Raw genomic sequence first — 144,179 nt, 5'->3', positions numbered from 1 at the left:
GGGGTGTCCGTGTTGACATCTTCAGTGGGAGAGCCTCCCTCTCCACTCCCTGAGGGGCCTGGTTTGGAGGTCTTTAGAGCTTCAGACTGGTCTAAAAGCTCTCTGAGGTGACCTGCTGTAGGGGTAGGACCTGTTTTGATTCCTCTTTTAAGGAACACAGCTGCCTCAGTTCTTTAAAAGTAAAGATAGCAAATTTGAATGGTGCCCTTGGAGGGTCACTCTCACTAGAGATAGGTCCAGTGGATCCCTCTGATCCAGACATTGCTCTAGTGTGGGTGGATATTTTGCAATCTACCTACACTGGTGTTTACCTACCAAACCTTTCTAGTAGTTGTAGTCAGGGAGTGCTACTCCCTATCCTCTACAACAACTAAGTTCAGTAGAACTTAAGTATACTAGTCTTGTTTTAGTGTACCTATCAGGTACCTGTATGATCTTTCAAATGATACTCTCAAAGATTATAATGGTAAAACAACAGCAAGCTCAAATCCCAATCCGCTGCTCACCAATGTGAGAAGTTGTCCTGATATATGATGCTAACTAGTTCTAGTGATCACCTTGTATCATGCCAAGCAACCCTTATGATGATGGTTGTAAGTCAACCTTATAGACAAGCTATCCTAGGGGTAGCATGGACTAAGCAGTCTTAGGCTAAACTCTGTAAAGGCATGTGAAGCAAGCTGTTTTACCATACACAATCCCCTTGAATACCAAATGAAAGGACACCACACAGATATATATTGAAAATATATATAGATTTATTTTTACAAATATCCCTTATACTCTTTATGAGCACAGAAGCAAATGCGTTAAAACAAAACACAGTTTAAATATACAAAAGTTGCACAATATGGATGAGCCCTAGGGGCCACCTAAACCATATACTAAAATAGTGGTATAAGAACCACTATGGGGAAAGGAAAGAGGCCTAGGGCCTGGGGAATCGCTGGAGCTGTTCGGGACTAGCAGTGATGAAGTCGGGAAAGGCCCGCGGGACTCGGGTGCAGTGCTTAAAGTGCACGCATGCACCAATGTTAAGTCAATGGTGCATAAAAGTTACAAAGTTAGTGTTTAAGGAACCTTCCGATGGACCTACAAGGATAAAACTTTAGACACAGGCACTAGAGGTGTATACCAGTGTGGGAACACTGGCGTTGCTGAGTTACCTCACCCACAGGAAGCGGGTGCACAGGTGTGAAGTAGTGTTGGGTTTCGTCACGCAGGTCGATGGTGCTTGGAGCTGAAGATGCTGCAGGCGGGTCGTCGAGGAGAGTTCCGGTGGATCCAAGGGTGGATCTGAAGAGGTGAAGACCAGAAAGCAGAGGGGACAATGTTCAGAGTCACTAGCCAGTGACTACCGTGGAACCAGGATGGAACCAGGCAATGTCGGGTGCAAACAGGTGAAGAGGTGCAGCTTGTCTCCGCAGCCACGTGGACACGAAGAGGTCAAGGACGTCCAGGAGTTGATCACGAGCTGTCCTACAAAGGTTCTAGCTGATGGCCATGTCGGCAACTTGATTGGCGCAAACAGGCCTTGGCTAATGCAAGCCACGCAAGAAATGGAAAAAGCTTAACACTCGGACCAGCAAGGTCAGAGCGGGTGCTCCTTTTCAGGAGAGCAAGAGCCAGTCTGGAGCAACCAGACCAACGGTGCAAGTCGTAGTTTTCGTTGCCAAGATGGCCACTAGCCGTGTGGCAAGTGACCGGGATGGCGCATCGAGTGGCAAAGTGCAAAAGGGCCCCACGCAGATCGTGGAGATGCTGGGGGGCTGATCTTCGGTGCAAATGCTGCTTCGTGTCAGAGCTTCTCAAACCCCAAAGCACAGCATCAAGGGGGCCTCAGGTGCTGCGTAGTCCGCTTTTCGAGGGTCTTCCGAGATATCCGGTCCCATGTCTCTCGGTGCCTCCACGGGTCCCTTCTTTGCAGGGACTGTGGATCGGGCTCTGAGATGTCTGGGAGTCTGGGTCTCATCGGGTTCTGGGCTTGGGCTCCGGCAGGAGGCGGCGGCAAAGCAGACGTTGAGTTGCTGGTTGGTGCCTGTTTTCACAGGGTGGTCACTCCTGGGCCACAAGGGAGATTCTCTTCAGTCTTCTGTGCAGCAGAATATCGAAGTCCAGTCTTCTTCTTAGTTCCAAGTCGAGTTCAGGATGATCTGAAGTCTTGGGACACTGCTCCTACTCTTATTCGAATTCTAGAGGCCGGATTACCTGCTAGGTCCCTCCTCTGGGTGGGACCAGGAAGGGGGTTGCTTACACCCCCTTTCCTTTGTCCAGTTTCGCGCCAGGACTGGGGCTGGAGAGCCCCAGGACCGGTTTGAACTGGCCTATGCACAGGGACACCTTGTGTGCCCCAGGCATGTCTGATTCTATTCAGCCCTGTCCTATCCAATACACAAAACCCTGTCTGGGGTGGTGCTAGCACCTCCCAAGGCAGGAAACGCTTTGTCCAAGCCTCCCTCGCTGGAAGGACTCCCAGCAGCAGGAGGGCAGGCTTGTGTCTGTTGTGGCAGCATCCATTTTGTATTGCTGAGGCTCTGTTTAACTTTAACCAGGGTTCAGGTTAGGTACATGTTGTATCCCTCTAGAAGGGTGGAATGCTACCCCCATCGCCAGAACTGGCGAAGGGGTAGTATTCCAATTCGTATGACACCTTACTCGGCATGTTTTGATAAAGCCAAACCAAAGATAGCATTTAACCGCGAGGTTCATAATGCACTTAAGAGTATATGGTATGGCAGTATCATGAAAGAGCTAAAGGACATGCAACCTGATTAATCAATCTCCCATTTTGCGAGCCCCTAATAGCGATTCATAAGGAATCGCTATTAAGGACTTGCAAAACGGGATTCATGTAGGAATTGCAAAAAATATTGCGATTCCTACATGTTCCTTATTTGCGAGTAGCAAATTGCTAATCGCAAATAAGGAATAACTCCCCATGCATTCCTATGGGCCTACAGGCCCATAGGAATGAATGGGGAGTTATTCCTTATTTGCGATTAGCAATTAGCTAATCGCAAATAAGGATGCGATTTCAAGGGTGCAGGGGTGTCCAATGGACACCCTGTAGCACCCCTGAAATGTAATCTACATTGGTGCTGCGCACACACATGTCCAAAGGACATGTGTGTGTGTAACATGCAACTTAGAAAAATGCATTTAAATGCATTTTTCTAAGTTTTTGCTATTTACCACGAGGTCTGACCTCTCGGTAAATAGCGGCACAAAATTGTGATTTCGCAATTTTAAAATGATACATGAATTGCATTTAAGGAATCTCAAATAGAGATTCCTTAAATGCAATTCTTTGCAAATGTGCGAATTCTTTAATAGCGAATTTTGCATTTGGGATGATGAATCCCAAATGCTAAAATTGCACTCGCAAAAGGCAAGATTCTGAGAATCTTGCCCTTTGCGAGTGCAATTTAGCTTGATGAATCAGGCTGATGGTTCCGAAAGCTGCAGACAGGCTCAGCTCATGCCAGAGCACCATCTCACATATTTCCAAGCACTCTGCCTCCAGGATTGAAGAGGCCTTTCATAGGAGTGGCTGATAGGAACATGTATGTCCATTTTAAGTTAGATATAGGCATACTATACCTAAGTAAGGGGTGGTTACACCGACTTACCCCAGCTGAGTGATCAGCCAGTTGTGTCAAATATGGAGGCCAGGCCAGGGGTGGCACAATACGTGCTGCGGCCCCTGGTAGGCCTTGGAAGCACCTATGCCCTGGGTACCTGGGGTACACTGTTACAGGGGCCTATAAGGTGAACCAATTCCAATTGTGTATGTACCTAAGGTACATGGAGTCCATTTTAAGGAGAGAGCAATTAGCCTGGGGCCCTGAATAGCAGGATCCCAGGCCAACTAAAGTCAAAAACCAGCTAAACACCAGGCAAAAAGTTTGGGGGTAACCATAGTCAGATATCCACCTTCCTACACAACCCCCCACCCCCCCAACGAAAGGAGATAAGGCTATCCTTGACCAGGTAAGCCTATATTGCCTAAGTGGCCATATAAGGAAGTACCAGCTCTGGCTTGGTTACCCCCTGTCTCATGGTCCACTAAGCAATCCCTCACCCTAAGGGTATCTGAGGGTCTCCACCATAGGGAATCTCTACCTGTGGTGTGTCTTGGCAAAGTTAAAGACTGATGTTGAGATGGAGTACTGAAGTGAGATTCCTCTGTAGGACTCCGCTTCCTCCACTCACTTTCCACCATGTAGGCCTTTCTTTCTTTGACTGAGTTGCACTGTGCTCTCAGGGTTAACCTCTGGCTACCTAAAGCTGGAGGCTGGGTCCCCTTGGTTGGCTTACTGGAGGGACAGTTCAGGTTTGGGCCCTTTGGGTCCCAGGTTTGGCTGTGCCCAACAGAATCCATCTGTTGGAGGTCCCTAACTAATTTTAAGGGGGATCCCTCAGGAGTTTTTAAAGTTTTCACCTGGCTAGGGCTGCTAGCTTCGGTGCCCCTAATCTGTTGATGTGGGTGTTTTATTTGACACGGGGCCCTTTGGGGCTCACTGTCCTTCTTGTCCTCTGCAGCCCTGGGCTGACTAAGGCAAGGTAGAGAGGGGCAGGATACCTGCTCCAGACTGGGTCCCACCTTGGAAGGGTCCACTGACATCAGGGGCTCTGCCAGGCTAGGCCTGACTACCTCTGGGGCAGTTTCTTCACAAGGGGTAAGATCAGTTCCCTGAGGAGGCTGATCCTTTCCTAATGTCTGGTGGGAGGGAGATTTCTCTTCCTCCTCAATGCTCTCTGTTTGTGTGGAGTGATCCATAGTTTCAGGCTTCACAACACAGGAATCAGTTTGAGTTTGGGCTGTGGCCATCACAGCCCCACCAACCTTTTCAGGAAGGGACTCAGTTTGGGTATGGGCTGTTACCATAACAGCTCTGCTAATTTTCTCAGGAAGAATTTCTACTGAAGATGGGGATGAGGTTTGCTCAGCCCTACCAACCTTTTCAGGAAGGACATCTTGTATTGGGGCTGTGGCCAGCACAGCCCCACTAACCTTTCCATGGAGATTTACCATTCTAGAATGGGTTTCTTGTTCAACCTCAGCCCAGGCTGAGATTTCCAAATCATTCCCCAGTAGACAATCTACAGGCAAGTTTGAGGACACTGCCACTCTCTTTGGGCCAGTGACTCCTCCCCCGCTGAGATTTACCACTGCTATGGGATGATTTTTCTGAACTCCATCAATGTTTGTCACCTGGTATGTGGCACCAGGTAAAAGTTGCCTAGAGGTGACTAGATTCTCAGTCACCATGGTGATACTAGCCCCTGTGTCTCTGTAGGCCTCAACTTTCAAACCATTGATGAGGGGTTCTTGTCTATACTTGCTCAAAGTATTTGGGCAATCAGTGAAATTGGCAAACCCCATGCCAGTTTCATAGACAAGAGTATCTGAGGTAGGGGACCTGGTTAGGTCAGAATCCACCTGTGCTCCAAAAGTAAATCCACCCAAATTCTCGGGGGTGCTCCCACCACCTGGGGGACCACTGCTAACAGTGACAGGAGGTGTTGGAGCTTTACCTGGAGGTATATTTTCCTTATTGCAGGCCCTAGGGCAACTGGGGTCAGTTTTCCAATGGCCAGGCTTTTTACAGTTATGGCAATAAGGCTTTTTCTCTGTAGAGGAAATGTCTTGGGACCCACCCCCATCCTTGGAGTTTGGGGCCCTGGGGAAGTCTTCTCTTTTGATTTATCCCCACCCTTCTCTTGAGGCTTGGTAGTCTCTTTCTTTTGGTCACCACCCTGGTTCTTAGGCCTGATCCTGGTTCTGACCCATTTGTCTGCCCTCTTACCCAATTCTTGTGGAGAGGTCAGATCAGAGTCCACCAGGTGCTGATGTAGAAGCTGATTTTGACAAGTACTTAAGATTTGCTCTCTCATAATTAAATTATACCATCCTGTATAGTCTGTAACCTTACTTCCCAGCAACCAGCCCTCCAGAGCCTTAGTGGCACATTCAACAAATTCAGACCAGTCCTGAGTCTGTGTCTTCTGGGTGTCTCTGAACATTAACCTGTACTGTTCAGTGGTTAAGCCTAACCATCAATCAGAGCACTCTTCAGGACCAGGTAGTTTCTAGAATCCCCATCACTAACTGTGAGGAGTCTGTCTCGGCCTCTACCTTCAAAGGAGAGCCACAAGATTGCTGCCCACTGCTCCTGAGGGATCTGCTGTACTCTGCAGGCTCTTTCAAGTGCAGCCATCCATTTGTGGATGTCATCCCCAGTCTTGTAGGGGTGCACAATCTTACTCAGGTTTCTATTGTCATAGGACCTGTTTTTATCCTTTTGGATATTGCTGCCACCAGTGGATCCTAATCCACTCTCTCTAGGCTGCCTTGCTCTAGCAAGTTTCTCTTTGGCCAGGGCAACTTCTAATTCTTGCTTCTGGATCCTAAGTTCAGCCTCTCTCATTTTGGCCTCATGTTCCCTTCTTTGAGGGCTAGTCAACTCCCTTCTGGAGTGACCATGAGAGCCTCTAGAAGCATGGGAGGTATTGGATTCACCTGAGTGATTCCTCCTCCTCCTGGGCTCCTGGATAAGTCTATTTGGGGGTCTGAATGGGTTGGACCCACCTTCAGTCCCAAATAAGCTTAAGTTAGCCTGGTTAAGCCTGCTGACTAACACCTGGCTATTTCTACCATCATCAGAATCACTTTCCTCCTCCTCCTCCTCCTCTTCTTCCTCATCCTCTGGCTGAGTATCTCCAGTGGCTTGGTCTTCCTCATCTATCTGGATGACAGGGACAGGGGTGTCAGTGTTGTCATCTTCAGTGGGAGAACCTCCATCTCCAGTCCCTGAGGGGCCTGGTGTGGAGGTCTTTAGAGCTTCAGACTGGTCTAAAAGCTCTCTGAGGTGACCTGCTGTAGGGGTAGGACCCGTTTTGATTCCTCTTAAGGAACACAGCTGCCTCAGTTCTTTAAAAGTAAAGATAGCAAATTTGGATGGTGCCCTTGGAGGGTCACTCTCAACAGAGATAGGTCCAGTGGATCCCTCTGATCCAGACATTGCTCTAGTGTGGGTTGATATGTTGCAATCTACCTACACTGGTGTTTACCTACCAAACCTATCTAGTAGTTGTAGTCAGGGAGTGCTACTCCCTATCCTCTACAACAACTAAGTTCAGTAGAACTTAAGTATACCAGTCTTGTTTTAGTGTACCTATCAGGTACCTGTATGATCTTTCAAATGATACTCTCAAAGATTGTAATGGTAAAACAACAGCAAGCTCAAATCCCAATCCGCTGCTCACCAATGTGAGAAGTTGGCCTGATATATGATGCTCACTAGTTCTAGTGATCACCTTGTATCATGCCAAGCAACCCTTATGATGATGGTTGTAATTCAACCTTATAGACAAGCTATCCTAGGGGTAGCATGGACTAAGCAGTCTTAGGCTAAACTCTGTAAAGGCATGTGAAGCAAGCTGTTGTACCATACACAATCCCCTTGAATACCAAATGAAAGGACACCACACAGATATATATTGAAAATATATATAGATTTATTTCTACAAATATCCCCTATACTCTTTATGAGCACAGAAGCAAATGCGTTAAAACAAAACACAGTTTAAATATACAAAAGTTGCACAATATGGATGAGCCCTAGGGGCCACCTAAACCATATACTAAAATAGTGGTATAAGAACCACTATGGGGAAAGGAAAGAGGCCTAGGGCCTGGGGAATCGCTGGAGCTGTTCGGGACTAGCAGTGATGAAGTCGGGAAAGGCCCGCGGGACTCGGGTGCAGTGCTTAAAGTGCACGCATGCATCAATGTTAAGTCAATGGTGCGTAAAAGTTACAAAGTTAGTGTTTAAGGAACCTTCCGATGGACCTACAAGGATAAAACTTTAGACACAGGCCCTAGAGGTGTATACCAGTGTGGGAACACTGGCGTTGCTGAGTTACCTCACCCACAGGAAGCGGGTGCACAGGTGCGAAGTAGTGTCGGGTTTCGTCACGCAGGTCGATGGTGCTTGGAGCTGAAGATGCTGCAGGCGGGTCGTCGAGGAGAGTTACGGTGGATCCAAGGGTGGATCTGAAGAGGTGAAGACCTGAAAGCAGAGGGGACAATGTTCAAAGTCACTAGCCAGTGACTACCGTGGAACCAGGATGGAACCAGGCAATGTCGGGTGCAAACAGGTGAAGAGGTGCAGCTTGTCTCCGCAGCCACGTGGACACGAAGAGGTCAAGGACTTCCAGGAGTCGATTACAAGCTGTCGCGACATAGGCTCTAGCTGATGGCGGTGTCTGCAACTTGATTGGAGCAAACAGGCCTTGGCTAATGCAAGCCACGCAGGAAGTGGAAAAAGCTTAACACTCGGACCAGCAAGGTCAGAGCGGGTGCTCCTTTTCAGGGGAGCAAGGGCCAGTCTGGAGCAACCAGACCAGTGGTGCAAGTCGTAGTTTTCGTTGCCAAGATGGCCACTAGCCGTGTGGCAAGTAACCGGGATGGCGCATCAAGTGGCAAAATGCAAAAGGGCCCCACGCAGTTCGTGGAGATGCTGGGGGGCTGATCTTCGGTGCAAATGCTGCTCGGTGTCGGGGCTTATCAAACCCTAAAGCACAGCATCGAGGGTGCCTCGGGTGCTGCGCAGTCAGCTTTTCAAGGGTATTCCGAGATGTCTGGTCCCACGTCTCTTGGTGCCTCCATGGGTCCCTTCTTTGCAGGGACTGTGGATCGGGCTCTGAGATGTCTGGAAGTCTGTGTCTTGTCAGGCTCTGGGCTCGGGCTCTGGCAGGAGGCAGCGGCAACGCAGACGTCAAGTTGCTGGTTGGTGCCTGTTTTCACAGGGTGGTCACTCCTTGGCCACAAGGGAGATTCTCTTCAGTCTTCTGTGCAGCAGAATGTCGAAGTCCAGTCTTCTTCTTAGTTTCAAGTCGAGTTCAGGATGATCTGAAGTCTTGGGACACAACTCCTACTCTTATTTGAATTCTAGGGGCCGGATTACCTGCTAGGTGCTCCTCTGGGTGGGACCAGGAAGGGGGGTGGTTACACCCCCTTTCCTTTGTCCAGTTTCACGCCTGGACTGGGGCTGGAAAGCCCCAGCACCGGTTTGAACTGGCCTATGCACAGGGACACCTTGTGTGCCCCAGGCATGTCTGATTCTATTCAGCCCTGTCCTACCCAATACACAAAACCCTGTCTGGGGTGGTGCTAGCACCTCCCAAGGCAGGAAACCCTTTGTCCAAGCTGCCCTCGCTGGAAGGACTCCCAGCAGCAGGAGGTCAGACTTGTGTCTGTGGTGGTAGCATCCATTTTGTGATGCTGAGGCTCTGTTTAACTTTAACCGGGGTTCAGGCTAGGTACATGTCGTGCCCCTCTAGAAGGGTGGAATGCTACCCCCGTCACCAGAACTGGCGAGGGGGTAGTATTCCAATTCGTATGACACCTTACTCGACATGTTTTGATAAAGCCAAACCAAAGATAGCATTTAACCGCGAGGTTCATAATGCACTTAAGAGTATATGGTATGGCAGTATCATGGAACAGCTAAAGGACGTGGTTCCGAAAGCTGCAGACAGGCTCAGCTCAGGCTAGAGCACCATCTCACATATTTCCAAGCACTCTGCCTCCAGGATTGATGAGGCCTTCCATAGGAGTGGCTGATAGGAACATATGTGTCCATTTTAAGTTAGATATAGGCATACTATACCTAAGTAAGGAGTGGTTACACCGACTTACCCCAGCTGAATGATCAGCCAGTTGTGTCAAATATGGAGGCCAGGCCTGGGGTGGCAAAATACGTGCTGCAGCCCCTGGTAGGCCTTGGAAGCACCTATGCCCTGGGTACCTGGGGTACACTGTTACAGGGGCCTATAAGGTGAACCAATTCCAATTGTGTATGTACCTAAGGTACATGGAGTCCATTTTAAGGAGAGAGCAATTAGCCTGGGGCCCTGAATAGCAGGATCCCAGGCCAACTAAAGTAAAAAACCAGCTAAACACCAGGCAAAAAGTTTGGGGGTAACCATAGTCAGATATCCACCTTCCTACAACAATTAATGACACTGTTGATTTATTATTTGCAGAGTACAATACTTAACTAAGTATAACATTTATCAAACCCTATACAATATCCCTTTATTATGCTTACTATAACAACTTTTTTTATATCACTTATAGATTTTCTTGAATAATAAATTTCATGCTACAAGTGTAAAGTTACACGTAATGATAGTCTACACTGTGGTTAGCATAGGTCACAATTTGAACCTCACTTTTTCTTCATTGGAAACCTGAATTTCTTTTTTGGAGACAAAAATGGCTACACCACTGGAAGACTCATCTGATTCTGATAATTTTGTTGCTGAAGAATTCATAACCATCGATGGTACTTTTTTTCCCCTCAAAGTACAAGCAGTCCAGTATGCAACAGTCAATGCTTTGAGTGCAGCCCGTTTAGACCATGCATCATCGCAGGGTGAACACACGCTAAACACCAGACGTACCACTAACTCAGTACACCATAAATAATCACCACAAGGCTTTATTAAGACAACATTCTGTAGTCAAAAAACATTATCCCAAGTGCGGCCTATCTGGACCACGCATCATAGCAGGTTACGTGCACACTCAGTCCCAAAGGTACTACTAACTCAGTGCACCATAATTCATCGCCATATAGCCGTATTCAGGCAGAATTTACCTGATTCTTCATTCATTATTTATAAAGTGCAGTAGCAAACAAAGTAACGTCCCCCAAACCTACACAAAATCACCACATGGCCTTACTAAGACAGAATTCACAAAACAAAAAACATTACTATCAGTACGGCCTGCTTAAACTACACATCATTGCAAAGTCCACAGAAACGTGTTGTTTCAGGTACCACTAACTCAGTGGAAACCAAACTAAGTATGACACCTATCAAAACTGAAACAATATCCCATTAGTATGCTTCCTTCATAAAATGTTTTATATCACTTATAGATTTTGTTGAATAATACAATGCACGCTGCATACATGTTCTATCTTCCACTTCAATCATAATTGCAGATGATGCACATCTACACTGGACAGCAGGGTTTACAACTTGAATTCGCCTTTGCATCTACACTATATACAGTAGGAAATTCAACCTTGATTTATTTAATGCAGAGACAAATATACTGTACCTATTGAGATTTTGTTTAAAAAAAGTGAAAAAAAGCATTGTTCTATAACTGTTCTGACTACTACCTTCCAGCGGCTCTTCTCAACATTGGACATCTACTCAAGAGAATGAAGCACGAAAAATTGACGAGAACATCACGCCGGGGCACAGTCAGGTGCAAACTACCAGCAGCTCTCCTCATCACCGGCCAACCACTCAAGAGAATGAAGTACGAATAATTGATGAAAACATCTCGCTGGTGTACAGTCAGGTGACCCACCATAATTTCAACGGCGACATGTCCTTTCTAGCTTCCCAAGAATGGGAGGAGCTAGTGGCTTCATATAGCAATGATGTTCAAAACAAAACAAATAGTGCAAAGACAGAAGTTAGCGATAAAAGTAAACTGACCAAAGACTTTTTTTGGAAACAGTACTTAGCACAATGCAATACTCAACAGCAGCACTACAATATCAATCCCGTAAAATGGATTTACCACTGACAGTGCTTCAAACCTTGGCAGATTTCACCTCTGCAATTGATAGGAAGCTGTCCGATCTGATTAAAAGAGGACAGGAAGCAGCCCTTAATGACAAATTACTTCAGCAAGATTGTACCTGTGCCCCAATTATAAACAAACTATCCATGCTACCATCACTACTGGGCGACTTACTATCTATTGCAGCAACAACTGTAACCCAAACAGCAGGAAGCCCGGACTTACCAGCAATGGGGGGAACAAATCCAGAACTCCAACACACCGTGAAGTTATCTCCAATTGGGACTGAAGAAACAGGAGAGAGTAGGGTCCTGCACTATGGTGAGGCTGCCACCCCAGAAAAAGTGGTAACAGAACCAACTGAATCAAGCAAAAAAATGACACCAACTAATATTGGTCGAAGGAACAAAAGGAAGGGGAGGAAAAAGAAAAATACTGCTCAGGCCCAACACCTGATTAATTGGTTACCACAGCAACCAGCGGATATAAATTCCCAAGCTACAAATAACCAAGGTTCCCCAGCTTCACTATCGGAAGAAGGCACCACAGGCCACTCTAAACAATTGCAAAAATCACCGCAAGGCAATTCGCACTCTTTACCTAGGCTAGCTCGCACGTAACTGAAAAAAATAATCCCTGCAGCCTACTAGAAATACCCCTAAAATTCAAAGCCCAGGAGTCCTCACATATGATAGGAGCGGCATTCAATCTATCACAGGTAAACAACCCTGAAACGGAAAATGAGAGACTAATAACACCAGAGCACCCGACCAGAGAATCACGTCATATTTTACTGAAAAACTCACCGCTAATTAGAGAACTGGAAGAAAAAGCTTGGGATCGCCAAAGCCAAGTACCAACTACTAATGATAGCATGAGTAGTAATACCTACGTCTGTGAAACCATTAGTCTACATCAGCTTGGAAGCATTACTTGTCACTACTCTGTGCATCTGATCCAGGAACTTGCCCAAGAGGAGGAGTCTGACACGATCATCTTTGCCCCCCTTTACAAGTCGCGAGGCCGTACAGACATCTTAAACAGAGGGAACATACTACGACTCCTGCAAGCCATCCCAAAGTTAGCTAATATTCGCAATCCCGACCTATTGTATGTTGAGTTTTTACCAAATAATGGTCTGCCAAACCCTGAAGCCTCCAAAATCAGATGGAAAACACCAGAGATAGCTAGTAGAATTACTCAAGAAAGTAAAAGATTCCAAAGTTGGGGATCACTCTAAAATCAGTGCTTAAACCACAATACCCAGCTCCATTTCTAACCATAGACAGTCTACCTAGATCAGTGACTTCAGTCCTAAGGGGAGCAAGGGGCCGAATTCCAACAGCCGGTCAATCCCCCCCAAAGGAATCTTTGTCTATGAATGGAAGGCAAGGGCTACAACGCACTATTTTCTTAACGCACCCAAATTGACACAGGACACCGTTTCCATCATCCCTTCGATTGGGCTCCAACGAAGTTAAAATCTGCACCTGGAACATTAACGGCTTAAACTCCAAGCTAAGCGACCACGATTTCCTGAACTAGCCTAAAACTTTCAACAACATTTTACTCCAGGAGACCTGGGAAGATAAACCCTTTGACCTACAGGGCTATTCCTCCAGCTTAATCCCAGCTACTAAGGGATCCATATTTGGACGCCGATCGGGGGGTTTACTCCTCCTCTCTTGTATAATAAAAATTGGTGAAATGTACCCTATAAAAACACACATCACCTCTCCAAGCTGTATTTAGGCTTCAACCATTAAGTTGTTTCTTAAACAGACAGCACAGAAGGTAATACTGATAAACATCTACCTACACCCTAAACACAAACTACAAACATCCAAGGAAATGATTAAAGAAGTAACACGAATAATAGAAGAGGAGGATACAGACAAAATCATCATCGCAGGAGACTTCAACATGCACCTTTTAGGGAATTGCCAAGAAGAGGACCTTACACAGGATCTGACTGGTATATGGGGAATAGGAAAACACAAATGGCCCAGGTAGCGACCTGAGGAGGGAACAAGAGGCAGTAGGGCTCTAGAAGGTGGTCAGCCTCCAGTCAAATCATATATCACAAATAAAGACCACTTCTAGACAGTAACCAAGTTAATGTGGATTACCTAGCAGTACTAGGGGCATCTCACAAAAAGTGAAGGACTGGCATCACACACCACCAGGTGTCATGCTTCATCATCTGCCAGTCCTCGCCCTCCAAAAACCCCGTTTGGTGGAGGACGGGCATACACCTGATGACAGGGATGCACTTTCTAAAGTGAGTGGGGGCCCTAAGGGAATAGTGAGTTAAAAAGCCATCAAGAGTTCCCCAATTTGACTTTATTCAGTGTGGGAACCATGTGGGATTTAAAAACAGTGGTGCGGTGAATAAGAAAGCAATTTCTGCTGCCTTGGGAAAGAAAGGGAAGAGTGCAGCTCTGTTGTTTAATGCGGCAGGGGCGTTGTAGACGTGATTCGTGTTATATGCATCTGTAAGATGTTAATAGACATAAGGATCACTCTGCTAAAGCCAGCGTTCAAACAGTACGGCGCCAGATCATGCAGACAATCGTTAATGCTGTGCTTTAACCATGAGCTGGTCCAGTTAAATTGCTGGCTAATTAAATTCCACGACATAATTGCAAAAAGAACGTGGCACCGGACCGAGCGGCAAAAAGACTATTCATTACAAGAACCAATTTGAACTTTACAAGAATAGCCACTGTCGAAATATTATTAACAGTCAACACAGCTAGCGTGTGAATTGTTTTAATGATTTGAGCACTATTTTAAAGTGATGTAAAACCTTACAAGATATTCTAATTATCGTTTCACACAAAAAGAAGGGAATTTGTTTGGTTTTTTTGTTCTTTTTTTAACCATGATTTTATCGAACATGGTAAGATATTTTACCTTCTGTATGCAATGGTTTTAATTAATCAAGCATAATAAAAATAAACTTCAAACTTCAACTACTAAATTGCAGACATGCCCTAACACAGATGTTAATACAACAAAGGCCCCCACTTACTGAGGGGGAAATTACATTTGTGTTAGAGGCCCACAAAGTGTATAGATCAGAGGTAGTCTACTCTTAAACATAAACGGACTAATGTTAGTCAAAGTTTCTGTAATACTTTAGCTAAAACTTTCCAATCAAAGGTACTGAATGTATATGCACATTTTTCCTCAAAATCACCTGAATTGACATATTATTACACCCCCAAATCAGAAATCGATACTCACGGTTGCTGTTCTAAGTTTACAGCGCTATCTCCAGAGCAAGTCTGAAAACCTATTGGCTAGCATTAAATCAGGCTTCCCAGATGTCCCATGACCCCTAAAGTACTGCAGTTTGCAAATGAGACCATTGCTGCACAACTCACATTTATTATTAATGAAATTATCAGCTTGGGTATCTTTCCCAAATCATGGGGGAAAACAGCTATTCTCTCTCTTATAAAAGAGGATGATCTTTCAACAATGGATCCAAAAACTATCTTCCTATATATTGTTTGCCTCTGCCAGCTAACATATTAGATAAAGCACTCAATATTCTATGTTCTGCTTTTATAAATGGAAACAGTTTGCTAGACCACTCATGGTTTGGTTTTCAGAGCCAGCACAGCACACAATCCATTGGCAAATCATGAACACATGAACTGGTTCCAAGGCAGTCTACAGAAAAAGGTGAACCCCCTGCTATCATTATGAGTTCCTGAGGCAGGGACAATAACATGAATGTGAAGGAACCAAAGTCAACTCAACATGTTTTTAATCTATTCATTCTTATGACAAAAAGCACTGTCAAGTTACCTGCAATCATTATCAAAACCTAATATAAGCCTACATTACACAGATTCTATGTTTTGTTCCTTTAGTGTCAGGTGAGGTGAATGCATGAGGTCATGAATGATGGGATGTTTGAGTAGTTAGATTGCTAATATTTATATGTGCACCTAGGTATTTATACAACAATTATAAGGAATAATATGTGTTTTTAAAACCTTGTTAAGAATAATTGAAATATTTGTATGATATTCACCCTGCACTCGTGTTATTGTGAGCCCTTGATATTATACAAAATATAGTGGAAGTATGTCTTTTTAAAAACTATTTTGAGTTGCCTTTGATTCCTTCACATTCATCCAAGGCACCCTACCACATACAATAGAAAATGTCAGACTGGGTCACCTCAGTAATGAGGAGGTAACATGGCTAGTCCTAGCCAGCTATAGACCATATCCGCAAAGAGGAGTTCTCACAGCAGCAGAAATGTGTAGAATTTATAAAGCTACAATAACACTATACAGACATCTAATACAATCTGCTATGCAAGCCATAACATCAACCCCAGCAAGGGCTGCTCAATCTGCACAACCACAATTGGAGATGCCCACAATTAGTCCAGTGACTGTTAATGCAGTTATAGGTAAGGTTCCCCTTAGACCAGAGCAGATTCCATTCTGGATTGCACACAATAAATCAGCTTGAAGCAGCATTTCCCCATACAGGACCCCAAGATAAACATACACTGTCACTGTCAAATTTGCTTTATTCGAGGTAAAACTCATAAAAGCACAATAAAGCCTTTTAAAACATTTTAAAACATTTTGGTTTCGTACTAAAACAGGTTTACAAACTCCAGTAAAATTCCGTATTCAAAGCATTTTGACAAGCAAATTAAAAACATCAAAAGAATCTATCAAATCACATATCATTAAAATCACAATTCATAGTAAAAATGTCCTTCTAATCGCCCAAGCCCACCCAAGAAATTTTGCAGCCGCAACTGAGATGACCGGCAAGGTGCTAGTACAAATTAATCTTAGTACAACCTTGTTATCCCTTGTGCCTAGCCTTTTGCACATTGCTTTTAGCCAAACACGACGGGGGGTTGAATAAGCCCTACAGACAAAGAGAAGGTGAGCAATGGTTTCTACACCATTTTTACAGGCCGTGCAAACACAGGAATTAGCTTCAGCCCATCTGCCCGATAATGATCTTACTGGGAGTGACCCTACTCTAAGCTGTAAATAGAGTTTCCGGTCCCCAGGCTTTGTGATCTCGTCCCAATAGGGCTCCAACCTGGGAAGGACTTTCACTTCCAGATATCTACCCTCCATAAATGAAGGGGCGGCGTCGTTCCATTTCTGGTAAGCAACCATTTCCCAGTACCTAGCTTTTAGATCTTCTTTAGAGGGGAACTGGGCTAGCTCGGGATTCTCCCATAGTCCCTTCAAGCCTATTTTAGATAAAACTTTAGACAGTTCTTTTAGCCAGTTTATCTTACGAAATGTATCTGTTTTAATTACGTCTAAAAAACCCTGGGCGTATTGCGCTAGCTCCGGCATGGCCCAGATGCGACGCCAGTATAATATTGGTCTCAATCTGGCCATGTCCGAAACTGCTTTCCTGCCCAGTTAATAGCACAGTGGTGTCGTTGGAGTGCTCTTAGGACGCCAATAAGATTATGCAAGAATTAATTTTCAACAAGTGTAAGTGACCCTAAGTTGTCATAGCCCCATATTTCGGCACCGTAGAGAGCCGAGCTTATTGCTTTTGCCTCATACACTTGGAGTACTGGCTGGATCGGCTTTGTCAGGGATTTTCTGTGCTCCACAGCTAGGGCTCCTGTGTTTTGGCGGAATTTGAGAGCCGCCATTTCTATATGTTTTCTCCAGTTAGCTCCCTTTGCTATGTGGATGCCCAAATAGACAAAATCCGATACCTTTTCCACTTTTTCACCCTCCATGAAAAAATTCCCTTTAAAGCTATGGTGCGGGTTAAAAGCCATTAACTTTGTCTTGGTAACGTTGACTTCTAGCCCACGGTCAATGCAAAATCCCTCAAAAATCTTTAGGGCTCGCTGCAGTCCACTGGGCGTTTTAGAGACGATGAGCGTGTCGTCCGCAAATAATAAGATCGGGATCTTCACTCCAGCTAGTGACGGGGCATCTACATCTCCTGTCAGTATACGTTCAACCACCCCATTGATGTACAAAGAGAAGAGCGTGGGTGCCATAGCGCACCCTTGGCGCACACCACGCTCAACAGGAAAATCGTTGGTGACTTGCCCATATCCCCCCCACTGGATTTCGGCATGGTTTCCCTCGTGCAATCTCATTCCAAGGGATAAAATTTCCAGAGGCATACCCATCTGACTTAAGACTTCCCACAGCTTTAACCGAGGTACCAGGTCAAATGCAGCTCGCAGATCTATGAAGGCAGCATAAAGGCTGCCTTTTACGAGCAGGACCGTCTTCCAATGAAGTAAAGTAAAACGGAATGTCTGGTCTATGGTACTGGTTAACCTGCGGAAGCCTGCTTGGAACGGGGACAGGATTTTCTCTTCTTCTGCCCAGACCATTATTTTCTCTAAGATCAATTTCCCTTTCACCTTTTGACCTGTGTCTATTAGGCTAATAGGCCTATAATTCCCGGGCAGGGCTTTATCGCCCTTCTTGTAAACGAGAATTATAACAGCCCCTTGCCAGGACTTCGGGACCGGAGCCCCTAGCGCCACTGCGTTGGCCATCTTCATTATGTAACTCCCCCATCGGGCTTTGTCATGGAGGAAGACGTCAGCAGGGACCCCGTCGGGTCCGGGTGCCTTCCCCGTGAAATAGAGTTGAGGGCCACCTCTACGTCTCTCACATTAAAGGGAGGGGCTGTATGAAAGATAATGGCTGGGGCATCTCCAGACTTGTCCTCAGGCCGGCATGAATATTGTGGGCCAAAGTATTCTATCCAGCTATTCTGGGTTACATAGTTAGTTGGTGGTTCTGGATAACCTCCAGACCCCCACTTAACTATGTTCCAGAAAAGTCTGGAATCCTTCGCCGCACTGGCACTTTTTAGGTCTTGCCAGTGTTGCTCATCCCATTGCTTTTTAGCCCTCAAAATACAGATCTTATACTCCAGCCTTGCTTCCCTGACAGCAGACAGATCTCTTTTTTTAATAGCGAGACCTATAAGAGATCTTGCTGACCTACAGGCCTCGTTGTACCAACCCTTCCTTTTAGGCCTCTTATTGTTGTCTACTGGGTTGGGTGCTACCCTGTAGAAATGTCCCTTTACGTATTCAAAGAAGTTGTCATGCAGCTTTGTAACTTCTTTCAAATGATTAGCAATCTCGAATCCAGCCCCCAGCCTAAGATCCACTGCCTTAGTAGTTTTATCTAATTCCTCACTGATGGCCTCGAGCACTTCCCTTTTAATCATAACTTGTGCCCATCTTACCCGTCTCATATTATTTGAGGGAACGATCTCCCCGAAGGCCTCCTCACAGTCATTAAGCCCCTGTGAATCACCTCCCCACAAAAAATGTGTAATACATAAGGGATTATGGTCACTCTCCTGCCTATCCCCAATCTTCATATCCTTGATCAGGTGCCAGATAGCCATACTACAGACAGCATAGTGAATCCTGCTCTGCGCGCGACCGTTATCAAAAGTGATTGCTCCATGAGCGTCACTCACAGTTCTTCCATTGAGTGCTCTGATCCTTCTTTCGCAACACAGAGCATTGAACTGTAGTATGCTGTCTGACCATTTCTTTACTGGTTCAAGGTCCAGCTTAGGAATCCCCCACTGGGATTCCTCCTCCTCCCCTAAATGCCAGTCGTCTACTTTGAGGGGCTCAAAGGTCATATTTAGGTCCCCTGCCACTAGTATATTATTCTCGACTGGCTGGGTGTCAATCAACTGATCTAGAGCAACCAGTACCTTGGACTTCCTGCCTCCTGTCCCTCTAGCATACAAATTGTAGATATCCAAGGAACTCCCTTCTTTGGTCATGATCCTTATCAGCTGAATGTCGGTACTGCCGGTCGGGAGCTCTAGCACCCTAACAAAGAGAGCCTGTCGCACCCAAATGGTTAAACCCCCCTTTGGGCGACCCTTAGGACCCTTGACCGCCGGTACAGAGAAATTCAAAAAACACAGAAGAAACTGGGGCTCACAGGCCCACGTCTCTTGGAATATACAGACATCAAAGTTACTTATAAAAGAAACCCACTCTGGTGATTGTAATCTAGCGCCTAGTCCAGCTATATTCCATGATACTACACTTCCTCCTTGCCGGCACATACTTATACCCCTTTCATTTGAGGATTCCATACCAGTATTAAATGATTGGCCAAAGTCACCAGATACCACCCTGTCATTGTCCTGTTGTACCCCGTCGCTTGGTTGGCAACTCCCGATCGGCTCTGTATAAACCGGCACATTAACCAAATTACAATTGGGGCCATGGTCGCCATCGGTAACCCTCACTAGGTCAGTGTCGGCCCCTCTTCCACTACCAAGTAGTCAATCAATGGCATCCAACCTGGAGTTCTGGATCCTAGGTCCAATTTCCCCCCGAGCCATAGCTGGCACCAGTGAGAACGGGAGCGGGGGCATCTTCCTCAACTGGATGCCAGAGTAGACCGGAGGGCTGGATCTAAATTCCATCTGAAATAAGTTCTCAGCTAGTTCGTTGGAGGACAGGGTTAGTTCGATAACATCATGAGTAGCCCCAGGGTGGCTTATTCTCCTTGCTCTAAGAATGTCATCCCTTATGACCAATCTACACCTTCTGATGTGCCGTACCCAATGGATCGCCTTGTTCGTCAGAGAGTCAGCCTCTTCTCTTGGGCCCCCAGCCCTCCTAATTAACTTAGGGACGCTGGTCATAAATATTTTGTTTGTTGGTAAGTCAACCATGTTATATATCTGGCCCCTACATTGCGCTAAACTAGAGTTTGGGGCCACTTGGTTCTGTGTTAAGGGGGTACTGAAGTGGGTTGCCCCTACGTTTGATCTTGTTACATTTGGACGGGGGACCCCTTCTAAACCATTGGCCCCTCTAGAGCCCTTCTGCTTGCTTAAATCTCTCTGTATTGCTGCCTTTTCCTCCCCTCAGGGCAAGTCCTCTTTATGCCATTATATCTGGGGAGACTAGCAAAGCTAATCTCTCGCCCAGATCTTGCCTGAGGTGCCTTGCGACTATTGGATTCACTTTTCGCAATAGGCTGGTGAACACTTTGATTTGGTTTGGTTGGATAGGCAGCTACTGCCTTTGCAGGGCCCCCAACCAGGGGGCAAGAATTGTCATGATGTGATGGAGTGACTACAGTTAAATTAATAATTATTTTTTTCATTGCGAAAATCTCGTCCCTGAGTAAAGAAACAAGTTTAACAAGGTCCCCAATAGTTTCTGGGCATTCGTTGGTGTTAGTTACAAGGTCAACATTGACAATATCAACACGTAAGGGAGAATTATCTACACAAACCACATTAGTATTAGACTCCCCAAGCATGACCTCTCCTAAAACTGAATATCTGTTAGAACATGGAATTGAATCAATGTCAGTGTCAATGTCTTTGGCAGCTATGTGAGGGATTTTACCAGACTCCACTTCTCCCTCTAGAATACCCTGTTGGCCTTGCGGTGGGGATCTAGCAATAGAAGTAAGCGTCCTAGCCTTATCAGGTTTAGCCGATGGTCGAAACATTTCTGGGATGGTAATGGTAGGTGGGTCTTCTACCTCGAGTGTGACAGCCTTCTGTGCCCCCTCCCCGGCAGATGGGACAGACACCTCCACTGACCCCAAGTCCACAGACAAGATTTCATGGCAGTCGTTCACAATGGCGTCGATGGCATCTATATGGTTCATAACACAGTTCATAGCGGCATGTTTTTGCACTCCCTTTGTTTTAATATTCTTGGACTGTTTAGGGCGCTTGGCTGCCTCGAAGGCCCCCCTCCCTCCTTCGATAGTTTTACGTTTCCCCATACCTTCAGATAATTAATCTGGACAAAAACGTTCAATTAATGTATTTATATGTGTAAAGAGGCCACAAGCTGTTTAAAACACACTAACTCTCAGTTAGGAACGTGCTAACCGGGAAATGGATCCAGGTATAAGTGGAGTGTCCCGTCCCGTCCCCTGACGTCCACGGAGGCCCACAGAGGGCCCGCCCTTTGTCCGGGCTTCGTCCGGCACGTCCCGCGCGCGTCCCGCGCTGTGAAAACCAGATGCTGATGTTGGAAGCCGGTAGGCCGGTAGGCGTGCCTCCACACAGGTGAAATCATGCACGGGCTCCTGGACAATGGAGTCCCGTGCGGCGTGCAGAGTAAGCCCTCCCCAGTTGATCGCCAGGCAGGCAGGGGGTGTCAAGCTCCTCCAGGAGCGTCAGCAGCCATGTTTGGTGGTGAGACAATGCTCACGAAGCGGGACCCGCGCCAGCGGGTCCGGCGAGGTTTCTTAAAGCGCCAGTGGGCCGGTGGGCGTGCCTCCACACAGATGAAATCAAGCACGGGCTCCTGGACAATGGAGTCCCGAGTAAGACCTCCCCAGTTGATCGCCAGGCAGGCAGGGGGTGTCAAGCTCCTCCAGGAGCGTCAGCAGCCAAGTTTGGTGGTGAGACAATGCTCACGAAGCAGGATAAACATACAAATTCTCACAACATGCCTTCCTTTGGAGATGGTTCCCCCGGTAGAAAACTGCGCCACGTGGGGCACAGTAATTGCTGCTATTTATACAACATCAATAGCTGTTGCCATGCCCTGGATCAGGGAATGAAACTTATTAGCAATTATGCTACAGTCTCCTGAATTATTTCCAGTTTTATCAAAGAGGAAGCCGCAGCATTTGGCGGTATAGCAATGTCTCACCCAGATACCATTACTGAATCAGGAGTGAGAACTGGCAAAAAGTATTATTGCTCAAGCCTACACATCTAGAGGTTGAGATAATTTGGGAGCCAGGCCTAACAAACCGCAAATTAAGTGTAATTATGAAAATGATAACTCTAAACAGGCACCACAGTCTTTATAAGAATGCTGGGATAATAAGAAAAATAAAGAAAATATTAAATTACAAGGCGGATCTCCTCCACAGGAGTATTCTGAGATGAGGTCCAATTTGCATAACCATGAAACAATTAAACAGCTTTAAAGGTATAAGGCCACTGATACACATCCTTCTCATTCCTTTCAGGAGTCATCCAAAAAAATGCTCGGAGAGAAGAGGTCGATCAGAGCGCAGATTGGAGGAGTACGTGAAACAGATGAAGGAGTCACAATGCTCTTGTGACTTCATAAAAAAAAAAGAAACATGTCCACAGTAAAAACTTCAATTTGAAAAGAAGAAGGTGGCTGAGATAAAAGACATGCCACACATATTGAGGACTCTGCTTCAGAATAGTGTGGGCTCTGACTCTGCTAGACAGCAGAACTGAAGTCACAATAGTTTGCTGAATCATCTAGAGTGTCTGGCAGCAGTAATAACTAGTGACTATATTCAGGTACAAACCCTGAACCAGAGAGTAAGGGGCTCATTACAATGGCGGAAGGTCTGCCACCGCCAGCCATGCGGTAGCAGTCTTTCCATCATCGGACCGTGAATTTCCCCCCACCACACTACGATGGCAGGGGATCTAGACTGCGACCATGGCGGATGGAACGATCGTCCATCATGGAATCACCACAGGCAATCGGACCGTAATGCACAACATGCATTTTCAACATTGTGGTGGGTGCTGCTGTCATTGGAGAGTGACACAGTGGACGCTGAGGAGGAATAGGTTGTTGCATCTACTTTTCTCAGTGATTGCAATAGGAAGTCTAAGGCGATCCCCGTTTTAATGGAGCCTCTGTGCCTAATCGACATATGGAGAGATAAGTTCTCAGAAACCACTGGGTCTATACATTATTTGGCTGTACACAAAATTTACACCTGCATTGAGTTTTAGTAGGTGTCCAAAACCTTAGGTCGCCGAGTAATTAAATGTGATCCTCTTCCAAGGACCTACTATGACCACTCACCAATAATTTTAGATTTAGCACTTCCTCCTTGAACATTTGAGCTATTCACCTGGTGCTTCCCTCCCTATTCTTCATTAGATACCGTTTTAAGGCAGAACTGTATAATAACATAGGCACAGTCAACAAGTTTGCGACAGTTTGAGAGACATTTAAAGTCTCTATCAGGGAGGTCACCATTGCAAAGCACGTTTTGTTTCTCAGGTTTTTGTGAGGTAGTCTCATGAAACTGAAAGTTGAAATTGCACAGTTCGAGAGGGAACATCAAGGTTACAGTGATCCCCAAACCCAGCATGACATCAGGACGAAGCTTAAGAAGAATTATGACATGGTGAACAGTGAAATTAAACACATAGGTAATACTCAACTGCTTGAATGTATGGGGAAGGTGGAAGACCTGGAGCTACTCTGGCAGGGCTGATGCGGTCTAGGAGAGACGTCGGAACAATCACAGAAATTTTAGACAAAACTGGACAGTCCCTCTATGACAGTGAACAAATAGCAGATAGATTTTGCAGATGCTATGCCGCTTTGTACAATTCATGAATTACTGCCAACTATGAGGCTATACTTCATAACTTGGAGCACATACTCATGTTGTGGCTCACCCCTGAGCACAGAGAGCACCTTATGACCCCCCTGGAGCCTGCTGAGATCCTTGAGGTACCAAAGAACATGCGAGCTGCGGATGCCCCTGGTATGCATGGCCTCACTCTCTTTTTTTACAAAACATATCAGGAATTGCTCCAACTCCACTTATTTACATTATACAAGGAGATGGGTGATGCTAACGGTATGCCATCTTCAATGCGGGAAGCATTGGTTTTCACTCTTTTGAACCATGTAAGCAATTCAACCTATGTTCCTTCTATAAATCCTTGTCACTTTTAAATGTTAACACCAAGATTTTTGCTAAAATATTGGCAAATAGACTAGCTTTATTGGTCCCATTTACAGTCAGTCCCAAACAGGGTTCATGCCAAGCCATTGTCAGGTGCTAGGCAACGCGCCTACCTCACGAAAAGACTACATTTCCCATGATTCTTGCCGGTGAAGTGGGCGGGGCCTTCCCGTCATTACCGGCGTGCACGTGCCTTTGGTGCACGTAATCTGTCTAATTTCGTTGCCATGAGGACGTGAGGATATCGGGTTCCTCAATTCTTGCCTCGCTTGGAATTCTGCCAGTCCTTGGGGTTCGGAGACGCTCTTCGCGGAACCCGTGTTACAGTGTCCAAGGGTCTCTCCTCAGAAGCGCTGGGGGAAACTTTGTGGATGGAGCTGCCTTTTATCGCGCTGACGTAAGTGCTGAAACACCCGCAGAGGTAAGCGCTGTGTGTTTCTCAGGCCGGTCAGCTGCTCAACCTCGCGCTGCGGGAAGCGCTGTTTTGCTAAAAGAGTACTTGACTTTGGTTCGGATATCGCGCTGACGTAAGTGCTGTGTTGCTATGAGTATTTGACTTTGGTTCGGATATCGCGCTGACGTAAGTGCTGTGTTGCTATGAGTATTTTACTTTGGTTCGGATATCGCGCTGACGTAAGTGCTGTGTTGCTATGAGTATTTGACTTTGGTTCGGATATCGCGCTGACGTAAGTGCTGTGTTGCTATGAGTATTTTACTTTGGTTCGGATATCGCGTTGACGTAAGCGCTGTGTTGCTAATGAGTATTTGACTTTGGTTCGGATATCGCGCTGACGTAAGTGCTGTGTTGCTATGAGTATTTGACTTTGGTTCGGATATCGCGCTGACGTAAGTGCTGTGTTGCTATGAGTATTTTACTTTGGTTCGGATATCGCGCTGACGTAAGCGCTGTGTTGCTAATGAGTATTTGACTTTGGTTCGGATATCGCGCTGACGTAAGTGCTGTGTTGCTATGAGTATTTGACTTTGGTTCGGATATCGCGCTGACGTAAGCGCTGTGTTGCTAATGAGTATTTGACTTTGGCTCGGATATCGCACTGACGTAAGTGCTGTGTTGCTAATGAGTATTTGACTTTGGTTCGGATATCGCGCTGACGTAAGCGCTGTGTTGCTAATGAGTATTTGACTTTGGTTCGGATATCGCGCTGACGTAAGGGCTGTGTTGCTATGAGTATTTGACTTTGGTTCAGATATCGCGCTGACGTAAGTGCTGTGTTGCTATGAGTATTTGACTTTGGTTCGGATATCGCACTGACGTAAGGGCTGTGTTGCTAATGAGTATTTGACTTTGGTTCGGATATCGCGCTGACGTAAGCGCTGTGTTGCTAATGAGTATTTGACTTTGGTTCGGATATCGCGCTGACGTAAGTGCTGTGTTGCTATGAGTATTTGACTTTGGTTCGGATATCGCGCTGACGTAAGCGCTGTGTTGCTAATGAGTATTTGACTTTGGTTCGGATATCGCGCTGACGTAAGTGCTGTGTTGCTATGAGTATTTGACTTTGGTTCGGATATTGCGCTGACGTAAGTGCTGTGTTGCTATGAGTATTTTACTTTGGTTCGGATATCGCGCTGACGTAAGCGCTGTGTTGCTAATGAGTATTTGACTTTGGTTTGGACATCGCGCTGACGTAAGTGCTGTGTTGCTATGAGTATTTGACTTTGGTTCGGATATCGCGCTGACGTAAGTGCTGTGTTGCTATGAGTATTTGACTTTGGTTCGGATATCGCGCTGACGTAAGTGCTGTGTTGCTATGAGTATTTGACTTTGGTTCGGATATCGCGCTGACGTAAGTGCTGTGTTGCTATGAGTATTTGACTTTGGTTCGGATATCGTGCTAACGTAAGCGCTGTGTTGGTAATGAGTACTTGACTTTCGATTCGGTTATCGCGCTGACGTAAGCGCTGTGTTGCTAATGAGTACTTGACTTTGGTTCACATATCGCGCTGACGTAAGCGCTGAGACTCAATTGCTTGTTTGGTTGCTTCTAGACTACTTTTGTGTGCTCAGAGAAAGGGTGCAGGTCTGCCTTCCCATTTCACCACAGTCATAGAGAGTCTTCCCAGATCTCAACAAGTATTGGTCAAGGGAGGAAACATTCCCTACTCTGTATGTTCATTAGTTGTACTTTTTTCTATATCTACTTCCAGCAGTTCGCCTGGAGAGGGAAACTACTGGCACAGAGATTCACAAACTAGAGACTGATAATGATTGCTGTACCAGGTTGCCCGTATTTTTAACCCCTTGCCTGCTTATGATGTTACCAAGCCATCATGAGCCACGGGCGGCGTGTGCTCATGATGGCGTGGTCCGTCATGCGGCTGCGGCTCTGCCCATGCGGTATTAATTCCTCGCCTGTGCGGGTGAATTAATGAGTGGATGGTGCCATGATGGAACCACACCGTCATGAGCACAGCGCGCCCTTGACGCATGATGGCGTGGTTCCATCTCGAGCATGGCAGCCACAAGCTCACCCTCCACCCCCCAGCGCCGTGGCAAAATTAGCAATGCGGGCAAGGGGTTAATGGGGCGTATAGCCCTAATGACAGTGGTTATACTTTCTAGGTTTCTGTCTCTGTTTCAAAATATTGCAATGTTACTCACAAGGTCATTAAACGTAAAGGTCAGCGCAAACAAAGAAACAAATTAAGACTAAACCCAACAGTCGATCCTCCTAAATTATTCCCACTGTTCATAAACACTGACAACAAAAAGACCCACAGCGTCCCACAACCACCACCAATACCAACACGCATCTGTCAAAGTCCCTCCATGGCCAATCCAGCCTCAAATGTCAGTCAACACACTTCTGCGTGGCATTAGGACCCAAATGCTTTACCCGCGGAAACAGAGGCATTTGACTCACAGTCTAGCACTGAAAAAACAAGGGGTAAACTTAATGCATTAACCTCAAGGAGGACGACATATACGACAACCAAACCCCAACCAGCTTCCCCTTCAAGTCACCCTCACTCTGAAAATCTTAATACTATTTCCAACTCCGTAAAAGTAACCTTTAATAATGCCTTAACTGTACCCACAGATATCCAGACATCCAGACACCCAGCCAAGGTTTACGAGACCCATCTCAACACTACCAGGAATCAGACTTAGGCTCCTTAAATGTTAAACCCACTCTGCCTAACTTAAGCCCTAGCACTCAGAGTGCCAAATACGACTTACAACACTCCAAAATACTTCTTGTTCCTGAATATACATCAAAAGGACAGCACAACATCCTCAATAGATCAAACATAATTAAATTAGTCAATGGTGCCCCGGGTTTTGAGGCACTGGTATCCGATGAAATTGAGACCATTGAATTCCTGCCACAAAGAGGACGTCAATGCTCTGAGGCTACCCTGGTGACATTTAGATCTGACATATGGGCACGAGCATTCTTAGCCCAAAAGGACACCTTTCAGCAATGGGGAATAAAAATCTACCCTTACCCTATTCCAGGCTATCCCACAGTGCTATTCCAGCCCCCGGCCACCCCGACAAGAGCAACTGGTGTCAAAAATAGGCCATACTCAATTCTAAAAAATGCCTTAGGCACATCTCAATCGACCAAAGCCCTTATCACTGAAAAAAAACCAGATTGGGGGTGGCTGCCGGCCGCCATGTCCTGGAAAAAATCAGATTGACCACTGGGAAATCACCTTGCACACTTAAACCGCAATGACCTGGTTCAACCAAGTCCCCAAGTATCCCCCCTACAAACCATTTAAACCCCGAGCCGCAGTCGTCTTTTACACTATGCTCATGGAACATCAGTGGTCTCTACCAGAAAACGACCATCCTGGAGACGCACAATTTCATATTTGGGAATGACTTAATAGCCCTTCAAGAAACATGGGCTACTCAAAACTGCCCAGCAACTGGCTTTATAGAATATTGGAAACCTGCAACTAGAGACCGCATTTACGGCCACCCCAAAGGTGGTCCGTCGATTTACGTCTCAAATAATTTAAAAGGCCCGATCGAGCTATTGAGTTTTGAGGAGGATTGGTTACTCGGAGTAAAAATTAGCTCATGGAGCAAACACCGATCGCTTCTTCTACTAAACGTTTACATCAATCCAAGTACGCGTTCGAAGAAGGAGCATTTAACACGCTTAATTAAAATTGTGTGTGACCTGGCTGCGGATTATCCTGATTCAGATTGCATGATCACTGGAGACTACAACACTAACCTTTTTCAGGGGAACCACGTTGATTTTGAAGGGCTTTTTCCATTTATATTAACAGAAATAGAGGCACAGTCTAAACCATCAAACCAAGCATATTGTGGCCTAGGAGAGCTCTGTGTGTTGCAACTTTATAGTGCCGGCTGTTTGGTAATGAATGGCAGATCTATGACACACACTTCACCAAAGTGAACCTGGACAAATGGTCGCAAACAATCTTATCTTGACTATACCATCTGTAATTTAGCCCTGTTCCAACACTTGGGCAACTACAGCATTCGCACTCGATCGGAAAGCGACCACCGCCTGTAGGAGAGTAGGGTCTGCTATCCTATGGTCACCCCAAATTTTAGCTTTTTGCTTCACTGGTTTATGACTTAATGTGGCTGTGGGCCTGCTAATCAGACCCACAGCCTGCTGTTCTCTCTCTAAATTAATGCCAATGCACATTAGGTGCATTACGAAATTGGAACTGGTTCACCTTATTGGCCCCTGTAACAGTGTACCCCAGGTACCGAGGGCATAGGTGCTTCCAAGGCCTACCAGGGGCTGCAGCACGTATTGGCCCACCCCTGGCCTGGCCTCCAAATTTGACACAACTGGCTGATCACTCAGCTGGGGTAAGTCGGTGTAACCACCCCTTACTTAGGTGTAGTATGCCTATGCCTAACCTAAAATGGACACATATGTTCGTATCAGCCACTCCTATGGAAGGCCTCATCAATCCTGGAGGCAGAGTGCGTGGAAATATGTGAGATGGTGCTCTGGCATGAGCTGAGCCTGTCTGCAGCTTTCGGAACCATGTCCTTTAGCTGTTTCATGATACTGCCATACCATATACTCTTAAGTGCATTATGAACCTCGCGGTTAAATGCTATCTTTGGTTTGGCTTTATCAAAACATGTCGAGTAAGGTATCATACGAATTGGAATACTACCCCCTCACCACGGGGGTAGCATTCCACCCTTCTAGAGGGATACGACATGTACCTAACCTGAACCCCGGTTAAAGATAAACAGAGCCTCAGCATCACAAAATGGATGCTGCCACCACAGACACAAGTCTGACCTCCGGCTGCTGGGAGTGCTTCAAGCGAGGCGGCTTGGATAAAGGGTTTCCTGCCTTGGGAGGTGCTAGCACCACCCCAGACAGGGTTTTGTGTATTGGGTAGGACAGGAATGAATAGAATCAGACATGCCTGGGGCACACAAGGTGTCCCTGTGCATATGCCAGTTCAAACCGGTGCTGGGGCTCTCCAGCCCCAGTCTTGGCGTGAAGCTGGACAAAGGAAAGGGGGTGCAACCACCCCCCCTTCCTGGTCCCACCCAGAGGAGGGACCTAGCAGGTAAATCGGCCCCTAGATTTGGAGTAAGAGTAGGAGCTGTGTCCCAGGACTTCAGATCATCCTGAACTCGACTTGAAACTAAGAAGAAGACTTGACTTCGACATTATGCTGCACAGAAGACTGAAGAGAATCTCCCTTGTGGCCAAGGTGTGACCACCCTGTGAATACAGGCACCAACCAGCAACTCGATGTCTGCTTTGCCGCCGCCTCCCGCCGGAGACCGAGCCCAGAGCCTGCCAAGACCCAGACTCCCAGACATCTCAGAGCCCGATCCACAGTCTCTGAAAAGAAGAGACCCGTGGAGGCACCGAGAGACGTGGGACCGGACATCTTGGAAGACCCCCGAAGAGCTGACTGCGCAGCACCCGAGGCACCCTCGAAACTGTGCTTTAAGGTTTGAGAAGCCACAACACCGTGCAGCATTTGCACTGAAGATCAGCCCCCCAGCATCTCCACAATCTGCGTGGGGCCCTTTTGCACTTTGCCACTCGACGCGCCATCCCGGCCACTTGCCACGCGGCTAGCGGCCATCTTGGCGACGAAAACTACAATTTACACTGCTGGTCTGGTTGCTCCAGATTGGCCCTTGCTCCCCTGAAAAGGAGCACCCGCTCTGACCTTGCTGGTCCGAGTGAGAAGCTTGCATCGATTCCTGCGTGACTTGCTTTAGCCAAGGCCTTTTTGCTCCAATCAAGTTGCCGACACCGCCATCAGCGAGAACCTTTGTGGGACAGCTCGTGATCGACTCCTGGACGTCCCTGACCTCTTCGTGTCCACGTGGCTGCAGAGACAATCTTCACCTAATCACCTGGTTGCACCCAACATCGCCTGGTTCCATCCTGGTTCCACGGTAGTCACTGGCTAGTGACTTTGAACATTGTCCCCTCTGCTTTCAGGTCTTCACCTCTTCAGATCCACCCTTGGATCCACCGGAACTCTCCTCGACGACCCGCCTGCAGCATCTTCAGCTCCAAGCACCATCGACCTGCGTGACGAAACCCAACACTACTTCGCACCTGTGCACCCGCTTTCTGTGGGTGAGGTAACTCAGCAACGCCGGTGTTCCCACACTAGTGTACACCTCTAGTGCTTGTGTCTAAAGTTTTATCCTTGTAGGTCCATCCGAAGGTTCCTTAAACAGTAACTTTGTAACTTTTACGCACCATTGACATTGCATTGGTGCATGCGTGCGCTTTAAGCGCTGCACCCGAGTCCCGCGGGCCTTTCCCGACTTCATCACTGCTAGTCTTGAACAGCTCCAGGGATTCCCCAGGCCCTAGGCCTCTTTCCTTCCCCCATAGTGGTCCTTATACCACTATTTTAGTATATGGTTTAGGTGGCCCCTAGGGCTCATCCATATTCGTGCAAGTTTTGTATATTTAAACTGTGTTTTGTTTTTACGCATTTGCTTCTGTGCTCATAAAGAGTATAGGGGATATTTGTAGAAATAAATCTATATATATTTTCAATATATATCTGTGTGGTGTCCTTTCATTTGGTATTCAAGGGGATTGTGTATGGTAAAACAGCTTGCTTCACATGCCTTTACAGAGTTTAGCCTAAGACTGCTTTGTCCACGCTACTAGGATAGCTGGTCTATCAAGGTTGACTTACAACCAATCATCATAAGGGTTGCTTGGCATGGTACAAGGTGATCACTAGAACTAGTGAGCATCATATACCAGGCCAACTTCTCACACCGCCCACAAGTCGTCACTCTTAATGTAAAGCCAACCTATCACAATATTGCCTCATCAACATGCATAGGAACTTATACTGAAAATCTAAAACGACTCTGATGGAGCGACGATATTTCCATAAACGTAATGAAGGAATGTGTGCTCTTTAGGACAGGTGGCACTGTCTTGGCGGCCTCTCCCATTGTCTCATGGTCCATCTTCTGCTCCCATCTGATACGCCTTTTTCCATTTAAACAGCACTCCGATAAGGCATCTACCAGCTCTCAGTCTTCCATCTCAAGCCAAACAGTGGCATTGAAAAAAAAAGAGAAATAATGCTTTGTGCTCCTTTAAGAAATCTTCAGAGAACAGTGCCCTCCTGAATACGTACAAAACTGCCCAAAAGACATTCAGGCTGGCCCAACAAAAAGACAAACAACTTCACTTAGACCAATTCTGGTGTAAACTATTATGGGAGAGCAAAAATCGCAACTCAAGAAACTTTTGGGCCCTAATCCATCGTCAAAACTCCAGTTCGTCCTCCTTCGGGAGCGCAAACATTTCAGAAGCAGACTGGGCTGCCTTTTTGACCAACCACTTTAGGGCCACAGAGGGAACTGCCACCACAGACATGTGTGTCTTCAATTCGACAAAAGTAAGCCCTAGCAAGAGCGGGAGCAGCCCCACTGAATCTCTGGAGCCTCTAAGGGAAGACTTGAAGATTTCCGAAGAAAAGGTCACCAAAGTGCTACTAAAAGCAAGATCAGATGGAGCACCTGGCCCAAATGGCCTTTCCCAGATCCTATTCAAAACAAATATAACCCTTTGGTTGGGATATCTAACGAATCTCTTTAACTGTGCATTAAGTAACTCAATTATACCGGACTCCTGGAGGGGCGCGATAATCCATCCCATTTACAAGTCAGGTTCTCATGCCTCTCCAAGCAATTACAGATTAATCGCCCTTTTAGACATCGAGGCGAAACACTATGCATGCATTTTACCGGAGGAGCTGAGAACCTGGGCAGAGCTGAACAACCTGATCCCAAGGAACCAAACCGGCTGCACTGCAAATTCTGGCACCATAACCAATCTACTAACATTGTCTATAATTATTGACAAAGCACTTACTACATCTAGGGCTGTTTTCTGCTGTTATGTAGATTTCAAAGCCGCCTTTGATCGGGTCCCCAGGGCTGCTCTATGGGTAAAGCTAAAAAAATGGGGGATCCCAGTCAAACTTCTGGAGGCCATTATCCAATTGCACTCAGACACATGGATACAAGTGAAGTTTGGGACTGGCACACATCTCTCTCGGAAAATCATGACAACCAGAGGTGTCAAACAGGGATGTGTGCTGGCCCCACTACTTTTTAACTTGTTTATAGCAGACTTACCAACTACCCTAGAGGAAATAAACAGCCACCCACCCAAGATCGGTGGCGAGCCAATAAGTAACCTTTTATACTCAGATGACTTGGTCCTTTTCAGTCTCACCCGAGTAGGACTGCAAAGGCTACTAAACAAACTAAACAGCTACACCACCACAAATAATTTAGAGGTAAACCTAAAGAAAACCCAAGTGGTTAGCTTCGGTAGAAAACGCAACCTCGGGGTGGATGAACATATAATAAGATGAACCTTACAATTGGAAAAACATATAAATATTTAAGGGTCAATTTTGACTCCAGGGGTTCTTTTACTAAACAATGTAGCGAAATAGCAATAAAAGTCACGAACCTTCAGGTGACCTTTTCTAAGCTCTCAAAAAAACTGTCCGATCCGAGTTTATCACCATTACTGGAAGTCATGAGAGCAAAAATTGGGCCAACTCTGTCGTACGGCATTGAAATTTTTAGGGGAAAACTAAACGCCAATCGAAACCAACACGTGACCAAAATTTACAAAAAAAAACCTCCACATGCCTAAATCTGCTTCTGCAGCGCAGATCAGATTAGAACTGGGCCTATTAAATTATGAATTTTCAAATACTGGCTTGTATCTGAATCTGTGCCATAAACTAAGACAAGCAGATCCAGGTACATTGGAGTCACTACACTGGTTAGATATTTCACATAAAAACCCAGGTGGCTCTTATGGCCGCTTTTTTAAGGATGCAGTTCAGCAAATGTCCGTGGGCGAACTATGGGATCTCAATCCCAGCAAGGCAGTTTTTAAAATCAGTATTAAGAAACGTATTTGAATGAGGTCCCTAATTGCTGATGAAGCTCACTTCGCTAAACGCAAACATGCATGGGCAATAATGAATTCTTATGGGCTGGCCTCTCCTTCCTCTTATCTGTCCTGCACTTACCCCTTGCACTTCAAACTTAGCCTCATGGCTCTTAGATTGGGTGACTGCCATTTTTTAAAGGATTTGCCCTCTTGGCGTCGAACGTCAGAGGATTTATTGTGCAGGGGGTGTGGTAAGACGGCTGAAACTTTAGAGCATGTAGTCTGTCTTTGCCCCGCTCTTACGCCACAGCGCAGATGAAAATTGAAAATTGAGTGGAACAGGCTGGGAACCCGGACCTGCAGACAGGCAGTAATTGCAGCTCTGAATCCAGAAAATACAGTTTAAACATACGCTTTATAACTTTTATACGACATGCATATCACAATTTCACTCAGTAACCGAAAGGGCTTGTCAACGTTTTTACCTTAAGGAATACGGTCTTCACCAAACCGCACTTTATTGTATGCTGCTAAAATTGTTTACATCTGACCGTACTTTATCATAAACTGCTGCTAGTTGTTGTATTTATTTTATTTATTTATTGTTCAGTTAATTAAAACCTTAACAACACAAAAATGTCCATTATCGGTCTTAAGCATATTTAAAATGTAATCATTGAATAAAGTCAGATACAACACATTTCCATTATCATCTCAGCTTAAATTAAAATTTTGATCATTGAGTTTAGTCATCTCTTTAAAACCTAATACTTGTAATTAAACGAATAACTGAAAATTAGTAAAAAAAAATAAAACAAAATCTTAGTTTTTACATTGCGTTCACAAGTTTTTCAAAGATCTGCAAGAACTTTACGATCTTGCAATTAGTTTGTGGTGACGTTGCGTCCAGACAGCCAATTACTGCAGACCTACATGTTCGTAATTTCCTTGCCAGAAATATGTTCCTTAGAAAGCGCCTTCGCTCTGTTGTCAATGGTTTGCAGATACATATTATATGAATAAGATCTTCTTTTACATGCCCACAGAGGCGGCAAGAGACGGATTCTGTATGTTTCCAGGCTGGCTCGTCGGCCAATGTTGGAAATTTGCCGAACCTCAATGCCATCAGCTTTCTTTTGATAAAGACAGAGTATGTTGCGTCCAGATAAGCCGCTGGGGTTAAGGATCTGTAACTATTGATCAAGGTCCAAGAGTGTGAGCGATGTGAGAAAATGCCTTTGTCCATAATCAGAGAGTGAAGTTTTGCGGCCTTATTTAGTGCCAGTTTGAATGATGAAAATGGCAAGTTTTTGTCCCAAAGATTAGCGGTGCATGTTATCTCCAATGCACTTGTCAGATATTTGTTTGCTTCTGATTTTTTTTGAGATTCTAATTCCTGCCATAGATATTTGTTCAAATTGTTAGCTGCGGCTTTCATTTTGATCCGATACCACTCCTTTAGGCATGAGTAAAGCCGTCCCAAGCTTTCATTCTTTAGTCCAAACTCTAAGCGAATTTGTGCTGGTGAAGCAGAGTTCGGCAGTTGTAGTACCTGTTTGTAAGTTTTGGTAATTAAACTGTTTAGGAGAACGGAGTCCTTGCCATTCATTGCTACACTAGCGTAGGCTAGGGTTGGAAGAGCTTTGTTGGCAATCACCGTAAGTAAAGGTTTTAAGGAAGGACCTTCCAGCTTTTTCGATAGAGTACTAAGTGCAAATGTTAAAGCTCTTGATCTATATGTTAAATAAGTTTTCTGGGCCTTTAAAGTGAGCTTGTCGTCGATGTAATATCCCAAATATTTGTAACTTGTCACCCTTTCCAGCTGTTGTCCTTCTAGCCAAACATTGTGTGATGTTATATGCCGATTGGTAATCAGCATTGTTTTAGATTTTGAGAAATTCAGAGCCAAATTATTTGCAGACAGAAAAGCTGATAGAACTGATAGCTGTCTTGATAAGCCAACCTTTGTCTGACTCATGAGGACGATATCGTCGGCGTAAGCCAGATGTGTCAATTGTAGGTCGCCTAATTTTGGCGGGTGGGCGTTACATCCGTTTAGCATTGCTGAGAGGTCCGAAATGAATAGATTAAACAGATGCGGAGCCAGGACGCATCCCTGTTTTAAGCCAGATGTTGCACGTACTTTTTTTGATAGTCGTGACCCATCTCCTAGCCTTACTTGCGTCCAGGTGTCGGAGTAAAATAGCAGCAGACCCCTTAGTAAGTTTTCAGGAATCATCCAGGCTCTTAATTTCGCCCATAATAGGTTCCTGTCCACACTATCGAAGGCTGCTTGGAGGTCAATGAAGCACAAATTCAGATCCTGTTTGATGCGCTTACATTTTTCCGCGATCATGGAGATGGATAAAATATTTGTTATAGTTCCGATCCCTTCTCTGAATCCTGTTTGGTTAAGTGGGATCAAGTCCCTCTCTCCTGACCACTTTACCAGATCAACTAATAATAGCGATGCAAAGTATTTGGCTTCCACGTCCTGCAGGGCGATTAATCTGTAGTTAGCAGGGTTTGATCTCTCCCCGCCCTTATATATTGGCATTATGATGGAACCGTGCCAGCTCTCAGGCACTAGGTTGTATGTTTGAATGTCTGCAAAAAGTTTCTCAAGCAATGGGCTCCAGTATTCCGGTGCATGTTTAAAAGCAGCTTGCGGTATGCCGTTTGGCCCAGGGGCCCCGTTACTTTTGCCCCTCTTGATTATTTTCATTATCTCCTCAACTGATTTTTTTCCGTATAATACGACAGAAGTTGGGTATTTAGGCTGGCTAGTAATTGGTGATTGACTGGTGTAGGCTTCTTCCAGTGTCCTTATTTGTTGATACGATGATAGCTCTGTATTCCCGATGGCTATTGCTCGGTGAGCTTTAAACTTGGAGGAGAGAAAGGTGACCCAATCGGATTCCTGGACATTTGAGGTCAATACATTGCGCGGTCTTGTTAATTCGTTTACAATTTTCCAGAATTTGTTCGAATTCGAAAGCTTTGAGCTAAACAGCAAATTAGTCCAGAAATTGTCGTTAGCCTTCCTTTTGTGTTCCCAGACCATCTTTTTATATAGTCGCCTTTGCGCGTAAAAAGTGTCCCACTGCTGCGCATCTTTGTCCTGGATCTGTAGCTTCTTTTGAGTTCTTCGCAAGGTCCTCTTTAGTTCTAGTAGTGTTTTCGGTAGTTTATTGTGGAGCCTTACTGTTTTGGCCTGTTTACCCGGTAATTTCATTTTTGTCATCAATTTATCCAGAAAAAGATTCCATGCCTGGATATTATTCTTTGGCTCGTCACCCACATCTTTCATTGTGGCCTTTATTGTTGAAAACCAGACCGTTTTGTTTGCTTCCGACCAATTAATGCGCTTTTGGTTAATTGTGCTTAGGTGGCCCTCCAGTATATATGATGGTTGGAATCTTTCCGTACGGAGGTTAAATTTAATGTGCTGCTAGTTGTTGTATACTTGACTGTATCTATTAGCACAACACTGCTATCGTCAGGCCTACAAAACGTTTTCGTCTAAATGCCATTGATGACACAGTTGTTGTGCATACCTTGCTTTTTTTAACATATGTATGCTATAGAAGTTCTCTAATGCAACTTGGAAGTTTTTATCTATTCACTGTTTTTATGTCTTGCTCGTTTATATTAATTTTTACTGTTGCTGGCACCTTGCTGATGTGTACTTTTATGGATATTTTATATCCCAATACAGTTATTATTATTATACACCTCACAACTTCACATTTCACCCAGCAATGTGTGCAGAAGCATATTAGGAGTCAAGAGCCTTGATCAATCAATCAATCAATCAATCAATCAGAGGGTCTTGTAGAGTGTGGCTTGTTACCCTGGGGGGTCTCCAGGCACTGGGGTACTGTGAGCCTTGGTTAAAGTGTGGTGGCATTTGAAGAGTCAGGTCTTGAGCTGTTTCCTGAAGTTGAGGAGAAGTGCAGGTGGAGTGGGAGGTAGTTCCAGGACTTTGTGGTGAGGTAGGAGAAGGAGTGGCAACCGCAGCATCTCCAACAGATGTGGGGTATGTGGGCCAAGGTGAGAGAGGAGGATCAGAGCTCTATGGTCGATTTGTGGAATGTCAGGCAGTTGTTGATATACATGGGTCCGGACTTGAGGTGGGCTCTGTAGCTGTGTGTGTCGTGTTTGAAGAGGCATCTTCCTGGATGGGCAGCCTGGGGAGGGCGCTTGGGTGGGGTAGATGCTGTTTTTTTCTGGGGAGATCAAGGACAAGTCTTGCTGACAAGTTCTAGCCTGTCTGGAGGTGGTTTAGGAGCTGTTTGGTGGTTCTGGCGTAGAGTGCATTGTCGTAGTCGAGTTGGCTGGTGATGAGGGCCTGGGTGACCGTCTTCCTGGTTGAGACAGGGATCCCTCAGAGGGCGTGGAAACAAGTGGAGGGGATGGTGTTGATGTGTTGCCTCACGGTTAGCTGGGTGTCTAGGATGATTCCGAGGTTGGATGAGTGGTTGGAGGGGGTGGGTGTGGGGCAGAGTGTGGTGGACTGCCAAGTGTCACTCCACAGGAGGGCTTGTTCCTGAAGATGACAACCTATTTCTTGTCTGAGTTGAGCTTGCACCAATGCCCTTCTCCTGTTCCAAAGAAGACTCTAAATTACCAACATTATTAAAAAGAAAAAAAGATTATAAACAATATTGAGGAATAGAATGTTATAGACGTATTCTTAGCAACCAACTTTGCATTGTGCTAAATGTAGGGGGCAGAACTGTATCAAATGTACACATATTTGGTGCTGTTCCTCTCTCCCCAAGTGGTACCAAAATTTAGGATGCCTTGTGCCAATATACATGCTCTTAAACTAGAGAGGGCGTGTGCTTAATGTTAAGTATAGTGTTTTTTTGGAAGGAGACTCTTCCTGTAAAAAACACTGTGCTTTTGCCAAGTTGAGCACTTTTTGAAGTTTCTATTTGTACAGTTCATCGCACATGCGAAGTTGAAAGAGGTCTGAGAAATGAAAAGTTTCCTTAAACGTTACTCCTTCTTCTTGCAGGCAAACATTTTGGGTTAAAAGTTGTGTTTATCGTTCTAAACAAATTGTGATTTGAATCCAAATCCATGGATTGGTGGGCTGCCCCATTCAAACAAAGAAGTGCAAAGCAGCTCAAAGCACTAGCATTCATTACTTCAGGACTATTTTAAAACACAAATGCAGCTTTGTACTGTACAGTAATCTCAAATCAAGCATTTGGAATTGTTTGCATCAAAGGCTTGATGAATAGCTGCAAACTGTCTTTAAATTATAAACCTATCCTTACTAGTTGGGACAGGGGCTCAGAAGTGACTTCATACTGACAAACAACACCGTACAAAATGCCTAATTAGGAAATGACTTTACCTCTCGGGGAATGACATCAAATGTGCTCTATGTGTGTCATATTATATTTGATTGACATATATATTTAGAATTAGAAAGTGACTCTCCTACCTGCCATGGTTGGAAGTCCTTCTCTAGACTTTCACTCCCTGAGGGATGTCCTGAGTGGGCCTTGGATGAGATCATGTTGTGTAAGGCGTGAGCCACGGCGTAGACCGCAGTGTGAACACTGTAAGTAATGTAGAAATTGTAAGCATCGTACTTAAGGGGGTGCACATCTCTCATTGTCTCGTTCCCTGTACAATGAGGGTAGTAGGCGTCATAGACAAAAGTCCTATTCAGCAAATCAGGAGAACAATGGAATGTTAGCACCCAAAGCCACACAACCATGTCATTGTCTGAGAAATGTAAAGGGTTCACACTGTACAAGAATTCTGTCAGTCCAGGAATCTGTCCCTTAGGAGTGGAAAATTCCAGTGCACCACTGAAAATATTCATTCCAGGGTCATCTATAAAATCTTTCAGATGTGATGTGGCTGCATAAGTGATCCAAACTATAGTAGGCAGATTTTGCAATTGGTATAGGATGACTGGAAACATGTAAGCATGTGAACAGTGAACTATCACCACTTTGACAGAAGAAACACTGATTGTTGAAATCTGTTCCCGCTCAAGGTACCAGGCCTTGGGGACTCTTAGTAAGAAGGCCACACAGCCCCCACTGTTGCTGATCTCTCTCTCCAGCTCCTCACCGGCCCTCCTGCCACTGTCATCATCTGATGTCAGGATCCCAACCCAGGTCCATCCAAAGTGCTTGAGCAGCCGGGAGATGGCACTTGCCTCGTGGATCTCATTGGGTACAGTGCGGTAAAAGGATGGGAAGCGATGTCTGTCACTGAAGATTGGATCCATGGCACCATAGCTGATCTGAGGAAGACATAGACATGAGCTATTAGACCTATTGCACCACCGTGCACTAAAGCGCATCAGTGGCCGATGGCCCATGCCTCATAGCTCTCATTCAGGACAGAGCTGTAAAAGGATGGGACATGACACCTATCATTGAAGACTGGATCCATAGCACCATAGCTGACCTGAGGAAGAGATAATATTAGATATTAGACTTATTGCACCACCCTCCACTTAAGAGCATCAATGGCCGATGGTGCGTGGCTTGTGGATCTCATTGGGGACAGTGCAGTAAAAGGATGGGAACTGATGCCTGTCATTGAAGATTGGATCAATGGCACCATAGCTGACCTGAGGAAGACATAGACATGACCTATTAGACATATTGCACCACCCTCCACTAAAGAGCATCAGTGGCGGATGGCCCATGCCTCATAGCTCTCATTCAGGAAAGAGCTGTAAAGGGATGGAAAATGATGCCTGTCACTGAAGACTGGATCCATGGCACCACAGCTGACCTGAGGAAGAGATAATCTATATTACTATTATAAAGGAAGAACTTTGAACCTTTGAGGCGGGTAAACACGGGAACCACAGCGCCAATCTACACACCCGATACATCGTTGTAATTGTCAGGGTGTGCAGATGGACATAGGCTATATAAATTAAAAAAATATAAGTTATTTAAAAAATGTACGAGAAAAAAGAAAAGTAGTCCCATGAAAGTAGCGCCGGCCGCGACGTGCGTGCTGACATCAGGAGCACGGGGAGGAGCGGCGTCCAATAGCGCGAGGAGCAGCGGCGGACATGAGCGCGGGGAGGAGCGGCGGACAGGCGGGGAGGAGCGGTGAGGAGCGGCAGACAGGCCGGGAGGAGCGGCGAGGAGCGGCGGACCGCTGAACTCAGGAGTGCGTGGAGGTGCGGCGGATGAGGTAAGGCACCGGGGGACCCTCGGACAATGTCGGGGCGGACGGGGGCCCTGAAGCCAAGGTCGAGATGGACTGCTACTCCGGGGGACCCACAGACAATGTCGGGGCGGGCGGGGGCCGGGGCGGGCGGAGGCCCTGAAGCCGGAAGCCTGATTGCTTCCGGACAAGGTCGGGACGGGCTGCTAGTATTAGATATTAGACATATTGCACCACCCTCGACTAAAGAGCATCAGTGGCCGATGATGTGTATCTTATGGATCTCATAGGGTACAGTGCAGTAAAAGGTTGGGAACTGATGCCTGTCATTGAAGATTGGATCGATGGCACCATAGCTGACATGAGGAAGACATAGACATGAGATATGAGGCACTTTATATAGCGATGGGTATTTCAAGGTGTTTTTCACAGAAGTGCTCAGTTTTTGCACCTACAACAAAACCCTTCAGTTCCAAAGTGCTTCTCATTCCAGTACCAGATGTCTTCTACCTCCTCACGGTGAAATGGACGCCCCGCAGAAACTAATCATGTTTCCTTTTAACATTTTTGTTTGATTGTGCTGTTTGCTGTTTTTACTTGTGTTAAGGATACAGCCTTAAAAACCCCTGCTAAGTGAATTGCTGGAAATCATGCACTCGGCACTAAAAATCTGCACTTGGAAATTACGAGCCAGAATATCAGTTGCTACTTAGAATAACCAGCTGCTGATAGACTGTTTCACATTTGGCTGAAGCAAGGCATTTTCGAATGGGCAACTATTTTTACCCCTGCCAGAAGAACTCCCACTAGATACATCTTGATAGGTGTAGTTTATTTTGCACACCCTGTATCCCACCCTATGTATTGGGAGATGGGCTTTGGACACGTGTACAGGGCACCCAGAGGGCGTGCCGTTGGCAGGCTGAAGGCATATCATCTGTCCTCACGCATTGCCACATGGACCGCACACACCGCCTGCCCCTACACTGGTTCTTCCTCGCAACACAGAGCTCTCCATGACCTCAGCACTCAGGTAGAGTGGAGAAGTTACACAATAAACTTCTTGCCCCCACTTCACTTGAAGGGAAAACATGGCGGCCGGCTAGTGGTGGGTCGCGGGTGATCCTGGAAGCGTGCAACAAAGTTGATCCGATTCGGAAGGCAAGCAGCGGTGCAAGTGGTGACACTTGCCTTTTTTTCTGATATTAACCGAGCAGGTCTCAATGTGTGATTCAGCGAGAACTTAAGGGGTTTTGAGCATTCCAGAGAGCTATTGGAGCTTCCACTGAGGTAGGGAGTGTGGATCAGCGAGGTAGCAAAGCAGCAAGGCTGGAGGCAGAGTCTGAGAACACGATGGAGCAGCCGTGGAGGAGAGTGGCACTGGGGTTGCGGAGGGGGTGTAGTGCTGCTGTCAGGGTCCTCTTTCAAGGTGGCGGTCGAGGAGCCAGTTGGCATAGTGGGGCCAGCGAGGAGCATGCTTGTAGGAGTGGAGTGGAGCATTCATTGTGTGCTAAAAATGCTGAGGTACAGTTTTCCCCTTTTCTTCAAATGGCCCAGGAGCAGGGGACTAATGTAAAGAGTGGATGTAGTGTTGGTGAGGTGGCCGGGCTACTTACTGGTTCTTCAAGGTATTCACTGAGAAGTGTTGACGGATATTTCCCCTAGGTCAGGAAAAAAGCAGGGGTGAATAAGGTGGAGGAGGAGGTGAAGGTGGTGAAGCCCATGGGCCGATGGTGCAGTAAGGGGACCAAGGTACCTACCAAACTGGCAAGAGGGAGTTCTTTGGAGCGCAAGATTAAGGTGACACCGCCCCTTAGGACTTGTTTTAAGGCATTTTAATCCCATGTCAGCAGCAGTGGCGGAACTTCAACAAAAACAGAAGTATAGTGATTATTCAGGAGGTGGAGCAGCCCTGAGGGGATAACAAATCTGGAAGACTGGTCTGCACATTTAAGCCCAAACCGAATTCAAGTGCTGTCTGTTGAGATGGGGGGGTAGTGGGAGCAATAAGGGATGAAGTTAGTCTGAATGATCCAGAGGGTAGTTTTAATCCTCCAGCGGAGTCTATTTCGGAAGAAGGAGGGAAATGCAGGTATCGGATGAGGTGCAAAGCAAGTCAGTGCCCGGGAAGAACTATATATTGGGGCAAGAGGCTTTAGGGGAAGAGGGAGCAGCCTCAGGGAGTCGAGATCCTTCAATAGGTACATTGGTCAAAACCCTTGACCCTTGCGATGCGAGGAAGATTCAAGACTTCAGAGCTGAATCAGAAAGTCATCAGGTCTGCATGTGAGGTGTTAGAGAAAAAAATGGATGACCTGAGTGGAAGAACATTGGCGGTAGAGGGCAAAGTTAGGGACGTAAAGGAGGAGATACAGACTAACAGGAAAGAGATCGAAGGGCTTAGTGGTAGGGGGAGAGAGCAGGAGGAAAGAGTAGAAAGATTAGAAAACGTTCAAAGAAGGAACAATTTGAAGGTTTTAAAAGTTCCTAAGGGTAAAAAAGGAGAAGATATTAAAAGCTTTGTGGTTCAGTTGCTGAAAAGTGAGCTTCAGCTGGAACAGACTGAGGAGGAAATTGCCAGAGATATTTAGAGGATACATAGAGACCCTTTTAGATTAAATACAATTATATCTAAGCCTAGGAGAATTCTTGTTAATTTCCTAACTTATTGCTTGAAGGAAAAGATCCTAGCTAAAGTTCTGAAGAAGAAAGTGTTGGAGGTGGATGGAGTAAGAATTGAAGTAAGATCAGATCTGTTAGTAGTACCAGCTAATAGGCAGTGGGAGCTGGGGAAAAGAATCAAGCCGCTAAGGAAGCTAGGTGCTTGCAGTGATGTGGAATAATATGATGCACTCCTTTCTGTTTGTTGAGGAGGTTGATGGCTTCATTGAACAGCTCAAGGCTGGGATTCGTTAAAACTTCGCATTTTGGGAAGCAGTACGATGAGTCTCTTGGTCATGTGGTATATTTTATAGGTAAAGATTTACTGCTTTGTGTATGTTTCAAATTTATATGAGGGTGTATAGGTGTGCATGTATGTGTGCTGCATGCTGAAGGGTAACTCATCGGGCTTTTGCCATGGGAAGTTGGTTAGGGTTTTCCGTGGGGGGGGGGGGGCGGTGTGGGCTGCACAGGGAGGTGGGTTTTTGGGGTAAAAATGTCTCATTTGTCTGGTTTTGTTCATCAAAAGTTTGTGGGCAGAGAGGGTTTTTCGGAGATGACAGGGAATGGATTTAAGGAATTTAAAATTCTGTTGTGAAATGTAAAAGGTCTTTGGGTGAAGAGTAGGAGAGATAAAATAATGCAATATCTGAAGGACTCTCCTGCACAAATCATTATTCTACACGAGACACACTTGACAGAGGTCGAGAGCAGGGCACTCTTTAAGGCGCAGAGATGGGTTGCACATGTTATGTTATGTTAATTTATTTTTCTAATGCGCACAGCTACCCAACAAGGGTTTCCCAGTGCAGGCCATAAAAGAGACTCTGGAAATCTGAAAATTGGAATTGTTGAGTGAAAAGCCAAGTTTTTAATTGCTTGCGAAAATTGGGGTACAGCTTATCCTTCAGCAGTACATCAGGTAGAGAATTCCACAAAGTTGGCCCAAGAAGAGAGAAGGAGTGTCCTCCCATTCTCATTAATTTGATCCTGGGAATTTAGAATTTCTATTCTGGGGAGGAGCGAAGCAGGCGAGAAGGATGGTAAGAGCGTACCAGAACTTGTAGGTATTTAGGAGCTGAGCCAATCTTAATTCTAATCATATAGCACAGGGCTTTAAATTTAGTACGCTGTTCCACCCTGAGCCAATGTAATTCTCTCAGGGCATTAGCCGTACGGGACATTCTAGGAAGTCCATACAGCAATCTGGCAGCAGAGTTCTGCACCACCTGAAGCTTACGCAGCACATACCTGTTTGAACCCAGAAAAAGGACATTGCCATAGTCCAGGCGAGATGTTACAAGTGCCTGGACTACCGTCCTTTGTGTATCAACCGGGAGCATCCAAATGATTTTTTAAAAACTATTTTAGGATGGTAAAACAGGTGGCTGCGGTTTGTACTGCCTATTGTTTCATTGACAATTTATTGTCAATAATAAAGCCTAGATTGCGGACCTGAGAGGAAGGCGCGGGTAAGGGCCCCATTTCAGCTGGCCAATGTTGAGGGCCCATACAATTTACATGAGGCAGACAGCAGTTACCAAAGGGGTTGCAGTACTAGTTAAGTACAGCATGAATAGTTTGATATCAGGCAATGTTTTGCGTATTACAGGAATGTGGCTAATAGTTAAGCTAAGAGTTCTTGGGCAGATCTTCAATCTGGTGGGTTATTATGGTCCAAATCAGGATGACACAGGTCCGTTGGATGAAATAGCAAATTCACTTTTGAGTTTCTCTCGTCATATGATTTAGGCAGGGGACTTTAATACAGTTTTGGACCATAAATTAGATAGGTCTTTGAACAGTAGAGCGGCTGTAAACCCCAAGATGTCCGATCAGGTGAGAGGCTTGATGACGCAGTGGGGTCTCTGCGATATATGGAGATGTAAGGTAGGCTCCTGTATGGGTTTCACATATTACAATAAAAAATACAAACACAGGTCAGGATAGACTGTTTTTTGGTGGACCGCGCAGTGAAAGATTCTGTTTTGAAGGTTAAACATATTGGGGTCACCTATCAGATCATTCAGCTATCTTTCTTCAGATGAGGGTGGAAGAGGAGATTACTAGTTCAATATGGAGGCTGGATCGCACAATTTTGGCTGAAGCTGAGACGATGTAAATTTGAAAGAGGAATCCCAGGAATTTTTTGAAAGGAATCAAGGCTCAGCTAAGATTGGGATTGTATGGGATGCCTATAAGGCCTATAAGGCCTACTTAAGGCAGACTAGGTGTTTTGGCAGCAGCAAAAGGCGAATCTATCATCAAAAGGTGTTGGAGTTTAAAGAACAGATTTGGAGGCTGGAAGTGGTTTTGATTACTGCTGGGAGCCATGAAAAGGAGATGGACGAAATATAAAATTTAAAAGTGAATCTATCAGGAGTTCTGAGAGATAGAGTCAAGGAGAAATGGGAGTCCAGCCCTCAAGCACAATTTGAATATGACGAGGGCTGTAGCAAGCTTCTAGCTTGGAAGGCAAAGAATGATCAGGTCAGAATTTTGATTAAAGAAATCAAATGTGAAGATTCAGGTGTGCTCCTTAGTGATAGTAGAGAAATTGCTTCAGCTTTCTATGGACATTTTGGGGGGGTATATAAGGAAGATCTTATAGTTAGAGAGGAGGAGGTGATGGAGGTGTTGAACAGGGATATCTCTGTTGAAGAATTGGAGGAGGTTATTAGAGGGGGCAAAAAGGCAAATGCTAAAGGGACATATGACATTCCAGTTGAGGTTTATAGAACTTTGGCCAGTGCCATAATTCCTGCTATGAGACAGCTCTTTAATGCCATCTTCCTTTCAGGCTCTGCTATGCCAGACTCTTGGAAAGAGGGTAATATAGCTTTGATTCCTAAGCCTAGAAAGTCATTAAAAAATGCTGACTCATACAGGCCCTTTTCTCTTTTAAATGCTGATTACAAGCTGTTAACAAAAGTCATAGCAAGGAGGTTAAATGGGATTATGTTGAATATGGTTCACGAAGATCAGAAGGGTTTTATTAGAGGAAGAGCATTATAAGGACCTCAACATGGAGGGAGCGTAGAAATTACAACTAGAATTGATCAAATTCCTATTTCTTAATATCTTTGCACAAACAAATTACAATGATTACGGAAAGTAATCTTTCAGGCAAAAATATTGAAGTTCATTTTCTTTATTCTGATGCTTTTGTAGGTGTCAGTCAGCTTCCAGAAGAAATGTCATCATTTTTTATACAATAATCAACAGATAACAGCCAACGTGTTTCGTCCCCATCCGGGGCATCATCAGGGCTGTAAATAAGGAAAAAACATATAGCGTCACATAAAGTCATATCACATTGAATGCAAAATCCCAAAAACATAATTTCTCCAAATTTTATACTTTGCATTTGGTGTATGCTAATACTAATATCATATCCAAAACAGAAATAACACCATTAGTTTTAGTGTCATTCTGTTGAAATACTTGTTTGATCTGGCACCCTGGGCATGGTTTTTCTTGACTTTTTTTGCTTTCTGACCTCCTCTTTTGCTGACTTTATTTTTGCTGGTTTTAGGATTCTGGGCACTTTACAACTGTTGGCTAGTGCTAAATTGCTTGTGCTGTTTTCCCAAAACAAGGTAACATTGGCTTATTCACAATTGGCAAATTTAATCTACTTATAAGTCCCTAGTAAAGTGTACTAAATGTGCCCTGGATCTGAAAATTAAATGCTACTAGTGAGCCTGCAGCACCGATAGTGCCAAGCATGTGTAAGGTCTGTTGTTGCAGAGCCTGGGTGTGCAGTTTAAACTGCCATGTTGACCTGTCAAGATAATCCACATTATATGCCTAAACCTTCCTTTGTGATATATATACGTCTCCCCTGAGGTTGGCCCTAAAAAGCAACCTGGACAGGCTGTAGTATATTTCAAAAGTAAGATAAATACTTTAAAGTTTTATATGACCAATTTGAATCAATAGTCTCTGCTCTTCATTGGCATTTTTCCCTTCTCTTTTTGTTTTTACACTTTTCAAATTTCACTGATTGGCATTTATTCCCCTAAAATAATGTCTCCAACTCACGTTCCTGTATCTGCACCTGCAACCATGGAGTGTGAGCTGGCCCAGTTGGAGAGTTAGACCGCCCCCCAGCTCAAAACCTTCTGCAAGTGGTTTAGGGTTTCCAAGAGGGGCTTCACCAGGAAGGTGGAGCTATAAAAGTCAATGAGGGCCTGTTTAGAGGGCCCAGGAGTTATATGCGACCCCAGAGGAAGAGGATGCGGTGATAGAGGATCATGACATAGAGCTGGATTCACTGGCGAAGGGAAACATCCATTACAATGCAGTTATTACAATGACCTACCTTTACAACGCAACTGTTACAATGCAACTGCCTTTACATCGCATGCCATTACAATGCATGCCATTACAATGCATGTCACTACAACGCATACCATTACAACTGATGCAGCACTACTCTGGAAATGTTTTCTAAAATCATATCACCTTTCCCCGAAGTACCGAATCATATATTTACTCATCATTGGGGCCGATAACACTGCGAGTTATTCACAATTCACTTTCACCCTACTTCATGGATCAGTGAGATTCAAAGGATAGCTGCTGGATCATAGCGGAGTGTCTATATTAAAACTAAATATTTATATTATTTACACCTGCAGTTTAAACATATTTTATCATGGTTTATTAACGAGACATTTATTCAGACACACCACCATCAGGGTCGACAGATCTGCTAGTAGAAATTAGGCTAAGGAAAATACAAGACCAGCTTAATTCTCCATTTATCTCATTTTTATTCAAAACAAAAGTTAGCATGTCTGTTCAGTTTATTTGCTTTATATATTTTCTTTATTCATCATTACTATATATATATAGTACTGCGCAGTAGCTAATATCTGTGCTGAGGAGGAAACTGCCCAAGAACTCTCTGAATCTTTTAACTTTTTACAAAACTCGGGAAGCAGATTGTGCACAAATTTATCGACGAACAGTCGCTGACCACCTTCTCTGCTCATTTCTTGACCACTGTGGTCGACAAATGTTTCTTCAAACCTGGTGAAGAAATCTGACACCGTTTCATCTTTCTTATGCTTACACGCAGACAATTTATCCCAATTCACACGCATCACAGGCATTAAAGTTTTCATGTAATTAATAATCCTACCAGGGAGGTCTGCTACTAAAGGCTCGGATTTAGCACCACCAACTTGTCGGTCATCTGCAGCCGCAATATTAGCCCATGAGTCACCTAACTCCTGATCATGATCTGCATGGCAAATCTTTCTCCATAAAGGCTGTGGAACAACGTTCCCAAACAACATGTCTATGTCAGCTAAATTCATGACGCATGAACCTGCAGTCTGTGACAACTCTTTGTAATACCCTGCAGGATTCTTACGGGGATCATGCAATGTCTGTTTAAGGGCCAAAACTTCACCTCGCTTCCATGGAACATGTACCCACACACACTGAAAGTGTGCTGGTATAGCTGGGGGAATATTATTATGACCAGCTGCTACTTCTTCCTTCCATACCGGAGGAACTTCTCTCAAGGGATATTGTCTTCCCTTCTTTTTAGCAGAAGAATCAGACTCAAACAACGACTTAGAAACACCTTCAGTCCTAAGCGACAACAACGTCGCAACTGCTTTCTTAACATCTGAACCCACAATTGCGCCTTTTGAAAACTCGAACCGTACATGGCTCAACTCGGGCGGATTAGAGTCCAAATCATTGTCCTCTAAATCTTCACACAGGAAAACACACATTTTCTCAAAAACGTATCTCTGCTTCGATGTTTCCCACTGGGTGAAGACATCCATAACACATTCTAAATCATATTTTTCCGGGTCAGCAACCCATTTATGTGCCAAACAATTCAACGTTTCCTTCTCCCTAGAATCAGGCAGTTGACTACGCAACTGCTTGCGCTCTGTGTCAGGAGTTACACTCGCTGCACCAAAGAAAGGATGTAAAAAACTAGCGACAGTACTAGCCACTCTCTGACGAACAGAAGGAGAAGTCGATGAAAAGACAAGAGGGAAAGCAGGGTGAGACGAGGCAGATGCAGAGGCAGTGTCAGGAGAAGTACCAGGAGTGGTAGTCGTTATAGTAGTTAAAGTTGTAGGAAGTAAAGGCAGAGCAGATGTCAAAGTCGGTGGCCCTTAAGGGGGCTGCACCGGAGAAGCAGGAGCCAACTGAAGAACAGCTGGTGGGTGCTGTAGAGGAGCAGGAGGCAATGCAACCACGGGTTGCGCAGCTAAATGTTGCGGAGGTGCCGTAGCATTCTGCGCATAAGGGGGTGGCGAACTTAACAAATGCGACATTAGGGGATCTTTTTCAAGGTCTTTTGCTGCATCTTGCTGAAGAGGCGGCAAAACTGGATAGCATTTATCTATCACCATTTTACGTTGCCTGTGCAACTGCTCACTCATCTGTTCTACTTCGTTATCTTTAAACTGCATAGCAGCTTGCATTATTGAAATACCCCTTTCTCTCTTATTTTTCTTCGCTAATTTAATTTCCTTCTGTTTGGCTTCCTTACGCCATAGGCGGGCTTTCTTCTTAAAAAGTTTAACTTCGAGGTTATCTAAGATTTCCGTGTCAAAGCTACCATATTGGGGCCATTTTAAAACACCATATTTTCTGGTGTATTTTATCCACACTTTATTGTATGTGATGGGGCCTACTCCATGTTTCACATATAATTCATAAGTTGGAGTTCCAATCGGAGGAACCGGACACGAGTCCTCCAATCGGGGATCCCTATTATTACAACCAAGACAAAACAAATTTCCAAATCTGCTAAGACCAGGCATCTTCGCTCTCTAGTCTAGCTTCAAACTTCAAAGGATTATCGATTACGATATTCTCGTGAATACACGAGTCCTTTGGCTTTGGCACTTGCAAGTTCCAAACAAAGTGATCCCAAGGGGATACCCAAACTAAGACCAACTAAGGACTGGGAGACGCTCCACTTATACTTAACTGAGATATCGATGACGTCACCAGAAGACTCGTCTATCGTTTCGCTCTACCAAACGTCAAGGGTCCAAATAAGGGCGATAGCCAGGGCAGCAGTCCTTCGTAGCCGTCGGGAAGCGGGGAACCTCGCAGCAAAGACTTTCGGACCACGTCGACATGCAGGGGTCGATGAAGTGGCGGCCTTCCTCCAGAATTTTCACATGAAGCTCCTCACAAACCTCTGGCTGGACCGGTACCGCTGGTATCGCCCCACGTTGGGTGCCAGCTGAGGTACTGTCTTTTTCAGGACCGGTACCGAACCGGTAACCCAGTGGTGTCAGGGTACACCCTAAGACCTTGAGTACTTTCCTGATTCAGACACAGAAACTCAGAGTCTTCTAGGTGAAGTCAAAGATCGAATTTATTGGCTGCAACCAAGTAACAGGCGTCCTAGAAGTACAACAACATGGTGTGTATATTCTCAGGAGACTGCTCAACTTACAAAACCAGGCTTCTCTTTTTATACGAAATATTGTGCTTTAGGCAAACATTCTTCACATTTTAGTATACCATTCACATGTTTTCACTACAAAGGAAAAGCAGAGTCATCATGACAAACCCACATTACAGTTCGTCCAGCCCATAACAAATCACCTGGCAAGGCCCAACATTTTCATCAGATATCGGTGGACCCCCAATAAAAACGGGCACCTCCTCATCATAAAGCAAGTGAGAGAAAGAGCAGGGACAGGTGTGAGCAAGATTAGGCAGGGTGTGTGTGCGATGAAAAGGGTTTATGGCATGTTGTGCCTTGATGCTATCTCGTTCGGCCACTGGGAGAGGAACTGACCAAACAGGTTCGGCCTGGGGCAATGGTTTCAGCTTGCCCAGGTCAGAGAAAAGTCAATTAAGGTGTAAGTGTGCTTGGGAATCGAATTTAGCTGTATTATAAGTAGGGCTCCCGGTTTTCCGTTTTTACGGATTTTTACATATAAATACAGACGGAAATCTATATTTCCTTTGTCTGTATTTATATTTAGAAACGGTAAAATACTAGAAAATGTTGCTGCGCTTGAATCCAGAGTTCTCACCATGCCCCCTTCCTGCTGCTGGAAAATCCTTCCCGGGCAGCCGTACCCAAGTACTTCACAGGTCATTTCAAAGACCATTTACTTGTTAACGAGCCTTTATTGTTCTTTCAAAGCCCCTGACTCCCTGTCCCAGGCCCCATTCTGTCGGGATTCAGGACAGCTTGTCAGTTAAACAGATATCCTCAGGAGCGGAGAGATAGACTGATAAATAAGTGCACTTCAGAAACAATTTTTGTCAAAAGATCTGAATACGTGAGGTTGTAGACTTTCCTATCCTTTTGTAAACTAACTTCAAAACAAAAATAGAAAAATAATGCTCCTCGAGTTCAGCCGAGACAACGTTTATGAATACTAAAGAAACAGCACTACTATAGCACACTCATTGGGGGTTGTGCAACAATGTCCATGCAGCTGTAGGCTGGTGGGAACACACGTGGTGAAAGCGCAACCTTGAACTAAGCAAAAACAAAACTCCAGCTGGGAGAAAAAGACACTCAGCAGCGCGAAATGAGACTGCTTTCATTGCAGGCTGCTTTCATTGCAAATATTGAGTGGCTGCACTTGGGAGAGGGGGCGGTCTTCTTTTAAAGGCAGTCATGTCATCTGATACATCCTGGATGCAGCTTGGGATAGCACACAACATAATCCCCCCACCCAATGCATTGTGGGAGATGTAGTGTAATATAAGCAGTTAAGGACCCCATACAGGAAGTCTAAGGTGTACTACATACAGGGCACGTTTTAAGCACTTGAATTCACAGTGCGGCAGCAGCGCATCCTGCCACATTTTCAAACCTAAATAAAGATGACTTTTCCTCTTATAAGGAGGTATTGTATCATTTTCGACGCACAAAAGTGCTGGCGGGCGGGTATTTTTGCATTCCTTCACAGATCTATCCTATGTAGCCTGCTTCGTTTCCTGAGAGGACAGGAGAGTCTCTTCCCTTGCTGAGCTTTCCACGACCACTGCACATTTCCTACACAGCTCTGTCAGCCACCAGATCAACAACCCTACGCCACACCTCCCCCCACTAGAATGTCTGCATGTGGAGCCCACACAGGAATATGCAGTGAGTGGCGTAGCACATTTGCCATAAGCCAGAAGGAAATTGGAACCCTTTCGGTCCACAGTTTGGGCGGTGAAGTGCAGCTATAGTGGAGTACAGTGCGGCCCCAAGGCTCCGGTGCCCCTGCACCTGCTGCACCACCGATAGCTGTTCCTCTGATTAATATTTTGTACCACCCCCATGATTTTCCTAACTTTGTTTGCAGTACATATATAAATATTAACTTTACATTTCTATGGCATGAAAGTCTCATGGCACCCTTTGCAAAGTAAATGATCTAGCCCCTTGGCAATCACTCAGTGTTTTCATTCATAGTTAATGATGGTACACATCATGACTAGTCTGTGGTACAGGGACGTGCCTGTGAGGGAAAGGAGGGAAAATGAGGGGCAGATTGCTGGTGGCAGGGAGGCAAACGAGGGGAGGTGGAAGGAATGTCCGACTGCCCAAGACAGAGGTTTTGAGGGAAAGGTAAAATGTGAAATGCATGGAATAATAGAAAAATATTGCATTTATGTAATGACCGCATCTGTTCTGTCAACCAGCATCAGGTAGTTTTTCACCCGAGGAGTTCTGTCTATATTTTAAATTTGAAAGGAAAGCTTGATGTGAGGAAGCATTTCATGAGGCAGATCAAATGCAGTTCTGCAATCTACAAATGTGTCAAAAAATGGCCATCTGCTGAGGAATGCCAATTTCACACAGCATTCTGTCTGTGGTTGAGAATGATCATTTTTTGGCATGGCTTCATATGTTCATGCCCTTCGAACTTTTCTGTGGGTGTGAGAAAACATGGATGGAGTACAATAGGAGATTATTGAATCTGCTCGCTGGGATCAGCCTAGAGTGGTTTAGCATCTATTTTCAGTCGGTGAACCTTAGACTGAGATAGTAACTTTCAGGGCACGTGGCATGTAGCTTGGGATCTATCTGTCTGTCTATCTACACATAAAAACACCACCACCAATATAGGTAACCTTACGTACTTTCCGTGTGAAAACTATAGACATTTGAAGGCAGATTTCTAGCTGGCTCTAGATGGAAATACAGAAGCGCTGGCACATGTTTGCTCCTGATTAGTGCTTGTACTCTATCCTAAAGTGTTTTTTATAGCAGAACTGAGAAGCACATGTACTCTCCTTTTCAAAAATTACTCAGTACTGGACCATTTAAAGCACTGCTAAAGACACAACATATAGCTAGTTTAAGTGAGCGCATGTGTGCATTGTCAATTTAAATAAATGTGGAAAAATACTAGCTATAGCATTGCCTTTTACTCGTGGCAAAAATAAATGTGGATAAATACAGAAAAAATGCCCAAAAAATAAATATGGATAAATACAGACGGAAATGGCAAAAAAATAAATACCATAAAACCGGGAGCCCTAATTATAAGCCTATGTTAGGGCAACCCACAAAATGGCTGCCGTACACAAAATGGTAGCCAAGGGTTCTGGACGAAAATGACGATTTCGAGGTGAAATCGTTACTGGAATATGACGAAAATGCTTGTACATAGTGTACTAGCCATTCTCGGTATTTTGATATAAAAATCATCATGCTACGACGAAGTTTTATTCACGAGTTCAGAATTTTCAGAACTACAACTATTTCACTAACTTTATCTATCTAAAAAGTAACTCTCAACGCAAACTCAATTCCTGATTGGACCATACAAGGGTGGATGAACATCACCTCATCATTCTAATATTTAGCTTGTGCAGATTCAGCAGAAATTAAAGAGTCTATTGTCTTTATTAGCGTCCGGCACAGTCATGTCCGCAAATTGTAAGTTCAGACTTTATTCCCACGTTATACAATGGAGACGTCCATATTTGTTGGCAGTCATCGGACTTCCAGTTCAAGTCATCCTTGAACTGCTTTCGTTCAAGCACAGGCTGCTCACATTCATTCTCTGTTTTAGCCCCGCGTGCGCAGTATCTTTCATTGTCGCAGTAATCAAAAGTCTTCATTTTTTAGTAGGCCTCACGAGCCAGAATGGGAACTATCATAGAAACAAACACAAATAAACGTTATTTATTGAAATATAGCCCTTCTGTTTACCTCCCCCATACTAAAGTGTTCCCTGTTAGTTGTTACCTAGCAAATAAGCAACACATATGCAAATTATACTCACTTATCGTTCGGTTCTTGCCACAAATACATGTACAAAAAGCACATTTATGCCGCTTTTGATTATGTTGAAGCTTTTGCATTAATTTCACATCACGACAACAACATTAATTAGTCAGTTATATTTTTGTCATACAAGCAGATTAGTATTCCCACGTATATTTGTGTGTGCATACTATACTATGTTGGTTAATTATACAAAATTACACAATCAATAAAGATTACTGTTATGAGGAAATGACTTCACGAGGGGTATACAAAATTTTGCAACTCCAGCTTGCTCCATCAACTCCCTCCTTTGGTGATTTATCACCAAATATCTCCCACAATTTTGCAAATGTTATCCAAACATGTTTCAAGCTCTTCTGGTTAGTACAGTTCATACTCTGGTATCTTCTTCTCTGTTTTCTTTATAAATCTTTTCTTGGAATTCCTCCATTTCTATATCACAAACTTCCTTTTCCCTTTCTCGTTTTTCTTTAATTACTTTCTTTAAAGACTTTCTAACATTCCTTTTTTGTCTACATATACAGCACAATCTTATCACAAAAATTGCTAATACTATTACTGTTACTGGAATTAGTATCTTACCTATAATTGAACTACCTATTTCTTGAAACCAATGCTTAATAGCTGAAAAACTTCTACCAAATCGTTCAAGAACACCATCAACCTCCAGTGGTATAATTTCCTTATGCAACTCTGTAATGTTTGTAAGATACTTCTCAATTTTTTGACTTTTGTCGGGAATATAAGTACAACAGTGTTTCAATTTTAAGATTCCACAAACTTCTCCTTCTTTTGCCAAAATGATATCAAGAGCAAGACGGTTTTGCATCACCATAGCTCTCATAGCAACCAATTCAGTGTTTACCATTAAAAATCCTCCTGCAGTATCTGGAGACAATTGGTCTACTATTGTTGACAGTTACCGAATTCTGTTTGCATTAAAAGATATTCTCACTACTGGCATCAATGCTCCAAAATTATCACCTATTATTTCTACTACACTTTCTCTCTTTCTACGACTTAATGATTTGCCTATCTCATGCATTCCATCAGTACCTCTGTCTACATGAAATATTTTTGGAAAGAACAGCCCCACGTAGCATGTTCCGTACCAATGGTCCGGTAACTTGTAGTAAGCCTTGTTCCCACAAATAAAATATATGCCAGGAAAAACTGGATCTCTTCTTCCTTTAAATCCCCATCCCCCTATTATACGATAGGTATCTTTACATCGACTTGCTCCCACAAAATAATTGTCATGCACACTGTTGTCTCTCCTAATACAGAACTTTCCCGACAATGGAGTATCTATATTTATGGCCACATTCACATTTCTGTCATCAAGATTTTCATCTTCAGACTCCCAAAATTTTGATTTAGAATGTTTCACTTTTTTTGCTCGTTTATGAGCAACCCTTCTTTCTTCAACCATATCTAAAAATGCTTTCTCTTCATTCTTCATTTTACAGGTCAAATTGCTTTTAAAAGCCTCCTCGTGTGACAGCTCATCAATTTCTAAGAAAAAATCGCTCATTACCTTTGCAGGCTTTACTCTATTCGTAGAGTTTACAACTTTCAATCTTGCAAATGTATCATCTGAGTTTGAATAATAATATTCTAACTTTCCTGTCTCATAAAACAAACTTGCATTCACACTACATGTAACTCCATATGTAAGTGGAAGATGGTGATAAGTCACCCCTTCTGAAACAGATGCAGGTAACTTTACACACATGTAATAGTCACTTGCGTCCATGGTCCTAACATACTCAGATAACAATCTAGAAAACGTATTTGTAGTATAGTCACTTATAGACTTATCTTGATGCATTTCTGGATTATACATAGGTTGCTTATTCTGTGCATTCGAACTCACATTTGGTTTCAACCTTGTTAGATTTTCAAGGACAGGGATAACAATAGCTAGAATTAACCATATCAGCATTAATAATCCAGTACATATCAGGCACATTCTACACCATTTTCTAAAAATGGAACATTTTCTTTTGTATTCATTGCTAGCCATTTTTTTTTAACACAGCGATTTTTGTCTAACAGATTTTCTTCCACCTTGTGTCACCTATAGGCCTTATCCTTTCACTTACAATGTTGTCCTTATATCAGGTTTTCAGGGTCTATTTTTACAATATACTTTTGATCAATTATCACCTTTTCTGTGTTTCAGTCTTTTACTCACTCTTCCCAATTGGTTTTGGGAAGTACAAGTTCTCTTGACTACTATTTACTTCTTCGATAGGAGATGATGTATGACCACTCAGGCGATTTGTATTTCTGGTTTGGTCTTCTCACTCTTTTTGACCTTTGAACAACTTCTATTCATTTTCCCAATGACTCTCTTTGACTGGGTATTTCAATTACTTGATCTTCTGGTTGTCTTAGTTTGCTAACCAGTTTAAATTTCAGTCCATCATTCTCTTTAGGACAATTATCTCCTTTACAGATTCTTTTTGTCTTTGGTTCTGTGGTGTTATATTCCACTCTCCAAGCTCTTTTCCTTGAGCTTTTTGTCACTGGAGCTTTGTCTGCACTGTCATAAGATTCACTTGCAGTATCTTCGACAGTTTCATTTATGACAAACTTTATAGTGCCTTTTTCTTTTTCAGTATCGGTTTTCTCTTTTGACAGTTCTTTCACTCTGTTAGGAACATTTCCATAGCTGGTACTTGGAATCTCATCCTTGTCGTGAGTTACTTCCTCTTTTCCAGTGTCAGGATTTTGGTTCCTGCCTTCAGACTGTTGTTCAGTATTCTCTTGATCACCAGTTTTACTCTCACATTGCTCAGTGTCCTTACTGGTCTCTGTTTCTACAAAATCTCAACTTTCAGGTCGATCTTCAGAATTTGGCAATTCAACAATTTCTCCTTCTCCTTCAGATGCAGCACTTGCTTCTGACACTTCCAGATGTCGACGTTCTTATCGAGCTACAGTATCTGGATTTCTCTCTGGTTCACTTTCAGAATCAGAATCAGTTGTGCTTTCACCTTCCTCGTTTGGATTTTCAGGCTCTGTCACATGGATTAAGTGACTTGCATGCACCCACCTCTTTACTCCAGCACATTTAACTGCGGTGGTGTTAACTAGAATAACCTGTCTGGGTCTCCGCCAATGAGGTACTGGGCAGTTTATACTCCGATGTACCTTTATCCGACCCCAATCTCCAGGGACTAGATCATGAGCTGGATTTTTCTCTTTCGTATTTGACTCAGTTCCCACCTGATGGAACACAGAAGTTACCACGTCAGATAGGTTTTTGCAGTAATCCAGAATGATGTCATCATTTATAGTCAACAGTTTATCAACTGGTACAAATGCCTGTCCCATGACTCTGCCCATCAAAATCTCATGTGGACTCAATCCAGTCTTTCTGTCAGGTATACTTCTTAAGGTCATCAAAACAAGTGGTAATGCGTCTGGCCACGTTTTTGCAATTCTGTTTTTGATTATCCCATTCACTTGTTCAACTACCCCTGATACCTCAGGTCTGTAGGCACAATGCAGTTTCTGACGGATGTCCAAGCCTCACATATCATCTGTAGCAACTCATTCTGAAAATGAGTTCCTCTATTAGCTTCAATTGTTACTGGAAATCCTTATTGTGTAATGATTTCGCATAAAAGCAACTTGCAACAGTTAATTCATCATTTATCCAGGTGGGGAAAGCCTCCACCCACCTAGTGAACAGGCAAATCACTACTAAAACATATCGAAGCCTATTACAGGGTGGAAGTTCAATAAAGTCTAATTGCATTCTGGTGAACGGACCTCCCTCCTGTCCCATGGTTCCCAGACTCACAATGGTTTTCTGTTTGGGTTAAATTGCTGGCATACAAGACATCTTTGGCACAAGCAATGGACTTAATGAAGTTATCAGGTTTGTCTTCAACATTTCATGATCGAAAACCATTCTGAGATAAGCATTTGTGTTTTTCATGTGTTTGCAGACGGATAACTGTGTTACTGTTATGTTTTACAAGAATTCGTAGGCATTCTGAAATCAACCAAACTTAAAAAAAGCATGTCCTCCCGATTTTATTGCCCAAATATGTGATTTAAAATTGAACAATGTATGAGTTATAAGTTTTCTTACTTCTATAAACATTTGTATTAAATATAAATCTGCATTGTGATAGTCTTATAGGCGTTTCTTTCTGAACCCCATTTCTCATTTCAATGCTTGTTACACGTTTTCAGCCTCTATTTCAGATACAAAGTAAAAATGTTTTTTTTTGTTGAAAACTTGTCCTTTAATTTCCCTTGCTATTTATTTCTAAATTTCTAAATCATAGAAGTTCAAAAAGGGTTCTATCAGATCAAGCCCAGGAGTCTGTGAATGAAGTGAGTGACCAATCTTGGCCTAACATTTGTATAATACAATACTATTTCCTATTTTGCTGTCCAAATATAACCTCTGATGATTACTTTTCATCCCCAGTCCTATCGAGAACAATTGCTTTTATGAACATTAAAATTAAACTTGGACATATGTACAACATATACATGTTTAACTCTTTTTTCAGGTACCACAATGTTACATAAGTCCGCAGGAAGTTACCAACATTGAAGAAAGTATATCCTCCTGTTCCAGTTCATTTAACCGATGTCTCAAATATGGCATGAACTAGTTGTATGAAGCCAGAGAGATTCACAAATTTTTAACGGACAACTTTAAGGTAAATATTCACAATACGACTACTCAATGAAGTTAAAAAGTAACGGATATAAGTACTTGAGGGGTTTTCGGTGCAGATAATCTCCAATTCACACTTGTACAGATAGGTCAGATAGAGGGTAGAGCTCTGTATAACTAAAGGATGATTAGGTATTAGGATGGCATACAGAGCTCCCAACCTTCTTACTTTTTTTCTTAATGGGTTCCAAATTGGGGACGAATATTAGGCTGTGCAGTAGAGGTTGACGGTGTTGCTCCACTGATGCTTGGGCCTCCTCATGAAGCAGGAGGAGCCTCTCTCAATCTCTTTAAATCTTCCCTTGCAAAGTTGACCGGATTCTTAGTCTGCAAGTGCTTCTGCTTACTTGCAGTTCCACACCAGTCCTCTTTATTGGGGTCTCCTCTTGAAAGCAGTCTTGCATAAGCGGCAAGTAACTTTTCTTGCATTCACCTTTTTTAAGACTTGTGAAAATTAATTTCAAAACATTCAATAAATACAGTGTCGCTATGCATTGTGTCAAATGCTTTAATAAAAATATGCAGAAAATGTTCCCTTTAATTGCTGTTAGGGTCTTTACAAAAGAATTTGAAAGGAGAAAGTAGGAGATGAGTAACAGAGGTAGGACGTTATATCTCAAACTGCAAAAATTGATAAAAAGGGTAGACCAAAGTCTGCATGTACAATGCCAGTGGAAGCGTTTCAGGCACACAGCAAACATTTAAAAAAACATAAATATCGTCAAGTGTTACTTTCACTTGTAATGTTTGACCTCATTTAGTCACATCAATCTAATTTTAAACACTAACTTTCTTTTTTGTTTTTGCAGATTAACTACAATACTTGTTTTGGAGTCCATAGTATATGTTGTTTATTATATTATTGTGTTAGTTATAGTTCTAGTTATTTATTGTGTTGTTATCTTTTAGTTATAGTTCCAGTTATTGTTTTAATAAAAGTTAATTAAAAAAGTACACATGTCTGTGATTTTTTGTGGGGGTAGCAGTCATCAATAGAAATGATGTTTATAATTTGAAGTATAATTCTGAGGCTAACTCATTAGCAACATAGTGTGATGAACTTTTAACCTCTGTGCTCACGTAAGTATTCCATGAACTGTTACTATGGTAACAGGCAGAAAGCCATTTGGGGGTAGAGTTATAAGTTACTGGCTGTACAAAAAACGTTATATTTACCTAGGATCTTCTGCATCACAGAAAGGAAAACAAAGTAAAACAAAACACTGTGTATCAGATTTACAACCCCCTTGCACCACTTTCGCGTCCAACCCCCCCACAACATTACAAGTATGTGGGCTTCAACGACCCCCCTCAAGCCCCGGGACCTACCACCCCCTGAAATTTGTGTACTACGGGAGGCAAACTGGTTGGCCTATGCTTATATTTATTCACATGCCACCTTGCGTGATGCACCACTAGGATGCAGGAGGCCTTCAGCCCCTGGAGCCGCAGCCTCAACCTGACCGAGACCCAGGATAAAAGCTGGAAGATCAGAATCAGAGCCTAAATATCCCGAACCCGCCGTTCGGAGGGAAAAATCCCAAACTGCGGCGTGTCCAGAACCGCTCCGATGAAGAGAAGCTTCTGAGAGGGGCACAGATGCGACTTCCGCACGTTGATGCCCAGCAGGTGCAAGAGGTCAACCGTAGTCTAGAGGTGGGAGACGACTGTCTGGGGCGAGCCCACCTTCAACAACCAGTCGTTGAGATAGGGGAAGACTGGAACACATGATCTGCGCAGATAAGTGAATAAACATGTGAGTAAAACTTTCTACTTTTCTACGAGACTATAGAAGATTGTCCATATACCACAACAATCTGCGTTTCAATATGTATGGCATCTATTAAATAGATAATGTAAATTTTACAGATGAAGGAAACCGAGTCTTCCTCATGAACTTTAGACTCTGCATCGGTACTTACTTATAATTACTAAAATCTCTCAACAAACACAAGGGCTCTTTGTAGAACCACCCAACATCTATACACATAAGCTTGATATATATATATAAAAAATACATGCTTCATTTTTTTCAGCGAAAAAATGCATGGATCCTATGCGCATTTTGCGACTTTTCTTGTAAAAAAATGTTCTTACTTTTTTTACCCTGTGGGTCCCTATGTCACCCCCTGAGCAGGCTTAGGGGGTAAGGGTGTGTCTAACCTGCCCCTGTTCATGTTTTGCCAACATATTTCACAGACTTCTTCACCCTCGCTTCTACCGAGGCACAAAATGGCTGCCAACAGTTCCTGGTTTCGAATGTTTACAGCCGCTTGACAGCCAATTAGAATTCAGCGCGTGATCGGAAAGGTGCGCTTATCCTACGAGGCTAATCCTCGCACAATCCGCGGATCCTCCACGCCCATAGATATTTAAATGACTTTAACCTTAATTTTCAAAGAAACTACTGAACAGATTGACACTAGATATGCCAAAGGCACAAGTTGGAACTGAGGACTACCTCTCTGCCAAATGTGGTGTTTTTCCGTTCAGCCGTTCAAGCTGTAGCCATGGCTAAAGGTCCAATGAGAAATTGCATGGGGAAAACGTGTTTTGGGACCCCCTTTTTTCTTGGCCCCTGCTTTACCAATCACCCCCAAACTATCAGGGAAGGAGCGGAACTGAGCTGGCCAAAAGTATGGAAAATTTCAATAAGATTCACCAATCAACCGCAAAGTTATTGGCAATAGAATGTTGTGGTTTTCCTATGGATAATAGGTCCTAACTATAACTACCTTCTGGCGACTGCCATTAGGTAATATGTATATATATATATATATATATATATATATATATATATATATATATATATATATATATATATATATATATATATATATATATATATATATATTACCTACTGGCGGTCGCCAGTAGGTATATATAGTTAGGATTTTTTCTCTATGGGTTTTTTGAAAATTCTATGTCTAATAACTTTGGCGTTTGTGGACGGAATTGGCTGAAATTTTCAGGAAAATGGCACATTTTGTTTCTGAGCAGCCCTTGAAAATTTGGGGGGGGTTCGTCCAGTGGGGGCCGAGAAAAAAGGGGGGTCCCAAAACGTGTTTTTAACATTGAGTTTTCCATAGGGCGGTTGGCCTCACTTTTAGCCCGAACGGCTGAATGGATTTGCACGAAACTTGGCAAAATTGTAGGGACTGGTAGCCCGATGTGCCTTTTGTAGGTCTCAATATATGTGCTCCAGTGGATTTTGAGAAATTAACGTTTAAAAAAAGATATATATCTGTAAGCGCGGACCAGGCAGCGCTCTGGTTCGCGTACTTTTCGCGCAACGGAGCTTTGTGAAGCGAAGCTGATTGGTTCTCCGGCGTCTGTCAACATTCCAAACAGTCCGTAGCGGCCGCCATCTTGTCTCTCGGTAGGATCGAGAGACAAGAGGAGGTCAAAACAAAGGGGGAAATAACTATAAGGGGGCATAGTAGATCCTCGCTGACCCCCTAGGTTTGATGTGGAGGTTTTAAAAGGGCCCCGCGGGGCAAAAAAAAATAATAAAAATAATAATTGAACGGCTGAATGGATTTGCACGAAACTTGGCAAAATATTAGGGACTGGTAGCCCGATGTGCCTTTGCTAGGTCTCAATATATGTGCTCCAGTGGATTTTGAGAAATTAACGTTCAAAAAAAGATATATATCTGTAACAGCGCTCCGCTTCGCGTAACGGAGGTTTGCGAAGCTGATTGGTCATTCTGTCACTGGGCTATAGTTGGGCTACATCTGGCTGATATTTGGGCTACATTTGTTTTTTTGTGTGTCTGGCGGCCATCTTTGGGCTACATTGGGCTACATTGGGCTTCATTGGGCTACATTCGGCTAATTAGCAAATAGCTGAATGGTAAAGAATCGCTATTTATTCCTTAAAGTTCGCTATTTAGGAAATGCAAATAACTTTGATGATACATATGGCGGTTCATCTCTAACAAGATAAGAAGCATAGGGATACATTTATGATGACTGGCGCATCACCAGGGATGTGTTAGTCATTCTGTGCCGCTGTTCCGTCACCTATGGTGTGCTGCATTTACAATGCGGCGCATCATGGGGCAAAAACAGCACAGATGTGTGATGTATCTGTGCCGTAAAGGTGGCGCATTGCTGGAGTTGTATCGCAAGTGTGATGAAGCTCCAGCAAGGGTCGGGGGTGCCCCTGTCGCAGGGTTTCTGTTCTCACACAGAACTGTGGACAGAGGATTGGAACCTCGGCGAATGCATTGCTGGAGTTGTATCGCAAGTGTGATGAAGCTCCAGCAAGGGTCGGGGGTGCCCCTGTCGCAGGGTTTCTGTTCTCACACAGAACTGTGGACAGAGGATTGGAACCTCGGCGAATTAGGGTGTCCCAAAACTCACGTTAGTAATCAAAAACTATTTAGCAAGCTAGGTACAGTGTCACATTGGATATAACAAACTCTCAATGTTTAGACAATCCAGAATATGAACTTATAGTACCTCAGGATACGTGGAACTCATGAACAGTCGGTCGTTATAGATTTCTTAGAAACCAGAACATGGAGTTAAGAAGAACAGATGTGTATTTGAAATGTTTATTTACTAATGCCGTCTTCTGAGGCGTAGTACCTTAGATAATAAAAGTACACATATTATCAGTAGCAAAATTACCAGCATAGTTACTAGTACATAAAAAGTGAATGGTGATAGTATGTTAACATGCTGTAAATGAATAAGAGTTAGCAACACTTATAAGCAGCCGCGGGCCGTGGAGGGAGTTACGGTGAGGCAGGGAGGCGGGGAGGGGGAGAAGCAGGGTGGAGAATACAAGTACACATATTATCAGTAGCAAAATTACCAGCATAGTTACTAGTACATAAAAAGCGAATGGTGACAGTATGTTAACATGCTGTAAATGAATAAGAGTTAGCAACACTTATAAGCAGCCGCGGGCCGTGGAGGGAGTTACGGTGGGGCAGGGAGGCGGGGAGGGGGAGGGGCAAGGTAGAGAGGGCTCCACCCTGCTTCTCCCCCTCCCCGCCTCCCTGCCCCATCGTAACTCCCTCCACGGCCCGCGGCTGCTTATATCTCACCCTCCCTAATACACATATTATATTATTTGCTAAGAAGGTCTCTTTGTGTTGGTTTAGGGCGTGCCCATACTTTAGTGTCTTAGATTTGAAGGAATCACATCAGCATACACCAGCTCTCTCTTCATGTGAACCGCATCAACTGTTGTGTATGTGTGTTCGGCAAAGCAATATAAAACCCGCCTCATGCCCAGAATTGGCAGAAGTTGCACTTATGTTATGAGTATGAAGTCGTGGAGATCAGACCTCATAACAATTCTGTATCGTGTTGTTCTTGAAACTTTAGCACTCGCTGTACAGATATAGTTTAACAAGTAAAGCAGATAGTAGACCAATAACATATTATTCTCATGTAAACCACGATGAACTACTAGGTGGAAAGCTAAAGCAACAACTAAGTGTCGTGTGCAGAAGTTGCAAAAAAGGAAAAATGGCGTTTAAACCGGTAATGAGCCCATGCTAACTTAACACGGTGTAAAGATATCCAGGACCTAGATGACACCTCCTCATGATCCGGAAACGAACTGAATAAGATAATAGAAGTGCCATCTCATGAGAGCAGATTGCAAGTTTATATGTGGACGGTCCGCAAGGTAAAGCATTAAAAACTAGGAAAATTCAATGCTAAAGAAAAATAAAACAGCCAAGTACTTTATCGAGTCTTAAGCCAATAGGCAAGGTAAATAATAAAAACTTGACAAATAAGTCAATGAATTGTCAATGAAATGCTAGTACTCAGCATATCAAACATGAAAAAGGTCTATGACATAACTGTGTATGCAAAATAAGCTGCAACAGCCTCCAATAGGAAGTCACCGTCTTCATCCGAAAACAGTTCAGCCATCCAATTTAAAAGCGGAAAAGAACATACGTGCTCTCCCAGCACCGGATTCTCTATCACCATCAGAGGACAGCTCGGTGGGTTTTCAAGAAAGCTCTGTTCCAAGAAAGACTGTGCTGCCGCCAGTAAATTCCAGGGACCAAGTAGTCCATGCATCAATGCCACAGCCATAATCCTTTCGCGAGGACAAACCAACTCGTGAGTAATGATAGGAGTCATCAGCTGATTAAAGTCGACGTCAGGAGAAACCGGTCCGCAGAGACACAAATCAATGGCCCAATCGAAATCACAGGTCAGGCATTGAAATACAGGCTGGACACAGGTGAAGTAGGAGAACCGAAAAGATAATCCATATGCCGTGCTTAATATCGCCAACGGCATTGTGCCATAATATTCTAGCATGCGATTGCGGAACAGTGTCAGCAGCTGCAGGGTCGGAGGTTGCATAGGAGGGACATCCATATTTAAAAATGTAAAAAAGCACAAGAGCGTCCGCTGGTAATGCAAGTAAAAATGCCAATCCACGAACCAGAGTGCAGAAAATACAATGAAAAGAAGCAGGGATGACTCCAAAGATTTTCTCAAATGAAGTCACGAGACCACTGGTAACAACTTTAAAAAAGTGTGCCAGGGATTTTGTGGAGGATGCGTTAAAGATAGTCGGAAACATGTTGCTGAAATTGAAAGGCAAACCTGTGTATGGGTGTTCGCTATGTGAAGTACGAAAGTTTCACGGGCCGAACTCAAGGCCACCTCTCTCTGAGACAAAAGAGCTCTTATTCTTGCCATGCCGTTGAAACGTGTCCCAAGGTTGGTATTTGTGGCCAGATTGAAAACTCCCTATGTTCATGTGTGGGAGGAAATAGAACATTTCTGCAGCAAATAACCCGTTCACTTACTGTTACGATAAAAGGAATACTTTTAATTAACTCAGAACAATCTTCATTATTGAGCATCAAATAACTACCATTTTCCAACAACTTGAACGTGGGGATGATAGCAGGAAATACATTTTACAGCTACAGATCTTAGCTGTTAAAAAACCAATGAAATTCACTGAAAAAACCATAGGTTATAGACCATATATAGTTAGGAATTAGCATTTACAAAACCTTGAAAATTCACTGAAAAAACCATAGGTTATAGACCATATATAGTTAGGAATTAGCATTTAAAAAACCTTATTTTACTCACACAAAACCATTGAAATTCCATATATAGTTAGTTGCACTAACTATATATCGCGCACCCGCAATCCACTGCTGATGATATCACATATTACATCATTCATGACATGGTCAGTGACATCACTGATGACATCACTGATGACATCTCAAATGACATCACTGATGACATCACTGATGACATCATCCAGTGACTGTGTGTTTCTGTAAAGTTTAAATATGTTTTACATATTGAAGAATGAGTAGATGTAGAAGTGTCTGGATGAAGGATTTAGTAGGTGCGTGACTGACTGTATGAGTGAGTGATTAAATGTGTCTCACTGAGTGCATGGGTTAGTGACTAAACTGTCTTAATTTGTGCATCATTATGTCTGTTGTTCTGTAAACTGCTGCATGTGTTGATCAGTAGCTATATGAGTAACTATATGGGTTATTGATTGATTGCCCAAGTATTTGTATGGGAGACTGAGTGTGTGTGTGGCTGGCTGGGAGGTGTGTGACTCTGTGCAGATCAATGTGTACTTGTATCAATGATTGTATAAGAGAGTAATTATGTGTTAGTATATGTTTCAAAATGTAAGGTGCTCTATGTTTAACTGTATAGATTACAAAATGGAAGTGTGATTGATTCTTTACAGGACTGACTAGGTGTGTGAGTAACTCCATGGATGAGTGACAGAGTGTGAGAGTCTGTATAGGTGTATGAGTGCATATGATAGTGTTGTAAAGATGAGTGATTGTATGTATGAATGATTGTATGGGTAAATGAGTGAATGTGTGTGTAAACATAGGAATCACTGAGTGCGTATGTAGTAACTAGTATTGGTGTGTCAATGGTTTCAAAAATTATACTCTGTATTTAACACTGGGTGTAACAGAGGTTATATTAAAGTGTGAGGAGATGCATTGTATTGTCACATGAATGATATCATCAGTGATGTGGTCATTGATGTCAAATGAGATGTCATCAGTGATGTCATCAGTGATGTCATTTGAGATGTCATCAGTGATGTCATCAGTGATGTCACTGACCATGTCATGAATGATGTAATATGTGACATCATCAGCAGTGGATTGCGGGTGCGCGATATATAGTTAGTGCAACTAACTATATATGGAATTTCAATGGTTTTGTGTGAGTAAAATAAGGTTTTTTAAATGCTAATTCCTAACTATATATGGTCTATAACCTATGGTTTTTTCAGTGAATTTTCAAGGTTTTGTAAATGCTAATTCCTAACTATATATGGTCTATAACCTATGGTTTTTTCAGTGAATATATATATATATTCACTGAAAAAAACATAGGTTATAGACCATATATAGTTAGGAATTAGCATTTAAAAAACCTTATTTTACTCACACAAAACCATTGAAATTCCATATATAGTTAGTTGCACTAACTATATATCGCGCACCCGCAATCCACTGCTGATCATGTCACATATTACATCATTCATGACATGGTCAGTGACATCACTGATGACATCACTGATGACATCTCAAATGACATCACTGATGACATCACTGATTACATCTCAAATGACATCACTGATGACTACATCCAGTGACTGTATAATTCTGTAAAGTTAAAATATGTCTTACATATTGAAGAATGAGTGGATGTATAAGTGTCTTGATGAAGGATTTAGTAGGGACATGGCTGACTGTATGAGTGACTGATTAAATGTGTCTCACTGAGTGCATGGGTTAGTGACTAAACTGTCTTAATTTGTGCATCATTATGTCTGTTGTTCTGTAAACTGCTGCATGTGTTGATCATTAGCTATATGATTAACTGCAGCCTCGGGTCAAAACTCTGTTCATAAATTCACGGAAACCCGTACTGACTCTCTGCTTTTGGACTTCGTTCCATTATTTGATATTGATTTAAGCCTGAACAGATCCTTTCTGTTGAAATGCTGTAAAGACGTTGAGGGACTAAATCTAATTAAATCTAGTGATATTGACCTAGTAACATTATTGGGATCAGGGTCTATGTCATTTACCAGGGTAAGATTCTATTCAAACTTGATAGTGAATCTAATATTAAATAAAGCAGAACTTTTCCAGAGCCAGGGGATTGACGTGGTGCCGTTTACCGCCACATGTGGTGATAATCATATTGTGAATGGTCACCATAGGGGATCGAGCTCGGTTGGTCTCTCTCAACCTTTTGATGACTTAAAAATTTGTGTGTCAAAAACAAAAAGGATAGTAACACATCCTACTCCCTCCCCTATAACAATAAACAGGGGTATATCTGAAAATGATCAGCAATGGAACTGGTTACCCGGTGCCCTGGCGACTAAGGTGACGGACAACCCTAGATTGTTCTCTCACCTTTAGCAGTAGCTTTTCTGTCATCTCCTGGAATGCAGCTGGCATCAATAATAACCCTGAAAAATTATCATATCTTTTTTCCCTGAATGCCAATATAATCTGCATCCAGGAAACTTGGTGCACTGACAAATTGAATATAGTGAAGGATTATTATGTACTGGAGGTGGCGGCAACCCCCTCTAGTAGAGGTCATGCAAAAGGGGGAATTGCCTGCCTTTTATCTAATACAATAAAGTGGAGTTTCTCTCACCATATAGATCCCAGTAACCTTTTTCAGGCTGTGACCCTCTCCAACTTAGATAAAATTGGGGAGAGACACCCTCTTGTTGTAATAAATGCCTATATTCCGCCTGGTGATCTTTTTAATACTTTGATGAAGAACATTTTTATCTTTATTAGACAAATTAAAAAAACAGCTCCTCTCTCTAATTTTTTGTTAGTTGGTGACTTAAATTGTAAAGTTTCCAATTATAGTTTAGAATTATTCAGGAATAAAGAAAAAGAGGAGGTCTTATTGATACCCCAAGCCCTCTTTCCAGATAACATAAAAACAAACAAACGGGGTAAATTGCTGCTGGAAGAACTATATAGCACGGAGGGACTCATAGTCAATGGTAGGCTCCCATCCGATGTCCCTGCAAACCATACTCATAGCTCCTTCAACAGCAAATCAATTTTAGACTATATAATTGTTGACCACCCTATTTTCTCTTTGTTAAGGGATTTGGTTGTCATGGACACTAACCTTAGTGACCATAATGTTATCTTATTAACGCTCTCTCTAGAGCCCCCCAATTCTGACACCTGGGCGTTTGATAGGGATGTGGTCACCTTTCAAAAAACAGGAAGATGTTTTTGGGACTATAAAGCCATGAAGGGTCTAGAACCTCTTCTTGAAAAAACATTATCCAATTTAAACAATTGGCAGGGGGTGGAACAGTGCTCTTTTGATGTTTTTATAAAGGAGATCATCTCTGCCGTTAAAAAATCGAATCTAATTAGGAAAAAAAAACATCCTCCCAAAACAGTTGTTTCCCTCAATAAGGAGATAAATAAACTGGTGAGGGAACAATACATATGTGGTGCAGTAGAAAGATCTCAGAAAATATCTCTTCTTAAAAGGAGGAGGAGCAGGTTAAAGAAAAAAATGAAAAGAGAAAAAGAGGACCTGTTATGGATTGGATTGCGAGAAGCCGCTGTTCATGGGAACTCTAGACAATTCTGGACCCTTATTGGGGAGGGATGTGGTTCTAGAGTGCGCCCATCTCCAATCCCTATCTCCGAACAAACCTGGGTCAATTACATCTTAAGTCTGTATGCAAAAAATTATCGGCATGTGCAACTTAGGGGAATCGAGGAAAATACTACCCCTATAACTGAATACCCCTCAGAATTATCTATAGAATTAGCTATAAGGGATATGCGTTCATCAGGTGCCATGGGTCCTGATGAACTCCCGATATCAGTCTTAAAACAAAATCCAGTATCCTGGAGTAAAATCCTATTTCCTCTTTTTAGGATTTGCTACCTTAAAAAATGTATTCCAGCATCCTGGAAGGGGAGTATTTTGGTTCCTATGTTCAAAAAGGGCGATAGGAACTTACCTATTAACTATCGCCAAATAGCTCTCCTAGACGCTATTGGGAAAGTGTTTTGTAAATGTCTATTATCCCTAATTAATGACTGGGTGGCGCAAAAACAAATCTTACCCTTAGAACAAGTAGGCTTTCGTAAGGGCCACGGAACGCTGGATAACCTTTCCGCTCTTCAGACAATTACAGATAAATATATAGGGGTACGTGGCGGAAGAGTTTATGTGGCCTTTATAGATTTCTCCACAGCATTTGACAAGGTTGACCGTCCACTGCTGTGGAGAAAGCTCTCGGCTATGGGAATGCCGCCTTATCTATTAGATATGATTCAGTTGCTACATACAGACACCTGGTGCCAGGTCCTGCAAGGAGGAGATAGGGGGCTTTCTAAGATTATCCCCTCATGCAATGGTCTTAAGCAAGGTTGTCTCCTTGCCCCGTTACTCTTTTCGTTATATATTGCTGATCTACCTGCTTCTCTCTCCTCCTGCGATGGTATAGCTCCAATTTTGGGCGGAAAACACATCTCATGTATGTTATATGCGGATGATATCATAATAATGGATCTTATGCCCAAAGGTCTCGCTAAACGCCTCCTTGCTCTACATCAGTATGCAGTTGCTCATTTCCTAAAAATTAATGCATGCAAGAGTAAAATTATGTGCATCACAGGCCGGAAAAAACATAAATTTAGGAACTTTACCTGGTCTGTGGGAGATGACAAACTGGAGGTAGTAAAGAATTATGTTTTTCTTGGAAAAGTAATCTGTGATAACCTAAGTGCTAAACCCCATACCGATAACAGTGCCCGGAAGGCCCTAGCTCAAGGAAGAAGCTTAAGTGCACTGTATTCGGCATTGGGAAAAAGGCATTTTCCACATTTATTGGAGGTCTTTAGGGCAAAGGTCCCATCCACCCTTCTATATGGTTTAGAATTAATTGATATTAAGCACTGGGATTTTTTAAATAAGGTGGAGGGAAAATTGCTAAGAAGCATATCCACCATCAGTTCTGCCTGCTCCGTGGCAGCTTGCAGACTTGAGTTTGGCTTGCGCAGCAGCTGGGTGCAGGGCCTGGCAGCTGTGGTACGCTGGGTCGCAAGCATAGCCAGAGGAGAAGAGGGGACTATGAGGTTCCTCCTAAAGACTGAACTACTGGGAAGTTTAGGGGAACACTCCTTAATTGTTAGCAATTTTAGAAAAGCTGTATCCCTCTTGCAGTTGGAAGAGAGTACTCTCTTTTCTCTACCTGTATCCCAGCTAAAGTCTGTCCTGAAAGAAGCCACTTGGGACCTTAGCTATAGACTAGACTTTACTGCAATCTTTGATAAGAAGGGTGTTAATCTCCTTACTGATTCATTCACAAGAAAATCCGCCCAACCCTACGCTACTTGGAATTTACCTCATGGTATCCGGAGATTTTGGTTTTTATTAAGACAAGATTTGTTACCCCTAAATAATCTTTTGTTTAAATGGTATGGAGTATCTGCAATTTGCAATTTTTGTCATCATTCTATTCAAGATCGAATACATGTACTTTTCATATGCCCAGCGCTGCGTCCTTTTCGCAGCAAATGGCTAAGACAAATATGTCTGCAAATGGGTATTCTATATGCGAATTCTTTTATGAGTGCTTTATATAATCCCCCGAATGAGAGATTTTGCTTCTATATCTTTAATTTCTTTAAATGTTTTTTAGAAATTTTTTGAAGATCGGCATGCTTAATAATGTGTCACTTTGTGTTCTAGTAATTGCTATGATTTGTCTACCTTTACTGTGAATGGTATTTTTGTATTGTACTTTTTCTTTATGTGGACCTCTAAGCAGTTCCAAAACATAATAAAGATTGAATTGATATATGATTAACTGTATGGGTTATTGATTGGTTGCCCAAGCATTTGTATGGGAGACTGAGTGTGTGTGTGGGTGGCTGGGAGGTGTATGACTCTCTACATAGATGTGTAAGCAGTTGATTGACTAGATGTATGGGTTCAAAAGTGCATGTGGAAACAGCTGTATGGGCAGTTGACTGTGTGCATGAGTGTATTGGTGAGTGAATGGATATCTCAGTGCTACATGTCAAAGTAAGTACATATGTAAAACACAGTACATGTGAGAGTTGACATATATAAATAACTGTGCATAAGAGCCAGTGAATGTGTGAGTGGCTGTATGGATCATTGTGAACTTGTATCCAGGATTGTATAAGTGAGTAAATATGTTTTAGTATATGTTTGAATAAGTAAGGTGTGTATAACTGTATAGTTTAGGAAATGGAGGTGTGATTGATTCTTTGCATGACTGACTAAGTGTCTGAGTAACTCCATGGATGAGTGACAGTCTATGAGTGTCTGTTGACACTGAGTGTATCTAAGGTTATATTAGAGTCTGAAGAGGTTCATCGTATTATCACATGAATGATGTCATCAGTGATGTGATCAGTAATGTCAAATGAGATGTCATCAGTGATGTCATCAGTGATGTCATTTGAGATGTCATCAGTGATGTCATCAGTGATGTCATTTGAGATGTCATCAGTGATGTCATCAGTGATGTCATTTGAGATGTCATCAGTGATGTCATCAGTGATGTCACTGACCATGTCATGAATGATGTAATATGTGACATGATCAGCAGTGGATTGCGGGTGCGCGATATATAGTTAGTGCAACTAACTATATATGGAATTTCAATGGTTTTGTGTGAGTAAAATAAGGTTTTTTAAATGCTAATTCCTAACTATATATGGTCTATAACCTATGGTTTTTTCAGTGAATTTTCAAGGTTTTGTAAATGCTAATTCCTAACTATATATGGTCTATAACCTATGGTTTTTTCAGTGAATTTCAATGGTTTTTTAATAGCAAATATCATAAGCTGTCGAATGTCAAGTACGTGCTAAGTAAAAACATTTTCGTGTTTATGCACACTGATCTGCTTTGAATGGTGCCCCCCCCCCTCATTTCTATTAGGAGTACTCTCTCTTTGCAGATAGTGAAGGGTAGTTAACGCAGGCCTTTGCCCCCGTTGTAATCCGTCGTGCCTGCTTCTCTCTCCATTTGATTGATTGTTATCCAAGTATTTACTGTTTTAGAATTGGTTCTCTTTGGTTCATTCTCTATTTACAAACAAACACAGAGTCGCAATACTCTGTTTAGTCTTTGCAGATAACGAAAAATCGTGTAAAAAAAAAAAGAAAGGAATCGAGCAAAATCAGTAGGCCACTAATGGGATCTCTTTTTGACCTCGCTAAAATAGAAACATTAGGAACAACCCCTCATGACAAATACAAAACTAGTGAGATGAACTGAACTCCACACAATGATGGCTGCAAAACAGCTCGGCTCCGCCACCCACCCCGCCCAAAATAACGATAAAGAGCGCCTGCCATGATTGGTTGCGGAATGGCCACGACGGAGCTACGAAATGGTGCTGCTCTCATGCTAACCCCAGCTTCAGTCTGAAACATCCAGAAACACTGTAGACTACCAATTCGATCAGTTCCGGTAGCGCCCCAATGTAACCCGGTAGAGAAGAACTAGCCCTCCCCTCTTTGACTGATGGTTCTTGTTGCCTGTCCCTTCTGTTGTCATTTAACAGAACTATTTAGCCTGCTGAAAGGGGTTGTGTTCCGACCGCTGGTTGGTGGAGACATTTTGACTATATTCTGGACCTGCGTTGTCGCGTAATGCGTCATATGACGCGCCGCGTTAGCGCATCCGGAAGTCATCCGGGGCGCGCAGCGCGTAACATAAGCATAACAAGTCATGTGACTTGTTAATAAAACTTTTCATTGGTTCATTTTACTTTTCTTATTCTAATGATGAAAGGCTTGGTCATATGACCTAAAAATTACGCTTTTTATTACTTCCGAACATTATTTTTTCTTAAATATATGTTATAATGTTCCAGGCTAATGTACTTTCCCGGAAAATTTACAACTGTCCTGCAAGTAAAATATATTCTTTTTTCGAGAAAAAGAGCGTTTCTTCGTCCCATGACGGAGCCGTTGAGCAAAAGAGGGTCGACCTGCTGTCTTAGTCGCCGATACGCCTGAATATGAGATTCTTATCGATCACTTTATGTTGCAGGAGTAGAAAACACAACAGCCCTTGACCATTTATCTTTACTGCGTTCCTTCGTATTATACCTTTTACCCTTCATGTAATTGGTCTGCTTTATTTCACTTGCCTTTTAATGATTCTAAAACAGTGCCTATTATTAAAAACTTTACCAATGTATATACTACTACCATGTTTTCTTTTAAAAACCTTTATTGTGAAAATTTCATTATACAAATACGAGCCTATAACCACGTGGGCCGGCCACGGAGCAAACTGTAATCGTATATGATGAGTAGACATTTACACTGTAGAGGAACGTAACGGGCGGGCCATTAGGTTGCAAGAACTAAGGTGTCTAACAGTTACGGAATCGGTGGACGTACATTTTATAATTAAAATACGACAGGGCCAGTTACAATAAAATTATCTACATATACATTTGCGGGCAAGTACCATGGGTGATGTTAATTCGAACTTTCAATAGTACAGTAATCAATAACACATCAGAACTTAATATCAATAGGGATGTCGAAATATTCAATCAATTCTCGTCCTCGCCCGCCATGTGCTTCTAAACTGCATACGTATCTCGTGATTTCAAGGTTCTGCAACCAGTACACAACAAGGAGTTACGAGTCCCATTTATTCCGGCGCCATTTTGGGCGAGGACGGGCAGGTCCAGGATATAGTCAAAATGTCTCTACCAACCATCGACTATGATGATATTCATATGCTGTATTTATTAGAGTAACACTCATCTGTCCACATGAAATTAATTTGCCACAATCTAAACATGTCATTTTAATCTTTCCAAAGTTCTTCTAAATATATGGGACCGTTTCCCTTGCCTCTGATGCTGTCAGTGCCACTTCTTTGATGAATGTACTAGCAGGTCAGGGGTTCTCCTCCAAATCTCTCTTTTATGCAGCACTATAATTAATTGGTGCCACCTCTCCATATGACGATGCATGGTATAGTTACCATAACTATATTTTTTTTCGGTTCCTCTGGAGAGTTCATCGTGGCAGATGAAGCGTGTAACGTACCGGACATTTACCTTTTTTTGCATGTACAGGAAAGGAAAAAAAATATCGAGCGTCCGAGTTCTAAGGTGTCCCAGGGCCATTTTAGTGGACCAGGCCCAAATCCAAAGAACAGGCCGCCATTTTGAGAGTCCTGTTGCAGCCGCCTGTCGCTGTAGCATCAAGAGCAGCCGAAACTCAGCTGAATGGCAACTGAAACGGTAAAGGGGTGCCCCACTACAGCAGACGAGCCTCCACCTGGGAAGGCCCGTTCACGCCGCCTCCCCCCCCCCTTCGGGCACCCCACGCCGTTATTCGGAGCAGTATTGTAGGATGGCCACACCAGTGCGGCAACTTGCTAGACATCACCTCGGTGGTAACCGAATCTCAGCCCCTTGTAGTGTCTCCTCTTCAGAAAATATTCTTGCGCTACCTTTGCCCCATTCACACATCGGTCCGCTACTGACGCCATCTCACAGGCTAATGGGGCGCCCCACGCCGAGTTTCAGCATTGTAGGATGACCACACCAGTACAGCAACTTGCTAGACATCACCTCGGTGCCATCCGGATCTTGGCATCTCAACGCCTAGTGGTATCTTCCATACAGAAAATATTGTTGCGCTGCCTTTGGCCCCATTCGCACATCGGTCCGCAACTGACACCATCTCACAGGCCAACAGGGCGCCCCACGCCGACTTTTACCATTGTAGGATGGCCACACCAGTACAGCAACTTGCTAGACATCACCTCGGTGCCATCCGGATCTTGGCATCTCAGCGCCTTGTGGTGTCAGTCAGAAAATATTGTTGCGCTGCCTTTGTCCCCATTCGCACATCATTCCACTACTGACACCATCTCACAGGCCAACAGGGCGCCCCACGCCGACTTTTACCATTGTAGGATGGCCACACCAGTGCCACAACTTGCTAGACACCACCTCGGTGCCATCTGGAACTTGGCATCTCAGCGCCTTGTGGTGTCTTCAATTCAGAATATATTGTTGCGCTGCCTTTGGCCCCATTCGCACATCGGTCCGCTACTGACGCCATCTCACAGGCCAACGGGGCGCCCCACGCCGAATATCAGCATTGTAGGATGGCCACACCAGTACAGCAACTTGCTAGACATCACCTCGGTGCCATCCGGATCTCGGCGCCCCACTGCAGATGAAGTGCCTCTCAACTATGAAACCACCACGGTGACATCCGGATCTTGGCGCGTTGTGCTGCCTTCGTCCTATTCGCACATCGGTCCACTACTGACGCCATCTCACAGACTAATCGGGCGCCCCACGCCGAGTTTCAGCATTGTAGGATGACCACACCAGTGCACCTTACTAGACACCACCTCGGTGCCATCCGGATCTTGGCATCTCAGCGCCTTGTGGTGTCTTCTATTCAGAAAATATTCTCGCGCTACCTTTGCCCCATTCACACATCGGTACGCTACTGACGCCATCTCACAGGCTAATAGGGCGCCCCACGCCGAGTTTCAGCATTGTAGGATGACCACACCAGTACAGCAACTTGCTAGACATCACCTCGGTACCATCCGGATCTTGGCATCTCAACGCCTAGTGGTATCTTCCATACAGAAAATATTGTTGCGCTGCCTTTGACCCCATTCGCACATCGGTCCGCAACTTAGACATCACCTCGGTGCCATCCGGATCTTGGCATCTCAGCGCCTTGTGGTGTCAGTCAGAAAATATTGTTGCGCTGCCTTTGGCCCCATTCGCACATCAGTCCGCTACTGACACCATCTCACAGGCCAACAGGGCGCCCCACGCCGACTTTTACCATTGTAGGATGGCCACACCAGTGCCACAACTTGCTGGACACCACCTTGGTGCCATCCGGATCTTGGCATCTCAGCGCCTTGTGGTGTCTTCTATTCCGAAAATATTGTTGCGCTGCCTTTGGCCCCATTCGCACATCGGTCCGCTACTGCCGCCATCTCACAGGCCAACGGGGCGCCCCACGCCGACTTTCAACATTGTAGGATGGCCACACCAGTGCGGCAACTTACTAGACACCACCTCGGTGCCATCCGGATCTTGGCGCGTTGTGCTGCCTTCGGCCTATTCGCACATCGGTCCGCTACTGACGCAAACTCACAGGCCAACGGGGCGCCCCACGCCGACTTTCAGCATTATAGGATGGCCACACCAGTGCTGCAACTTGCTGGACACCACCTCGGTGCCATCCGGATCTTGGCGCGTTGTGTTGCCTTCAGCCTATTCGCACATCGGTCCGCTACTGACGCCGCCTCACGTGCCAACGTATTTTCTCCGCATTTTATACCCTATCATGGTATAGGTCATGTGACTTGTTTATAAAACTTTTCATTGGTTCATTTTACTTTTGGTTTCCTAATGATGGAAGGCTTGATCATATGACCTAAAAACAACACTTTTCATTGGATGAAAACTTTATTTTTTTCCCAAACGATGAAAGCCCCACCTTGTTTCTGGATGTTTCAGACTGAAGCTGGCGTCAGCATGAGAGCACCACCATCTCGTAGCTCCGTCGTGGTCATTCCGCGAGCAATCATGGCAACCGCTCCCCACCAGAAGCCTACAGGAGTCGGGGGCCCCCAAAACTTTTGATAAATCCTCAAGGCGGAGGGGACGCTTTCGAGAATGGGGTCCAAGACCTAGCAGACAAGCGTCCGATTTCCAAGGTGTCCCAGGGCCATTTCAGTGGACCAGGCCCAAAAAGGAAAGAGCCTGCCGCCATTTTGAGAGTCCTGTGACAGCCGCCTATCGCTGCACCGCAAGAGTGGGCGCAAACGGACGGAATGGCAACTGAAATGGTAAAGGGGCGCCCCACTACAACAGATGACACTCCACCTGGAGAGGCCCGTTCACGCCGCCTCCCCCGGGGCGCCCCACGCCGTTATTCGGAGCAGCATTGGATGATTATTAAGTGTACATGTAATTACAAATTACGAAATATCCACCATGCAGCGAAGGCTGTCCTACCACCGAAACAATAAAGAGAGAAACACAAATACTAAGAGGCAAAGAAAAATCTCTGAAAAACACAATGATTTTCATGATCAAATTTTCAATAGAAAAACTGGAGAGAAAAGTATGATTTTAGTTGCAAACACAGTTGATACTTCCGTTCAACAGGTAGACTACTTGAGTACTAAGTACAGGAAGACCCATTCATTCAGCGATAAGTGGCATTATATCTCTTATGATCATAGATGATGCAGTATATGTATATAGACATATCGTTTACATGATTGACTTGTTGTCAGGTACTTAACTAGCCTAATTTGGCATATAGCAGGTAACAAGGGGTGATGATTATTACTTCCCCAAGTGTACTGCCATTTCTTCCCCGCTGTTCATACCTTTCGGGTATTTGGTGGACAGATCGATAATGTACCTTGATTCAAGGCGTCGTAGCCTTCTGAGTCTGTCTCCGCCACGTGGATTATGCGGGACACGATCTATACCAAAAAACTGCAGTTTGTTACGAGCTTTATTATGATGTTCCGCGAAGTGTCGCGCCACTGGGTACGAGGGATCGACTTTGTCGATTGCCCTCAGGTGCTCCAGCACTCTCAACTTCAGTGTAGCGCAAGCCACACGGGCACATGAGGCAGTACACGGCATAGGTGTTACTGCACGTGATGAATTTCTGGATTTTATTACTTCTGCCTGCGTCTGGGATATCATAATAGAGTACCCTACGGCTATTGGCACATGCCTTGCATTTGCCACAAGGAAAGAAACCACTCATGGCTCTTAAGGTGTTAACTTGGGCAGAGGGCACCTCCAAGTGGCTATGTACCAGCATATCTCCTAGGGACCTTGCCTTGCTAAAGGTCACTAGTGGGTGTGGTGGAAGATCTTCTCTCAACACTTCATCGGTCAATAATATATGCCAGTTTTTTCGCATTAGAGCTTTGAGTTTGTCCGACCCCAAGGAATATGGTGTGATCATCCTAAAGATGTCTTTTTTAGGGATGCTACTTTACTTGGGTTTAGCTCTAAGCAAATCGTTTCCAGGGATCTTCCGGTCTTTAGTAAGAGTACTCTGCAAAAGTGGCTCTTCATATCCCCTTGAGCGAAAGCGTGCCAGGCAGTCAGAGGCAGCCGCCTCGAATTCCCGGTCCTGGGTGCTATTCCTCTTCAACCTCAAAAGTTCCCCATATGGGATACTCTTGATTAGCTTAGGTGGATGTCCACTTTTAGCATAAGTATATATATATATCTCACCAAGGTTCCTCGAACAAGAAAAACACCGCACTCCGACAGGATATATAATTTCAAAGATTTATTCTGTACAGATAGCCACTGCTGACTACCACCATGTCTTGTTCACGGTATGTGAGTCCTACAACAGTTTCTTTCTTATAAAGGTTCCCACTAGTGCCAATTAGGAAGCATTGTGGGATATGTAGTCCTAATGTATGTTACCAAGTTTTCAAAAGAAAAGGATAATTTCTTCATCTCAATTGAAAGGACAATGTTTATACAGTATATCATAATGATGATTGTGTCCATATAATTCATTTGGCCATTGATTTCACATTATTTCAATTCTATTCAAACTTTATTAACAAGGCATGGACCGATGGCATTGTCCATCAATCTCTGACGCCACTTGCCTGGTCATATATTTCTATATACATTTACTGCTCAGTGCATTATATTTCATGTGATTATTTTGTTGGAGTTCTTTGAAATTATATATCCTGTTGGAGTGCGGTGTTTTCCTTGTTCGAGGAACCTTAGTGAGAAATAATAAGAGGACTAGCCCGTTCTCTGCACCGACACCCGCTGTGGAAAGAGCGCTCTCCTTTGGGTTGTTTGTTGTTCGGATATATATATATATATATATACATATATATATATATATATATATTACCTACTGGCGGTCGCCAGTAGGTATATATAGTTAGGATTTTTTCTCTATGGGTTTTTTGAAAATTCTATGTCTAATAACTTTGGCGTTTGTGGACGGAATTGGCTGAAATTTTCAGGAAAATGGCACATTTTGTTTCTGAGCAGCCCTTGAAAATTTGGGGGGGGTTCGTCCAGTGGGGGCCGAGAAAAAAGGGGGGTCCCAAAACGTGTTTTTAACATTGAGTTTTCCATAGGGCGGTTGGCCTCACTTTTAGCCCGAACGGCTGAATGGATTTGCACGAAACTTGGCAAAATTGTAGGGACTGGTAGCCCGATGTGCCTTTTGTAGGTCTCAATATATGTGCTCCAGTGGATTTTGAGAAATTAACGTTTAAAAAAAGATATATATCTGTAACAGCGGACCGGTTAGCGCTCTGGTTCGCGGACTTTTCGCGCAACGGAGCTTTGTGAAGCGAAGCTGATTGGTTCTCCGGCGTCTGTCAACATTCCAAACAGTCCGTAGCGGCCGCCATCTTGTCTCTCGGTAGGATCGAGAGACAAGAGGAGGTCAAAACAAAGGGGGAAATAACTATAAGGGGGCATAGTAGATCCTCGCTGACCCCCTAGGTTTGATGTGGAGGTTTTAAAAGGGCCCCGCGGGGAAAAAAAAAATAATAAAAATAATAATTGAACGGCTGAATGGATTTGCACGAAACTTGGCAAAATATTAGGGACTGGTAGCCCGATGTGCCTTTGCTAGGTCTCAATATATGTGCTCCAGTGGATTTTGAGAAATTAACGTTCAAAAAAAGATATATATCTGTAACAGCGCTCCGCTTCGCGTAACGGAGGTTTGCGAAGCTGATTGGTCATTCTGTCACTGGGCTATAGTTGGGCTACATCTGGCTGATATTTGGGCTACATTTGTTTTTTTGTGTGTCTGGCGGCCATCTTTGGGCTACATTGGGCTACATTGGGCTTCATTGGGCTACATTCGGCTAATTAGCAAATAGCTCATCGCAAACTAGGAATGGTAAAGAATCGCTATTTATTCCTTAAAGTTCGCTATTTAGGAAATGCAAATAACTTTGATGATACATATGGCGGTTCATCTCTAACAAGATAAGAAGCATAGGGATAGATTTATGATGACTGGCGCATCACCAGGGATGTGTTAGTCATTCTGTGCCGCTGTTCCGTCACCTACGGTGTGCTGCATTTACAATGCGGCGCATCACGGGGCAAAAACAGCACAGATGCGTGATGTATCTGTGCCGTAAAGGTGGCGCATTGCTGGAGTTGTATCGCAAGTGTGATGAAGGTCCAGCAAGGGTCGGGGGTGCCCCTGTCGCAGGGTTTCTGTTCTCACACAGAACTGTGGACAGAGGATTGGAACCTCGGCGAATTAGGGTGTCCCAAAACTCACGTTAGTAATCAAAAACTATTTAGCAAGCTAGGTACAGTGTCACATTGGATATAACAAACTCTCAATGTTTAGACAATCCAGAATATGAACTTATAGTACCTCAGGATACGTGGAACTCATGAACAGTCGGTCGTTATATATTTCTTAGAAACCAGAACATGGAGTTAAGAAGAACACATGTGTATTTGAAATGTTTATTTACTAATGCCGTCTTCTCAGGCGTAGTACCTTAGATAATAAAAGTACACATATTATCAGTAGCAAAATTACCAGCATAGTTACTAGTACATAAAAAGTGAATGGTGATAGTATGTTAACATGCTGTAAATGAATAAGAGTTAGCAACACTTATAAGCAGCCGCGGGCCGTGGAGGGAGTTACGGTGAGGCAGGGAGGCGGGGAGGGGGAGAAGCAGGGTGGAGAATACAAGTACACATATTATCAGTAGCAAAATTACCAGCATAGTTACTAGTACATAAAAAGCGAATGGTGACAGTATGTTAACATGCTGTAAATGAATAAGAGTTAGCAACACTTATAAGCAGCCGCGGGCCGTGGAGGGAGTTACGGTGGGGCAGGGAGGCGGGGAGGGGGAGGGGCAAGGTAGAGAGGGCTCCACCCTGCTTCTCCCCCTCCCCGCCTCCCTGCCTCACCGTAACTCCCTCCACGGCCCGCGGCTGCTTATATCTCACCCTCCCTAATACACATATTATATTATTTGCTAAGAAGGTCTCTTTGTGTTGGTTTAGGGCGTGCCCATACTTTAGTGTCTTAGATTTGAAGGAATCACATCAGCATACACCAGCTCTCTCTTCATGTGAACCGCATCAAGTGTTGTGTATGTGTGTTCGGCAAAGCAATATAAAACCCGCCTCATGCCCAGAATTGGCAGAAGTTGCACTTATGTTATGAGTATGAAGTCGTGGAGATCAGACCTCATAACAATTCTGTACCGTGTTGTTCTTGAAACTTTAGCACTCGCTGTACAGATATAGTTTAACAAGTAAAGCAGATAGTAGACCAATAACATATTATTCTCATGTAAACCACGATGAACTACTAGGTGGAAAGCTAAAGCAACAACTAAATGTCGTGTGCAGAAGTTGCAAAAAAGGAAAAATGGCGTTTAAACCGGTAATGAGCCCATGCTAACTTAACACGGTGTAAAGATATCCAGGACCTAGATGACACCTCCTCATGATCCGGAAACGAACTGAATAAGATAATAGAAGTGCCATCTCATGAGAGCAGATTGCAAGTTTATATGTGGACGGTCCGCAAGGTAAAGCATTAAAAACTAGGAAAATTCAATGCTAAAGAAAAATAAAACAGCCAAGTACTTTATCGAGTCTTAAGCCAATAGGCAAGGTAAATAATAAAAACTTGACAATTAAGTCAATGAATTGTCAATGAAATGCTAGTACTCAGCATATGAAACATGAAAAAGGTCTATGACATAACTGTGTATGCAAAATAAGCTGCAACAGCCTCCAACAGGAAGTCACCGTCTTCATCCGAAAACAGTTCAGCCATCCAATTTAAAAGCGGAAAAGAACATACGTGCTCTCCCAGCACCGGATCCTCTATCACCATCAGAGGACAGCTCGGTGGGTTTTCAAGAAAGCTGTGTTCCAAGAAAGACTGTGCTGCCGCCAGTAAATTCCAGGGACCAAGTAGTCCATGCATCAATGCCACAGCCATAATCCTTTCGCCAGGACAAATCAACTCGTGAGTAATGATAGGAGTCATCAGCTGATTAAAGTCGACGTCAGGAGAAACCGGTCTGCAGAGACACAAATCAATGGCCCAATCGAAATCACAGGTCAGGCAGTGAAATACAGGCTGGACACAGGTGAAGTAGGAGAACCGAAAAGATAATCCATATGCCGTGCTTAATATCGCCAACGGCATTGTGCCATAATATTCTAGCATGCGATTGCGGAACAGTGTCAGCAGCTGCAGGGTCGGAGGTTGCATAGGAGGGACATCCATATTTAAAAATGTAAAAAAGCACAAGAGCGTCCGCTGGTAATGCAAGTAAAAATGCAATCCACGAACCAGAGTGGAGAAAATGGAATGAAAGGGAGCAGGGATGACTCCAAAGATTTTCTCAAATGAAGTCACGAGACCACTGGTAACAACTTTAAAAAAGTGTGCCAGGGATTTTGTGGAGGATGCGTTAAAGATAGTCGGAAACATGTTGCTGAAATTGAAAGGCAAACCTGTGTACGGGTGTTCGCTATGTGAAGTACGAAAGTTTCACGGGCCGAACTCAAGGCCACCTCTCTCTGAGACAAAAGAGCTCTTATTCTTGTCATGCCGTTGAAACGTGTCCCAAGGTTGGTATTTGTGGCCAGATTGAAAACTCCCTATGTTCATGTGTGGGAGGAAATAGAACATTTCTGCAGCAAATAACCCGTTCACTTACTGTTACGATAAAAGGAATACTTTTAATTAACTCAGAACAATCTTCATTATTGAGCATCAAATAACTACCATTTTCCAACAACTTGAACGTGGGGATGATAGCAGGAACTGGCGTGCCTTGCATCACGCAAGCCATATTTGGTCGGTGTTTGTTGCATGAATCGTGTAACTGTATGTGCCTACACATTAGTGAATGATCTGGCGTCTCAGTGCATTCCTCTCCATTCAGATAAACTTCTTGATCATCTTTGAAACATCTGTATGTGTATGGAAGCGACCAGACCTCATGAACAAAAGCACTACCTAAAGGTTCATAAAGACCTATTGGTATATATTTCATACAATTTGAAAACTTATATAAAGCAAAAGGCAGCGTTATTAAACCGTCGATAAGGCATGTTGCCAAAAAACCCGCAATCCTCTGCTGATGATGTCACTGAGCATGTCATGAATGATGTAATATGTGACATCATCAGTAGTGGATTATGGGTAATAGTATCTCTAGTTTACTCCCCTATAGCTGTCTTTCTTTTAACATAAGTGTGTGTTTCCTTCCCTTATACTTACTGTTTTTGGTTCGCTTCCAGTTCGCGTACCAGCGAGCGAACTAGGAAGCGAACTAAGAGAAATAGAGGTTGGCACAGTTCCAAATATTGTACCAATTTTTTAATAACGGGGAGGTAGTTCTGAAAAGAACTTTTTTTTTTATTTTTCTGAACATTTTTTTACTGTAAGGTTCCCGGTTCGCGAAGCGGGAACGAAGAAAAAAAAATATTTAAAAAAATAATTATTCATAAACATATAAAATATATTTTTGGATTTAAAGAAGAATAAATTTTACAGCTACAGATATTAGCTGTTAAAAAACCAATGAAATTCACTGAAAAAACCATAGGTTATAGACCATATATAGTTAGGAATTAGCATTTACAAAACCTTGAAAATTCACTGAAAAAACCATAGGTTATAGACCATATATAGTTAGGAATTAGCATTTACTAAACCTTATTTTACTCACACAAAACCATTGAAATTCCATATATAGTTAGTTGCACTAACTATATATCGCGCACCCGCAATCCACTGCTGATGATGTCACATATTACATCATTCATGACATGGTCAGTGACATCACTGATGACATCACTGATGACATCTCAAATGACATCACTGATGACATCACTGATGACATCTCATTTGACATCAATGACCACATCACTGATGATATCATTCATGTGACAATACAATGCATCTCCTCACATTTTAATATAACCTCTGTTTCACCCAGTGTTAAAAAGAGAGTATAATTTTTGAAACCATTGACACACCAATACTAGTTACTACATACGCACTCACTGATTGCTACGTCTACACACACCTTCACTCATTCACCCATACAATCATTCATACATACAATCACTCATCTTTACAACACTATCATATGCACTCATACACCTATACAGACACTCACAGTCTGCCACGCATCCATGGAGTTACTCACACACCTAGTCAGTCCTGTAAAGAATCAATGACACTTCCATTTTCTTGTCTATACAGTTAAACATAGAGCACCTTACATTTTCAAACATATACTAACACATACTTACCTTCTTATACAATCATTGATACAAGTACAGATTGATCTGCACAGAGTCACACACCTCCCAGCTAGCCACACACACACTCAGTCTCCCATACAAATACTTGGGCAATCAATCAATAACCCATATAGTTACTCATATAGCTACTGATCAACACATGCAGCAGTTTACAGAACAACAGACATAATGATGCACAAATTAAGACAGTTTAGTCACTAACCCATGCAGTCAGTGAGACACATTTAATCACTCACTCATACAGTCAGTCATGCACCTACTAAATCCTTCGTCCAGACACTTACACATCCACTCATTCTTCAATATGTAAGACATATTTAAACTTTATAGAAACAAAAAATCACTGGATGTTGTTATCAGTGATGTCATCAGTGATGTCATTTGAGATGTCATCAGTGATGTCATCAGTGATGTCACTGACCATGTCATGAATGATGTAATATGTGACATCATCAGCAGTGGATTGCGGGTGCGCGATATATAGTTAGTGCAACTAACTATATATGGAATTTCAATGGTTTTGTGTGAGTAAAATAAGGTTTAGTAAATGCTAATTCCTAACTATATATGGTCTATAACCTATGGTTTTTTCAGTGAATATATATATATATATATTACCTACTGGTGGTCGCCAGTAGGTATATATAGTTAGGATTTTTTCTCTATGGGTTTTTTGAAAATTCTATGTCTAATAACTTTGGCGTTTGTGGACGGAATTGGCTGAAATTTTCAGGAAAATGGCACATTTTGTTTCTGAGCAGCCCCTGAAAATTTTGGGGGGGTTCGTCAAGGGGGGGCCGAGAAAAAAGGGGGGTCCCAAAACGCGTTTTTCCCATGTTAATTTCCATAGGGCGGTTGGCCTCACTTTTAGCCCGAACGGCTGAATGGATTTGCACGAAACTTGGCAAAATTGTAGGGACTGGTAGCCCGATGTGCCTTTTGTAGGTCTCAATATATGTGCTCCAGTGGATTTTGAGAAATTAACGTTTAAAAAAAGATATATATCTGTAACAGCGGACCGGGCAGCGCCCCAGGATGCGTACTTTTCGCGCAACGGAGCTTTGTGAAGCGAAGCTGATTGGTTCTCCGGCGTTTGTCAACATTCCAAACAGTCCGTAGCGGCCGCCATCTTGTCTCTCGGTAGGATCGAGAGACAAGAGGAGGCCAAAGCGAAGGGGCAAATGACCATAAGGGGGAATAGTAGATCCTCGGTGACCCCCTACGTTTGATGTGGAGGTTTTAAAAGGGCCCCGCGGGGCAAAAAAAAAAAATAATAATAATCGAACGGCTGAATGGATTTGCACGAAACTTGGCAAAATTGTAGGGACTGGTAGCCCGATGTGCCTTTGCTAGGTCTCAATATATGTGCTCTAGTGGATTTTGAGAAATTAACGTTCAAAAAAAGATATATATCTGTAACAGCGCTCCGCTTCGCGTACTTTTCGCGTTACGGAGGTTTGCGAAGCTGATTGGTTCTCCGGCGTCTGTCAACATTCCAAACAGTCCGTAGCGGCCGCCATCTTGTCTCTCGGTAGGATCGAGAGACAAGAGGAGGCCAAAGCGAAGGGGCAAATGACCATAAGGGGGAATAGTAGATCCTCGGTGACCCCCTACGTTTGATGTGGAGGTTTTAAAAGGGCCCCGCGGGGCAAAAAAAAAAAATAATAATAATCGAACGGCTGAATGGATTTGCACGAAACTTGGCAAAATTGTAGGGACTGGTAGCCCGATGTGCCTTTGCTAGGTCTCAATATATGTGCTCTAGTGGATTTTGAGAAATTAACGTTCAAAAAAAGATATATATCTGTAACAGCGGTCCGCTTCGCGTACTTTTCGCGTTACGGAGGTTTGCGAAGCTGATTGGTTCTCCGGCGTCTGTCAACATTCCAAACAGTCCGTAGCGGCCGCCATCTTGTCTCTCGGTAGGATCGAGAGACAAGAGGAGGCCAAAGCGAAGGGGCAAATGACCATAAGGGGGAATAGTAGATCGTCGGTGACCCCCTACGTTTGATGTGGAGGTTTTAAAAGGGCCCCGCGGGGCAAAAAAAAAAAAATAATAATAATCGAACGGCTGAATGGATTTGCACGAAACTTGGCAAAATTGTAGGGACTGGTAGCCCGATGTGCCTTTGCTAGGTCTCAATATATGTGCTCTAGTGGATTTTGAGAAATTAACGTTCAAAAAAAGATATACATCTGTAACAGCGCTCCGCTTCTCGTACTTTTCGCGTTACGGAGGTTTGCGAAGCTGATTGGTTTTTCGGTGTCTGTAAACATTCCAAACAGTCCGTAGCGGCCGCCATCTTGTCTCTCGGTAGGATCGAGAGACAAGAGGAGGCCAAAGCGAAGGGGCAAATGACCATAAGGGGGCATAGTAGATCCTCCCTGACCCCCTAGGTTTGATGTGGAGGCTTTGAAAGGGTCTCGCAGGGCAAAAAAAATATATACCGTTTTTTTTAGTTTTTTTGCGTGGAGTGCGCCCGGTTCGCGAACCGGGAAGCGGTCTGGGGAGTGTACTTTCTTGAAAATAAGTGAAAAAGTTAGAGTAAAATAATAATTGTGAGTGATCAGATGTAGGGTAGCTCTGAGAAGAGCTTTTGGGTTTATGGTACATTTAGGTACTTATAAGTAGGTACCAATGCACAGTCTTAAATTCAGAGTGAAAACTCTGTTGCCCTCATCTGAGAAGTGAACTCCATCTGCTCTGTAGATATCTTGCATGTAGTAACGCAAGTTATTGTTGTACAGGGAGCCCATTCCATGGTCTCTCATGTAAGCTGAAACAGATTTGTTTACATGCTTCCTCGATTTCTCAATTTGTGGACAAAATTGGTTCGACCACCTCCATTTCTGTCTTTGGCATATATTTGAATATACCAAGGCAGTCTGAGGAAAAAGTGCCATCAATTGCTCAAAGGTGTCCTTTAAAAGCATTTCCAGACCTACCCCAGTCAAAGTGCCCAAATCATTACCTCCACAGTGCACAATTAACAGGTCAGGTTTTGGCAAATGCATAAAGGTTTTCACCAATGGTATCAATTGGTGACATTTTAATCCTCTGTGGCCAAACCACTTAATTTCCACATCTTGTAAATTGAGGTTAGGTAAATTCCTGTTTTCAGCGTACCTTTGAGCCCAATAGATGTAGCTATGTCCAACAATCCAGACAGAAAACATGGCGAGAGAAGGTTCTCCTGCAGTCAGATGAAGTGTGGCAATGAAATGGCAGTTGAAAAAATGAGAGTGTAAAATGAAAAAAACTGAGGAGTTTCTGTGTTAATGAAGCAGTAAGAGTGATTGGTGGATTTTGATTGCTGAAAACAGAAAGTTAGTGTGCATGGATGAGTTCGTTGAAAGATGTATTTTGAGTGGCGAAGAAAAAATCATTAAATGAAAGAATGCTCTGGATATGCAGGTGCACTGAGAGTTCAGAGTTCAATTGCAACATTGTTGTGTGAGAGGTCTTGCAAGAGGTGGTTGCTATGCAGAAAAAGCAGAGAGGGGGCAGAGGGGGGAAGGGTTTTGCTTTGAAAAAAAGTGAGGGAAGAGTTTTGATTGGGTGACATGAGAGATATGTGTGAGGAATTACAGCATTTCTGTGCTTTTGATAGCTGCAGACTCTGGAGTGCATACCTTTTGCTCTGCTGAAGACAAATTGGTGTGTTTCTGAGACTGTTTTGAAACTCAAAGTATTTGCTAAGGTGAGAAAAAATTTCTTTAATTTAGATAGAAAAGAGTGTGCTTTAAGGAGAAAATTATGAAGAAAGTTGTGTTTTTCAAATGTTGCTTTGTCTCAAGTGTTTCACAAATAGATTTTGTTTCTTTGAGAAATTGTAATTGGTGAAAATGTGAAGTATTAGTACTGACAGGGCTTTTATGTGCATAGGAGCTGTGGAGTGTTTTCAAATTATGACTTGTAAATCGTTTTTGAGAAAAAGCAATGGTTTTAATATTGATGAGAAGGACATAATGGTGTCTGCTTCTTTATAAGGTAATTGAGAGTCTCTGATGTTATTTTTCCCATTTCAATGTAAGAAGTTTGTCTGTGGAGCAAATTGCTTGTAAATATGCTCCCACCTGTGCATGGCAAATTTAGATTTTGAATGTTTCCGTTACATAGGCATGTTAAAGGTGACTGAAACATGCTGCAAAGGCAATCAAAAAATGCTTTTATGTGTCTTAAGGACATTTTAAGTCATTTCCCCATGTGCAGTGTTTTCAAATTATGAGTTGAAAATCGTTTTTGAGGTAAAGGAATGTTTTCAAAATTTATGTGCGCCATATGACCCCAAATTTCTTTTTCAGGGGTGCAGCAGGGTGTTCTTGAGACACCCCTGCACCTTCGGAAAAATTCGTAATTTGCGATGAGGTAATTGCTAATCGCAAATTGCACCTTCATTCCTATGGGCCTCCTGCTGCATGGAAATGAATGGGTAATCTTGCTGAAATGCAAAGTCGAATCTGTATTTAAAAGGGTCTGCACCTCTGTACGGGTGTTCGCTATGTGAAGCACGAAAGTTTCACGGGCCGAACTCAAGGCCACCTCTCTCTGAGACAAAAGAGCTCTTATTCTTGCCATGCCGTTGAAATGTGCTCCCAAGGTTGGTATTTGTGGCCAGATTGAAAACTCCCTATGTTCATGTGTGGGAGGAAATAGAACATTTCTGTAGCAAATAACCCGTTCATTTACTGTTACGATAAAATGAATACTTTTAATTAACCCAGAACAATCTTCATTATTGAGCATCAAATAACTACCATTTTCCAAGAACTTGAACGTGGGGATGATAGCAGGAACTGGCGTGCCTTGCAACACGCAAGCCATATTTGGTCGGTGTTTGTTGCATGAACCGTGTAACTGTATGTGCCTACACATTAGTGAATGATCTGGTGTCTCAGTGCATTCCTCTCCATTCAGATAAAGGTCTTGATCATCTTTGAAAATCTGTATGTGTATGGAAGCGACCAGACCTCATGAAGAAAACCACTACCTAAAGGTTAATAACGACCTATTGGTATATATTTCATACAATTTGAAAACTTATATAAAGCAAAAGGCAGCGTTATTAAACCGTGGATAAGGCACGTTGCCAAAGCAGTCAACCTTTTGGATTTATACTGGAAATGTTAAAGGAAGAATTACGGAGTAGGGCCTGTAAATCTTTAATGGACAACGAGTAAAATTACTCCAACCATCATATTCCTCTAACTCCGGGATAGTAGGGGTGTTTAATTTTTTAGAAGTAGCCAATCCAAAGCATTTGGTCTGGGAAATTGTTTCATTCACAAACAACATATGATTTGGGATGAGACATGCACGGTGGAAAGCCTCAGTGCCTTGTACCTGCCAGGTTCGTGAACCCCAAACTGATGTAGATCCTGGATATTTTTACTCTGTGTTACGTTAGCATGGGCTCATTACTGGTTTAAACGCCATTTTTCCTTTTTTGTAACTTCTGCACACGATACTTAGTTGTTGCTTTAGCTTTCAGCCTACCTGCGTCAAGATCTATGCCTGCTTCAAGCAGGCGCAGGGTTTTGATGTAGCTTTGTCCTATCTGATTGTAAATGCGGCACACCGTGGGTGACAGAGCAGCGGTGCACGTTAACTGGTGCATCCCTGGGGATGTGCTAGTTAATATAAATCTGCCCCTTTACATTTAATTATGTGCAGGGGACACAGAGTAGGTGAGGTTTATCCAAGGTTAAGAAGAGATGAGTCCTGTTCAGTGAAAAATTGGAGATAGGCTTCAGTATATTATATACTTAAGTAGTGTGTTAAGTTTTTGATGACTGTTATTAATTTACTGTTGGGTAATAGTGGTTAATAACATTTTTTATTATATTTTACCACAGATTCAACTGCAGATTATTTCAAGATTTTAGGATGCCTAGCAAAGAAAGAGTAAGAAAGGCTGCAAAACGTCAAAGACAGCAGGACCATGGAATAATGCAGCAGTCCTCTAACAAAAAGATTTGTCAAGTCACCAAGAAAGCACCGGGTAAGAGTCGAAAAACAGTCATAAGAAATATGTGTAGTAAAAAACAATATTACTACAGAAAATGTTTCAGTCCAGAAAAGGAGAAAGAATTCAAATGGTAAGGAAAGGCCAATGAGAAATGTTACTGCTAGAGTAAGAGATAACTCTATGCATGAAAGTAGAAGGAAACAAGAGTTTAGGGATATTCGTAAACGAATGTTCCGCAACAGGATAATTGGGAATTTGTTAAAAAATATTAAGAAAGGTCAGCAGAAAGTGGTTTTTTATAAGAGAAAAAAAATAGTTGAGAAAGTTATTGATCAGGCATTTGAAATTAAACGTAAGTTATTTATTTTGACAATCAATAGAATTAGGAAGCTAAACAAGGTAATGTATGATTTCAAAAGAAATAGTAGATGGAAGAGAATAGTTAATCATAGTAATTTTTGTGAAGTTTTTTCTGGAGAATGGATGCATAGTTCAAGCTCTGAGGCATTTTTTAATGAGGAGAGTTATTTCCAGGATAATGATTTGGTGCATGCAGTTGACACCAGTGGTCGAGCTTATGAAGTGAAAGATGGTTGTCCAGTTGAACAAGAAAAACTTGTGAGAACAGGGATAGAAGAGGTGTTAGGTAATGAGGTTTTAGGGAGACGTCCTAAGGGTCCTGTGTACACCTGGAAGTGTAGTAGTATTTGCAGTGTACGACAGGATTCCATCAATTTGCATTGTGATTTTATACGGTCATTTAGTAAGAACAGTTTGAAGCAGAAAATGAAGTTGTTGCAAGAATTAGATCCTTGCAGAGTGAGAGAAGTGATAGGTTTGCATGGTCATTCACTGGCTTGTCTTTCCAGGAGAGTATGCCAGAGTGTTTTTCATCATTTCAGGATGCTAGCAGTGCATCATAATAAAGTGAGGAAATTAGTTAGAATGTTGTATTATGCTAAGAGTCCAGCAATTATGCTTAAACAATTATGCGCTGCTCTTTTGCATGGTTCTGAAATAGATGTGAAGAATATATGTGAAGAAATTGAGTTTTGTTACTTTGGAAGTAAAGAGGAGAATGTTGAAATTGACCAAGAAGAAGAGAGTAATGTGGAAGATAGTGTACAGGTTTCCAGTACAGATAATTTCCAGAGGGAAATTGCGACGTTTGAGGTGAAATCAAGTGAGAGGCCAAATTTCACTTGTGTGTGTTGTCGACGCACTTATTATAAGAATCAGACTAAGTTAGTGGATTTATATGGAAAAAGTGAAAGGGAAAATAATAGTGAATGGAAGGATTTTACAACATACTTGATGGTAGAAAATTGTTTTGATTTGGGATTGGATCAACGTGTGTGTACTTATTGTTGTAACAAATTAAATCAAAACCAGATGCCTGCTAGAGCAGTTCATAATAATCTGGAATTGGTTGAGATTCCTTCTGAATTGAAGGATTTAAATACTTATGAATCTATTTTGATTCAAAGTATCCATCCCTTTCAGGCTATTGTAAGAATGGAGCCAAAGACAGGGAAATTGCCTCCATCAGATTTACAGAGAGGATTAAAGGGAAGAGTTGTTTATTTGCCTCTAGATTTGAAGAAAAACATTAACACAATTGGAGTAGAAAAAGTGGAAGAGGAACCTCTTGTTATCTTAGTTAATGGGGTTCCGACAAAGAATAAGAAAATATGGCAAGATTTAGTAGATGTTAGGAAAGTCAAAAGGGCAACATTGTATTTGAAAAAATATAATAAGTACTATAAAAATGTATATGTTGCAGAAGAGGAAGTAAGTGAGGAAGAGGATAACGATTTGTGTGCTGCTCAAATTGAGAAAGTAGAACCCTGTACTAGTGAAGAAATATATGAACATTATAGTGTTCATCCTTTGCATTCCAAGGAAGTCATGGGGAATGCTATTGAGTTGTTTCAAATGAAACAAGCGAAAGGGAGTCCCATTAGTGTTTGGGAGGAAAGTTTGGAAGCTCGGTGTTTCCCACAGCTTTTTCCAACAGGTCAGGGAGGAAGATATGATGAGCGACCTCATCAAATTCCTGCTTCTGAATACCGGACTTTGCGATTGTATGCAGGAGATCCTAGGTTTCGACAATGCATTCCTTATTTGTTTCATCTCCTGTTTGAAAGCGATCTGTCTGGACTGTCATATGCAGTGAACCACATCTTGAAAAGTGGTATACACATGCAAAACATCTCGGCAAGTGACTTTATGGATAAAGTCAATGTCCAAGACAGTATTTTGGATTCTCACCTGATTAATCTCATGGCGTGTCAGCGTGGTACTAATGAGTACTGGTACCGTCGTCATGGTGAGTTAAAATGTATGCTAAGGAACTTAGGAACTCCCACATGGTTCCTCACTTTGAGCTGTGCTGAGTATGGCTGGGAAGACTTACTTGAATTTCTACGAGAGGCAAATGCTAACGTAGAAAACATCGAATTCAAGACACCCGGAGAACTGTGCTCTTTGGATCCAGTCAATGTATGTAGGTACTTCAATCATAGATTTGAAGGTATGATGTCTTTCATCATGAATAAGAAGACTCCACCTCTTGGAGAGGTGTTGGATTTCTTCTGGAGGAAGGAGTACCAAGCAAGAGGTGCTCCTCATATACATATGTTGCTGTGGATCAAGGATGCACCTAAATTTGGAACGGATGCAGAAGACTCAGTGATGAGTTTCATAGAACAGTATTCTACGTGTGCTGTTCCAAACGCAAAGGAGAAAAAAAGCCTACGAGAAAAAGTTCTACGTTTCCAAAGCCATCGATGTGGAAAGTACTGTCGTCGTAAATTCCGGAACAAAGACAAGTTCTACACCAAATGTCGTTTCGGCTTTCCACGACCGGTGATTTCTAAAGGAAGAGTGAACAGTTTGATGTCTTCGCTGCGACATAATGTGATGAAGAAATCACCTAAAAACACATACAATTTGAAGAGGAACGAAGAGTCTAAGTACATCAACGACTACAACCCGGTGATTTTGTCCATGTGGAATGCTAACATGGATATACAGTTTGTGGCTGATAACTGTATGGCTGTGGCTCGGTATGTGACATCTTACATCACCAAAAAAGAGAAGACAGAATTGAAGGATATGTGGGAGGACATTTCCCATGAAAAGAGCCTCAGCAAGAAGTTGTACAGTTTCAGTCTGAAGATGTTGTCGCATCGAGAAATCGGAGCTTACGAATGTTCTGACCGGTTGTCTTCAGCAAGCCTCTATGCCAAGTCCAAGAGTATCGTTTGGGTGAGTGTTGGTCTTGCTGCAACGCGTAATCAAGTTCTGAAACCTGTGCGGGAAATTGAGTATTTGGCGGAAAAGGAGCCAAACAGTACCGACATTTTGAAGAGCAACATGTTGGATACATATTATCCAAATCGAAGCAGTCATCTCGAGAATGTTTGTCTGTATGAGGTTCTGCAAAATTACATATTCAAGAGGAACATCAAAGAAGATACTGAGAAAGGAGTGTATGCTGTAATAGGAAGTGAGGGATGTCTGGTCAAGCAAAGAAAATGCCACTTGATAAACCATCGAAAATTGAGTGGCGAATCTCCTGAAAAAAAGGAGTTTTTCTATTTAGCACTTTTGCAACTTTTTAAGCCTTGGCGTGCAGAAGAGGAACTGCTTGGAGATTTCCTTTGTTATGAAGACTCATTTAATGGTGCCAAGGAGACCATAGAATGTCCTGCTTTTCCTAAATATGTAGAAATGTTGAATGTGGAAATTGAGCAGGAAGCAACGATTGCAGCCGAGATTGCCAGAGACAGTTCTCAGGACAGTCAGAGTTCTGCTTCATTGAGTCAGTATCCACTAGGAGGACCTCTTATCGAAAATGAAGCTGCCACTGCTATGAATGAAGTGGAAAGAGCCATGGCACATGCTCAGGAGGATGCGGTTAACTTAGAAGAGTTGGAAAGACAACTCAACGTTGAGCAGAGGAAAATATATGACGAACTTACCATGCAAATTGATCATGGATTACGTCATGACAAGAAAGAGTGCTCATGTACGTCGTTGAAGCCTGTCCGACTGTACGTGAGTGGAGAAGCGGGAACTGGAAAAAGTTTCCTTATTAAAGCAATTTCGTGTTATTTGCAGGAAAGGACAGAGTCATCGCTGTCTTGTGTTGTCACTGCTCCAACTGGACTGGCAGCACATAACATTAAAGGGATTACTTTACATCGTTTACTGATGCTGCCAGTGGAGCATGACAACAAATTAGAATATCACAAGCTATCTGGAGATGCTTGTTTTGAAGTTTCAAGAGTCTTGAGGAAAATGAAACTTCTTATCATTGATGAAGTAAGCATGGTTTCCAATGTCATGCTTGCCTTTGTGCATTTGAGAATGCAAGAAGTTCTCAAAACAGAGTATGATGTGTTATTTGGTGGCAAACACATCATTGTTTTCGGAGATCTTCTGCAGCTGACACCAGTGAAAGGGCAACCTGTGTTCAAAATGCTCACGCATGAAGATACCAGGAAGTGCTTAGGGAGCATTGGCAACGTCAATATATGGTTAAACTTCAATTATGCTGAACTGCATGAAAATATGCGTCAGGCAAAGGATGAAGTTTACAAGACTATTCTACAAGATGTTAGAATTGGAAAAGTGACCGAGCATGGGAAAGAAGCTTTACATGCACGATTACTGACAAATTTATATCCAGACGAAGATGTTGTGCCTGAGAATATTTTTCAGAAACTTACTGAGAAAAAATCTGGAATATGTTTGATGCCAACTCTTGCAGAATGTGCCAAATTCAACAACAAAATGTTGCATTTAGAAAAGCAAGAGATTGTGAAACTGGAAGCTATTGACAGAGTAGAGCATATGGGATCAACAATTATTTTGTCTGAGAAACTGAAAACAAAATTGGATTTATTAGAGAAGAGTATATCTAAAACTGCGGGTTTTGAAAAGACTCTGAATGTGTGCTTGAACTGCCGTATAATTTTAAGAAGGAATTTACATGTTGAAAGAGGTCTGGTAAATGGATCAATGGGTAATGTTGTTGATTTTGTGAAATACAGAAATAGAGATGGAATTGAATTTTTAAAAATTAAATTTGATGGCATTGAGGAAGTACAGCTAATTGCTCGTTGTTCTGGTAGATTTTTGCTTGTAAAAGACTTATATGTTCGTCGTAAGCAGTTTCCTGTTTGCTTGGCATATGCGGTGACAATCCATAAATCGCAAGGTTTAAGTGTAGACTGTGCATTGGTGAATATTGGCAGTTCTGTGTTCAAGGAGGGTATGGCATATGTTGCATTGTCACGAGTTAGGACTTTATCGGGATTGTACTTGATTGAGTGTGATGTCACAAACATTTGTGCGGATCTAGATTGTGTTAAGGAATACAATAGGTTGAGAAGAGAGTATGCGCCACATTTGCCTCAGTATCCTTTGTTTGAGAAACGTGTGGTAGGCCGGAAACGAAGAAATGTGACCAATACTGGGGAGGTTGTAGCAAAAAGACGAAAAGTCGATGAACCTGAAATTATAAGCAGAAACAAAAAGGATTCTGTTGAAGATGTTGTTGGTTTTCAATTTGAAAACAGTTCTGGTGTCAACTGCTATGCTAATGTAGTGGTTAATGTTTTGTTTTCTCTAGAAAATGTAAAAGAAGAGATTGTGGTCAATTCTGATCAAAGATTTTGCAGTTTGTTAAATTCTGTGTTAGAGAAATGTAGCACTGATAGAACAAACATAGAAAGTGTGTCTGAAATTCGAAATCTGTTAGACAGATGTTCAGGCCAAACACAATTCTCTCAAAATAGTCAGCAAGATTGTCAGGAGTTTTTAATGTACATGCTTGATGTATTGCATGATGAAGGTGTAGATGTAGATCACCTGTTTGGGCGTTCTTATCAATGGCAGCATGACTGCGAGAACTGTAGGGTATCAAGTACTACTAGTGTAGACTCAGAAAGATTTATATATTTAACTTTGCCAGACAGTAAATCAGTCTCTTTTAATAAGCTAGTAAAAGCAGCTGATCACAACATGGAGTGTAGCCAATGTAAATCTGAAATGATGTCCACATTATTTATACGAACATATGGCCAGTATGTCATTTTAATGTTCCAACGATGTAGGCCTGATGGAACAAAATTGACAACTTTAATTAAAAATTTTGTGGCTTCACAGTTGTCAATATCAGGAAGGACTTTTGTAACTGTAGCAATTATATATCATGATGGTCCTTCAATAACATCAGGACATTATACAGCTTATTTAAAGTGTAGAAATGGCTGGTCATTCTGCAATGATTCTGTTTTAATTTTCAAAAAAAAATTGCCGTATGACCTTAAAAACTCTTACCTGGTGTTTTTAAAACCAAAATTTTAGGGAAAGAATCTCGGGATGTGCTCTGAGGAATTTCAAGAAGTTCTCATGGCTCCTACACGATTTGGCCTTGAGGATAAGTGTAGTACAGAGACATAACTTCTTACCATAACACTGGACTTTATGGAGAAATACGTGCACTTTGAATGAGTTCAGAAAAACTGTTTCTTTTTATAAGCTAATTGAAGCAGCCAATCAAAACATGGAATAGAGGGAATGTAAGTCTGCAATGCTGTCTACTGTTTTACATTGCTTTGTGATTAAAAGTGATGTAGAGAATTAAATAATTGTACTAGTCATAAAGGTAGTGTAAGTCTGCTTCATAGTAAGCAGTATCAGTGTGATAGGAAATGTAGAACATGATTGAGCAAGAAGGGGAAGATATTACTAGTCCAGGATTGTGTAAATGATCTTCAACATTTTAATTCTGAAAGTTGCGGAAATGCGAAAAGACGGGATTGGCTAACAAGAAATCCAAGAGTTATACATGGCTCTGACAAGATTTGGCCTTGTGGAAAATTGTGGTAGAGAGCAAGAAGTCATTTATTGTATGTAACATGTTTTTGAAAACGATGGAGGTTTTCTTTCAGAAAGTGGCGGGTTGAAAGTAATAACAGCACAACAGAGTGTAAGCTGTTCATAGGACATCCTTGGCCGTCATGGAAAGTAAGTTAACTTTAAGGAGTTCTGAATTCTGATTTGTAATGTTGTATGGGTTTTTTAAACACAATCATTTTGATTGTGTTTTTTTTTCCCCGCTGTTATATGATGAATACCTTCAAGTCACTGTTTTAGTGAAATTTGATACATTCTGAGAACAGCAAAAATAAACCATTTAACATGTATAATTAATTCTGTTCTGTTTGCATTTATGATGTACATGTAGAACTGTGTAGGAGGCATGGAGAAGGTGAGGCTTCTGTAAGTGTCAAAGTTGTTGCATACAGTGCTCATATTCTACGTAGTCTTTTATATTTCATTACTTTCACTGTTTCTGACTGATCTAAAAATTTTTTTTTAAAAAGAACAGTAAGTATAAGGGAAGGAAACAGACAGTTATGTTAAAAGAAACACAGCTATAGGGAATAAACTAGGGATACTGTTACCCGCAATCCTCTGCTGATGATGTCACTGAGCATGTCATGAATGATGTAATATGTGACATCATCAGCAGTGGATTACGGGTAATAGTATCTCTAGTTTACTCCCCTATAGCTGTCTTTCTTTTAACATAACTGTCTGTTTCCTTCCCTTATACTTACTGTTCTTTTTAAAAAAAAAAAAATTTGGTTCGCTTCCGGTTCGCGTACCGGGGAGCGAACTGGGAAGCGAATTAAGAGAAATAGAGGTTGGCACAGTTGCAAATATTGTACCAATTTTTTAATAACGGGGAGGTAGTTCTGAAAAGAACTTTTTTTTTATTGTTTTTGTTGTTTTATATTTTTTTTATTATTTTTCGGAACATTTTTTTACTTTTTTTGAATTTTTCTGAACAGTTTTATATTTTTTTTGTTTTTTTCGGAGGGGGCAACGAAAACGATTCATTGTAAAGGGCTCAACAGGAGCAAGAAAACAAAAAAAAAGAATTTATTGTTTGGGGAGTTTCGGACAAACATGAGCATGATTGTCAATAGCTCTGTTGATCAGAGTGATGCTACTTTCTCCGTAGCAAATGAATCCACTGCAATGTACGCAGACTTGTTTTACTTCACGAAATCTCGTTTGCATATTTGGCACCATCTCCCTGCCCTCTGGTCCCGTTACTTCCGGTACAACAGATCTTCTGGCCATAATAGGGAGATTATCTAGGTCGTCCTGTTCCTCTTCTTCCTCTTCTTGCTGAATTATAACTTTAGCAGGTGGTCCACTCTTCCTTGGATGTGGTGGAGGTGGTGGGGAAGCACCTGCTGAAGCTAGTAAAGAAGCCATTGCTCACTGGTAACAAAGGGTCTTTCTCTCACAATGATGAAAGTCAGAGTGAGGAAAGAAGGAGGGATTTTCACCATTTGGGAAAAAAAATAGTTCTCAACCAATGAAAAGTGTTCATTTTAGATCATATGACCTAGTCTTACATCATTAGGAAACCGAAAGTGAAATGAACCAATGAAAAGTGTTATTACCAAGTCACATGACCTGCTGTGTTTTCGTTACGCGCTTTGCAGGGCCTCCCGGTTTGCTTCCAGAAACCTGTGCTTTGCGACTCGGTAAGCGTACGAGTTCGCTAACGTAGCACGTCATATGACGTATCACGCGACAACGCGAAACGTCATGCGGACGGGAGGCGTCACGATGTTGTTTTCTAACGCGGCAGTTGCGGTAAAGAAACGTTTACCGGCTCGCGGTCTATTTCGCGGCATCAAGGTCAGCTAACGGGAAGCTTCCCGATTCGCGAAGCGGGAACGAAGAAAAAAAAATATTTTAAAAAAAAGTTATTAATAAACATATAAAATATATTTTTGGATTTAAAGAAGAATACATTTTACAGCTACAGATATTAGCTGTTAAAAAACCAATGAAATTCACTGAAAAAACCATAGGTTATAGACCATATATAGTTAGGAATTAGCATTTACAAAACCTTGAAAATTCACTGAAAAAACCATAGGTTATAGACCATATATAGTTAGGAATTAGCATTTAAAAAACCTTATTTTACTCACACAAAACCATTGAAATTCCATATATAGTTAGTTGCACTAACTATATATCGCGCACCCGCAATCCACTGCTGATGATGTCACATATTACATCATTCATGACATGGTCAGTGACATCACTGATGACATCACTGATGACATCTCAAATGACATCACTGATGACATCACTGATGACATCTCATTTGACATCAATGACCACATCACTGATGATATCATTCATGTGACAATACAATGCATCTCCTCACATTTTAATATAACCTCTGTTTCACCCAGTGTTAAATACAGAGTATAATTTTTGAAACCATTGACACACCAATAGTAGTTACTACATACGCACTCACTGATTCCTACGTCTACACACACCTTCACTCATTCACCCATACAATCATTCATACATACAATCACTCATCTTTACAACACTATCATATGCACTCATACACCTATACAGACACTCACACTCTGCCACTCATCCATGGAGTTACTCACACACCTAGTCAGTCCTGTAAAGAATCAATCACACTTCCATTTTCTTGTCTATACAGTTAAACATAGAGCACCTTACATTTTCAAAAATATACTAACACATACTTACCTTCTTATACAATCATTGATACAAGTACACATTGATCTGCACAGAGTCACACACCTCCCAGCCAGCCACACACACACTCAGTCTCCCATACAAATACTTGGACAATCAATCAGTAAACCATATAGTTAATCATATAGCTACTGATCAACACATGCAGCAGTTTACAGAACAACAGACATAATGATGCACAAATTAAGACAGTTTAGTCACTAACCCATGCACTCAGTGAGACACATTTAATCACTCACTCATACATTCAGTCATGCACCTACTAAATCCTTCGTCCAGACACTTACACATCCACTCAATCTTCAATATGTAAAACATATTTAAACTTTACAGAAACACACAGTCACTGGATGATGTCATCAGTGATGTCATCAGTGATGTCATTTGAGATGTCATCAGTGATGTCATCAGTGATGTCACTGACCATGTCATGAATGATGTAATATGTGACATCATCAGCAGTGGATTGCGGGTGCGCGATATATAGTTAGTGCAACTAACTATATATGGAATTTCAATGGTTTTGTGTGAGTAAAATAAGGTTTTTTAAATGCTAATTCCTAACTATATATGGTCTATAACCTATGGTTTTTTCAGTGAATTTTCAAGGTTTTGTAAATGCTAATTCCTAACTATATATGGTCTATAACCTATGGTTTTTTCAGTGAATATATATATATTCACTGAAAAAACCATAGGTTATAGACCATATATAGTTAGGAATTAGCATTTACAAAACCTTGAAAATTCACTGAAAAAACCATAGGTTATAGACCATATATAGTTAGGAATTAGCATTTAAAAAACCTTATTTTACTCACACAAAACCATTGAAATTCCATATATAGTTAGTTGCACTAACTATATATCGCGCACCCGCAATCCACTGCTGATGATGTCACATATTACATCATTCATGACATGGTCAGTGACATCACTGATGACATCACTGATGACATCTCATTTGACATCATTCTTGTGCTAATACGATAAACCTCTTCAGACTCTAATATAACCTTAGATGCACTCAGTGTATACAGACACTCACACACTGTCACTCATCCATGGAGTTACTCACACACCTAGTCAGTCATGCAAAGAAACAATCTCACCTCCATTTCTTCAACTATACAGTTATACACACCTTACTTATTCAAACATATACTAACACATATTTACTCTCTTATACAATCCCTGATACAAGTTCACAATGATCCATACAACCACTCACACATTCAGTGGCTCTCATGCACAGTTATTTATATATGCCAACTCTCACATGTACTGTGTTTTACATATGTACTTACTATGACATGTAGCATTGAGATATCCATTCACTCATCAATACACTCATGCACACAGTCAACTGCCCATGTAGCTGTTTCCACATGCACTCTTGAACTCATACACCTAGTGAATCAACTGCTCACACATCTATGCACAGAGTCACACACCTCCCAGCCACCCCCACACAAACTCAATCTCCCATACAAATACTTGGGCAACCAATCAATAACACATATAGCCTCTCGTATAGCTAATGATCAACACATGCAGCAGTTTACATCACAACAGACATAATGATGCACAAATTAAGACAGTTTAGTCACTAACCCATGCATTCAGTGAGACACATTTAATCACTCACTCATACAGTCAGTCACGCACCTACTAAATCCTTCATCCAGACACTTATACATCCACTCATTCTTCAATATGTAAGACATATTTTAACTTTACAGAAACATACAGTCACTGGATGTTGTCATCAGTGATGTCATCAGTGATGTCATTTGAGATGTCATCAGTGATGTCATCAGTGATGTCACTGACCATGTCATGAATGATGTAATATGTGACATCATCAGCAGTGGATTGCAGGTGCGCGATATATAGTTAGTGCAACTAACTATATATGGAATTTCAATGGTTTTGTGTGAGTAAAATAAGGTTTTTTAAATGCTAATTCCTAACTATATATGGTCTATAACCTATGGTTTTTTCAGTGAATTTTCAAGGTTTTGTAAATGCTAATTCCTAACTATATATGGTCTATAACCTATGGTTTTTTCAGTGAATTTCAATGGTTTTTTAATAGCAAATATCATAAGCTGTCGAATGTCAAGTACGTGGTAAGTGAAAACATTTTCGTGTTTATGCACACTGATCTGCTTTGAATGGTGCCCCCCCCCCTCATTTCTATTAGGAGTACTCTCTCTTTGCAGATAGTGAAAGGTAGTTAACGCAGGTCTTTGCCCCCATTGTAATCCGTCGTGCCTGCTTCTCTCTCCATTTGATTCATTGTTATCCAAGTATTTACTGTTTTAGAATTAGTTCTCTTTGGTTCATTCTCTATTTACAAACAAACACAGAGTCGCAATACTTTGTTTAGTCTTTGCAGATAACGAAAAATCGTGTAAAAAAAAAGAAAAAGAATCGAGCAAAATCAGTAGGCCACTAATGGGATCTCTTTTTGACCTCGCAAAAATAGAAACATTAGGAACAACCCCTCATGACAAATACAAAACTAGTGAGATGAACTGAACTCCACACAATGATGGCTGCAAAACAGCTCGGCTCCGCCACCCACCCCGCCCAAAATAACGATAAAGAACGGCTGCCATGATTGGTTGCGGAATGACCACGACGGAGCTACGAAATGGTGCTGCTCTCATGCTAACCCCAGCTTCAGTCTGAAACATCCAGAAACACTGTAGACTACCAATTCGATCAGTTCCGGTAGCGCCCCAATGTAACCCGGTAGAGAAGAACTAGCCCTCCCCTCTTTGACTGATGGTTCTTGTTGCCTGTCCCTTCTGTTGTCATTTAACAGAACTATTTAGCCTGCTGAAAGGGGTTGTGTTCCGACCGCTGGTTGGTGGAGACATTTTGACTATATTCTGTACCTGCGTTGTCGCGTAATGCGTCATATGACGCGCCGCGTTAGCGCATCCGGAAGTCATCCGGGGCGCGCAGCGCGTAACGTAAGCATAACAAGTCATGTGACTTGTTAATAAAACTTTTCATTGGTTCATTTTACTTTTCTTATTGTAATGATGAAAGGCTTGATCATATGACCTAAAAATTACGCTTTTCATTACTTCCGAACATTATTTTTTCTTAAATATATGTTATAATGTTCCAGGCTAATGTACTTTCCCGGAAATTTTACAACTGTCCTGCAAGTAAAATATATTCTTTTTTCGAGAAAAAGAGCGTTTCTTCGTCCCATGACGGAGCCGTTGAGCAAAAGAGGGTCGACCTGCTGTCTTAGTCGCCGATACGCCTGAATATGAGATTCTTATCGATCACTTTATGTTGCAGGAATAGAAAACACAACAGCCCTTGACCATTTATCTTTACTGCGTTCCTTCGTATTATACCTTTTACCCTTCATGTAATTGGTCTGCTTTATTTCACTTGCCTTTTAATGATTCTAAAACAGTGACTATTATTAAAAACTTTACCAATGTATATACTACTACCATGTTTTCTTTTAAAAACCTTTATTGTGAAAATTTCATTATACAAATACGAGCCTATAACCACGTGGGCCGGCCACGGAGCAAACTGTAATCGTATATGATGAATAGACATTTACACTGTAGAGGAACGTAACGGGCGGGCCATTAGGTTGCAAGAACTAAGGTGTCTAACAGTTACGGAATCGGTGGACGTACATTTTATAATTAAAATACGACAGGGCCAGTTACAATAAAATTATCTAGATATACATTTGCGGGCAAGTACCATGGGTGACGTTAATTCGAACTTTCAACAGTACAGTAATCAATAACACATCAGAACTTAATATCAATAGGGATGTCGAAATATTCAATCAATTCTCGTCCCCGCCCGCCATGTGCTTCAAAACTGCATACGTATCTCGTGATTTCAAGGTTCTGCAACCAGTACACAACAAGGAGTTACGAGTCCCATTTATTCTGGCGCCATTTTGGGCGAGGACGGGCAGGTCCAGGATATAGTCAAAATGTCTCTACCAACCATCGACTATGATGATGTTCATATGCTGTATTTATTAGAGTAACACTCAGATGTCCACATGAAATAAATTTGCCACAATCTAAACATGTCATTTTAATCTTTCCAAAGTTCTTCTAAATATTTGGGACCGTTTCCCTTGCCTCTGAAGCTCTCAGTGCCACTTCTTTGATGAATGTACTAGCAGGTCAGGGGTTCTCCTCCAAATCTCTCTTTTATGCAGCACTATAATTAATTGTTGCCACCTCTCCATATGACGATGCATGGTATAGTTACCACAACTATATTTTTTTTCGGTTCCTCTAGAGAGTTCATCGTGGCAGATGAAGCGTGTAACGTACCGGGCATTTACCTTTTTTTGCATGTACAGGAAAGGAAAAAAAAATCGAGCGTCCGAGTTCTAAGGTGTCCCAGGGCCATTTTAGTGGACCAGGCCCAAATCCAAAGAACAGGCCGCCATTTTGAGAGTCCTGTTGCAGCCGCCTGTCGCTGTAGCATCAAGAGCAGCCGAAACTCAGCTGAATGGCAACTGAAACGGTAAAGGGGCGCCCCACTACAGCAGACGAGCCAGGCCCAAATCCAAAGAACTGCTATCTCACAGGCTAATGGGGCGACCCACGCCGAGTTTCAGCATTGTAGGATGACCACACAAGTACAGCAACTTGCTAGACATCACCTCGGTGCCATCCGGATCTCGGCGCCCCACTGCAGATGAAGTGCCTCTCAACTATGAAACCACCACGGTGACATCCGGATCTTGGCGCGTTGTGCTGCCTTCGGCCTATTCGCACATCGGTCCGCTACTGACGCCATCTCACAGGCTAATGGGGTGACCCACGCCGAGTTTCAGCATTGTAGGATGACCACAGCAACTTGCTAGACATCACCTCAGTGCCATCCGAATCTTGGCATCTCAACGCCTAGTGGTATCTTCCATACAAAAAATATTGTTACGCTGCCTTTGGCCCCATTCGCACACCAGTCCGCAACTTAGACATCACCTCGGTGCCATCCGGATCTTGGCATCTCAGCGCCTTGTGGTGTCAGTCAGAAAATATTGTTGTGCTGCCTTCGGCCTATTCGCAAATCCAAAGAACTGCTATCTCACAGGCTAATGGGGCGACCCACGCCGAGTTTCAGCATTGTAGGATGACCACACAAGTACAGCAACTTGCTAGACATCACCTCGGTGCCATCCGGATCTCGGCGCCCCACTGCAGATGAAGTGCCTCTCAACTATGAAACCACCACGGTGACATCCGGATCTTGGCGCGTTGTGCTGCCTTCGGCCTATTCGCACATCGGTCCGCTACTGACGCCATCTCACAGGCTAATGGGGTGACCCACGCCGAGTTTCAGCATTGTAGGATGACCACACCAACTTGCTAGACATCACCTCAGTGCCATCCGAATCTTGGCATCTCAACGCCTAGTGGTATCTTCCATACAAAAAATATTGTTACGCTGCCTTTGGCCCCATTCGCACACCAGTCCGCAACTTAGACATCACCTCGGTGCCATCCGGATCTTGGCATCTCAGCGCCTTGTGGTGTCAGTCAGAAAATATTGTTGTGCTGCCTTCGGCCTATTCGCACATCGGTCCGCTACTGACGCCATCTCACAGGCCAACGGGGCGCCCCACGCCGACTTTCAGCATTGTAGGATGGCCACACCAGTACCACAACTTGCAAGACACCACCTCGGTGCCATCCGGATCTTGGCATCTCAGCGCCTTGTGGTCTCTTCTACACCGGAAATATAGTAGAAAATATTGTTGCGCTGCCTTTAGCCCCATTCACACATCAGTCCGCTACTGACACCATCTCACAGGCCAACGGGGCGCCCCACGCCGACTTTCAACATTGTAGGATGGCCACAGAAGTGCGACAACTTACTAGACACCACCTCGGTGCCATCCGGATCTTGGCGCGTTGTGCTGCCTTCGGCCTATTCGCACATCGGTCCGCTACTGACGCAAACTCACAGGCCAACGGGGCGCCCCACGCCGACTTTCAGCATTGTAGGATGGCCACACCAGTGCGGCAACTTCCTACACACCACCTCGGTGCCATCCGGATCTTCGCGCGTAGTGAAGCTGCAGCAGCTGCAAATAAGCTTCAGACAGTGTTACAACCGCTGCTCAGAACTCTCAACTATGACACCACCTCGATGCCATCCGGATCTTGGCGCGTTGTGTTGCCTTCGGCCTATTCGCACATCGGTCCGCTACTGACACCGCCTCACGTGCCAACGTATTTTCTCCACATTTTATACCCTATGCCGCATAACAGGTCATGTGACTTCTTTATAAAACTTTTCATTGGTTCATTTTACTTTTGGTTTCCTAATGATGGAAGGCTTGATCATATGACCTAAAAACAACACTTTTCATTGGATGAAAACTTTTTTTTCCCCCCAAACGATGAAAGCCCCACCTTGTTTCTGGATGTTTCAGACTGAAGCTGGCGTCACCATGAGAGCACCACCATCTCGTAGCTCCGTCGTGGTCATTCCGCGAGCAATCATGGCAGCCGCTCCCCACCAGAAGCCTGCAGGAGTCGGGGCCCCCAAAACTTTTGATGAATTCTCAAGGCGGAGGGGACGCTTTCGAGAATGGGGTCCAAGACCTAGCAGACAAGCGTCCGATTTCCAAGGTGTCCCAGGGCCATTTCAGTGGACCAGGCCCAAAAAGGAAACAGCCTGCCGCCATTTTGAGAGTCCTGTGGCAGCCGCCTATCGCTGCACCGCAAGAGTGGGCGCAACTCAGCTGAATGGCGGATTTTGACACAGTGGACCAAAAGCGGACGGAATGGCAACTGAAACGGTAAAGGGGCGCCCCACTACAACAGATGACACTCCACCTGGAGAGGCCCGTTCACGCCGCCTCCCCCGGGGCGCCCCACGCCGTTATTCGGAGCAGCATTGTAGGATACCAAAACCAGTGCGGCAACTTACTGGACATCACCTTGGTGCCATCGTTCTGCTGCCTTGGAACTATTCGCACAACAGTTTGCTACTGATGACCCACCCCCCGCGACGCCCCACGCCGTTATTTGCTGGGTGGCAACTTACTAGACATCACTTTTGTGTCATCTAGATTTCGGCGCGTTCTGCTGCCTTGGAACTATTCGCACAACAGTTTGCTACTGATCACCCACCCCCCGCGACGCCCCACGCCGGAAATCTGGACGTTGTGCTGCGTTGGGACTATTCGCACAGCCGACCGCTACTTCGTTGTTTTTCTCTAAAAATGTTTATATGTTATTACTATTTTTGTTTTCTTGTATATATTTATAAATTATTAAAGTTTTATAATCTTACTACTTTGTCGGAGTGCTATATATTTTTAATGTGACACATAATTGTAAAAACTTTGATGTACAAAGAGTCATCCCTGGAATCTTCCGCTTCACGCTCGGTCCCCTCCCCAATCACAATACAGGATGGTTTTCAGATAATAGCAACGCTTCTGCTGTGACGGATCTCATCGAGTGTGGGCCTTGATCTACTATAACTCCTTTGAAGACGGGTGATTCTTTACAGCTGTGGCCATAAACTACATCTGCAGGGCTAGCTGATAGCCTAGGACCGGCCTGGACAATCGGACACAGAGGAAAAGGAGTGTCAGAGGGTGCGGTAGTGAATAGGGCGAAAGGGAGGTGTCGGGCGGGCACAGGGTGTGATTCTCAGGGAAGAACAGCGCAGATGGGGGGAGGTTTATTACCCATGCATAAAACAGAGAGCGGGGGTGACCACTGCCTGGGGGAGATGCTTGCGAGGGTGGGGAGCCATGGTAAGGATCGACAGCGTTCACAGAGTGGATCTGGTCAAGGCATCTAAAATGGCTGCCGTGCACGACAAAAGTGTGGCATTTGAAAAAAGACAAGATGGCGCACACAATGTTTTTCATCAATTCCTGATTTCCTTCGAATCGAACGTTAACAGACGTTGGGGCATATTACCAAAGTTAAGCGATATTTATCCCTAACGATGCATTGCAAAGATTTTTTTACCGTCAGAAATTATCGCAGATAAACCTTGCTATTATCAAGGTTTATCGCAAATACGATAAAAAACGAGCGCAATGCATTAATGTCGCTGAAAACTCCGCGATATTCATGCATTACCGAGCTAATGCTCTTAGCCATGTTATCCACCTCCCATTGGATAACATGGCTAAGAACTGCTCAGGGCAGCTGTTACTTTTTGGAGATATTCGCGCTTATCTCGAATATTTCCAAAAGTTGATAATAGGAGATAGCGATGTTAGCGACTGTTTCCAGTCGCTAACATCTTGGCATGCCCACTTTGCATGTCATTAGTGATAAATATCACTCACATGCAAAGTGGGACCCAAGATGGTCGCTATCTCCTACTAGCCGTCGCTAACTGGTGTTAGCAACAGCTAGGTAATACACATATAATTTTATCTCCGCGAAGCGGAGCGCTGTTACAGATATATATCTTGTTTTTGAACGTTAATTTCTCAAAATGCACTGAAGCACATATATTGAGACATAGCAAAGGCACATCGGGCTACCAGTCCCTAATATTTTACCAAGTTTCGTGCAAATCCATTCAGCCGTTCGATTATTATTATTATTATTTTTTTTTGCCCCGCGGGGCCCTTTTAAAACCTCCACATCAAACCTAGGGGGTCAGCGAGGATCTACTATGCCCCCTTATGGTCATCAGCCGTTCGATTATTATTATTATTTTTTTTTTTGCCCCGCGGGGCCCTTTTAAAACCTCCACATCAAACCTAGGGGGTCAGCGAGGATCTACTATGCCCCCTTATGGTCATTTGCCCCTTCGCTTTGGCCTCCTCTTGTCTCTCGATCCTACCGAGAGACAAGATGGCGGCCGCTACGTACTGTTTGGAATGTTTACAGACACCGGAGAGCCAATCAGCTTCGCTTCGCAAAGCTCCGTAACGCGAAAAGTACGCGAAGCGGTGCGCTGTTACAGATATATATCTTTTTTTGAACGTTAATTTCTCAAAATCCACTGAAGCACATATATTGAGACCTAGCAAAGGCACATCGGGCTACCAGTCCCTACAATTTTGCCAAGTTTCGTGCAAATCCATTCAGCCGTTCGATTATTATTATTATTATTTTTTTTTGCCCCGCGGGGCCCTTTTAAAACCTCCACATCAAACCTAGGGGGTCAGCGAGGATCTACTATGCCCCCTTATAGTTATTTCCCCCTTTGTTTTGACCTCCTCTTGTCTCTCGATCCTACCGAGAGACAAGATGGCGGCCGCTACGGACTGTTTGGAATGTTGACAGACGCCGGAGAACCAATCAGCTTCGCTTCACAAAGCTCCGTTGCGCGAAAAGTACGCGTCCTGGGCCGCTGCCCAGTCCGCTGTTACAGATATATATCTTTTTTTAAACGTTAATTTCTCAAAATCCACTGGAGCACATATATTGAGACCTACAAAAGGCACATCGGGCTACCAGTCCCTACAATTTTGCCAAGTTTCGTGCAAATCCATTCAGCCGTTCGGGCTAAAAGTGAGGCCAACCGCCCTATGGAAAACTCAATGTTAAAAACACGTTTTGGGACCCCCCTTTTTTCTCGACCCCCCCTGGACGAAACCCCCCCCAATTTTCAGGGGCTGCTCAGAAACAAAATGTGCCATTTTCCTGAAAATTTCAGCCAATTCCGTCCACAAACGCCAAAGTTATTAGACATAGAATTTTCAAAAAACCCATAGAGAAAAAATCCTAACTATATATACCTACTGGCGACCGCCAGTAGGTAATATATATATATATATATATATATATATATTCACTGAAAAAACCATAGGTTTGACACCAGTTATAGTTAGCTGGAAATTTTACTGACATAACACCATTGAAATTCCCACGTTATAGTTAGTTGGACTCACTATAACTTGCGCGCCTGCAATGCACTGCTGATGACGTCACATATTACATCACTCATTTTGTTCCTTTTTAAATTAAATGTTTTAAGAGTTACCACTTTATTCCAATCAAGATGGCTTCAGGTGTGCCATACCTTTGTAATAAGTAGGACTGTTAGCGCTCTAGTTGTTCTTTAGAACACTCTGGGACATTCTGTCATTGGGCTATACTTGGGCTACATCTGGGTGATATTTGGGCTACATTTGGGCTCTTTTGTCTCTGGTGGCCATCTTGGGAGACTGCATGTCAGAATTTTTTAATGAAATAGAAGACAATTTGAGAAGTCACTCAAACTGTGCCATAATTTTTCTTTCTGCAGCACTAATAATACTTTCTATGGCATAATATGCCCCCTCATTTTGTTCCTTTTTAAATTAAATGTTTTAAGAGTTACCACTTTATTCCCATAACGATGGCTTCAGGTGTGCTATACCTTTGTAATAAGTAGGACTGTTAGCGCTCTAGTTGTTCTTTAGAACACTCTGGGACATTCTGTCATTGGGCTATACTTGGGCTACATCTGGGTGATATTTGGGCTACATTTGGGCTCTTTTGTCTCTGGTGGCCATCTTGGGAGACTGCATGTCAGAATTTTTTTAATGAAATACAAGACAATTTGAGAAGTCACTCAAACTGTGCCATAATTTTTCTTTCTGCAGCACTAATAATACTTTCTATGGCATAATATACCCCCTCATTTTGTTCCTTTTTAAATTAAATGTTTTAAGAGTTACCACTTTATTCCCATAACGATGGCTTCAGGTGTGCTATACCTTTGTCATAAGTAGGACTGTTAGCGCTCTAGTTGTTCTTTAGAACACTCTAGGAGGCTGCAGTAGAACACAAAGGAATCAACTGTCAGTCTCTGTCCTTGTTGGATGTACATGTTTTACTGAGAATGTCAGACTTCATTCTCACATGACTGAGAAAGATAATGTGAATTTACAGAAAATATGCTTTCAGTTTAGCTTATAGATCCTCTTCCAAACCACTGTGGGAAAATGATGAGATATTAGTTTTCTTTCAAGCATGATTCATGATATCACAGCAGAAGGCTTTTTCACATGGTAAAATCACCTCAGAACACACCACAATTCCTAAAATGAGTATGGTACCATCAACAAATGATTTATAATGTAACTAAAGTCCTAAAACCCTCTATTAACTACAATGGTTTTTAATGAGGTGCTATCATGAATATTGGTCCCAAGATGGCTGCCAACACTTCTTGGATGAAGTGCAGACAATCCAATCAGATCTCCGCCCAGATATATATATTTTTTTGAACCTAAATTACTCAAAATTCACTGGAGCACATATCTTGAGACATAGCAAAGGCACATCGGGCTACCAGTCCCTACAATTTTGCCAAGTTTTGTGAAAATCCATTCAGAGTCCAACCGCCCTATGGAAATTAACAATGGGGAAGACATGTTTTGGGACCCCCTTTTATCTCGGCCCCCGCTTGACGAATCCCCCCCAAACTTTCAGGGAAGGAGCGAGGCAAATTTAAGGAAAATTACAGGCAGATTCCTCAACCGGCCCAAAGTTATTCCCAATAGAATGTTGCGGATTTCCTATAGAAAACAATCCTAACTATAACTACCTACTGGCGACCGCCAGTAGGTAATATATTCACTGAAAAAAACAGGTTTCACACAGGTTATCGTTAAAAATTAGCATTTAAAAAACCTTAGAAATTCACTGAAAAACCTTAGGTTTCACACACTTTATAGTTAGCTGGACATTTCACTCATACAAAACCATTGAAATTCCCCCGTTATAGTTAACTATAACTTGCGCGCCCGCAATGCACTGCTGATGATGTAACATATGACATCACTCATGACATGGTCAGTGACATCACTCATGACATCACTGATGACATCTCAAATGACATCACTGATGACATCACTGATGACATCATCCAGTGAATGTGTATCTTTATGAAAAAAAAATATTTTTTATATATTTATATCTAAAGGTCGATGGAAGAATAAATGGATATATAAGCGTCTAAATGGATGATTCTGTTTGTGTAAAATTGATTGGATAACTGATTGATTAAGTGTATTTTAGCGAATACATGTTTATGCGAGTAAAGTTTAAATACGTAAATATCTGTATCAGTGTCTCACTTTGTGTATAAGTGGCTGCATGGGTTGGTGACTAGCTACATGAGTGTTGATATGGATTATTAGTTGGTTATTAGAGTATCAGTATGAGTGTCTGTATGGTTTGGTGGGGGGTATTACTTACCGCATAGATGCATGAATGGGTGACTCACTGTTTTTATGTGTTTTGAAGACAGCATGTGTACAGGACTGTATGGGTGGATGAGTGTGTGTATGAGTGTGTGTTAGTGAGTGAATCACTGTCTCAATAGTATCTTTATGAGTAACTACATATGTTTTAAACTAGTATATGTGAGTATTGATGTATATAAGTGAGTATATGTGAGAGCAAGAGATTGTAAGTGTTCCTGTATAAATAAGTATGTGTTTCTATAAGTGATTGTTTAAGAGAGTAAGTACGTGTACGATTCTGTAGAAGTAAGTGTAGTGGTGGGTGTATAGCTGTATATGCAAATAAATGGATGTTTGATTTTATTTGCATGTGTCAGTTTGTGTGTGAGTAACGCTATAGAAGAGTGTCGGTGTGTAATAAGATGTATAGGTGTATGAGTACATATGATGAGTGAGTACATGTATGAGTGCCTATATAGAACTGTTAGTGAATGACTGGATGTGTATGTAGATTTTAGAATTACTGAATAGGTTGTTCTAACTGGAATTGGTATTTCCATTTAAAAAAAAAAATGTGTTTCTATTTTTGAATGTGTGTATCAAGGGTTATATTACGCTATTACGCTAAGAGGAGGTCTGCAAGGATGATGTCATCAGTGATGTCATCAGTGATGTCATTTGAGAAGTCATCAGTGATGTCATGAGTGATGTCACTGACCATGTCATGAGTGATGCAATATGTGACGTCATCAGCAGTGCATTGTGGGCACGAGAGTTATAGTTAACTATAACGGGGGAATTTCAATGGTTTTGTATGAGTGAAATGTCCAGCTAACTATAACACGTGTGAAACCTATGGTCTTTCAGTGAATTTCTAAGGTTTTTTTAAATGCTAATTTTTAACTATAACGTGGCTGAAACCTATGGTTTTTTCAGTGAATTTCAAAGGTTTTGAAAATGATAATTTTTAAATGTATTAATTGTTATATTGTTTTTTATACTGATTTACTACAATATTTTAAATTATTTATTTTTAGATATTTTATTTTTAAATTACATTACATATTTTTTATACAAATTGAAAAATAAATGTTTTTTAAAATATTGAAATTGTCATATATTTTTTTTTATTTATATATATTTTATATAGCAGGCAATGATATCCTATGGAAGGAAATTCAAGTTACTGTAACTATAATTAGAATTACTTTTCAGGATCAGTAGTGGGCTAAAAGATGCAGCACTGAGGTCTCTCCTGATAACAGGTGAGTACATCGCAATTCGTAGTTCAACTGATTTTAGAAGAATTTTTTAAAGTTCCAAAACTCCACACTTAGAAGAATTTCCAAGTAAAACATGTCAATGTTTGCCTATGGAAGGAAATTCAAGTTACTGTAACTACGATTAGAATTACTCTTCATTATCAGTAGTGGACTGAAAGATGCAGCACTGAGGTCTCTCTTGAAAACAGGTGAGTAAATCAGAATTCGTAGCTCGGCTGATTTTAGTGGAATTTTTTAAAGTTCCAAAACACCACACTTTGAAGAATTTCCAAGTAAACATGTCAATGTTAGCCTATGGAAGGAAATTCAAGTTACTGTAAGTATGGTTACATTTACTTTTCAGGGTCCGTCCTGGGCTCAAAGATGCAGCACTGATGTCTCTCGGCTTTTACAGGAATTTTTTAAACTTCCAAAACTCCACACTTAGAAAAATTTCCGTGTGAAACCAGTAAATGTTAGCCTGTGCACTGTTAACTCACTCTACCTTTTTATCTCTGTTGTGCCTCTGCTGTGACCCAGAGAAAGCCCTGAGACCGTGCCTGCTTATGTTCTTTGTGAAAAACGTTCTTAACGGTAGCAGCATCATCTTTTTGGTGTGTAGGAACGCACAGCTATGTCCACACGTGCTGTATACTAGGTGGTGCGAAGGCGAGAGGTGAAAATGTAAGATTGCACGTAATGACCAGCCCCTGCTCAAAGCAGGTAGTGCAAGAACAGAGAGGAGAACGACTCACCATCGATGACAGCCCAAAACCAAGACTTGCAAAGGGTGGAGCAACTATCCCAAGAATCAGGATGGATAAGAGTTTAGTCTTACATCGTTGTGAAATATGGAGAAAGTCAGAAAAGGAGCGAGGTACAAGAAGGATGTTCCTCAGATGAGAGATTGAATGGACAACATTTTGAACAAAGGGATATTCTATGAAACTGTGGATGATAGTGGAGGTTCTGGAAAGCTGTGGAGGATGTATGCAACATTAGGAGCTTGTATGCAGCGTGGAAGTAATATTCTGTGAATTGTAAAGAGTGTAACAATTCTGTAGGTTGCTGAAGGATAGGAGCCAAGTTCTGTAGTGTCAAAGTACATGAGCGACTTCTGTCTTGTTTTAAAAGATGTGAGAGGAGTTATTTGGATTTGTGAGGAATAGAAGCAAGGTTTATGGAACTCGGAAGGATTGAAGAGGAGCTCAAGAAAGCTGCTAACGGTGTTCTGTGGAGTTGCGAGGGATGGGGGGAATACTGTGCAACTGTTAAGGAAACTGAACAAATGGAGGTGACTCAAGAGCCGTAAAAGGCAGCAGATGTGGGAAAACAGAAGACATTCTGCAAATTAGTTAGGGGGAGTTATGCATAGTTGTAAAAAATGGGAGGAAATGTCTGTATATTTTGAAGGTGTAGATTTGTGATGGATGGGAAGTATGCTCTACACTTTTGAAGGATGGGGAAGTGCTATGAAGTTGAGAAGGGGTAGAAAGAGTTTGTGAGGATGCGAGAGCAGTTCTGCAGATTTTGAAACATGCAACAGTTCTGTATAGGTGTGAAGAATAGGAGGTAGGAGATAGAGTGTGGCACGCTAACCCCTGGGGGCATCTTGGTGCCGAGTACCAGAGGTGGTACTCACTTACTTTATCGACTTCGGAAGGATGAAGGGCTGAGTGGTCACGCCGGTATTGAAACCTGTGACAAGGAGGTCAAAGGGACATTCCTGACCTGGTCAGAAGATAACCGAGAGAAGCAAGAGTGGCAACTACTTGACCCGAAGGAGGTCAGCAAGGGAAGCATTGAGATGCTGTTCAAAGTAGCACTGTATCTTCCTGGCCTGACAGGGTGGGTGAGCTGGTGAACTCAGCAGTGCTGCTGAGATCCCGAGGCTGAAGCGGAAATGTAACAGCGCCAGCACTTGTTGTCCCAGGGGGTCTGAGCGCTATTGAGAGGTGCCTGTAGTCACCGATTCAAAGTAGTGTGTCACTGCAGTGAAGAACGAAAGAACTGGAAGCACCCAGTGTCTGACAACACCAGCCCATTTAAAGCAGGCAAACAAGGGATATCAGTGCAAACCGGCAATATCACTCAGTGACTCCAGGGCTCACTGTGGCCTGCAGATCACAAGACTGAATCCAGCAATATCACTCTGACTTCAGCGATCACTGTGGCCTGGAGATCATGACACTGAATCCACCAATGTCACTCGATGACTTCAGCGATCACTGTGGCGGGAGTGCAGATCACGAGACTGAATCTGGCAATATCACTCAGTGACTCCAGCGCTCACTGTGGCCTGCAGATCACAAGACTGAATCCAGCAATATCACTCTGACTTCAGGGCTCGCTGTAGCCTGCAGATCATGAGACTGAATCCACCAATGTCACTCGATGACTTCAGCGATCACTGTGGCGGGAGTGCAGATCACGAGACTGAATCTGGCAATAGCACTCAGTGACTTCAGGGCTCACTGTGGTCTGCAGATGTCGAGCCTGAATCTGGCAATGACCGTCTCAGCCCTTCATCCTTCCATTGTAAATAGGCTGGGAATCATTACATCTGGTTACGGTATGTCTTGATACTGTCACAAAGCTCACTTTGAGGGGCACTACTCTGACAGAGGCCCGTGTTTGCCAGAGCACCAGAGGAGAGCGTGTCCGCATCAGAGGAGAGGTGTCCGCAGCAGAAGTCAGGACAGGTTTAGGACAGAGCTAGCGAGCTATGGGGTGGGCTCACAGATGTAGTTTAACGATGCCATCATCTGAGCTTGTTACCACAAACTTCGAGCTGAACTGTAAGCAAGTGACAGCACTCTGATGCTTCTGGGGGCCCTGCGGTGTCTGTAAGCACTGTTCTGTCTTTATATCCCAGATCTTCACAGTGGAGTCGGCATTTCCTGAGACAAGGGTGTTGTCCCACAGCTCCATCCCACTGGTCAGGGACTGATGACCCATAGGCGTGTGCAAACAATTTCCACTTTACACTTTACACATCCCAGACATGGATAGAGGTGTCCAAGGAGCCGCTCACAATATGCTCCCCATCAAACTGTAAGGAGTAGTCTCTGTTGGTGTGTCCTTGCAGAGTGTGAATGCAAGTCTCCGTCTCCGGGTCCCAGACCTTCACAGTGTAATCATAAGCACCGCTGACCACCTTCTTGCCATCATACTGCAGACAGCGAACAGCAGCCACATGACCCATAAGTACATGCAGTTTAAGAGACAAGGGTACCCCATAAATTAAACCTGGGGTTGAGGGATTTTGTAGAAAAAACAATGGGTTGGGGTGGCCTAAAAAGGTCCTATATAGTAAGGTCTACTTATGTTTATTGAATCATTAAACATAAGTAGACCTTACCACCTCAACCCATTGTTTTTTCTACAAAATCCCCCATAATTACATGCAGACACTGTCCAGTCTCAATGTCCCAGAGCTGCTGGGTGGCATCACGTGAGCCGCTAACAACCCTGCTTGCGTGGAGGTACATACAGAGCACTGTGGATGTATGCTCGTACAGGGTGTGGATGCACTCACCAGAGTCTGCATTTCAGACCTTCAGCGTCCTGCCTGTGGAGCCACTAATCACTATATTATCTCTCATCTGAGCGGACCAGACGCCGCCTGTGTGCCCCACCAATGTATGAACACACTCTCCTGTGATAGCAGACCACACCTTTAGCATGTTGTCATCAGACCCGCTAACTATCCGGTTCCCACAGAACTGAAGACAAGTTATGACGTGATCATCATGTCCCTTTAGCACCTTAGGGGGCCTGATGTCCCCGCTTCGCCAGTTCATATCTATCTTATGCTGCCTCATGAAACCACATTTCCATGCACTGTACATGAAACCAGATGTCAGCATCCTCCGCCGTCTCAGTTTGAGGGGCTCATCAATTCCTTCATCTCTACATTTTTCCCACCATAGCAAATTGTCCTCAGCCAGGATCCTCCAGTAGCGGCAGGTCTGAGCGGCTCGCAGAAGGTCCCGGGGCTCTAAGAAGGATAGTACGTACAGGGCAAGCTCTTTGGGTAGTAAAGAGATTAAATCCAATGCGATAGCGAAACATATGGAGAAAGAACATGAAAGTCGGTGAAAATGTCTCAAATTCTGGGTCATAGACCAAGTGCCATTAAGTTTCATATTCATTAGAGAGCCTCCTGTTTTCATATCATCATCATTATAAACGTGTGCAAATATAATAATAAACATGTGTGCTGCAAACAAAAAGTAAATACAATGTTTACAAATCATCGGCTTGCTGACTGTAATGGCGTCTAATACATAAAGAAAAAACATAAATAGTGTATGGTATATGATCACCTTGTTGTGTGGCATCTTAAGTTCATTTGTGCCAAAAAATAAAAGTAATAATGAATTAGTGTGAAATTTTATCAAAAAAGTCTCAGGGTGAGCCGCGAACTCTTGTCAGTAGCTGAAACCCACGGCAAAAGATGCACGTACTGGTTGAGCTACGCCCCCGTTCACATGAAAAGCAGTCAGATAGGCAATATAGACCGTTTACAAGCATGCCACCCAAGTGGGTACAGCCGATATGAGTAAATACCTAAACATACCAGTGGACTTCTCAGTAAACACATGATTGATAAGCCCAAGTGGGCCATAATAAAAACGTATAAAAAATAGCCTACCATGTGACACTGTCTGGATATTTAGACATATAACAATAATCAAATACACTACTGATCGAGATTTGGCTAGCTAGCAGCTTATTTGACCCTAGTGGGCAAAAATAACCAGTGTACTAAATGCCTAATGCAGGATCATTTACAAATTAATAACAATGTACAAATGATATATTGTTTCGGCCTCAGGGGCCAGTATTTGCATAACATTGTAAATCACGTTGGAACTGTGGCTCGATGACTTGCATCATATACTTGATATGAGATGGTTCACAGCGATCGATGAGCTCATCCAATGATAGCCACCTCTCAGGACCGGTCCACTTTTGAAAGGTTCGCAGCCAGTCCTGCAGCTCTGCTGGAGGGCCGATGGAAGGGATTCGTTGACGCTGATGCCCATGGTGGATGGCATTTCGCTGGTCCCCAAACGTTGTGGCACTCTTTATGCATTGTGCTAATGACCTAAAACTGATGTACTCTGAGCCTTTTCATAACTTCTTTCCAGGAGATAGGGCTCTCACATCGACACCATTCTCACACGTTCGTTTCATATTGGGCCGAACATGACGAATGAGGTTTCCCTCCTCAGTACGCTCCAGATAATCAATCCAGCACTCATCCATCATATAATAGAAGTAGACGTCACTGCCATCCTCTCCATATTAGCTCTCTTCCTCCCCTTCATCCTCTCTTCGCGCGCCACAGCGGTCAGACTCTTCCGACTCATCCTCCTCTTCCTCCCCCCAAACGGCCTGAATCTCTGACTCTTCTTCCTCCTCTCTGCCCGCGTCTCTGGAATGTTTCTGAGACACGTTGCCATTCAAAGCATCTCCTGCAGAACTGGATGGCTTTGGCTGTGTGTTGTTGTGCGAGCAGCTACCCCTGCCAGTATCACCACTGCACTGCCTCTTCAAGGAACGTCAGGTGGTCACTGGTAATTTCCAGAATGCGGGTGGTAATCCACTTCACATGCAGGAGATCTTCTAAGGAGTTGAACCCCTTCAGGTCCTCTCTCTTCCTCACGATGCCCCGGGCTCTCCCCCTGCCGATACACCTCAGCGCCCCCTCCAGCTCCTTGACGACCACTCGGTTGATGTCCATCGCGCTCCTCTGCTGCGGCTCCGGATCTTCGATGCTCTCTCTACCTGGGGATCTACTCCGACCGCAGCCAGGAAACTCCGAGGACCTACAGGCCTCCATGCGTCTTTATTATTTTGTTTTAATTGAGCCTAAGTATGCCGAGTTGGAATCCCCATGTAAAAAAATATATATATATGCACATTTTTTTTTATTGGCAGGGTACGCGCACCTACGCGAACCCCGCGATTTAAAAAAATATATATATATTTTGGCCTTGGGGGTCCTAGTGGGACCCCCTGAGCAGGCCTAGGGGGTCAGGGTGTTTCTACCCTGCCCCCTTCGCCTGTTTCCACCTTTGTTTCCCTGCTTTCTTGTGCCTCAGTTTACCGAGGCACAAGATGGCTGCCAACACTTTCTGGTTTAGAGTGTTGACAGACAGTTGACAGCCAATTAGCATTCAACTCGTGCTCGGAAAGGTACAGAGTACAGTAAGCTTACAGTAAGCTTACAGTAACACCTCCAATATATGTCTATGATTTTACTTTTGATTTACTCAGGAACGGATTTACACCATTTAACAAAAAGCGTGATCTGCGAACAGAACTCTACCTTTTTGCCATGTTTTGTGTAATTCCTTTCAGCCGGTCGGGCTGTAGCCCCGGCTAAAGGTCCTATGGGAAATTGCATGGGGAAAACACATTTGGAACCCCCTTTTTTTCTCGGCCCCCGCATCACGAATCACCCCCAAACTTTCAGGGAAGAGCGGAGCGGAGCAGGCCATTTTTTTGGGAGAAATTTGCAAAGATTCGTCCACCAGCGCCAAAGTTATTCCAAATAGAATGTTGCGGATTTCCTATGTAAACTAGGTTGTAACTATAACTACCTACTGGCGACCGCCGTAGGTAATATATATATATATATATATATATATTCACTGAAAAAACCATAGGTTATAGACCATATATAGTTAGGAATTAGCATTTAAAAAACCTTATTTTTCTCACACAAAACCATTGAAATTCCATATATAGTTAGTTGCACTAACTATATATCGCGCACCCGCAATCCACTGCTGATCATGTCACATATTACATCATTCATTACATGGTCAGTGACATCACTGATGACATCACTGATGACATCTCAAATGACATCACTGATGACATCACTGATAACATCTCATTTGACATCATTCTTGTGCTAATACGATAAACCTCTTCAGACTCTAATATACCCTTAGATACACTCAGTGTATACAGACACTCACACACTGCCACTCATCCATGGAGTTACTCACACACCCAGTCAGTCATGCAAAGAAACAATCTCACCTCCATTTCTTCAACTATACAGTTAAACACACCTTACTTATTGAAACATATACTAACACATATTTACTCTCTTATACAATCCCTGATACAAGTTCACAATGATCGATACAACCACTCACTCATTCAGTGGCTCTCATGCACAGTTATTTATATATGCCAACTCTCACATGTACTGTGTTTAACATATGTACTTACTATGACATGTAGCATTGAGATATCCATTCACTCATCAATACACTCATGCACACAGTCAACTGCCCATGTAGCTGTTTCCACATGCAGTCTTGAACTCATACACCTAGTGAATAAACTGCTCACACATCTATGCATAGAGTCACACACCTTCCAGCCACCCCCACACAAACTCAATCTCCCATAGAAATACTTGGGCAACCAATTAATAACACATATAGCCTCTCGTATAGCTAATGATCAACACATGCAGCAGTTTACATCACAACAGACATAATGATGCACAAATTAAGACAGTTTAGTCACTAACCCATGCATTCAGTGAGACACATTTAATCACTCACTCATACAGTCAGTCACGCACCTACTAAATCCTTCATCCAGACACTTATACATCCACTCATTCTTCAATATGTAAGACATATTTTAACTTTACAGAAACATACAGTCACTGGATGTTGTCATCAGTGATGTCATCAGTGATGTCATTTGAGATGTCATCAGTGATGTCATCAGTGATGTCACTGACCATGTCATGAATGATGTAATATGTGACATGATCAGCAGTGGATTGCGGGTGCGCGATATATAGTTAGTGCAACTAACTATATATGGAATTTCAATGGTTTTGTGTGAGTAAAATAAGGTTTTTTAAATGCTAATTCCTAACTATATATGGTCTATAACCTATGGTTTTTTCAGTGAATATATATATATATATATATATATATATTCACTGAAAAAAACATAGGTTATAGACCATATATAGTTAGGAATTAGCATTTACAAAACCTTGAAAATTCACTGAAAAAACCATAGGTTATACACCATATATAGTTAGGAATTAGAATTTAAAAAACCTTATTTTACTCACACAAAACCATTGAAATTCCATATATAGTTAGTTGTACTAACTATATATCGCGCACCCGCAATCCACTGCTGATCATGTCACATATTACATCATTCATGACATGGTCAGTGACATCACTGATGACATCACTGATGACATCTCAAATGACATCACTGATGACATCACTGATGACATCTCAAATGACATCACTGATGACATCACTGATGACATCTCATTTGACATTACTGATCACATCACTGATGACATCATTCATGTGATAATACGATGAAGCTCTTCAGACTCTAATATAACCTTAGATACACTCAGTGTAAACAGACACTCACAGACTGTCACTCATCCATGGAGTTACTCACACACCTAGTCAGTCATGCAAAGAATCAATCACACCTCCATTTCCTCAACTATACAGTTATACACACCTTACTTATTCAAACATATACTAACACATATTTACTCTCTTATACAATCCCTGATACAAGTTCACAATGATCCATACAGCCACTCACACATTCACTGGCTCTTTTGCACAGTTATTTATATATGTCAACTCTCACATGTACTGTGTTTTACATATGTACTTACTTTGACATGTAGCACTGAGATATCCATTCACTCACCAATACACTACTCACCAATACACTGATGCACACAGTCAACCGCCCATACAGCTGTTTCCACATGCACTTTTGAACCCATACATCTAGTGAATCAACTGCTCACACATCTATGCACAGAGTCATAGACCTCCCAGCCACCCACACACACACTCAGTCTCCCATACAAATACTTGGGCAACCAATCAATAACCCATATAGTTACTCATATAGCTACTGAACAACACATGCAGCAGTTTTCAGAACAACAGACATAATGATGCACAAATTAAGACAGTTTAGTCACTAACCCATGCACTCAGTGAGACACATTTAATCACTCATTCATACAGTCAGTCATGCACCTACTAAATCCTTCATCCAGACACTTATACATCCACTCATTCTTAAATATGTAAGACATATTTTAACTTTACAGAAAAATACAGTCACTGGATGTTGTCATCAGTGATATCATTTGAGATGTCATCAGTGATGTCATCAGTGATGTCATTTGAGATGTCATCAGTGATGTCATCAGTGATGTCACTGACCATGTCTTGAATGATGTAATATGTGACATGATCAGCAGTGGATTGCGGGTGCGCGATATATAGTTAGTACAACTAACTATATATGGAATTTCAATGGTTTTGTGTGAGTAAAATAAGGTTTTGTAAATGCTAATTCCTAACTATATATGGTCTATAACCTATGGTTTTTTCAGTGAATATATATATATATTACCTACTGGCGGTCGCCAGTAGGTATATATAGTTAGGATTTTTTCCCTATGGGATTTTTGAAAATTCTATGTCTAATAACTTTGTGGACGGAATTGGCTGAAATTTTCTGGAAAATGGAACATTTTGTTTCTGAGCAGCCCCTGAAAATTGGGGGGGGGGTTCGTCCAGGGGGGGTCGAGAAAAAAGGGGGGTCCCAAAACGTGTTTTTAACATTGAGTTTTCCATAGGGCGGTTGGCCTCACTTTTAGCCCGAACGGCTGAATGGATTTGCACGAAACTTGGCAAAATTGTAGGGACTGGTAGCCCGATGTGCCTTTTGTAGGTCTCAATATATGTGCTCCAGTGGATTTTGAGAAATTAACGTTTAAAAAAAGATATATATCTGTAACAGCGGACCGGGCAGCGCTCCAGTTCGCGTACTTTTCGCGCAACGGAGCTTTGTGAAGCGAAGCTGATTGGTTTTCCGGCGTCTGTCAACATTCCAAACAGTCCGTAGCGGCCGCCATCTTGTCTCTCGGTAGGATCGAGAGACAAGAGGAGGCCAAAGCGAAGGGGCAAATGACCATAAGGGGGCATAGTAGATCCTCGCTGACCCTCTAGGTTTGATGTGGAGGTTTTAAAAGGGTCCCGCGGGGCAAAAAAAAATAATAATAATAATAATCGAACGGCTGAATGGATTTGCACGAAACTTGGTAAAATATTAGGGACTGGTAGCCCGATGTGCCTTTGTTAGGTCTCAATATATGTGCTCCAGTGGATTTTGAGAAATTAACGTTCAAAAAAAGATATATATCTGTAACAGCGCTCCGCTTCGCGTAACGGAGGTTTGCGAAGCTGATTGGTTCTCCGGCGTCTGTAAACATTGCAAACAGTCCGTAGCGGCCGCCATCTTGTCTCTCGGTAGGATCGAGAGACAAGAGGAGGCCAAAGTGAAGGGGCAAATGACCATAAGGGGGCATAGTAGATCCTCCTTGACCTCTTAGGTTTGATGTGGAGGTTTTAAAAGGGCCCCGCGGGGCAAAAAAAGAATAATAATAATAATCGAACGGCTGAATGGATTTGCACGAAACTTGGCAAAATTGTAGGGACTGGTAGCTCGATGTGCCTTTGCTAGGTCTCAATATATGTGCTTCAGTGGATTTTGAGAAATTAACGTTCAAAAACAAGATATATATCTGTAACAGCGCTCCGCTTCGCGGAGATAAAATTATATCTGTATTACCTAGCTGTTGCTAACACCAGTTAGCGACGGCTAGTAGGAGATAGCGACCATTTTGGGCCCCACTTTGCATGTGAGTGATATTTATCACTAATGACATGCAAAGTGGGCGTGCCAAGATGTTAGCGACTGGAAACAGTCGCTAACATCGCTATCTCCTATTATCAACTTTTGGAAATATTCGAGATAAGCGCGAATATCTCCAAAAGCTAGCACCTGCCCTGAGCAGTTCTTAGCCATGTTATCCAATGGGAGGTGGATAACATGGCTAAGAGCATTAGCTCGGTAATGCATGAATATCGCTGAGTTTTCAGCGATATTAATGCATTGCGGTCGTTTATTAACGTATTTGCGATAAACCTTGATAATAGCAAGGTTTATCTGCGATAATTTCTGACGATGCTTAGCGGTAAAAAAATCGTTGCTAAGCATCGTTAGGGATAAATATCGCTTAACTTTGGTAATATGCCCCAACGTCTGTTAACGTTCGATTCGAAGGAAATCAGGAAGTGTTGAAAAACATTGTCTGCGCCATCTTGTCTTTTTTCAAATGCCACACTTTTGTCGTGCACGGCAGCCATTTTAGATGCCTTGACCAGACCCACTCTCTGCACGCTGTCGATCCTTAGCATGGCTCCCCACCCTCGCAAGCATCTCCCCCAGGCAGTGGTCACCCCCGCTTTCTGTCTTATGCATGGGTAATAAACCTCCCCCCATCTGCGCTGCTCTTCCCTGAGAATCACACCCTGTGCCCGCCCGACACCTCCCTTTCGCCCTATTCACTACCGCACCCTCTGACACTCCTTTTCCTCTGTGTCCGATTGTCCAGTCTGGTCCTAGGGTATCAGCTAGCCCTGCAGATGTAGTTTATGGCCCCAGCTGTAAAGAATCACCCCTCTTCAAAGGAGTTATAGTAGATCAAGGCCCACACTCGATGAGATTCGTCACAGCAGAAGCGTTCCTATTATCTGAAAACCATCCTGTATTGTGATTGGGGAGGGGACCGAGCCTGAAGCGGAAGATTCCAGGGATGACTCTTTGTACATCAAAGTTTTTACAATTATGTGTCACATTAAAAATATATAGCACTCCGACAAAGTAGTAAGATTATAAAACTTTAATAATTTATAAATATATACAAGAAAACAAAAATAGTAATAACATATAAACATTTTTAGGGAAAAACAATGAAGTAGCGGTCGACTGTGCGAATAGTCCCAACGCAGCACAACGTCCAGATTTCCGGCGTGGGGCGTAGCGGGGGGTGGGTCATCAGTAGCAAACTGTTTTGCGAATAGTTCCAAGGCAGCAGAACGATGGCACCAAGGTGATGTCCAGTAAGTTGCCGCACTGGTTTTGGTATCCTACAATGCCGCTCCGAATAACGGCGTGGGGCGCCCCGGGGGAGGCGGCGTGAACGGGCCTCTCCAGGTGGAGTGTCATCTGTTGTAGTGGGGCGCCCCTTTACCGTTTCAGTTGCCATTCCGTCCGTTTTTGGTCCACTGTGTCAAAAGCCGCAATTCAGCTGAGTTGCGCCCACTCTTGCGGTGCAGCAATAGGCGGCTGTCACAGGACTCTCAAAATGGCGGCAGGCTCTTTCCTTTTTGGGCCTGGTCCACTGAAATGGCCCTGGGACACCTTGGAAATCGGACGCTTGTCTGCTAGGTCTTGGACCCCATTCTCGAAAGCGTCCCCTCCGCCTTGAGGATTTATCAAAAGTTTTGGGGGCCCCCGACTCCTGTAGGCTTCTGGTGGGGAGCGGTTGCCATGATTGCTCGCGGAATGACCACGACGGAGCTACGAGATGGTGGTGCTCTCATGCTGACGCCAGCTTCAGTCTGAAACATCCAGAAACAAGGTGGGGCTTTCATCGTTTGGGAAAAAAAAAAGTTTTCATCCAATGAAAAGTGTTGTTTTTAGGTCATATGATCAAGCCTTCCATCATTAGGAAACCAAAAGTAAAATGAACCAATGAAAAGTTTTATAAACAAGTCACATGACCTGTTATGCGGCATAGGGTATAAAATGCGGAGAAAATACGTTGGCACGTGAGGCGGCGTCAGTAGCGGACCGATGTGCGAATAGGCCGAAGGCAACACAACGCGCCAAGATCCGGATGGCACCGAGGTGGTGTCCAGCAAGTTGCAGCACTGGTGTGGCCATCCTATAATGCTGAAAGTCGGCGTGGGGCGCCCCGTTGGCCTGTGAGTTTGCGTCAGTAGCGGACCGATGTGCGAATAGGCCGAAGGCAGCACAACGCGCCAAGATCCGGATGGCACCGAGGTGGTGTCTAGTAAGTTGCCGCACTGGTGTGGCCATCCTACAATGTTGAAAGTCGGCGTGGGGCGCCCCGTTGGCCTGTGAGATGGCAGCAGTAGCGGACCGATGTGCGAATGGGGCCAAAGGCAGCGCAACAATATTTTCGGAATAGAAGACACCACAAGGCGCTGAGATGCCAAAATCCGGATGGCACCGAGGTGGTGTCTAGCAAGTTGTGGCACTGGTGTGGCCATCCTACAATGGTAAAAGTCGGCGTGGGGCGCCCTGTTGGCCTGTGAGATGGTGTCAGTAGCGGACTGATGTGCGAATGGGGCCAAAGGCAGCGCAACAATATTTTCTGACTGACACCACAAGGCGCTGAGATGCCAAGATCCGGATGGCAGCGAGGTGATGTCTAAGTTGCGGACCGATGTGCGAATGGGGTCAAAGGCAGCGCAACAATATTTTCTGTATGGAAGATACCACTAGGCGTTGAGATGCCAAGATCCGGATGGTACCGAGGTGATGTCTAGCAAGTTGCTGTACTGGTGTGGTCATCCTACAATGCTGAAACTCGGCGTGGGGCGCCCTATTAGCCTGTGAGATGGCGTCAGTAGCGGACCGATGTGTGAATGGGGCAAAGGTAGCGCAAGAATATTTTCTGAATAGAAGACATCACAAGGCGCTGAGATGCCAAGATCCGGATGGCACCGAGGTGGTGTCTAGTAAGGTGCACTGGTGTGGTCATCCTACAATGCTGAAACTCGGCGTGGGGCGCCCGATTAGTCTGTGAGATGGCGTCAGTAGCGGACCGATGTGCGAATAGGCCGAAGGCAGCACAACGCGCCAAGATCCGGATGTCACCGTGGTGGTTTCATAGTTGAGAGGCACTTCATCTGCAGTGGGGCGCCGAGATCCGGATGGCACCGAGGTGATGTCTAGCAAGTTGCTGTACTGGTGTGGCCATCCTACAATGCTGATAGTCGGCGTGGGGCGCCCCGTTGGCCTGTGAGATGGCGTCAGTAGCGGACCGATGTGCGAATGGGGCCAAAGGCAGCGCAACAATATATTCTGAATTGAAGACACCACAAGGCGCTGAGATGCCAAGTTCCAGATGGCACCGAGGTAGTGTCTAGCAAGTTGTGGCACTGGTGTGGCCATCCTACAATGGTAAAAGTCGGCGTGGGGCGCCCTGTTGGCCTGTGAGATGGTGTCAGTAGTGGACCGATGTGCGAATGGGGACAAAGGCAGCGCAACAATATTTTCTGACTGACACCACAAGGCGCTGAGATGCCAAGATCCGGATGGCACCGAGGTGATGTCTAGCAAGTTGCTGTACTGGTGTGGCCATCCTACAATGGTAAAAGTCGGCGTGGGGCGCCCTGTTGGCCTGTGAGATGGTGTCAGTTGCGGACCGATGTGCGAATGGGGCCAAAGGCAGCGCAACAATATTTTCTGTATGGAAGATACCACTAGGCGTTGAGATGCCAAGATCCGGATGGCACCGAGGTGATGTCTAGCAAGTTGCTGTACTGGTGTGGTCATCCTACAATGCTGAAACTCGGCTGTGGGGTGCCCCATTAGCCGGTGAGATGGCGTCAGTAGCGGACCGATGTGTGAATGGGGCAAAGGTAGCGCAAGAATATTTTCTGAAGAGGAGACACTACAAGGGGCTGAGATTCGGTTACCACCGAGGTGATGTCTAGCAAGTTGCCGCACTGGTGTGGCCATCCTACAATACTGCTCCGAATAACGGCGTGGGGTGCCCGAAGGGGGGGGGGGGAGGCGGCGTGAACGGGCCTTCCCAGGTGGAGGCTCGTCTGCTGTAGTGGGGCGCCCCTTTACCGTTTCAGTTGCCATTCAGCTGAGTTTCGGCTGCTCTTGATGCTACAGCGACAGGCGGCTGCAACAGGACTCTCAAAATGGCGGCCTGTTCTTTGGATTTGGGCCTGGTCCACTAAAATGGCCCTGTGACACCTTAGAAGTCGGACGCTCGATTTTTTTTTCCTTTCCTGTACATGCAAAAAAAGGTAAATGTCCGGTACGTTACACGCTTCATCTGCCACGATGAACTCTCCAGAGGAACCGAAAAAAAATATAGTTATGGTAACTATACCATGCATCGTCATATGGAGAGGTGGCACCAATTAATTATAGTGCTGCATAAAAGAGAGATTTGGAGGAGAACCCCTGACCTGCTAGTACATTCATCAAAGAAGTAGCACTGACAGCATCAGAGGCAAGGGAAACGGTCCCAAATATTTAGAAGAACTTTGGAAAGATTAAAATGACATGTTTAGATTGTGGCAAATTAATTTCATGTGGACAGATGAGTGTTACTCTAATAAATACAGCATATGAACATCATCATAGTCGATGGTTGGTAGAGACATTTTGACTATATCCTGGACCTGCCCGTCCTCGCCCAAAATGGCGCCGGAATAAATGGGACTCGTAACTCCTTGTTGTGTACTGGTTGCAGAACCTTGAAATCACGAGATACGTATGCAGTTTTGAAGCACATGGTGGGCGGGGACGAGAATTGATTGAATATTTCGACATCCCTATTGATATTAAGTTCTGATGTGTTATTGATTACTGTACTATTGAAAGTTCGAATTAACGTCACCCATGGTACTTGCCCGCAAATGTATATGTAGATAATTTTATTGTAACTGGCCCTGTCGTATTTTAATTATAAAATGTACGTCCACCGATTCCGTAACTGTTAGACACCTTAGTTCTTGCAACCTAATGGCCCGCCCGTTACGTTCCTCTACAGTGTAAATGTCTACTCATCATATACGATTACAGTTTGCTCCGTGGCCGGCCCACGTGGTTATAGGCTCGTATTTGTATAATGAAATTTTCACAATAAAGGTTTTTAAAAGAAAACATGGTAGTAGTATATACATTGGTAAAGTTTTTAATAATAGTCACTGTTTTAGAATCATTAAAAGGCAAGTGAAATAAAGCAGACCAATTACATGAAGGGTAAAAGGTATAATACGAAGGAACGCAGTAAAGATAAATGGTCAAGGGCTGTTGTGTTTTCTACTCCTGCAACATAAAGTGATCGATAAGAATCTCATATTCAGGCGTATCGGCGACTAAGACAGCAGGTCGACCCTCTTTTGCTCAACGGCTCCGTCATGGGACGAAGAAACGCTCTTTTTCTCGAAAAAAGAATATATTTTACTTGCAGGACAGTTGTAAATTTTCCGGGAAAGTACATTAGCCTGGAACATTATAACATATATTTAAGAAAAAATAATGTTCGGAAGTAATAAAAAGCGTAATTTTTAGGTCATATGACCAAGCCTTTCATCATTAGAATAAGAAAAGTAAAATGAACCAATGAAAAGTTTTATTAACAAGTCACATGACTTGTTATGCTTACGTTACGCGCTGCGCGCCCCGGATGACTTCCGGATGCGCTAACGCGGCGCGTCATATGACGCATTACGCGACAACGCAGGTCCAGAATATAGTCAAAATGTCTCCACCAACCAGCGGTCGGAACACAACCCCTTTCAGCAGGCTAAATAGTTCTGTTAAATGACAACAGAAGGGACAGGCAACAAGAACCATCAGTCAAAGAGGGGAGGGCTAGTTCTTCTCTACCGGGTTACATTGGGGCGCTACCGGAACTGATCGAATTGGTAGTCTACAGTGTTTCTGGATGTTTCAGACTGAAGCTGGGGTTAGCATGAGAGCAGCACCATTTCGTAGCTCCGTCGTGGCCATTCCGCAACCAATCATGGCAGCCGCTCTTTATCGTTATTTTGGGCGGGGTGGGTGGCGGAGCCGAGCTGTTTTGCAGCCATCATTGTGTGGAGTTCAGTTCATCTTACTAGTTTTGTATTTGTCATGAGGGGTTGTTCCTAATGTTTCTATTTTAGCGAGGTCAAAAAGAGATCCCATTAGTGGCCTACTGATTTTGCTCGATTCCTTTTCTTTTTTTTTTTACACGATTTTTCGTTATCTGCAAAGACTAAACAGAGTATTGCGACTCTGTGTTTGTTTGTAAATAGAGAATGAACCAAAGAGAACCAATTCTAAAACAGTAAATACTTGGATAACAATCAATCAAATGGAGAGAGAAGCAGGCACGACGTATTACAACGGGGGCAAAGGCCTGCGTTAACTACTCTTCACTATGTGCAAAGAGAGAGTACTCCTAATAGAAATGAGGGGGGGGGGCATCATTCAAAGCAGATCAGTGTGCATAAACACGAAAATGTTTTCACTTACCACGTACTTGACATTCGACAGCTTATGATATTTGCTATTAAAAAACCATTGAAATTCACTGAAAAAACCATAGGTTATAGACCATATATAGTTAGGAATTAGCATTTAAAAAACCTTATTTTACTCACACAAAACCATTGAAATTCCATATATAGTTAGTTGCACTAACTATATATCGCGCACCCGCAATCCACTGCTGATCATGTCACATATTACATCATTCATGACATGGTCAGTGACATCACTGATGACATCACTGATGACATCTCAAATGGCATCACTGATGACATCACCGATGACATCTCAAATGACATCACTGATGACATCACTGATGACATCTCATTTGACATTACTGATCACATCACTGATGACATCATTCATGTGATAATACGATGAACCTCTTCAGACTCTAATATAACCTTAGATACACTCAGTGTAAACAGACACTCATAGACTGTCACTCATCCATGGAGTTACTCAGACACTTAGTCAGTCATGCAAAGAATCAATCACACCTCCATTTCCTCAACTATACAGTTATACACACCTTACTTATTCAAACATATACTAAAACATATTTACTCACTTATACAATCCTGGATACAAGTTCACAATGATCCATACAGCCACTCACACATTCACTGGCTCTTATGCACAGTTATTTATATATGTCAACTCTCACATGTACTGTGTTTTACATATGTACTTACTTTGACATGTAGCACTGAGATATCCATTCACTCACCAATACACTCATGCACACGGTCAACCGCCCATACCACTGTTTCCACATGCACTTTTGAACCCATACATCTAGTCAATCAACTGCTCACACATCAACGCAGAGAGTCATACACCTCCCAGCCACCCACACACACACTCAGTCTCCCATACAAATGCTTGGGCAACCAATCAATAACCCATACAGTTAATCATATAGCTAATGATCAACACATGCAGCAGTTTACAGAACAACAGACATAATGATGCACAAATTAAGACAGTTTAGTCACTAACCCATGCACTCAGTGAGACACATTTAATCAGTCACTCATACAGTCAGCCATGCCCCTACTAAATCCTTCATCAAGACACTTATACATCCACTCATTCTTCAATATGTAAGACATATTTTAACTTTACAGAATTATACAGTCACTGGATGTAGTCATCAGTGATGTCATTTGAGATGTCATCAGTGATGTCATCAGTGATGTCATTTGAGATGTCATCAGTGATGTCATCAGTGATGTCACTGACCATGTCATGAATGATGTAATATGTGACATGATCAGCAGTGGATTGCGGGTGCGCGATATATAGTTAGTGCAACTAACTATATATGGAATTTCAATGGTTTTGTGTGAGTAAAATAAGGTTTTTTAAATGCTAATTCCTAACTATATATGGTCTATAACCTATGGTTTTTTCAGTGAATTTTCAAGGTTTTGTAAATGCTAATTCCTAACTATATATGGTCTATAACCTATGGTTTTTTCAGTGAATATATATATATATATATATATATATTCACTGAAAAAACCATAGGTTATAGACCATATATAGTTAGGAATTAGCATTTAAAAAACCTTATTTTACTCACACAAAACCATTGAAATTCCATATATAGTTAGTTGCACTAACTATATATCGCGCACCCGCAATCCACTGCTGATCATGTCACATATTACATCATTCATGACATGGTCAGTGACATCACTGATGACATCACTGATGACATCTCAAATGACATCACTGATGACATCACTGATGACAACATCCAGTGACTGTATGTGTCTGTAAAGTTAAAATATGTCTTACATATTGAAGAATGAGTGGATGTATAAGTGTCTGGATGAAGGATTTAGTAGGTGCGTGACTGACTGTATGAGTGAGTGATTAAATGTGTCTCACTGAATGCATGGGTTAGTGACTAAACTGTCTTAATTTGTGCATCATTATGTCTGTTGTGATGTAAACTGCTGCATGTGTTGATCATTAGCTGTACGAGAGGCTATATGTGTTATTAATTGGTTGCCCAAGTATTTCTATGGGAGATTGAGTTTGTGTGGGGGTGGCTGGAAGGTGTGTGAGCAGTTTATTCACTAGGTGTATGAGTTCAAGACTGCATGTGGAAACAGCTACATGGGCAGTTGACTGTGTGCATGAGTGTATTGATGAGTGAATGGATATCTCAATGCTACATGTCATAGTAAGTACATATGTTAAACACAGTACATGTGAGAGTTGGCATATATAAATAACTGTGCATGAGAGCCACTGAATGAGTGAGTGGTTGTATCGATCATTGTGAACTTGTATCAGGGATTGTATAAGAGAGTAAATATGTGTTAGTATATGTTTCAATAAGTAAGGTGTGCTTAACTGTATAGTTGAAGAAATGGAGGTGAGATTGTTTCTTTGCATGACTGACTGGGTGTGTGAGTAACTCCATGGATGAGTGGCAGTGTGTGAGTGTCTGTATACACTGAGTGTATCTAAGGTTATATTAGAGTCTGAAGAGGTTTATCGTATTAGCACAAGAATGATGTCAAATGAGATGTCATCAGTGATGTCATCAGTGATGTCATTTGAGATGTCATCAGTGATGTCATCAGTGATGTCACTGACCATGTCATGAATGATGTAATATGTGACATGATCAGCAGTGGATTGCGGGTGCGCGATATATAGTTAGTGCAACTAACTATATATGGAATTTCAATGGTTTTGTGTGAGTAAAATAAGGTTTTTTAAATGCTAATTCCTAACTATATATGGTCTATAACCTATGGTTTTTTCAGTGAATTTCAATGGTTTTTTAATAGCAAATATCATAAGCTGTCGAATGTCAAGTACGTGGTAAGTAAAAACATTTTCGTGTTTATGCACACTGATCTGCTTTGAATGCTGCCCCCCACCCCTCATTTCTATTAGGAGTACTCTCTCTTTGCAGATAGTGAAGGGTAGTTAACGCAGGCCTTTGCCCCCGTTGTAATCCGTCGTGCCTGCTTCTCTCTCCATTTGATTGATTGTTCTCTTTGGTTCATTCTCTATTTACAAACAAGCACAGAGTTGCAATACTCTGTTTAGTCTTTGCAGATAGCGAAAAATCGTGTAAAAAAACTAAAGGAATCGAGCAAAATCAGTAGGCCACTAATGGGATCTCTTTTTGACCTCCCTAAAATAGAAACATTAGGAACAACCTGTTGATAATACCAATGTGTATGTACATAAGCGGCGTTCATTTGTGTTCACAGTACCCCTTGTTGATTGTTTGAATCGAGCATTGAATTGTTCGAAGTTGGTTCTCTTAAGAATCTTCTCTGCCTGCAAACGAGGAAGAATAGGAATATTCTCTCTCCCTTTGCAGATAGTGAAGGGTAGGTAACGCAAACCTTTAACACGTCGTGCCTATTTCGTTCCTCATTGATTGATTGTTTCCCCAAACATTGACTGTTTGGGAATTGGTTCTTTTTGGAGGTATTCCCTGTTTGCAAATATACGTAGGAAAATCTTTGCAAATAGTGAAAGGGTACGTAATGCGGACCTTTCTCCCCCGTTGTAATCTGTCATGCCTATCTACTCCCCACTGATTGATGCACCTGTTTCACCCGGACCATTTACTAGAGATACGTCATCTGGCCCGACCAGAGAGCACCCCAGTGAAAAGGACATATGCAATAATAACGAAGTGATCACTGTATCCTGTTAACAGAAACTTTAGCATGAAACAACCTGGAAAGAAAAGAATAGGAAAACGAAAATCAGTAGGCCACTGATGAACATGAATTTTTATTAAACAACGAACAAAGAAACGATAACATAACGTAATGATAAAACCTATTAATGTCCTAGAAACAAGAAAATGTTAAAATATTCCAGTGGTGAGAGACCAGAAAAACAGTAAAAGAAACCAAATCACCCCTCGCTGTCCCACCGCCTGCCACGCCAAAAAAATCGATAGACTAGGGAAAATGCAAGTCAGTAGAACATCCGCCCCCACTCTGGAAACTTCCAAGGTGGGGCAGGGTTGCGGCTACGCCCAGCCGGGAGCAGCCCATATAAGGCGGGTCCTGCTGCCACGCCTCGGCCAGGAGATCCTAACGTAGGGTGTAGCCGGAGGAGAGGCCGAGGCCAGCGGGACCCGGCCAGGGGATTTCCTTTACAACGCTGAAGAGTTGCAGGGGGGGGAATATCTCCTCGACCCTCCCCTCTCTCTCCCAGTCCGGCCGCGGTGGCCCTTGACAGTTTCAGGTAGTACCGCCACATGCTCTTCCGGTCCGGCCACCAACGGTCGGGGGGCCGAGGCCGACGGGATCCGGCTGCAGCCGATAAACCAAGGAACCCGTTCATGGGGCCAGAGCCAGGGGCGTCCGGCCGACATCCACCGGAAGCCCGGCCCGAAGACGGACGGGACACTTCTTCTTTCTTGAATAATGGCTGCGACAACACTGGGGGGGATGTCTTGCACATGCCTCCGACCCCCCCCCCCTCGTCCTCATCGCCTTTTCCGGCCATAACAAATCTCAAGCGAGACGCCGTGGGGTGCACTGGGAGGGAGAGACGGTGCGAACAGGCCTCTCCCGCCTCCCCAGGTGGAGGCTTCCCAGCTACACCCTCAGCGCTCCAGGCGCCCGGAAAAGGGTTCTTCCACTGTGGCCATGCTGCAACGTCTCGCCCGGCAGGGTGGAGCCCGTCCGCTCATTTGACCCCGCGATCGCCAGTAGCTACCAAACTCTCAAAATGGCGGTCGACCTGGCAAGAGCGGGCCCAGCATAAAGAAATGGCCCGGTCACTGGTTGACTCCACCACCGTAGTCCTCCACGACCTTGAAGATTCTAGAGGAGCCGCGGGAGTCTCCGACCCCCGATGGGGAATGACTGCCATGATCGCCCGTGGAGTGACGAAACTGTATCCGCGGGACGTCGGCGCTCCCATGCTGGCGCCAGCCTCACTTTGAATTACTAGAATCCTGCAGACCTCAGTTCCGGTGAAAGCACAGTGTGACCCGGTAGGAAAAATTGTTGCACCCCCTCCCCTTTTTGACTGATAGTTCAAACCACCGATCCTTTCCTTTGCCCTTTTAACGGAACTTTGGACTGCCTCCCCCTCTTTTACATTTTCTAGAGAAAACAAAACATTAACCACTACATTAGCATAGCAGTTGACACCAGAACTGTTTTCAAATTGAAAACCAACAACATCTTCAACAGAATCCTTTTTGTTTCTGCTGTGACCCTGCTACAGCACAGGCATTGTCCCCAGCAGTAATTCTGCAATGCCGGTAAGAATAGCTGTGGTGCCTACTGGACTCACTCACCCCCGCGGCGCCCCACGCCATTATTTGCTGGGCGGCAACTTACTAGACATCACTTTCGTGCCATCTAGATTTCAGCGCGTTCTGCTGCCTTGGAACTATTCGCACAACAGACTGCTACTGACGACCCACCCCCAGGCAACATCTTCTGAATTTTCATAATTTGAAAGAACTAGTAACATGTCCTCATCAGGAATTCAAAAGAAATTGCCACGGTCTCTTCGTTGTTTAAATGTTTTTACTGTTTTTGTTTTGTTGTATATATTTATATGTTATTAAAGTTTTATATTCCTACTACTTTGTTGGAGTGCTATATATTTTTAATGTGACACATAATTGTAAAAACTTTGATGTCCAAAGAGTCATTCCTGGAATCTTCCGCTTCAGGCTCGGTCCCCTCCCCAATCACAATACAGGATGGTTTTCAGATAGTAGGAACACGTGTGGTGTGACGGATCTCATCGGGTGTGGGCCTTGATCTACTATAACTCCTTTGAAGAGGGGTGATTCTTTACAGCTGGGGCCATAAACTACATCTGCAGGGCTAGGTGATAGCCTGGACAATCGGACACAGAGGAAGAGGAGTGTCAGAGGGTGCGGTAGTGAATAGGGCGAAAGGGAGGTGTCGGGCGGGCACAGAGTGTGATTTTCAGGGAAGAGCAGCGCAGATGGGGGGAGGTTTATTGCCGATGCATAAGACAGAGAGCGGGGGTGACCAGTGCCTGGGGAAGATGCTTGCGAGGGTGGGGAGCCATGCTGCGAATCGACAGCGTGCAGAGAGTGGGTCTGGTCAAGGCATCTAAAATGGCTGCCGTGCACGACAAAAGTGTGGCATTTCAAAAAAGGCAAGATGGCGCAGACAATGTTTTTCAACACTTCCTCATTTCCTTCGAATCGAACGTTAACAGACGTTGGTGCATATTACCAAAGTTAAGCGATATTTATCGCTAACGATGCTTACCAACACATTTTTTACCGCTAAGCATCGTCAGAAATTATCGAAGATAAACCTTGCTATTATCAAGGTTTATCGCAAATGCGATAATAAACGGCCGCAATGCATGAATATCGCTAAAAAGTCAGCGATATTCATGCATTACCGAGCTAATGCTCTTAGCCATGTTATCCACCTCCCATTGGATAACACGGCTAAGAACTGCTCAGGGCAGGTGTTACTTTTTGGAGATATTCGCGCTTAGCGCGAATATCTCCAAAAGTTGGTAATAGGAGATAGATATCTTGCATGTTGTAATGCAAATTATTGTGGTATATGGAACTCATACCATAATCTCTCAGGAAAGCAGAAACTGATCCTTTTGGGACCGCCTGAAAAGGCCTGGGGGGTGAGGGGTACTCTACTTTGCCCCCTTTTCACGTTCCGAACTATTTTATTTTACTCTCTTCTGTAATTACACAAAATAGCAGCGATAAGATGCATCGGAGACACACAGTGAGAGAAAGGAGGCCGGAGATGAAGAAGAGATGTCAAATACACATTGGAGATAATATAGTGGCAGAAGGGAAGTAAATATGAGTAAACTTACCATGTAACATAAAAATGTTGCACTCTATACTATAAGTCTCATTTTATACTACAATCACTTCGCTACAACCTCATAAATTAAAAATAAAAATGAATAATGTCTCAAACAATTTTTGATTTCTAAATATAAATTTATTCTTCAGAATTTTCTAAATTTGAAAGAACTAGTAACATGTCCTCATCAGCAATTTCCTCATGAAAAGTCTGCAATGATGATTCTTGTAACTCTATGGTCTCCAAACATTCGATAAATTCGCCATCAACAGATTGATCAAAAAAATCATTCAAGTCATCTCCTCCTTGTGACAATATTTCATTATTGGTGCTGTCAATTTCAATCAATGTAGTGGAATCATTCAAGTCATCTCCTCCTTGTGACAATATTTCATTATTGGTGCTGTCAATTTCAATCAATGTAGTGGAATCATTCAAGTCATCTCCTCGTGACAATATTTCATTATTGGTGCTCTCAATTTCAATCAATGTAATGGAATCATTCAAGTCATCTCCTCCTTGTGACAATATTTCATTATTGGTGCTGTCCATTTCAATCAATCTAATGGAATCATACAAGTCATCTCCTCCTTGTGACAATATTTCATTATTGGTGCTCTCAATTTCAATCAATGTAGTGGAATCATTCAAGTCATCTCCTTGTGACAATATTTCATTATTGGTGCTGTCCATTTCAATCAATCTAATGGAATCATACAAGTCATCTCCTCCTTGTGACAATATTTCATTATTGGTGCTCTCAATTTCAATCAATGTAGTGGACAATTCAAAAGAAATTGCCACGGTCTCTTCATTGTGAGCCATTTTATTTTGAAATTGCTTGCTGTAAATTGCAGAAAAAAATAATCACTTTCATTTATCGTTTTTAGTAATACATAATATAAAACTAACTTTATCAAGTATTTAGTATAACAGAAGGACTGCAAATAAATAACAGAAAACATTTTTCAAATTATCTTCAAGTGTACAACATAGTTCCCCTTACAAAGAAATTGCCACGGTCTCTTCATTGTGAGCCATTTTATTTTGAAATTGCTTGCTGTAAATTGCAGAAAAAAATAATCACTTTCTTTTATCGTTTTTAGTAATACATAATATAAAACTAACTTTATCAAGTATTTAGTATAACAGAAGGACTGCAAATAAATAACAGAAAACATTTTTCAAATTATCTTCAAGTGTACAACATAGTTCCCCTTACAAATTAACAACTCACCTTTTTAAAAGTAGGAGAAGTGTTAGTACTGTGTAAATCAAACACCAGAAATTCACCACCAAAAATTCCTCACAAATGTACCTCAGACAGTAGTATCACAAAATGGCTGTGGTTTCCTCTCATTTGACATATATACATAACCAATTAACTTTCATCACACACAAATACAAAACCAAAGTAACATTTTAATTGGTTCTAAATTTCAACACTTTCAAATGTGTTTTCCCCATGCAATTTTCCATAGGACATTTACATACGTCTACAGCCTGAATGGCTGAACGGAATTACACCAAACTTATGGTCATTTCCCCCTTCGCTTTGGCCTCCTCTTGTCTCTCAATCCTACCGAGAGACAAGATGGCGGCCGCTACGGACTGTTTGGAATGTTGACAGACGCCGGAGAACCAATCAGCTTCGCAAAGCTCCGTAACGCGAAAAGTACGCGAAGCGGAGCGCTGTTACAGATATATATCTTTTTTTGAACGTTAATTTCTCAAAATCCACTGGAGCACATATATTGAGACCTAGCAAAGGCACATCGGGCTACCAGTCCCTAATATTTTGCCAAGTTTCGTGCAAATCCATTCAGCCGTTCGATTATTGACATTTAGATACATCTACAGCCTGAATGGCTGAACGGAATTACACCAAACTTGGCAAAATGGTACATCAAACCTAAGAGGTCAGGGAGGATCTACTATGCCCCCTTATCGTCATTTGCCCCTTCCCTTTCGCCTCCTCTTGTCTCTCGATCCTACCGAGAGACAAGATGGCGGCCGCTACGGACTGTTTGGAATGTTGACAGACGCCGGAGAACCAATCAGCTTCGCTTCACAAAGCTCCGTTGCGCGAAAAGTACGCGAACTGGAGCGCTGCCCGGTCCGCTGTTACAGATATATATCTTTTTTTAAACGTTAATTTCTCAAAATCCACTGGAGCACATATATTGAGACCTACAAAAGGCACATCGGGCTACCAGTCCCTACAATTTTGCCAAGTTTCGTGCAAATCCATTCAGCCGTTCGGGCTAAAAGTGAGGCCAACCGCCCTATGGAAAACTCAATGTTAAAAACACGTTTTGGGACGCCCCTTTTTTCTCGACCCCCCCCTGGACGAACCCCCCCCCCCCCAATTTTCAGGGGCTGCTCTGAAACAAAATGTGCCATTTTCCTGAAAATTTCAGCCAATTCCGTCCACAAACGCCAAAGTTATTAGACATAGAATTTTCAAAAAACCCATAGAGAAAAAATCCTAACTATATATACCTACTGGCGACCGCCAGTAGGTAATATATATATATATATATATATATTCACTGAAAAAACCATAGGTTTCACACCAGTTATAGTTAGCTGGAAATTTTACTCGCATAAAACCAATGAAATTCCCACGTTATAGTTAGTTGGACTCACTATAACTTGCGCGTGCAATGCCCTGCTGATGACGTCACATATTACATCACTCATGACATGGTCAGTGACATCACTCATGACATCACTGATGACACCATCCAGTGAATGTGTGTCTTTCTGAAAAATAAATATGTTTTATATGTGTATATGTAAAAGTTGATGGAAGAATAAATGTTTGAATAAGGGTTTAAAAAAATTGATTGGTGTACTGGCTTATTAAGTGTATCTTAGTGTATACATATATTAGTGAGTAATGTTTCAATATTTAAATATAAGGATTAGTGTCTCACTTTGTGTATATGAGGCTGCATGGGTTGGTGAGTAGCTACATGTGTATGTATATGGGTTATTAGATGTTTTTTTTAATATCAATATGAGTGTCTATATGTTTGGTGGGGGTATTACTTAGAACATAGATGCATGAGTGACTGACTCTCTGTTTGTATGTGTTTTGAAGACAGCATATGTGCAGGACTGTATGGGAGGATGACTGTGTATATGTGTGTGTTACTGACTGAATGACTGTCTCACTAGTGTCTATCAGTAACTACATATGTTTGAATGTAGTATATGTGAATATTGATGTATATAAGTGAGTATATGTGAGAGTAAGGGATTGTAAGAGTTCATGTTTAAATAAGTATGTGTTTCTATAAGTGATTGTTTAAGAGAGTAAGTATGTGTAATGTTTCTTAGAAGTAAGGTGGTAGTGTGTGTATAGCTGTATATGAAAATAAATGGATGTTCAATTGATTATTTGCATGTGTGAGTATGTGTGAGAGTATCTTTTGGATGACTGTCGGTGTGTAACAGGATGTATAGGTGTATCACTACATATGATGAGTGATTATATAGAACTGTTGGTGAATAAGTGGATGTGTATATAGATGGTGGAATTATTGAATTGGTTGTTGTAATTGGTATGGGTAGCTCCATTTTTTTTAAATTTTAGTTTCTATTTTTGAATATGTGTTTTAAGGGTTACATTACAGTGAAAGGAGGTCTGTCACTGTATCACAAGGATGATGTCATCAGTGATGTCGTGAGTGATGTCACTGACCATGTCATGAGTGATGTAATATGTGACGTCATCAGCAGTGCATTGCACGCGCAAGTTATAGTGAGTCCAACTAACTATAACGTGGGAATTTCATTGGTTTTATGCGAGTAAAATTTCCAGCTAACTATAACTGTGTTTTTTCAGTGAATTTAATAGGTTTTTTAAATGCTAATTCCTAACTACAACTGGTGTGAAACCTATGGTTTTTTTCAGTGAATTTCATAGGTTTTTTAATAGCAAATCTCTATAGGTATGAAAAGTAATATTTTTTATAACGAATTTTATATTGTATAATTATGTAATATATATATGTTTTTTTTTTTTTTTTGCCCTGGAGCGCTCCCGGAGCGTGTACCGGTGAACGCACGGGTGAGCGCAATGTTACGGCGCACCCCGGGGCGCATACCGGTGAGCGTCCCGTTAGCGCTATTCTCGCAAACGAAAACAACATTGTGACGTTTTGCGTAACCGCGTGATTCGTCATATGACGCACTGCGTAAGCGCACCCGGAAGCACGCGAGCGTATACGATCGCGCAACGTCCTGATGCACTTACGCTACGTGCCCCGGGGCGCGCCCTGGGGAGCGTAGCGTAAGCGCGTCGGGTCATGTGATCTGAAAATAACACTTTTCATTGGTGCAGATCAGTTTTGGTTTCCAAATGAAGAAAGCCTGGATCATGTGACTTGAAAATAACACTTTTCATTGGTCCAGAACAGTTTTGTTTTCCAAATGATGAAAGCCCCACCTTTTTTCCTTATTCAGACTTTTTCCTTTGACTGAGGAAGACCTGTTTGGAGTTCTGTCTCTAATCTTTTCTACTTTAAAATGGCTACAGTAGCAGCAGAAGCTGGAGCATCTGCCCCACCACCACCACCACCACCATCAAAAAGACCACCAGAAGATTACATTGGTGGTCAAGAGGAAGAGGAGGAGGATGATGAAGAGGAGGAACAGACAAGGCATTTCCTGCCTGAAGATAAACAGCCCTACAAACCAAAAGAGCACTTTATATTGGAGTTCTACAAAATCCCAAGGGGTTTTAAAAAAGTCAACGCTGCAAAGGTGACTTGTCTGATTTGTGGTGCTGAGCTGTCCAGGGGGAACCCTAACAAAAAATATTCCTTCGGGAATCATACCATGATTCGCCACATGATGCGATGGCATCCAAACAACTATTCTAATGCAGAGTTAAGGGACCTCTGCAGTAAGCTACCCCCATCAACATCCAGACCCTCAACATCCAAACAACCCACTCCATCGGGTCCGGGGGCAAGAGACACAATGCCTACCATTCAACCCAAGTTTGCCGATTTTAAAATCGTGTGCAAATATTGTGGAAAGACACTTTGCTATGGTGAGCAAAGTATAGAACTTGTCATTGTTGCTGGTGATAACCATAAGTGCCCA

General features: G+C 43.0%; 1 pseudogene; it reads right to left on the bottom strand.

The window, feature by feature from the left end:
- Nucleotides 1-38,266: 38,266 nt before the first annotated feature.
- On the bottom strand, nucleotides 38,267-120,856 carry LOC144784215 (uncharacterized; annotated as a pseudogene).
- Nucleotides 120,857-144,179: the final 23,323 nt, after the last annotated feature.

This window comes from Lissotriton helveticus, chromosome 10 (assembly GCF_964261635.1).
Source record: "Lissotriton helveticus chromosome 10, aLisHel1.1, whole genome shotgun sequence".
NCBI classification, from domain to species: Eukaryota; Metazoa; Chordata; class Amphibia; order Caudata; family Salamandridae; genus Lissotriton; species Lissotriton helveticus.
The sequence above is the reverse complement of the archived record's forward strand: the minus strand, read 5'-3'. Positions and strand labels throughout refer to the sequence as shown.